At 39.4% G+C, this 116,773-nt stretch overlaps 2 protein-coding genes across 2 annotated transcripts in view; both read right to left on the minus strand.

Annotated features, from left to right (window-relative positions):
• Window positions 1–283, minus strand: part of LOC120855607 (olfactory receptor 10J1-like) — a 957-nt gene extending 674 nt beyond the window's left edge. The window contains exon 1 of the mRNA XM_040230150.1: window positions 1–283. This exon is cut by the window's left edge and continues 674 nt beyond it. Coding sequence (XP_040086084.1) covers window positions 1–256 — 256 coding nt within the window. The 5' untranslated portion in view covers window positions 257–283.
• Window positions 284–10,853: 10,570 nt separating this feature from the next.
• On the minus strand, window positions 10,854–86,120 carry LOC120855604 (olfactory receptor 10J4-like). The gene is made up of 2 exons (XM_040230147.1): window positions 85,627–86,120; window positions 10,854–11,796 (listed from the first exon to the last, which is right to left on the minus strand). Exons 1-2 carry the CDS (start codon window positions 86,118–86,120, stop codon window positions 10,854–10,856), a joined length of 1,437 nt encoding a protein of 478 aa, XP_040086081.1.
• Between the last annotated feature and the right edge of the window lie 30,653 nt (window positions 86,121–116,773).

The following is a 116,773-nucleotide window of genomic DNA, read 5'->3' on the forward strand; positions in this document are numbered from 1 at the left end:
CAAGGCTGGACAGCATTCTTGGAAGAATAACTAGTGTATATATAGTCTCTGAAGTGGACAGCATGCTGAGGAAGAAGTACATGGGGGTGTGGAGATGATGATCGATTCGGATAATGATCACAATAATTATATTACCTGCTAGGGTTAAGATGTATGGTGCGAGAAACATCACAAAAAGAGTGAGCTGGTGCTCGTGGCAGCTGGAGAAACCTTGTAAAACAAACTCAGGGGTGAGAGTGTGGTTCTCGCTCTTCATTGAGTGGCCACTAGATTGGAAGTGTAGAAGAATAAAAGTTACATAATCTCAGAAAAGCAGTTTAATCCATTTCTGAAACTGATTGAACTTTGTTCTCCTTTATAAACCTAGGGATACATTTTTCAGTGGCAGTGGAATAGTTAATCTTTAGGTTTACTGATCTTCATTTAAAATATTTTTGTTCTGTGCCCATCTATTATAATACAATTTCCTATGCATGCTGCTGCTGCTGCTGCTGCTGCTGCTTCTAAGTCGCTTCAGTCGTGTCTGACTCTGTGCAACCCCATAGATGGCAGCCCACTAGGCTCCCTGGTCCCTGGGATTCTCCAGGCAAGAACACTGGAGTGGGTTGCCATTTCCTTCTCCAATGCATGAAAGTGAAAAGTGAAAGTGAAATCACTCAGTCATGCCCGACTCTTAGTGACCCCAGGGACTGCAGCCGACCAGGCTCCTCGGTCCCTGGAATTCTCCAGGCAAGAGTACTGGAGCGGGGTGCCATTGCCTTCTCCGATGCATGCTAGAATCATCTAAGGTTTTTCCCTGCGCTTTATAACCATGTCCATTCCCACTTCACTGTACTCTTCATCCCTGTCATCTGGAAGGCTCTTCCTATCTTCCTCCTCTTAAATAAATTGTTCTCAAAACTAATGCATGTCTTCTCTTCCATTAATGCATATTGTCCTCTGAAATTTTCATGTCTGCATTATTGTCATCCCTCCTCTGTGCACTCTGTGGCTTTATACCTTTTACATCTGCATATCTCACTGACTCAGGATTATGCATGAATTTGATGCTTGAAAACAACTTGTTTAGGGATTGACTGGAAAGTTCTTTTATTTCAAGGCTTTGAATCATCCCCTTGCACATCCTTTAGGAAATAAAAGCAAAGCAGATTCAGAAATGTTCATCTTGTTTTCAAGAAGTAAAAGGTGAATTTTAACCAGCCACCATCCACACTGCTGTCTGAATGATGGAAGTTGGCTGACACTTCACAGCACTGACTCACGTATATTGTAAACCATGCTACATCTTCATTTTCCCTAAACTAGAAGGCAAATTTACAGCTAATACAACTTTGTGAGTAGGAATACACCTACTCTGCAGAGGTGAACAGTCGTACTAGGGAAGATGCAGCAAATTCAGGTGTCCTTCATCTAAAGTAAAAGTAGGCTCTGAATATAAAGAACAGAGTTACGCTAAACATACATCATTTTGTTGAAAGATGAGGCTCAGTCCAATTCATGTAATATTTCACACTTAGGTCCCTTTAGACAGTAAGCTCCTGTAGGTTATTTAAATTATATTCTGATTTCCTTATGCATATTCAGAAAAAGACTTTTTGCATAAAGTAAATCATATCAGTGAGGAAACTTAGTAGACATAGAGACCTCCTTCTAGTTCATAAAAAATTATTTAAGAGAAATTGAAGACCAGCTGTTAATCACTTACATTAAGAATGCTAAAAGAGAGTAACATTGCAAGAGGAAATATTTCCCAATAGGAAAATTCATTTGACTCTAAAATACATGGCTAAAGACATTTATCTTCTGAGAGGCCTCCAGGCATCAACTAGGCAGTGGTCCAGTTACGCGGTGGTATGGCACCTCTACTATGAAATAAAAAATGTGTGTTAGAGCTTTCGATTGTTCTAATGATGGTCATGGATGCTGCTAGCAATTAGTGGTGCTAACTGTCCTGCAGTACATGTGATGACCCCACCCAAGGAAGAACTGTCCTATTCCAAATACCAATAGGGCTTCTCCTGAGAAACCCAGGGCTAAAGTGTCATCTGATTCTGGCTGAAGTCTAACTATCTTGAGGTAGATGAATGGCTGCTATAATCTGGTGAGTATCCACCACCCTATGGAGCCTATAAGTCTTCCAAGAAAATCAAGGGCAAGAAGAGCAAAAATAACCTAATGAGGACCTACCCCAGCTATGACAAGAACTATTATGTGCCATAAATTAAAGTCCGTCCATGAGCAAGAACACCCAAGTCAGTTCTTTTTCTAAAGAACACTTGCCTGTAACTGCCTAGAGCTGAGGCACAACAAGAGAGCTCAGCTCAAGGAGGCTGAGGAGTGAAGATGTAAGTGTCTGACCCCCTTGGCCCCAGTGTGCAGGTCAGGGAAGGGCAAGGTGACCAAAAAGAACTGTGACAGGTTGAGCAGGTAGCAGGTAAATACAAACTGGCAGGAACGTGGTCGGGCTTGAGAGCTGCAGGCATCCTTGACAACCCCTGTGTGGAGAAGTCTTCAAAGCCAAAGAAGGAGTTCCCCCAGGAACAGCCAGTGGGGCTCCTGGAGGTGACTCCCTGTAGACATCCTCAGAGCCACACTGGGGCTGGGAGGATATAGACAGTAGGTTCCTGAGGGGCTCATTATGTGTAGGGCTCATTTACCCAGTACTAGGGCTGGCATTTGGGGAGTCTGGGGAGAGTTTTTGCTTCAAGGAGCAACAGAATTAGAGGAATCTGGTTTATTTAGTTCACTGCAACTTGTTCATATAAGCACATTATTACTGGCCAGTTAGCTCACTTGGTTAGTGTGGTGTTAATAAAATAATGAATAAGTACATTGTGCTTTTTTACATATGTTAGCCTTGGAAATCCATAGTTTACAAATCTAGGCAGCTCAAGCTTGGAGCCATATTACTTTGGATCTCATAAATCTTAACTCCCCCCCCCCCCGCCTTTTTTTATAGGCAGGATTTCTACCCAGGGTTCTCTCTTTGAAATGAAAGTAGTCAAATGTGGCCATGGTTCTGCAGAGAACAGTTCACACTGCCTGTCTTTCTGCCCCTGTGACATTCAGAATTGGAAGACATTGTCTTTAGATCCAGGGATCCTCTCTTGGGGGTTAGGAAAACAGAGATGAGCCTCTGAACATTGTTCTCATTACTCAGATTACCTCATCTTCTCCATTTGGCAAACTTCTACTAGATTGTCAAGTCTCAGCCTCAGAATTTACTTTTCACTGAAGACTTTCCATGAGTTAGTTTATTGCTTCTATAACATTTCTTCCTTTAACACGAAGTACTTATCTATGCCCATTCATTCTGGAGCACTAAGCATATGCTAGGCCTTGTGCTCATTGCTGGGCAAACAGCAGTGAATGAGATACTTTATAAAGCTTTGAAGGGCTCACTGTTTAGTTACAGGTAATGGCTGTTGTTCAGTCACCTAAGTCATGGCTGACTCTGCAATCCCATGGACCGCAGCATGCCAGTCTTCCCTGCCCTTCACTATCTCCCAGAGTTTGCTCAAACTCATGTCCATTGAGTTGGTGATGCTGTCCAACCATCTCAACCTCTGTTGCCCATTTTTCCTTCTGCTCTCAATCTTTGCCAACATCAGGGTCTTTTCCAATGAGTCGGCTATTTGCAACAGGTGGCCAGAGGATTGAAGCTTCAGCATCAGTCCTTCCAATGAATATTCAGGGATAATTTCCTTTAGGATTAACTGGTTTGATCTCCTTTCTGTCCAAGGGACTCTCAAGAGTCTTCTCCAGCACCACAGTTCAAAAGCATCAATTCTTCACTACTCAGCCTTCTTTATGGTCCAACTCTCACATCCATACATGACTACTGGAAAAACTGTAGCTTTGACTAGATGAACATTTATTAGCAAATTGATGCCTCTGCTTTTTAATACATTGTCTAGATTTGTCATAGCTTTTCTTCCAAAGAGCAAGTATCTTTTAATTTCATGGCTGCAGTCAGCATTCACAGTGGTTTTGGAGCCCAAGAAGATAAAATCTGCCACTGTTTCCATTGCTTCCCCATCTATTTGCCATGAAGTGATGGGACCAGATGCCATGATCTTTGTGTTTTGAATGTTGAGTTTTAAGCCAGCCTTTTCACTCTTCTCTTTCACCTTCATCGAGAGGCTCTTTAGTTCCTCTTCACTTTCTGCCGTTAGAGTGGTATCATCTGCATATCTGAGACTGTTGATATTTCTCCTGGTATTCCAGCTTGTGCTTCATCCAACCTGGTATTTCCCATGATGTACTCTGCATGTAAGCTAAATAATCAGAGTGACAGTATACAGTGTTGATGTACTCCTTTCAAGAACCGCATGAACAGTATGAAAAAGCAATAAGATATGACACCAGAAGATGCGCCCCCCAGCTTGGTAAAGAGTGGAAAAATAGCTTCAGAAAGAATTAAGAGGCCAGGCCAAAATAGAAATGATGCTCAGTTATGGATATATCTGGTGGTAAAAGTAAAGTTCACTGCAATAAAGAACAATATTGCATAGGAATCTGGAATGTTAGGTCTATGAATCAAGGTAAATTGGATGTGGTCAAGTAGGAGATGGCAAGAGCGAACATCAACAGTTTAGGAATCAGTGAGCTAAAATGGACAGGGAAAGGTGAATTTAATTCAGATGACCATTATATCTACCACTGTGGTCAAGAATCCCTTAAAAGAAATGGAGTAGTCCTCATAGTCAACAAAAAGAGTCCAAAATACAGTACTTGGGTACAGTCTCAAAAATGACAGAATAATCTTGGTTGGTTAACAAGGCAAACCATTCAACATCACAGTAATCTATGTCCCAATCACTAACGCCAAAGAAGCTGAAGCTGAGAAGTTCTACAGACCTGCAAAACCTTCTAGAACTAACACCAAGAAAAGATGTCCTTTACATTTTAGGGGAATGGAATGCAAAACTAGGAAGTCAAGAGATGCCTGGAGCAGCAGGCTAGTTTGGCCTTAGAGTACAAAATGAAGCAGGGTAAAGGCTAACTGAGTTTTTCCAAGACAGCACACTGGCTATAGCAAACACCCTTTTCCAACAACACAAGAGATGACTCTACACATGGACATGATCAGATGGTCAATATCAAATTCAGATTGCTTATATTCTTTGAAACCAGTGATGGAGAAGCTCTATATAGTCAACAAAAACCAGACCTGGAGCTGACTATGGCTCAGATCATGAACTCCTTATTGCAAAATTCAGGCTTAAATTGAAGAAAGTAGGGAAAACCACTAGGCTATTCAGGTACGACCTAAATCAAATCCCTCATGATTGTACAGTTACAGGTGATAGACAAATAGACTGTAATAATGCCACAAGTAAGTGGGACAAGAAGAAGATGGTTCTTGATTAGACTCAGGCTGATTACAAAAAAATATGTTGTAGGTAAAGTAAGACCAGTTTACAAAAGATTTTAGAATGGCTTCCCAGGTGGTGCAGTGGTAAAGAGCCACCTGCCAAGCAGGAGACACAGGAGCTGTGCGTTCAATCCCTGTGTTGGAAAAATCCCCCAGAGTAGGAGATGGCAACCCACTTCAGTATTCTTGCCTGGAAAATGCCATGGACAGAGGAGCCCGGTGGACTATAGTCCATGGAGTCGCAAAGAGTAGGTACAGCTGAACAAACACACACAGAAACTTCATCACTTTTAAGGGCCTTTCAAATTGCTTCACGTATCCCTCCTGATCATGGGCTTCACTGTCCTTAGCAACTTGCCTCTAAAGGACCACCAGCCCTCATCAGCTACCCTGCATCCTCTTCTAGTTGCTCTGGTGGTTTTGCTTCCATGCTGGTAAAAAAAAAGATACTCAGCACTGGAATCTGATAGATTGATCTGGCAGCAGTACAAAGATGGATCTGAGGTTGGTGAAAAGAAGCAGCATGGTTGCTGACACAATAGGTCAGGTCAGAGATAATTGGGATTGATCTATATGGGTTGACAACGGCCCATATGAGAGGGAGAGGTAGGACAGACATACGAGGTAAACCAAGAGGGCTTATAACTGAATCAATGTGTGGATCAAGGGAGAAGAAAGAACAAATCATTATATAAACGACTCCCATCAGGTTCATTCACATCAGTTCCCTGATTATTCATAATATGCATAGCTTTTTGTAATAACCGATAAATCAAATAAATGATCTTTATATTAATGTTCTATCATTAGGTATGATTGGTGACTATAGGATCTAAGCAGCAAGAGTAGAACTGGGCAAAATAGCTCAATGCTTTATGATGCCATTGCTTTGGGACAAATCAGGAAGATTTGGGAAATGGGGCACTGGGTAGATGGTATAAAAATGTGGTGCCAGGGAAAAAGAGGTTTTCAGCTTCTGAGTCAACTAATATTTATTGAATACTTTCACACTTTTTTGTCTCACTTAATCCCCCAAACGACCCTATAAAGTCATCGGTACTATTTCATTTTACAGAGGAGAAATTATGAGGAATCTATTACTCCATCAACAGTAAGTCTATTGGTTCAGTTTAGTTCAGTTCAGTCACTCAGTGTGTCTGATTCTTTGTGACCCCATGGACTGCGGCACGCCAGGCTTCCCTATTTGGTGCTAAATGGAAATGAGTGCATGGTGACTATAGAAACAAAACTGGGGAAACAGCCAAGAAGATCTGCTATAAACTGCTTTATTTGGGAACCATATTCAAGTAGTTCTAGTTTATTCATGCCATTCACAGTAGTTTAGGATCCCAGGTCTAGGCCCTCCTAATGATGTTTTAGGATTGTCAATGGGAGTCTTTCAGAGACGTGAATAGAACCCACAACAAGGATAACTGAGGTCAGCATTGTGCCTGACTGTCTTAGCTTGGGCTGCTATGACAGATATCACAGACCGTGTGGCTTAAATGACAGGCATTTACTTCTCATTTCTGGAGGCTGGGAATCCAAGATCAAAGTGCTAGAAGATTTGATTCCTTGGTAAGACTTTTCTCTCTGGATTGCAGATGGCTGCCTTTTCTCTGTGTCCTCACATGGTGGAGAAAGAGTGGTAGAGAGAGCCCTTTATCTCTTCTTAAAGGACCCTAATCTTAAAGGACAAGTAGATGGGGAAACAATGGAAACAGTGACAGACTTTATTTTCTTGTGCTCCAAAATCACTGCAGATGGTGACTGCAGCGATGAAATTAAAAGACACTTGCTCCTTGGAAACAAAACTATGACAAACCTAGACAGCATATTAAAAAGCAGAGACATTAAGACAAAGGTCTGTATAGTGAAAACTATGGTTTTTCCAATAGTCATGTATGGATGTGAGAAAGCTGAGCACCGAAGAATTGATGGTTTTGAACTATGGTGCTGGAGAAGACTCTTGAGAGTCTCTTGGACAGAAAGGAGATCAAACCAGTTAATCCTAAGGGAAAAATCAGTCCTGAATATTCAATGGAAGGACTGATGCTTAAGCTCCAATACTTTGACCACTTGATGCGAAGAACTGACTCATTGGAAAAGACCCGGATGCTGGGAAAGATTGAAGGCAGGAGGAGAAGGGGACAACAGAGAATGAGATGGTTGGATGGCATCACCTATTCAATGGACATGAGTTTGATAAAGCTCTGGGAGTTGGTGATGGACAAGGAAGCCTGGCATGTTGCAGCCCATGGGGTTACAAAGAGTCAGACAAGACTAAGTTACTGAACTGAGCTGAACCCATCAGGAGGACCCCACCCACCTTCTGACCTCATCTAAACCTACTTCTGGCAGGCTCTGTCTCCAAATCCCATCACATAAGAGCTTAATCTCTACAATATAGGATTGGTGATAGGGGGACACAGTTCAATCCATGGCACTGAACTTATATCTACTTTCAGACTATCCCTGTCTCCATTTTTTTTTTTTTTTTGAATGTGAAAGCTCCAACAGTTCGTATCTCCAGCTTGATGATGGTTGGATAATAATAGTTGTACTACTTATAACAATTGATAGAAAAAAGTTTCTGAAGAGAACTACAAATTTAGTAATATGTGCTTTCAAATGATTTATGGTACATTTAAAAATAGTCACACATGTCTATGTAAGTATTTATACATCCTGCCTATGAAGGTTGATTGCATACATGAAATCTCAGACTCCTTGCAATGTCTCTGAGGCACCAAGGAGAGAAGTGAGAATGGCTGATACTCTGAGTATTTGGTTAGACCAGTCAGCGGGTTGGGCACAGGTCAAGGAAATCTGGGTAGGGATACAAAAAGGCAGTTGAGTTGTTTATTAATATATGGCAGGTGTATCCAGGAAGTAACTCTTGGAAGACCCTGGAGGATAGTTAGTGCCTTTTACTGTAACATGGGATCAAAGACTATAGGGGAAGCCTCTTTACAAACTCAGGACCTCCTGGGAAGAGGGAACTCACTCTATGAATGAGAACTCTGTAAAACTGCTGCTAAAACTGTCCCTTCAGAGTGAGATAAAAAACAGTGGGGTGCGGGGTTGTAGAGCTAACAGCCGTCCTGCTTCCTGCTACCTGGAGACATTATGTGTCTGTAACCGTCTTGACTCCTGACAATAACCTTGGGTGGTTGATATTGTCAGTCCCACTGTGTAGATAGGACACAAAAGCCAGGGAGGTTAAGTGACTATCCCTAGGACACATGCTTATAATATTGGACCCAAGATTGGGATGCATGCTGCTCTGGCCCCAAAGGCTGTACTCCATCTACAATCTCGCACTTTCTTAGCATCTTCTACTTCAGGCCGTCAGCATTTTGAAAGGGGGGAACAGGAACAAGAATAAATGTGGGTATGATGATGGGTACAGAGGTTCATGATCTCTTGGTCCAGATACCTGTTTTTCTCCAGTGGACTTTGACCCACCTGAGATTTCCTTTTGTCCTTTCGTCTTTGGAGCTGTGCTAAGTGGAGAAAGGAAAACCAAGATATCTGAGGAGAACGTATGCTATAATACATGATCTCTGAACTTCCAGACTGATTTTTCAAGATCCAAGGACATTCAAATAAGATTTGAGATGTGTATAAATCCACAATGTATGGAGCTCCTTCTTCTGCTAGTCTTTAACAACTAGTAGGGAGAAGCCAGTTCAAATATCATGAAATCACAATGCAGCTATAAACTCTGGGGTGAATTGCTTGTTTTTAAATCTTGATTCTGCCACTTACTAGCAGTATGAGCTTAAGGAATTTACTTAATCTTTTCAGGTCTCAGTTTTCTTGTCTGTAAAATAAGTTTAATAAAACACCTTATAAATTTACAGCGAGTATTAAATGAGTCAAGTGAGTAAACTTATGTCTGCTCTTTAGGAGATATTCAATACATGCACCAAAAGGGGATATCACCAAGGTGTATGTGATTGGGGAGTGCGGGGGTGGAAGAACCTGGGAGTAATGAAATAAAAAAAGAAAAGAGGAAGAAGGACTGTCTGCTGATGCTAATTGTATTTTAGCTGTCCACAGATGTCTTCCTTCCTTCCTTCCTTCTTTCTTGTTCTTTTTTTTTTTTGGCCGTGCTGTGTGGCATGTGGGATCTTAGTTCCCCAACCAGGGATTGAACTTGTGCTCTTGCCTTGGAAGGACAGAGTCTCAATCACTGGACCACTAGGGAAGTCCCCCTTTCTTCATTCTTTTAATAGTTATTGAGTAGTTACTGGGTGCTGTTTTAGTTGCAACAGATGCGGAAAAGACACTCAAAAAGTGACACCCGAGTGTTGGATATAGGTGTCACCTGGTTCGGGTCGGGGTTCTTTGAAGCAGAGGCTGAAACAAGGGCCCAGGTGCAGGGAATCGGTTACGGAGTAGTCTCCGAGGAAAGGGGGTGAGGGCCGCAGGGTGGAATGAGGGGAGAGCTGAGCAAGGCTTCGGGCTCACTTGAGTCTAACTTCAGCCTGATTCAGTGGAGGGCTCTACAATTACGCTCTAAAGTTGGTCCCATCTTGAGACTGTGTGAGTGGCCTTTGCACCTTCTGTTTTAGCTAGGCCTTGGCTGTAGACCATCCCTTGTAAAGGGTGGGGTGGGGTATATGTCACATCTAAGAAAATTCCCTTTCAGCCGATGGCAAATCTTCAGAGAGGAGGGCAGCTGTGAGGTGTCAGCACTGCAGCATTCACAAGGCTGGATATGGGTGGGCCAGCCCAGGAGAGGAGACCTGGGCAGAGCATTGATTAGGTTTGTTATAGGACCCAGGCTCTTTGGAGACAGGGGAATGGATATGAAGATGAGGGCCCTTCTTTTGCAATTTTCAGATATACGGGAAGCCATTTTTATGGTTGTTGCTTCGGCTGCTCAAAATTTACACTTCTCAACCAGTTTGTAATTTTGCAGTCAGAGCCTGTGTCTGACATAGATTTCTAGGGTTTATATATGAAGTAACAGGCACAGGGTAGATCATTAATGGAGTAATTTTGTAAGAAATTATAGTGTAAAATATAGCATAGGAAGTGTTACATGTAAATAATGGAGAACTTGTTATTTCATGTCCCTGATTTTCATGCTGAGGCCAGGTTTAGATTATATAGATTCCTCTGTTATGATACTGTATTTTCTTCCCACTCACACTGCTGGTTTACAATCCTTATGCCAAGGGTAACAAAAGCAATGTCTAACATTATAGTACAGCACCTGAATATGCTTTATCTTATCTAATTTCTATCAAGTATGGTACACTCATCTATCAGTCTTGGAAAATCCATCCATCACTTCCTTCATTTTAATCTTTGCCTTCTTGTTTCACTCTATTCCTCTGATTTCCCAGATGCTTCCCAGATTAGGTACCTGGAGCCCTCATATTCTCTCTTATTTGATTAGCTCCCTCACTGCTACACCTCATCAAACATTTAAAATTTTGATGTTATTGAGAATGACTAGCACCTAAGAGACGGACTTTCTGCCCAAAGCTCTGAGCAAGGCATCCTTGACATCTTTGTTCCTAAGGCTGTATACAACGGGGTTTAGGAGCGGGGTAATGACAGTGTAGGTTACAGAGATCAGTCTGTCCTGCAGGGAGTTTTGTGATTTGGGTTTTAGGTAGATGAAGGAGGTACAGCCATAGTGGACAATGACTACTGTGAGGTGTGAGGCACATGTGGCAAAAGCCTTTTTCCGACCCTCAGCAGATGCCATCTTGAGGATGGTGCAGACAATCAGGACATAGGAGATAAAGATCAAGACCATGGGCAGAACAAGGACGCACAGACTGATGAGCAAAGTCATCAGTTCTTTGATGGTGATGTCAGCACAGGCAAGCTTCATTAGGGGCCGGATGTCACAAAAGAAGTGGGAGATGATACTGGCATCACAGAAAGGCAAGCTGAACACAGAGGATACTTGAATGGTGGCTGTGCTCAAGCCAATGCTCCAGGATCCCCCTGCCAGTTGTATACAAGTCTTCTTGCCCATGATGACTGAATATCGTAGGGGGTTGCAGATGGCCACATAGCGGTCATACCCCATGGCCGTGAGCAGGAAGCAGTTGTTGACACCAAAAGTGAGATAGAAGAAGAGCTGAGTGGCACAGTCTGGAATAGAGATAGCATGTTGGGGGCTGAGGAGACTGGACAGCATTTGGGGGATGATGGCCAGTGTGTAACAGGTCTCAGAAATGGACAGCACACTCAGGAAGAAGTACATTGGTGTGTGAAGCTGATGGTTGTGGCAGATGACTGTCAAGATGATAGCATTGCCGGTGAGGGTCAACAGGTACAAGACCAAAAAGACCACAAAGAGGATGAGTCTGGGCTGCCACCCAAAAATGGAAAAGCCTTCAAAGGTAAACTCTGCCACAGCTGTGAAATTAGGTCTTGGCATTGAGAATCTGGGTCTGAAAGAGATGAAGTGAGATGGTTGAACATCCAGGCTGGAAACAGTATACTGGTCCAGGGCCATCATCAGCCATGAGCAGGGATTCACAGTGGGGGTAGCTCTGGGTTACAGAAGCTCTCAGCATTCAGACACTGGCCAAGTGTGGGAAGACCTCTTAGGATACTTGGGGGCCTGGCACTGGAGACAGATATCGTAGGGATGGGAAGAGAGTAGATATGTAAATGGAGTAGTGAAAACACCTAAGAAGCTTGGCTAGAAGTTGAAAGGTGGACCAGAAAAATAGATTGAATGATAGACCAGAGCAGACCCAGCCCTGGAACTCCATCCAGAGTCATCTGTTTAGACCAGCAATGGCCCAGCACATGTTAGAGACACAGTGTAAAGGGATATGCATAAAGAGAGAATCCAAGCCAGGGACAGAAATCTACTTAAGTCACACTTCGGACAGGTAAGAGGCCAGCTCCAACTCTGGTCAGAAGGGCTTGGCAAATAAAGATACATAACACTACTTGCTTTCGTGGTTCAAATTAAATTCAAAATAGCTAATGTCTATAAGACTTCCCTTGTAGCTAAGCCAGTAAAGAATATTCCTGCAATGCAGGAGACCCAGGTTCAGTCCTTGGGTGGGGAAGATCCTCTGGAGAAGGAAATAGCAACCCATTCCAGTATTTTTGCCTGGAGAATCCCATGGACAGAGGAGCCTGGCAGGCTATAGTTCATACGGTCGCAAGAATCAGACATGACTTAGCATCAAAACCACCATAGCTAATGTCTGGAATAAGGCCATGAGAAGAGAGACTACTTTTTCTTTTTCAAATTAATTATTACTTTTTCTATTTGAGATTCTAGTGTGTGGACCCAGGATATTCTGTGATCCAGCACTAACTCTTTTCTTTTCAGCCCTGCTTTCTTTTTATGTTCTCCAAATACCATTTGCTCTAATACCCAAGTCTCCTTTCTTCTCTGTGGAATGTATCTGTAGTTTTTGCTTCCATTGTCTAGTCTGTAAACACAATAAAGAGACTGAAACTTATTAAGAGTTTGAAGTACCAGTAACTGTAAACAGATGAAAACAACAAAATATTAAACTTTATAGAAATCTCCAGCTTTAACCCCAGTGTAAGTCAAGGGATACTTAATTTTTTGTGTGCTCATTTCATTTGTCTCTCTTGGCTCATCTATAAAATTGAGAGGATAATATCTACTCATAGTGTTACTATGGAGATTACATGAATTACTGTATGTAAATAGCCAAGCGCAGTTCTTGATATGTAACAGGCAAACAATACATTACATTTCTGTTTCCCTCTCTTCATCTGTTCTCCCCAACCCCACTCTGACTGATTCTGGGTTCTACTTGCGTGTGAGACCCACCTAAACACACATATTTATTCTCCCTTTCTTCCTCCCTCCCCCATTTCCCTCTCTCTCACTCTCTCTCACTCTCTTTCTCTTGTGTTTGGGGATGATTTTTGTCATGAATTTTTTCAAGCTCTATTAATTGAAAAGTCCAATCCTCACTCTCCCTTCCTCTCCAACTCTAGATTCGCAAATGGGGTTGGGCATAGGGCTGGTCTATTTTCAGAAGTAAGGCCAGCTCCTCTTACTTCACATGTGACTTTACAAACATTTCCTCATCTCTTTAGGCTTCAGTTTATTCACCTGTAAGATGAACACAGTACTAATAACTATCTCAGAGGACTGATAGAGGATTACATGGGAAGATGCCCATAAGGCATTTAGCAGAGGCCCCGATGTAGATCATGCCATCAATAAATGGCAACTGTTGGAAAAGGTGAGCACAGATTTCAAGATATGAATCATGCAGGTAATTTTGTTGTCTTCCTTTCTCCTCTCCCAAGCCTGACTTCAAGAAGGTGGTTGGTCTCCATCTAGCTAATACTTGTGGTGCAGCTTGCAGATTAGAGGATGTTTTTCTGTCTTTTGGAGATGTGAGGATAAGGAGGTAGTTGGGGGAGGAAACACAGTATTCAAGGAAGGGAGATAATCCCAAGGATCAGAGGAGGATCTGCACTGAGTGGGAATGGAAAAGCCACTCCCAATGCAGCAATACTACAGGCGTGCCTGTGTCCAGGACCTCTGCTTTGAACTCCTACACTCATGAACCCAATATTTCAGCCAGCCAGCCAGCCATTCACTGACTCTCCCTTCCTGGCCTCTGTATATCTGGGGCAGGACTAGGTGGGGACTTCTGTGTTCAGGGAATACATGTTTTACTAGAATAGAGGGGGAAAATCAGGTTTGCTCAACCAGAATCAGATGTTCCATTTTTCTTCTTCAGTCCCTACAGGCCAGGAATGTGATAGAGGGTTGAGGGGAGAAGATAGGACTGGATGCCCCCAATTACCATGCTTCATTCATATATGTTGAGCTTCAGCTAAGTTCTTTGAAACTTCTGAGATTTTTATACAACTAATGCCCAAATAATACTTCCTGCATGACTTTTTAGTATTTATAATGGTCTTTATTTCCCAAGTTTTGTGACACAGCTGTACATTCATTTTTCCACTTGACAATATTCCTAGGAAAGAAAATAAGAAGGTGATAGTTCATGAGGCAAGGGTCATAGAGCTACATCTAGCCAGACAAGAACCATGCTTCACTGAGTCATGGAATGTAACTTACATCTCGCAGGGAGGGCTGAAGCAGTCTTCTAGGAGGGCAAGACTTGTGAGTATAGAACAAAGAATGCCAGGACTCCTGCTGTGTGTGGTAGACAGGGCTCCCAGAGAATCTTCTGAAAGGGAGGGCTAAAAGAAAAATACGGAGTCCACCAGGGTCCGTTTGTTCATTCCTTTCTCTGATTGGTCAGATCTGGGAGTAACAAATGGAAAGTGATATCAGCTCTCCTGTGCCTCCTTACAGCCCTGTTCCTTTCATCTAGATTGCAGTCTGTCAGAGAGGACAATTCTCCTGTGCCCCAGGACTCCGGGGTCCTTCTCCCCAAAGTCACAGTGACTGTCCCCAAGGTAACATTCACAAGATCCAAACACTGTGATGTCTGGGGATTTCATTAACAATGGGGCTCATCAACCTGCTCATGTAGATAGTATGTAGGTGTCAGGGAGGAAGAAAGTTTCCTCTGTCCTTTCAGGTTCTTCTAGTGGTCTAAGAATTAAAGTGATGAGAGACAGATTAACATGAGAAAATCAAACAAGTTTTAATGACGTGTATATAAAAGAAGTGGGTTCCCCAGTGGCTCAGTGGTAAAGAATCTGCCTGTAGTGCAGGAGAGATGGGTTTCATCCCTGGGTGGGGAAAATTCCCTGAAGAAGGGAATGGCAACCCATTCCAGTATTCTTGCCTGGGAATCCCATAGACAGAGGAGCCTATTGGCTACAGTCCATGGGGTTGCCACAGAGTAGGACATGACTGAGCAGCTAAACAACAACAATGTATGAGGAGAAACCCAGGAAAACTGAGTAACTTGCCAAAATGTCCAAAAACCTCACCTTAGATGCCGACTTCAACCAAAGACAAAAAAGAATGTTGCAGGTAGTGATTTGGGACTTCAAAGAGCAGAAAGGCAATCCACATAGATAGAAAAGCTAAAGTTTAGTAAATCAATATGTGCTGGGCCTTGCAAAGACAGTGGAATGCAGAAAGAAATTTTAATAAACAGACATCCCTAGGTTCCCCCCTGTCTACCGCCTGATTCATACTACAGTTATCTATGGTGACAGCTCCTTTCCTGGAACATGTCCTCCATCTACATTCTTTAAAGCAGCTGGGGGAAGGTCAGATGTTCTTCCTGAGTCTTTTGAGACTTAATTGTTTTCAGCTCAAAATAATCTGCATGCCAGAGAGACACTTTGGGGTGGCATGTTTTGTTCCCCTACATAGATGATCTAGGGTTTCCATAGGAACAAATTGTCTCATTAGACCATGGTCTTGCTCTGCTCAGTGGATGGAGGATGAAGAGGAGCTCTTGACTCCATGAACATCATTGTAGAAAGGGTCTATAACATTGTGGAGCCCAACCATGTTTAAGAGTGCAGCTTTATTAGATAGGCCACTCAGGCTAAGGTCTCTGTACCCTCAGGGTCAAAGGATCTGACTCTGATGTCTCTTCCAGTTTGAAAGTTCTGGAAACTGTGAATCATTCATTCAGTGATTCCTTCAACAAATACTCATTATGTGATTCTCACATCAAGGTACATGGAACATAGCAGAACAAAGACATGACATCTGTCCTTCATGCTAGTCCTGCTGGTTTTGCCTGTCAGACTGCAAGGCATTGAGAGAGTTAAGTCTTAGGTAGGTTGATAAGAAGTCAGGAGTCCTGGGGGAAGGAGAAGGGGAGGAGGAGGAGAAGGGGGTCAGGAGGAGGATGAGGAGGACCAGGAAGGAGTTCTCTAGGAGGAGAAAAGGACAAATGTTTTTTATACATTCCTTTGTCTTAAGCACATAAAACATTTGTTTTTTTAAAGCCCAAAGCTAATGATTACACAACAAAACAACTCATCTTGCTCAAGGATATGTTTTCCCTTAAACTCTGTACCAATGATTATGTAAACACAATGTATTGTGCTCACGGACATGTTTCTGCTTGTTAAGAACCTTCTGACTAATCCTGTCATCTTAAAATGTATATTGTGGGACTGAGTCTGGTTCAGTTCAGTTCAATGCAGTCAGTCAGTCATGTCCAACTCTTTGTGACCCCATGGACTGCAGCATGCCAAGCCTCCCTGTCCATCACCAACTCCCGGAGTTTAATCAAACTCATGTCCATTGAGTCAGTGATGCCATCCAAGCATCTCATCTTCTGTTGTCCCCTTCTCCTCCCACCTTCAATCTTTCCTAGCATCAGGGTCTTTTCCAGGGAGGCAGTTCTTCACATCAGGTGGCCAAAGCATTGGAGTTTCAGCTTCAGTACCAGTCCTTCCAATGAATATTCAGGACTGATTTCCTTTAAGATGTACTGGTTGGATCTCCTTGCAGTCCAAGGGACTCTCAAGAGTCTTCTCCAGCACCATAGTTCAAAAGCATCAATTCTTTGGCCCTCAGCTTTCTTTAGAGTCCAACTCTCACATCCATAGATGACTACTAGAAAAACCATAGCCTTGACTAGATGGACCTTTGTTGGCAAAGTAACATCTCTGCCCTTTAATATGCTGTCTAGGTTGGTGATAACTTTTCTCCCAAGGAGTAAGAGTCTTTTAATTTCGTGGCTGCAGTCACCATCTGCAGTGATTTTGGAGCACATAAAAATAAAGTCAGCCATTCTTTCCACTGTTTCTCCATCTATTTGCCAAGAAGTGATGAGACAAGATGGCATGATCTTTGTTTTCTGAATGTTGAGCTTTAAGCCAACTTTTTCACTCTCCTCTTTCACTCTTTCAATTTCATCAAGAGGCTCTTTAGTTCCTGTTCACTTTCTGCCATAAGGGTGGTGTCATCTGCATATCTGAGGTTATTGATATTTCTCCTGGCAATCTTGATTCCAGCTTGTGCTTCTTCCAGCCCAGCATTTCTCATGATGACTCTGCATGTAAGTTAAACAAGCAGGGTGACAATATATAGCCCTGACATACTCCTTTTCCTATTTGGAACCAGTCTGTTGTTCCATGTCCAGTTCTAACTGTTATTTCCTGACGTGCATATAGGTTTCTCAAGAGGCAGGTCAGGTGGTCTGGTATTCCCATCTCTTGCAGAATTTTCCACAGTTTATTGTCTCCACACAGTCAAAGGCTTTGGCATAGTCAATAAAGCAGAAATAGATGTTTTTCCGGAACTCTCTTGCTTTTTCCATGATCCAGAGGATGGTGGCAATTTGATCTCTGGTTCCTCTGCCTTTTCTAGAACCAGCTTGAACATCTGAAAGTTTACGGTTCATGTATTGTTGAAACCTGGCTTGGAGAATTTTGAGCATTACTTTATCAGTGTGTGAGATAAGGGCAATTGTGCAGTAGTTTGAGCATTCTTTGGAATTTCCTTTCTTAGGGATTGGAATGAAAACTGACCTTTTCCAGTCCTGTGGCCACGGCTGCACTTTCCAAATTTGCTGTCACATTGAGTACAGCACTTTCACAGCATCATCTTTTAGGATTTGAAATAGCTCAACTGGAATTCCATCACCTCCACTAGTTTTGTTCATAGTGATGCTTCCTAAGGCCCACTTGACTTCACATTCCAGGATGTCTGGCTCTAGGGGAATGATCACACTACTGTGATATCTGCATCATGAATATCTTTTTTGTACAGTTCTTCTGTGTATTCTTGCCACCTCTTCTTAATATCTTCTTCTTCTGTTAGGTCCATACCATTTCTGTTCTTTATTGAGCCCATCTTTGCATGGAATGTTCCCTTGGTATCTCTAATTTTCTTGAAAAGATCTCTAGTCTTTCCCATTCTATTGTTTTCCTCTCTTTTTTTGCACTGATCATTGAAGAAAGCTTTCTTACCTTTCCTTGCTATTCTTTAGAACTCTACATTCAAATGGGTATATCTTTCCTTTTCTCCTTTGCTTTTTACTTCCCTTCTTTTCACAGATATTTGTAAGGCCTCCTCAGACAGCCATTTTTCTGTTCTGCATATCTTTTTCTTGGAGGTAGTCTTGATCCCTGTCTCCTGTACAATGTCACAAACTCCATCCATAGTTCATCAAGCACTCTATCTATCAGATCTAGTCCCTTAAATTTATTTCTGACTTCCACTGTATAATCATTAAGGATTTGATTTTGGTCATACTTGAATGGCCTAAAGGAGATCAGGCCTGGGTGTTCTCTGGAAGGAATGATGCTAAAGCTGAAACTCCAATACTTTGGCCACCTCATGCTAAGAGTTGACTTATTGGAAAAGACTCTGATGCTGGGAGGGATTGGAGGCAGGAGGAAAAAGGGATGACAGAGAATGAGATGGCTGGATGGCATCATTGACTCGATGGACATGAGTTTGAGTAAACTCTGGTAGTTGGTGATGGACAGGGAGGCCTGGCGTGCTGCATTCATGGGGTCACAAAGAGTCAGACACGACTGAGTGAATGAACTGAATGGTCTATTAGTTTTCCCTACTTTCTTCAATTTAAGTCTGAATTTGACAATAAGGAGTTCATGATCTGAGCCACAGTCAGGTCCCAGTCTTTCTTTTTCTTTTTTTTTTTTTAACTGACTGTATAGAGCTTCTCCATCTTTGACTGCAAAGAATATAATCAATCTGATTTTGGTGTTGACCATCTGTTGGTGTCCATGTGTAGAGTCTTCTCTTGTGTTGATGTAAGAGGGTGTTTGCTATGACCTGTGCATTCTCTTGGCAAAACTCTATTAACCTTTCCCCTGCTTCATTCTGTATTCCAAGGCCAAATTTGCCTGTTACTTCTGTTTCTTGACCTCCTACTTTTGCATTCCAGTCCCCTATAATGAAAAGGACATCTTTTGGGGGTGTTAATTCTAGAAGGTCTTATAGGTCTTCATAGAACCATTCAACTTCAGCTTCTTCAGCATTAATGGTCGAGGCATAGACTTGGATTACTGTAATACTGAATGGTAAGTGGGTCTGGTAAGATCTTTCTATTGTTAGTGCTAATCCTCTTATTTTAAAATGTAAATTATGGTAGTGGGCCTAGTAAGACCTTTGCAACATTGAGACATTCTTTTGATTTAGAAGAGGTGGCAAGAATACACGGAAGAACTGTATCAAAAAGATTTTCACAACCCGGATAATCACAATGGTGTGATCACTCATCTAGAGCCAGACATCTTGGAATGTGAAGTCAAGTGGGCCTTAGAAAGCATCACTATGAACAAAGCTAGTGGAGGTGATGGAATTCCAGTTGAGCTGTTTCAAATTCTGAAAGATGATGCTGTCAAAGTGCTGCACTCAATATGCCAGCAAATCTGGAAAACTCAGCAGTGGCCACAGGACTGGAAAAGGTCAGTTTTCATTCCAATCCCTAAGAAAGGCAATGCCAAAGAATGCTCAAACTACCACACAGTTGCACTCATCTCACATGCTAGTAAAGTAATGTTCAAAATTCTCCAAGCCAGGCTTCAGAGATACATGAACTGTGAACTTCCTGATGTTCAAGCTGATTTTAGATAAGGCAGAGGAGCCAGAGATTAAATTGCCACCATCTGCTGGATCATGGAAAAAGCAAGAGAGTTCCAGAAAAACATCTATTTCTGCTTTATTGACTATGCCAAAGCCTTTGACTGTGGAGCACAATAAACTGTGGAAAATTCTGAAAGAGATGGGAATACCAGACCACCTAACCTGCCATTTGAGAAGTCTGTATGCAGGTCAGGAAGCAACATTTAGAACTGGGCATGGAACAACAGACTGGTTGCAAATAGGAAAAGGAGTATGTCTGGGCTGTATATTGTCACCTTGATTATTTAACTTCTATGCAGAGTACATCATGAGAAACGCTGGACTGGAAGAAACACAAGCTGGAATCAAGATTGCCAGGAGAAATATCAATAACCCCAGAAATGCAGCTGACACCACCCTTATGGCAGAAAGTGAAGAGGAACTAAACAGCCTCTTGATGAAAGTGAAAGAGGAGAGCGAGAACGTTGGCTTAAAGCTCAACATTCAGAAAACGAAGATCATGGCATCTGGTCCCATCACTTCATGTGAAGTTGATGGGGAAACAGTGGAAACAGTGTCAGACTTTATTTTTTGGGCTCCAAAATCACTGTAGATGGTGACTGCAGCCATGAAATTAAAAGACACTTACTCTTTGGAAGGCAAGTTATGACCAACCTAGATAGCATATTCAAAACCAGAGACGTTATTTTTCTGACTAAGGTCCGTCTAGTCAAGGCTATGGTTTTTCCAGTAGTCATGTATGGATGTGAAAGTTAGACTGTGAAGAAGACTGAGCGCCGAAGAATTGATGCTTTTGAACTGTGGTGTTGGAGAAGACTCTTGAGAGTCCCTTGGATTGCAAGGAGATCCAACCAGTCCATTCTCAAGGAGATCAGCCCTGGGATTTCTTTGGAAGGAATGATGCTAAAGCTGAAACTCCAGTACTCTGGCCACCTCATGCGAAGTGTTGACTCATTGGAAAAGATTCTGATGCTGGGAGGGATTGGGGGCAGGAGGAGAAGGGAACGACAGAGAATGGGATGGCTGGATGGCATCACTGACTCGATGGACGTGAGTCTGAGTGAACTCCGGGAGTTGGTGATGGACAGGGAGGCCTGGCGTGCTGCGATTCATGCGGTTGCAAAGAGTCGGACACAACTGAGTACTGAACTGAACTGAATAACCAACTGAAAAAGTTGATAGCTTCCTTGCTAAAACTAGCAGGGGGAGGGGCACTTTCCGTCCCCCTCCTGATGTCTATGTCAGATGCGTTCTCTGTTCCTTTTTCACTTTAATAAAACTGCTACACAAAAGCTCTTGAGTGATTAACCCTGGTCCCTGGTCCTGAAGCTAAATCTTCTTCTTTGGAGATCACAAATCTGACGTCGTTCACCTTAAGCTATCAGCATCTCTGTGCATTACACAGGAAAAGCTGAGCGCTTTCTCCTTGAGTGAGATGACAAGGAAGGTCCCCATTGGAGTTCTTCCTGCATTTGCCCTCTTTCTCTTTCCCAGCATTTAAGCATTTGCTTGGCTTCCCTCATGGCTCAGTCGGTGAAGAATCTGCCTGCAATGCAGGAGACCTGGGTTTGATCCCTGGGTTGGGAAGATCCCCTGGAGAAGGAAATGGCAACCCACTCTGGTATTCTTGCCTGGAGAATCCTATGGACAGAGGATTCTGGAAGGCTACAGTCCATGGGTTTGCAAGAGTTGGACATGACTGAGCAACGGTAGGCCCACCCTTGTCTGCCTTTTATAATGTGAGCCTAAGATGGGTCTTTCCAGAGGTTGAAGGAAAATCAGATATCAATTCTACCAGGTTCTATTGGAACTTGGATTCTTCTAATCCTTAGTTCTGGTACCCTGCTTATGCCTTTCTCTTAGAGACACCAAAAGTATGAAAGGTTCCTTTCCTACACCAGTGGACTGAGAAACGAATACCTGAAAGCAAGGCAGTTCACTGTGGTGTCTTTGATAAGCCAAGTAAACTGAGAGAGGCTGACAGCATGGGATAGTTGTTAGGCATTTGGTTCATTTCCACAAAATCTCTTTCAAGGCCCTCAAACATTTATCCTAGAGAAACTGCAAATACTCAGGCTCATAAGCCATTAAGGTCCAGAGACCTAGAGCTAAGAAATAGATACATAGCATATTTATTACAACTTGGGAATGACCAGTGCATAGCCTCATTAGAACGGTTTGAAATCCTTTAGGGAGCAGCTAAAGGAAGGCTTAATGCTTGGCAGCAGATCTTAGCAAGACTTTAAAATAATCATTAAATCTTGGACCTTATTAATCAATGTCCATTCTTCACAGTTTTTTTCTGGTAGTTCTGTTTAAATATGTATCTCTGAAATTAGAAATATAAATGGAGTCGAAACCCATGAGAAAGGAAAAGAAACCCTGATATTGAAATTATGAACTGAGAAATGACTTTTAAAAAATATATGATTCTTATTGTACATATCTGAAAAAGACTTAAAAATCTGGAGTGGATGGAAGTTTGGTGGGTTTTTTTGTCTGTTTGTTGTTTTTCTGAAAAAGGAATGAATACATCATTGGTATGTTTGGGAAGTTTTGTGTTTTCCATTCTGAATTTTTTATATCTCTTACTCTTTTGATTTATTGCATTAATTATGAACTATAATACAGGATTGAATAAAGGCAGTTATAGAGGCCTTTTTGTCTTTTTACAAATTTAATTTAAATGCTTCTCATGTTTCAGCCACCACTAAATGTGATGCTTGTTGTAAATCTCAGACAGATAAACTTTATCACATTAAGGAAGTTCCCTTCTATTCCTGTTTTGTTTGCAAGTTCATCACTAACAGTTTGTTCAATGGCCTCATTCCTTTTCTGTATCCACTGATATAATTTTTACGCTTTTTATTCTTTAATGTGCTTTCTTTCTTTAATTGTTTAGTATACTTTCTTTCTTTTTATTCTTTAATATGCTTTCTTTCTACATTAATAGACTGTTCTGATGTTGATTTATTCATTTTAAAAGAAAACCCTGCTTGTGCTTTCTATACACTGTTGAATTCAGGTTGCTATTTTTTTATTCATTCCTTATTGGTCGATAATTATCATTTCCTACTTTAACTTTGGTACCAAAAGTTTTCAATCAGCAACCTGTTTAAATGCTGGGGAGATTTTACTTCTTTTCTGTGCCCTGAGCCTGGTGTCTTTTTTGTTGTTGCTTGCTTGTTTTGTGAGAGAATAGATTTTCCTTTATTTCCATTTTTAAGAATTATTATTCAAGTAAATTTTCCATTGCTTCATGGTATAGTTATGGTAATTTATATCTTCTTCTGAATTTTCCCATTTTGCATTCTTTTTCAAACAGATTAATAAAAAGTTGTTCATGGTATGCTTTTATAATTATTTTACTTATCTGTATCTGCCCTCTTATCTTTTTTACTATTTGATTTTTTAATTATATCTCTCCAATTTATCATAGTTGTTAGAGACTATATTTTTCAGTTAATCTTTCCAAAGATCAATTTTTTGTTTCTATTTTATATTTCCTTTAGTATTTTAATTGTTTATTTCATTATTATTTGTTTCAGATGGCCAATGTATTGGAGCTTCAGCTTCAGCATCAGTCCTTCCAATGAATATTCAGGGTTGATTTCCTTTAGGATTAACTGGTTTGACCTCCTTGCAGTCCAAGGGATTCTCAAGAGTCCTCTCCAGCATTACAATTAAATGAACAAGGTAAATCTGAAGAAGTTCTCAGAAAGAAATTTATAGCCTTATAATATTTACTATAATGCAGTTCATGGGGATCACATTTACTATTACTGCAGTCCATGGGGATTACAAAGAATCAGACATGACTCAGCGACTGAATAACAACAATTATTTCATACTTGCTTTAGTAATTTAACTTTATTTCATTATTATTTGTTTCAACTTTCTTTGAGTTTATTTTTCTTTTTTAAGCTTCTTGAATTAAAATATTTTTTTTCCTCTTGCTTTACAGTAAATATTATATGGTTATAAATTTCTTTCTGAGAACTGCTTCAAATTTACCTTATTCATTTTGATGTACAGTGCTGTTGTTGAGTTGTACTATATAATTTTAAATTTCTGTTTTTATTTTTTCTTTAATTAGCAGTTTATTTATATGTTTATGTTAGGATAATACACTTAATACCAAAGAGCTCAGATCCTGGAGTCAGGGTGCCTGGGTTTGTGATCCATCTGCCATTGCTATAGGTGACCTTGAGCATGTGGCCCTTCCCTCTGTGCCTCAATTTCCTTATTTGTAAAATGTGAAGAACAATAGTATTGACCTCAAACAATTGTTGTGCGGATTGAATGAGTAAATATTTGAAAGTTCTTAGAATAATGGCTGGCATATAGTAAGTGCTTTGCAAGTGTTTATAAAATAAATCTTCAATACTACAAGGAGGGGTAATGGAAAGTTTGGATACTTTCTTTTATTGATTTCTTATTTTATAGCATTGTTTCCATGAAAACTATTTGTATAATACCCTTGTCTCAGAATTTGTTGAGGCATCCTTAGGGTCAAAATATCAGCCTTCCCTGATGGCTCAGTTGGTAAAGAATCTGCCTGCAATGTAGGAGACCCTAGTTCAATTCCTGGGTTGGGAAGATCCCCTGGAGAAGGGACAGGCTACCCATTCCAGTATTCTGGCCTGGAGAATTCCGTGGAATGTATATCACATGGGGTGGCAAATAGTGGGACACGACTAACCAACTTTCACTTCACTAGGGTCAAAAGACTTAAGAGTCTCTGCATAAATGTTAGAGTATTAAGTTAAGCTTGTTACTTGTCATAATTGTTGTAATCCTATTAACTCATTGATTATTTTATTAGTCCAAAAGAAATGTGTAGTAGTATCATCTACTATGGGTGTTTGTCAGTTTATCCCTGTACTTTTATTGTCTTTTGCATATACATTTTGAAGCTATGTTGCTGCTGCTGCTGCTGCTGCTAAGTGGCTTCAATCGTATCCAACTCTGTGAGACCCCATAGACGGCAGCCCGCCAGGCTCCCCGTCCCTGGGATTCTCCAGGCAAGAACACTGGAGTGGGTTGCCATTTCCTTCTCCAATGCATGAAAGTGAAAAGTGAAAGTGAAGTCGCTCAGTCGTGTTCAACTGTTAGAGACCCCATGGACTCTGGCCCACCAGGCTCCTCCGTCCATGGGATTTTCCAGGCAAGAGTACTGGAGTGGGGTGCCATTGCCTTCTCCTAGGATCTTATAAATTCATGAATGGAATACCTTCCTGGTGAATTGTTATATTTATCAATAATGTAAGTCCCTTAGTGATTTTCATCTTGTCATTTTCAGTCGCTGGGTCATGTCTGACTATTTGTGATCCCATGAACTGTAGCATGCCAAGCTGCCCTGTCCTTTACTATCTCACTGAGCTTGCCCAAACTCATGTCCATTGTCAGTGATGCCATCCAACCATCTCATCCTCTGTCTCCCCCTTTTCCCCTTTACCTCAATCTTTCCCAGCATCAGCGTCTTTTCCAATGAGTCAGCTCTTTGCAACAGGTGGCCAAAGGATTGGAGCTTCAGCTTCAGCATCAACCCTTCCAATAAATATCCAGGGTTGATTTCCTTTAGGATTGACTGGTTTGATCTCCTTGCAGTCCAAGGGACTCTCAAGAGTCTTCTCCAGCACCACAGTTCAAAACCATTAATTCCTCCACACTCAGCCTTCTTTATGGTCCAACTCTCACATCCATCCACGACTACTGGAAAAACCATAGCTTTGACTAGACAGACCTTTGTTGGCAAAGTGATGTCTCTGCTTTTTAATACACAGTCTAGGTTTGTCATAGTTTTCCTTTCTAGGAGCAAGCATCTTTAAATTTTATGGCTGCAGTCACCCTCTGCATTGATTTTGGAGCCTAAGAAAATGAAATCTGACACTGTTTCCACATTTCCCCATCTATTTGCATGAAGTGATGGGACCAGATGCCATGATCTTCATTTTTTGAAATGTTGAGTTTTAACCCAGCTTTTTCACTCTCCTCTTTCACCTTCATCAAGAGGCTCTTTAATTCTTCCACACTTTCTGCCATAAAGATGGTGTCATCTGCATAGCTGAGGTTATTTATATTTCTCCCCACAATCTTGATTCCAGCTTGTGCTTCATCCAGCCTGGCATTTCACATGATGTATTCTGCATATAAGTTAAATAAGCAGAGTGACAATATACAGTCTTGACATATTCCTTTCTTTCCCAATTTTGAACCAGTCTGTTGTTCCATGTCTGGTTCTAACTGTTGCTTCTTGTGCTGTATACAAATTTCTCAGGAGTCTCGTAATGTGGTCTGGTATTCCCATCTCTTTAAAAATATTCTGCATTTTGTTGTGATCCACAGAGTCAAAGGCTTTAGCATAGTCAATGAAGAAGAAATAGATGTTTTTTCTTGGAATTTTGTTGCTTTTTCTATGGTCTAGTGAAGCAGAAGTAGATGTTTTTGGTTGGAATTCCCTTGCTTTTTCTATGATCTAGGGTATGTTGGCAATTTGATCTCTGGATCCTTTACCTTTTCTAAATCCAGCTTGTAAATCTGGAATTTCTCAGTTCACATACTGCTGAAGCATAGCTTGAAGGACTTGGAGCACAGTCTTGCTAGCATGTGAAAAGAGTGCAATTATAAGGTAATTTGAATATTTTTTGGCTGTGCCATTCTTTGAGATTGGAATGAAAATTGACCTTTTCCAGTCCTGTAACCACTGCTGAGTTTTCCAAATTTGCTGTCAAAATGAATACAAATTTGCTGTCAAAATGAGTACAACACTTTAACAGTATCATCTTTTAGGATTTGAAATGCCTCAGTTGGAATTCCATCACCTTCAGTAACTTTGTTCATAGTGATGCTTTCTGATGCCCACTTGACCTCACACTCCAAGATGTCTGGCTCTGTCTAGCTGAGTGACCACACCATTGTGGTTATCTGGGTCATTAAGAACTTTTTTGTACAGTTCTTCTGTTTGCTCTTGCCATATTTTCTTAATCCTTTCTGGTTCTGTTCTTGCTGCCTTTGTCCTTTATTATGCCTATCTTTGCATGTAACATTCCCTTGGTATATCCAATTTTCTTAAAGAGATCTCTAGTCTTTTCCATTCTACTGTTTTCCTCTGTTTATTTGTGTTGTTCACTTAAGAAGGCTTTCTTATCTCTCCTTCCTATTCTCTGGAACTCTGCATTCAGATGGGTATATCTTTTCCTTCTCCTGTGCCTTTCACTTCTTTTCTTTTCTCAGGTATTTGTAAGGCCTCCTCAGACAACCACTTTGCTTTCTTGCATTTCTTTTTCTTGGGAATGGTTTTGGTCACTACCTGCCGTACAGTGTTACAAACCTCTGCCCATAGTTCTTCAGGCACTCTGTCTACCAGATCTAGTCCCTTGAAGCTATTCATCATCTCTACTATACAATCATAAGAGATTTGATTTAGGTCATACCTGAATGGCCTAGTAGTTTTCCCTACTTTCTTCATTTTGAGCTTGAATTCTGCAATAAGAAGCTGTTGATCTGAGCCACAGCCTGGTCCAGGTCTTTTTTTTTTTTTTTTTTTTGCTGACTGTATAAAGCTTCTCCATTTTCGGCTGCAAAAAATATAATTAATCTGATTTTGGTGCTGACCATTTGGTGATGTCCATGTGTAGATTTGTCTCTTGTGTTGTTGGAAGAGAGCATTTGCTATGACCAATGTGTTCTCTTGGCAAAACTCTTAGCCTTTGCCCTGCTTCATTTTGTACTCCAAGGCCATACTTTCCTGTTATTCCAGATATCTCTTGACTTCCTAATTTTGCATTCCAGTCCCCTGTGATGAAAAGGACATCCTTTTTTATCGTTAGTTCTAGGAGGTCTTGTCAGTCTTCATAGAATTGTTGAACTTCAGCTTCTTTGGCATCAGTGCTGAAGTTTTCACTTAGAAAGATATTTCATCTGATACTCGTAACGTTATATCAATCTTCTTTTGGTCAGTATTTTCCTGGATAACACTTCAACTTCTTCATTTTCAACCTGTGACATATTATTTTAATAGTGTAGTGTAGATTATTAAAACCCAATCTGAGAGCCTCTGTATTAACAATTGATTAGCTTAATTCAGTCACATTTATTATAATTAGAGAAGTTATTAAACATTACTGCCATCTTATTTTGTATTTTCCATGCACTAAGATTTCTTAATCTCTGTTTCTCAATAAATCTTTTTGTTTGACTGATAAGTTTGTTCTATTTTCTGGTTAGAAAGTATATATATATATATATATATATATATCTCCTTTCTATTTATCTAATAGTTAATCTTAATTTTTACAATTTAATTTTATTTTTGGTAAATAATTCAAGTGTAGAATTAAAAGCACAAAATAGTACATTATTAAAATACTTTGTGCATCCACCCATAACTCTTTCTTCATAGAAGCACTATTTTCAACTCTTCCCTGTTTCTATGTTATTAACCTCCATATTTCTGTTCAGTTCAGTTCAGTTCAGTCACTCAGTCATGTCCGACTCTTTGTGACCCCATGAATCGCAGCACGCCAGGCCTCCCTGTCCATCACCAGCTCCCGGAGTTCACTCAGACTCACGTCCATCGAGTCAGTGATGCCATCCACCCATCTCATCCTCTGTCGTCCCCTTCTCCTCCTGCCCCCAATCCCTCCCAGCATCCGAATCTTTTCCAATGAATCAACTCTTCGCATGAGGTGGCCAAAGTACTGGAGTTTCAGCTTTAGCATCATTCCTTCCAAAGAAATCCTAGGGCCGATCTCCTTCAGAATGGACTGGTTGGATCTCCTTGCAATCCAAAGGACTCTCAAGAGTCTTCTCCAACACCACAGTTTAAAAGCATCAATTCTTTGGTTATAATATATATAAAATGCATGTAATAGTATTTCTTAATTCCTAAATTTTAGACATTATCTATTCCTAGCTCATTTACAACACCAGCATTTTTATACATGAAGACAAACATGTGCAAATACTTCTCCTCTTGACATACTCCCAGCGAAAATTAATCTATTTTCAGAGTGTACATTATTATAATATGCAAATATTACAACTGAGCCATGCAGCAAGTCATAAGTGTACATCTCTTCCAGTGCAATTATTATTTTCTTGCTAAATTTTAGTAATTGAGTCTGTGAAGGAAAAATAATGCTTGCCATATCAGTGAACAAAGGATGTTGCTGCCATCAAGCCACCACATTATAGCCACCCCCAGGGATGAGCCCTGAGGGAACTTGGGATGTAAATAGAACGCCTCCTGCCAAGTCTCAGCCACCACAGCCACCCCCATCCCGACCATGCTCTCTGAAGGGACTGGTAACAGGGAAAAAATGAATACTGGCCATGGATGGGGTTCCCCAGGTGTCGCTAGTGGTCAAGAACCTGCCTGCCAATCCAGGAGACCCTTGATCCCTGAGTCAGGAAGATCCCCTGGAGGAGGGCACAGCAACCCACTCTAGTTTTCTTGCCTAGAGAATCCCATGGACAGAGGAGCCTGGCAGACTACAGTCCATGGGGTTGCAAAGAGTTGGATATGACTGAAGCAACTTAGTGTGTGTGTGCGCACACACACACACACACACACACGCATGACTCTGGATGATAAGGTGTATATCAAAAGGATGATTTAAGTGAGTCCAGACCCTTCCATGGGGCCATACATAGAAAAGCACTAAATTCCTTAACTTGAAATACTCGGTTTTCTTTAATTAACAATAATGTTTCAAAGCTCCTACCACCTGATCTTTGTTGCAAAAATTCTTACATATCCTGGCTCCTCTCTTACCTCTTTGGAGTAGTCTCTCAGAGATATCTGAGAGGCTGAGTCCTGGGTTTAAGTCTTCGGTTTTGTCCACCAAATATAATGTAATTCTCAACTTTTAGGCTGTGTAACTTTTTCAGTTGACAAGTTCATTTGTGTAGTCTTCAAGTAGCTATAATTAATCCAGCAGCCTCTGATCTTCCACCAGAACAACAAAACCTTCTTCCATAGTTAGATATGAATATGCATATACAGTTCATGAATATGAATGTGCAATTCATGGGGTTTCAAAGAGTCAGCCATGACTTAGCTACTGAACAACAACATAGTTAGATATAGTCAAACATATCAGATAATATTCCCAAGTCACATTAATCTGTCTATCTGTCTGTCTTGTTAGTTGGACTTCTAGTTTCTTTTAATCTTATTTTTGGCCACACTGCATGGCTTGCAGGATCTTACTTCCCTGACCATGGATTGAACCAGGGGGCTGGAAGTGAGAGAATCTAGTCCTAACCACTGGACTGCTAGGAAATTCTCAGTTTCTTTTCATATTAAGGTCATCTCTTCCCACATTTGCCAGTCCAACTCTTGGTTGCTCAGTAGGCCTGCTGCTGTAATCCTGGAGCTTTCCCTCACCAGAAGTCCTCCCATCCCCCACACTTACTAAATTATAATAGACAGAAATGGTATATATTTAGAATGTTACAATGTGATGATTTGATACATATTTACATTGTGAACGATTACCACAGTCAAGATTATTCACACATCCATTGCCTCATACAATTACCTTTTTTTTTGTTCTTATGTACTAAGAACACTTAAGATTGATTTTCTTGGCAAATTTCAAGTATTCAATAAAGCATCATTAACTATAGTCACCAAACTATACAACTGACTTATAATGAAAACTTGTACCCTTTGACCAACATGTTCCCCTTTCTCCCTGCCCCTGGCAACCACCATTCTACTCTCTGCTTTAGTGAGTTCAACATTTTTTGGATACTGCATAAAAGTGAGATCATATTGTATTTATACTTCTGTATTAAGTTTATTTCACTTAGGCTTAGCATAATATCCTCCAGGTTTATCCATCCTGTTGTAAATACCATAATTTCCTCCTTTTGCATGGCTTAATAATATTCCACTGTGTATGTATGCATGAATGTGCGTATACAGATGTGTTTAAATTCTCCCACGTTTTCTTTATTCATTCACCTGTTGATGTATGCTTAGAATGTTTCCACATCTTGGCTATTGTGAATAATGCTGGCGTGCTGGCTTTTTCTCTAGCTGCAGCATGATGGGGCATCTCCAGTTCTGGGGCACATTCTATAAAGTGCATAGCTTCAATAGTTGTGATGCACAGGCTCTCTAGTTGCAGCACGTGGACTTAGTTACTCCACAGAATGTGGGATCTCAGTTCCTCCACCAAGGATAAAATCTGTATCCCCTGCATTGGAAGGCAGTTTCTTAACCACTGGACTACCAGAAAGTGAAAGTAGCTCAGTCGTGTCTGACTCTTTGTGATCCCATGGACTATACAGTCCATAGAATTCTCCAGGCCAGAATACTGGAGTGGGTAGCTGTTTACTTCTCCAGGGGATCTTCCCAACCAAGGGATCGAACCCAGGTCTTCCACACTGCAGGTGAATTCTTTACCAGCTGAGCCACCAGGGAAGAACCTGGACCACCAGGGAAGTCCCTATTTTCAATTTTTTGAGGAACTTCCATGCTGTTTTCCACAGTGGCTGTAAATAGTTTATGTTCCCACCAGTAGTGTACAAAGGTTCCCTTTTCATCCTTGCCAGCTTTAGTTATTTCTTGTCTTTTTGATAATGGCTACTCCAACACATGTGAAGTGATATCTCATTGTTTTAAATTACATTTCCTTGGTGGTTGGGTATTGAGCACCTTTTCATATACCTGGCCACCAGCATCCTGAGATTTCCTGAACTCTTGCCAATGTTTGTTAATTTCCCTATTTCCTGAATCCCTCATTTTGAGGGTATACCTTTTCAATAATATACTGAAAACAAAATATGGGGTATATATTCCTTGAAATATTACTTTTGTGAAAATATCTTTATTATATTCACATATGTTGTGAATAGTTTGCCAAGTATATTAATTTAGCTTAGAAGTAATTGCCCTTTATAATATTGAAGACATTGCTCCATTGCTCTCTAATTTCTAGTGTGATTATTAAAAAATCTAATTTCATTTGAATTATCAATCTTTATAATGTGATATTTTCCCCTCCCTTTCTCTTTTTGTAAACTTTTAGCATTTTTTTTTAACCTCTAGAATTTCGGTATTATAAGATGATACTTTCCAATATATATTCTGTTATTTTTTCCCACTATGCTATCACTCAGTCCTGATGATCTTTAATATTATGAAATATTCTTTTCACTGATGTTGTTTCTTTTATTGCTCTGAAACTGGTATTGGACATTTAAACCTCTTCTATTGATCCTCACACTTTGTATTCTTTCTTTCATTATCTAACTTTCCCCCTTCTTTCTGATACAATTTCTTGAAGACTTTTTTCAACATTCTCTTCCAATTTTTGAATTTATTAATGGAATAAATTATCTTTTATAACAATTTTTGTTATATAAGCCTTTTTAAATTTTGTGAATACACTCGGTTCTCTCATCTTTTTGGGCTTCCCTGTAGCTCAGTTGGTAAAGAATCCACTTGCAATGCAAGAGACCCCAGTTTGACTCCCGGGTTGGAAAGATCTGCTAGAGAAGGGATAGGCTACCCACTCTAGTATTTTTGGACTTCCCTTGTGGCTCAGCTGGTAAAGAGTCTGCCCACAATATGGGAGACCTGGGTTCTATCCCTGGGTTGGGGAAATCCCCTGAAGATGGGAAAAGCTACCCACTCCAGTATTCTGGCCTGGAGAATTCCATGAACTGTATAGTCCATGGGGTCACAAAGAGTTGGACACAACTGAGTGATCTTCACTTCTACTTCTCATCTTTTTAAGAATATTCAGTTCAGTTCAGTTCAGTCGCTCAATCGTGTCTGACTCTTTGCGACCCCATGAATAGCAGCATGCCAGACCTCCCTGTCCATCACCAACTCCCGGAGTTCACTCAAACTCACGTCCATAGAGTCAGTGATGCCATCCAGCCATCTCATCTTCTGTTGTCCCCTTCTCCTCCTGCCCCCAATCCCTCCCAGCATCAGAGTCTTTTCCAATGAGTTCATGAGTCAACTCTTCACATGAGGTGGCCAAAGTATTGGAGTTTCAGCCTCAGCATCAGTCCTTCCAACGAACACCCAGGACTGATCTCCTTTAGGATGGACTGGTTGGATCTCCTTGCAGTCCAAGGGACTCTCAAGAGTCTTCTCCAGCACCACAGTTCAAAAGCATCAATTCTTCAGTGCTCAGCTTTCTTCACAGTCCAACTCTCACATCCATACATGACCACTGGAAAAACCGTAGCCTTGACTAGATGGACCTTTGTTGGCAAAGTAATATCTCTGCTTTTGAATAGGCTATCTAGGTTGGTCATAACTTTCCTTCCAAGGAGTAGGCATCTTTTAATTTCATGGCTGCAATCATCATCTTCAGTGATTTTGGAGCCCCAAAAATAAAGTCTGACACTGTTTCCACTGTTTCCTCATCTATTTCCCATGAAGTGATGGGACCAGATGCCATGATCTTCATTTTCTGAATGTTGAGCTTTAAGGCAACTTTTTCATTCTCCACTTTCACTTTCATCAAGAGGCTGTTTAGTTCCTCTTCACTTTTTGCCTTAAGGGTGGTGTCATCTGCATATCTGGGGTTATTGATATTTCTCCCGGCAATCTTGATTCCAGCTTGTGCTTCTTTCAGCCCAGTGTTTCTCATGATATACTCTGCATATAAGTTAAATAAGCAGGGTGACAAAATACAGCCTTGATGCATTCCTTTTCCTATTTAGAACCAGTCATTGTTCCATGCCCAGTTCTAACTGTTGCTTCCTGACCTGTGTATAGGTTTCTCAAGAGGCAGGTCAGGTGGTCTGATGTTCTCATCTCTTTCAGAATTCTCCACAGTTTATTGTGATCCACACAGTCAAAGGCTTTGGCATAGTCAATAAAGCAGAAATAGATGTTTTTCTGTAACTCTCTTGCTTTTTCAATGATCTAGCGGATGTTGGCAATTACCCATGGGTCTATATTTAAATATTTTCTCTTTATACATTGTCTCTCCTTTCTCCAACGTTCATATATTTTTCTGTTTGTTCCATCTTGTTCTTTCATGTTAGAAACCACCTTGATTTTTCATTTATATCTAAAAGAGGAGCTCTAATGAGCCAATAGAAAATTCTAGATGTGTGTCTATGTATACAAGGCAATAAAGCGACAAATCATTTTTCACTGAGAAGTACCCATGTAAATATCTATAGATGTATTCTCTGGGCATTTCTCATTTCCCCATGGAGGATTCCTCTAATATTCTTTCTGACGACTTTATATCTTGTTGCCAGAAACGTGGGAGGCCATGACAGAGAGGAGAAGGCAATGGCACCCCACTCCAGTACTCTTGCCTGGAAAACCCCATGGACGGAGGAGCCTGGTAGGCTGCAGTCCATGGGGTCGCAAGGAGTCGGACACGACTGAGCGACTTCACTTTCACTTTTCACTTTCATGCATTGGAGGAGGAAATGGCAACCCACTCCAGTGTTCTGGCCTGGAGAATCCCAGGGACGGGGCAGCCTGATGGGCTGCCATCTATGGGGTCACACAGAGTCGGACACAACTGAAGCAACTTAGCAGCAGCAGCATGAGAGAGAGGAAGGAGATTGAGGAGAAATCTCTCTTCTTGATATGTGGGCTTTCTCTTCCTCCCCTATTTTCTACACCACGTTTTCCTTTAGTTCTGCAAATATCTCTGGAAAATGTAAATCTCCAGTATTTTACCTGAATGTGGGAGAGACACTGACCTTGCTATGCAGAATGGAGAAGGAACCGCCACTCTGCATGTTTGAGAAGAGCCACATTTAAAGAGTTAAGAAAGTTGGAATGAAGTCTTTGTTGAGAATTCTGAAGGATGTGAGATTTACCTTCCTTCCATGCTTACCAGTGAGCCTGCTGTAGTCCCATGAAAGCAGGCAAAAGCCACGAGATACCTTGGAATGAGACAAAAGATGATTTTACTCACAGCAATAATAACATTTGCGCCACCTCTCTGAGCCCCAATTCTTACAATACAGAGAGAGCCAGGACTACCTGAACACTTAGTAAGTTACATTAGAAAAACAGAACCCTGACCATTAAGGAAGCTGAATCTGAGATACTGTTCATTAAACCTGCCCTATGCTCTATCTTTCAAGGCTGTTCACTATAAAAAAAAAAAAAATCCTTGAAATAATAATCTGGAACAAAGGCAGTCAGTGTGTCTGCTCATAAGACATACCCAAGAAGAAGTGTCAGAGTTCAAATACATACAGCAAAATCTAAAAGGGAAGGACAATGTGTTGTGTGTGGCAGTGGGTGGGGGTTAATGTTGGCCTCTATAACGTAGTGTAGAACATTGAGGATCACCTATGCAGGCAAAGCAGTGTGGCTTTTATAAGGTTAATAAGTTGTTTAAGAGCCTAGATGAAACATCTGCTGTGTAAATAAGAGAAATCATACACTTTTAGTTCAAAATTTGGAAGGATTCTGTAACATTTGAGCCATTAAAATGAAGAAGCTTTATCTATTATGAGTATAATACATGTAAGTAATAAAGGTCAAGATAAATGGTTATTTATCTTCATAGAAATGTATATACTCCTCAAAGGTGTGAAAATATGAAGTCAAATGAAAATAAATGGCAGGAATTTCTTTGCAGCTGTCAAGAAGAGGCAGGTAAGTTTCAGTGAGAAAATGAAAAATAATGCATTAGAAAAAGAGAGCATAGAGTATGATTAAACCACAAAGTTCTCAGAGTTGTTGATTAAAAAGAAAGTATAATTTGAAGTTACTATGAGTTATTCCTAAGTTTTTAAAATGGATTTAATTAGGGAGCAGTACAAAAAAAAGCAAGAACCCTCACACAAATCCTTGGTTCCCCTTCATGCAGCGCAGGTGACTCTTCATCCATGCTACTTGAGAAGGTTCAGAGAAGAGCTGGGAAATGCCCTCGAGAGAGTGGCAAGGGCTCCCATGTGCAAGTAGCCTGATAAGACAGAGACCCTGAAGTCTGCAGTGGCAGAAGCAGAGAGGGGATGTAATTTACATCAATACATTATGAATGGTGTGAACAGAGTTAATACAGGCTCATTCAGCTCACACAATACTAGGAAGAACATGATGACATATTTAGTTCAATCAAATTCAACCTTTGTATTTTGGAAAATCCCACACACCAAGGCATTCTTCGACTTCAGGGTCATTCTCAGCTGGGTTCTCCTTCCTTACAGGAGGCCCCAAGGACTCAGCCTTTTTAAAGCTGCTCTGAACCACAGAGCCCTACACTCCTCAGAAGGACACTTTTGTCCCTAAAAGTGACATGATTTTCTTTAATAATGATAATAATCATGGCCAACATTTTTAGAGATCTTACTTTGCGTCTGTCATTTTGCTTAATGTTTTATGCATTAACCTGTTTGAGCCTCACACATTCTTCTGAATTAAGGACTAGTATTAATGTGGAAAGTGTGTTGCAGAAGGGATCACACCTTGCCCAAGGTGAAATAAGATTCAGTTGTAGGAAGCTATGATGTCAGAGCCTCTGTCCTTAACTATTGAACTGCAGTGATTCTCTTGCTGCTTCATCTGTATCTTTATAAGTGTTGGTCCCTCTAAATGCCCCCCATGACACATGCATCATTCACCTTTCCCTCACTGTCTTGGATAATACCTCTTTGTTAGTACATTCTGACCTCAAGGCTGAGTTAGATGCCCCTCCTTTATGCGTCTATGCTGTCCTGTACTAATCTCCATCACAGCTCTCATTACTCTGTACTCTCATTCCCACTTATCTTTCTTCTCTAATGATGTTCTGAGTTTTTAACAACAGGGATTCTTTCCAATTCATTATTCATTCAATAAATAGTTACCGAGAAACAAGTATGCAGTAGCCATTGAATCCATAGATCGTAGCACATAGTAGGGGAATCAGAAATATTTGATGGACAAATAAATCAGTACTCTTTTTTAGGGTTCTTTTCCCCTCAAGATCAATTTTGAATTTTTTAAGCTAATCTCACAGAAAAATATAGCAGTTAATTGCATAACCACATTGAATAAAACTAATTGCATTCATGCAAGCTTTCTATAAGTATTGCCTTTTAGCTTTAGCTTCTAATATCTACTCTAAACTGATCATTGAAAGTCTTCCTGGTTAAGTGTGTGTATGTGTTAGTCACATAGTTGTGTCCAACTCTTTGTGACCCCTTGGACTGGGGCCTACCAGGCTTCTCTGTCCATGGAATTCTCCAGGCAAGAATACTGGAGTTGGCTGCCATTTCCTTCTCCAGGGGATTTTCCTGTCCCAGGGAGCAAACCTGGGTCTCCTGCATTGCAGGCAGATTCTTTACTGTTTGAACCACCAGGAAAGCCCTGGTTAACTACTTCATGTTTAACGATCTCTGCTAATGAGAAGCCTCAAACATTATATATACTTAGAGTTTACTTATATATCTTTTAATAGGTGCCAGACACTTTCCTGATCACTTTGCATAAATCAACAAGTTAGTCCTTACAAATCTGTGAAGAAGATGCTATCATTAGCCCATTTTAAAGATAAGGAAACAGACACAGAGAAGTTAAGTAACCTGCTTGTGGTTACCTAGGAATTGGAGGAAACAGAATTCAGTCCTGGGCAGTGTGAATCTAGAGTCTGTGCTTTTAATCACCAGGCCCTGCTGTCTCTCATTACTGTCTATTTTCTCTATAGAAATAATGATCACAAACTGCATTTTGATACATTGGTTGTGAGAGACCATTTGATACAAATTTTGTAGAGAACAATAGTCTATTAAATACTCTATTAAGGTTTAGGATGCACATAGTTTTTAACTTTGCATTTTCACTTGCTGGTGTTCATTTATGTGTGAAATGGCATGTTTACAGAGTTTTCTATTCCAGAATTGTTTGCAATGACAACAGCTGGGGGAAAAAAAGGACCAAAACATCCATCAGCAATAAACTTAGTTAACAAAAAAGACATATCTATAAGGTCAAAAGTTATCCTATCATTGAAAAAATTCAGATAATTCTTTAAGTACTCTATGGAGCTCATTGCAGATATTGTTAAATATAGTGGGGAAAGTATTTATGTGTATGTGAACACATTTTTTTTTTATTAGCTTATATATGTGTGTTTAGTTGCTCAGTCGTGTCTGACTCTTTGCTAAGTGTCCATGGACTGTAGCCCACCAGGCTACTTTGTCCATGTGGATTCTCCAGGCAAGAATACTGGAGCAGGTTGCCATGCCCTCCTCCAGGGGATCTTCCCCACCCAGGAGTTGAACCCAGGTTACCCACATTGAAAGCAGATTCTGAGTCACCAGGGAAGCCCAACTAGTATATATATGGCATCTCTATTTATATACTACCTATTTCCTGGAAAGAATATAGGGTGGAACGGTGCAGGGAAAAAGGGTAACTACTTAACATGGCTTTGCTATTTAGTTGTTTTCAGTAATAGAACTCTACTATTGCATTATCTTCTTCGATGTGGCCTTATTATTTCAAAAAATTCTTTCCCAGGAAGACAGAAGTTTATTAGGAACCTCCACCAAAAACTTATGTCAATGACCACTGAACTATTCAGCTCTTCCCCCCACAATATTCTGATTTTTTAAATTTGTTTTTTAATTGGAGGAAAATTGCTTTACAATGTTGTCTTGGTTTCTGCTGCACAACAACACAAATGAGTCATAATAATACATATACGTCTTGAGCCTCCCTCCTACTCCCCATCCCACCCCTCTAGGTCATCACAGAGCACCAGGCTGGGCTCCCGTGTTATATAGCAACTTCTCAACAGCTATCTACTTGACACATGGTAGTGTATATATGTTGCCCCGTTCCTCCCACTCTTTTCTTCCACCGCTGTGTCCACAAGTCTGTTCTCTATAGCTGCATCTCCATTTCTTCCCTGCAAATAGATTTATCTATATCACTTTTCTTTTTTTGAAAAATTTTCTACTTTTTTTTGAAAAAATTTTTAAATTTATTTTTTAATTGGAGAAAAATTGTTTGGCAATGTTGTGTTGGTTTCTGCCATACAGAAATGCAAATCAATCATAATTCTATATGTATCCTTTCCCTCTTGAGCCTCTCTTGCTTTCCCCCATCCCACCCCTTTAGGTTGTCACAGAGCGCCAGGCTGGGCTCCCTACGTTATATAGCAGCTTCTCACCAATTATTTATTTTACATATGGTAGTATATATATGTCGGAGAAGGCAATGGCAACCGACTCCAGTACTCTTGCCTGGAAAATCCCATGGACAGAGGAGCCTGGTAGGCTGCAGTCCATGGGGTCGCAAAGAGTCGGACACGACTGAATGCTCTGGCTTTCACTTTTGACTTTCATGCATTGGAGAAGGAAATGGCAACCCACTCCAGTGTTCTTGCCTGGAGGATCCCAGGGACGGGGGAGCCTGGTGGGCTGCCGTCTATGGGATCGCACAGAGTCGGACACGACTGAAGCAACTTGGCAGCAGCAGCAGCATATATATGTCGATGCTGCTTCCTCCATTTGTCCCATTCTCCTTCCCTTACCATGTCCACGAGTCTGTTCTCTGTATCTGCATATCCATTCCTTCCCTGCAAATAGGTTCATTAATACCATTTGTCTAGGTTCCATATATATGCATTAATATACTATATTTGTTTTTCTCTTTCTGATTTAATTCACTCTGTATAAAAGTCTCATTAGAACTGACTCAAATTCATTCTTTTTATAAATGAGTAATACTTCATTGTATATTTGTACCACATCTGAATTGTTCAACTTTTTAATAAATAACATCAAATGACTGTTAACTCTCTAAGGCAATTGAAACTTCAGTCTCAAAAGTGTTACTGTTTTGAGTTTACCAGTCCAAAACTATTATATCATGTTCTTCAGTTCAGTTCAGTCACTCAGTTGTGTCCAACTCTTTGCGACCCCATGAATCGCAGCACGCCAGGCCTCCCTGTCCATCACCAACTCCCGGAGTTCACTCAGACTCACGTCCATTGAGTCGCTGATGCCATCCAGCCATCTCATCCTCTGTCGTCCCCTTCTCCTCCTGCCCCCAATCCCTCCCAGCATCAGAGTCTTTTCCAGTGAGTCAACACTTCGCATGAGGTGGCCAAAGTACTGGAATTTCAGCTTTAGCATCATTCCTTCCAAAGAAATCCCAGGGCTGATCTCCTTCAGAATGGACTGGTTGGATCTCCTTGCAGTCCAAGGGACCCTCAAAAGTCGTCTCCAGCATCACAGTTCAAAAAGCATCAATTCTTCGGCGCTCAGCCTTCTTCACAGTCCAACTCTCACATCCATACATGACCACAGGAAAAACCATAGCCTTGACTAGACGGACCTTAGTCAGCAAAGTAATTCTCTGCTTTTGAATATGCTATCTAGGTTGGTCATAACTTTTCTTCCAAGGAGTAAGTGTCTTTTAATTTCATGGCTGCAGTCACCATCTGCAGTGATTTTGGAGCCCCCAAACTAAAGTCTGACACTGTTTCCACTGTTTCCCCATCTATTTCCCATGAACTGATGGGACCAGATGCCATGATCTTCATTTTCTGAATGTTGAGCTTTAAGCCAACTTTTTCACTCTCCTCTTTCACTTTCATCAAGAGGCTTTTTAGTTCCTTTTCACTTTCTGCCATAAGGGTGGTGTCATCTGCATATCTGAGATTATTGATATTTCTTTCGACAATCTTGATTCCAGCTTGTGTTTCTTCCAGTCCAGTGTTTCTCATGATGTACTCTGCATAGAAGTTAAATAAGCAGGGTGACAATATACAGCCTTGATGTACATCTTTTCCTATTTGGAACCAGTCTGTTGTTCCATGTCCAGTTCTAACTGCTGCTTCCTGACCTGCATACAGATTTCTAAAGAGGCAGGTTAGGTGGTCTGGGATTCCCATCTCTTTCAGAATTTTCCACAGTTTATTGTGATCCACACAGTCAAAGGCTTTGGCATAGTCAATAAAGCAGAAATAGACATTTTTCTGGAACTCTCTTGCTTTTTTGATGATCCAGCGGATGTTGGCAATTTGATCTCTGGTTCCTCTGCCTTTTCTAAAATCAGCTTGAACGTCAGGGAGTTCACGGTTCATGTATTGCTGAGGCCTGGCTTGGAGAATTTGGAGCGTTACTTTACTAGCATGTGTGATCGGTGCAATTGTACGGTAGTTTGAGCATTCTTTGGCATTGGAATGAAAACTGACCTTTTCCAGTCCTGTGGCCACTGCTGAGTTTTCCAGATTTGCTGGCATATTGAGTGCAGCACTTTCACAACATCATCTTTCAGAATTTGAAACAGCTCAACTGGAATTCCATCACCTCCACTAGCTTTGTTCGTAGTGATGCTTTCTAAGGCCCACTTGACTTCACATTCCAAGATGTCTGGCTCTAGATTAGTGATCACACCATCATGATTATCTTGGTCATGAAGATCTTTTTTGTACAGTTCTTCTGTGTATTCTTGCCACCTCTTCTAAATATCTTCTGCTTTTGTTAGGTCCATAAAATTTCTGTCCTTTATTGAGCCCATCTTTTCATGAAATGTTCCCTTGGTATCTCTAATTTTCTTGAAGAGATCTCTAGTCTTTCCCATTCTGTTCTTTTCCTCTATTTCTTTGCATTGATCACTGAAGAAGGCTTTCTTATCTCTTCTTGCTATTCTCTGGAAGTCTGCATTCAGATACTTATATCTTTCCTTTTCTCCTTTGCTTTCCGCCTCTCTTCTTTTCACAGCTATTTGTAAGCTATTTGTATCATGTTCCTTACCCAATCCTAATTAAGTCCATGAATTGAAAGGCTGAGATAAAACATACTCCAAAATTTTATAAATGGCCTTACTTTTCACTTCCGTCTAACTTGCACTAATACTTTGTCAGGGTGGTATTCTCCTTTATCAAAGTAAGAATAAACTCAACCTTGTTTATCAGTAGATTATTTGGGTAGTATTTTCAAGAAATCAGTATTCTAAAGGCAACAGGAAGGAAACTGAAAGAAGACTAATATTTAAATACAAACGTATTTTACTTTGGGATTGTTGTACAATGTCTCTGTATTACTTGTTCAACAAAAGAATTGGAAGAAAGAATGAAAGAAAGAAACTAAATCATTAGATTCAAGCACTTCAGAGAGAATATAAATGAAAAATCCCAGATCTAGGTCCTATGTCCTTTCAATATATAGGGGCAAAGTAGAAGCAACCAACAGAGAAAGAGCATCTGTGATATGACTGAGTTAAAAAAAAAAAAAGTTCAGAATGCTTTAAATTTCTTAGATGGAAGCAGGGCCATTTGTAGAAGAAAGGGAGAGGAGAAATGCAATTTATGTTTGTGGTTGTGATTAAATTCCATGAATTGTGATTAAATTCCATGAATTCTAGAACAGCTTAGAAGCAAGAGGCAAGTAAACTTTAATGCCCCTCTATTCATTGTTTCTTAAGTAACTGAGTCATTCTTTGGAGAGGAAGAAAGATTCCAGCTGCACCAATTCAGGTAAGCAAGACAAAGAGTAAACTTGCCACACTGGCGTGCCGTTTCTTCCTCAACAAATCCAGTGGTCTGGATCTTGTCTGGAAAGAAAGTACTGTGCAGAAAGAGAAAACAGCTGGAGCTGAAGTTGGAGATCCAGCACCAACTGCTTTCTCCAAAGAAAAGACGTTTTCTTGTGTCTTCCTTCCTCAGTTTCCACTGTGGGTTTCAGTGGCCAATCTTCCTTCTAAATTTGTTGAGAGACATTAATCTATTCATCCAAGAAAGATAAGACACATGGACCCAAAATGCAATGAACAGCTGACTTCTCTTTGGACAGTAGAGCCCAGAGTCAATGGGACACATCTAAATTGTTAGGGGAAAATCCTGTTCATCAGTAATTTTATTTTTTCCTCCAAGTTTTCTTTTAAAGGAGATTTTTTTTTTTTAATTTTTTATGGTCACTTTTTTTTTTTTGCACTGTTTTGTTTTTGTTTTTATTTTTTAATTGGAGGCTAATTACTTTACAATACTGTGGTGGTTTTTGCCATACATTGACATGACTTTGGTTTTGAGTGTGCATGTTCGGTGGCTCAGTCATGTCTAACTCTCTCCGACTCCATGCATTACAGCCCGCCAGGCTCCTCTGTCCCTGGAATTTTCCAGGCAGGCATACTGGAGTGGGTTGCCATAAAGTTATGCTAGTTTACCTACCTTATAGGAGTGTGTGAGTGTCTGTCTCATTTAATTTTGTCATCAGTGAATACAATCATTTTATTTATTTTTTGAAATTCGTTTTTTTCATTTCTTATATAATATTAGACATGTTTCAATGCCATTCTCCCAAATCATCCCACCCTCTCCATCTCCCACAGAGTCCAAAAGACTGTTCTATACATCTGTGTCTCTTTTGCTGTCTCACATACAGGGTTATCATTACCATCTTTCTAAATCCCATATATATGCATTAGTATACTGTATTGGTGTTTTTCTTTCTGGCTTACTTCACACTGTATAATCAGCTCCAGTTTCATCCACCTCATTAGAACTGATTTAAATGTATTCTTTTTAATGGCTGAGTAATACTCCATTGTGTATATGTACCACAGCTGTAAGGGAACTTTCTTACACTGTTGGTGGGAATGCAAACTAGTATAGCCACTATGGAGAACAGTGTGGAGATTCCTTAAAAAACTGTAAATAGAACTGCTTTATGACCTAGCAATCCTACTGCTGGGCATACACACCGAGGAAACCAGAATTGAAAGAGACATGTGTACCCCAATATTCATTGTTTATAAAGGAGATGTTTAAAGTGAAGTGAAGTGAAGTCACTCAGTCATGTCTGACTCTTTGCGACCCCATGGACTGTAGCCTGCCAGGCTCCTCTGTCCATGGGATTTTCCAGGCAAGAATATTGGAGTGGGTTGCCATTTCTTTCTCCAGTGGATCTTCCCAACCCAGGGATTGAACCTGTGTCTCCCGCATTATAGGCAGATGCTTTTACCGTCTGAGCCACTAGGGAAGTCTGTTGTTTAAAGTATCCAAACGTAAAAAATGACTTCAGGAAAAGAAATGCAAGTGACTGTGGGTCTCAAGGATGTCTGTAAGGAATGATCTATAGCCTTCTCTTAAACACAATCTGAAACTTTCAAAGAATAATGCCTAAGGTCTTAAGATCGAGAATTCCATATTTAGCAAAACTATCATTCAAAAATGAAGGTGAAATAAAGATACCCTCAGGTTTTCAAAGACTTGAGAGTATTTGTTGCTAGCAGATCTGCCTTATAAGAGTAAAAAAGGAAGTTCTTCAAGCTGAAAGGAGGTGACACTACAATAATTGGAATTCATACAAAAAATTAAAAGTACCAATGGTAATAAATTATATAAAATTAAGCATAAATGTATGTTTTTATTTAAATTAATATCAAAAGTGATCATTTACCTTTCCTTTCCTACTCCAACTCTGGCTCCTATAGTGGTTTCATGCATGCGTCTCTCTTCCCATGAACTTTGACTCCTTATATTTTCCTGTCTCTTCAGTCTTAAGGGTAGTAGATTTTTCTGTGTCTTCACCTTTCTTATGGATTCAAGAACTGTTGATTGTTCAGCCTGTTCAGCCTTTCATTGGTTGTTAAGATAAAATGGTGTCTGTTCCCTGCTCCTTATGTGTGGAACCAAAAATTCCCAATCAGATTTTTTTTTTTAACAAAAATCTTTTCGAATAAATTCCCTTTCAAGCATCCAAATTGAATTAATTATAGATTTACTTAGCTATATGTTTTATTGCTTCCCTGGTTGCTCAGATGATAAAGAATATGCCTGTAATGCAGGAGACCTGGGTTTGATCCCTGGATTGGGAAGGTCCCCTGGAGAAGGGAATGGCAACCCACTCCAGTATTCTGTCCTGGGAAATCCCATGGACAGAGAAGCCTGGCAGGCTACAGTCTATGGGGTCACAAAGAGCTGGACATTATATACATATATCATGCATAAACTAATATACATATGTTTTATTATAGTTTCAGACTCGACTGAGCAACTGAACTGAACTGAACTGAATTTTTCAGTGTAGGCTATAAACTCAACTCTTTAAGCTTGAACTTTATGCTATAGACCATATTTTGTCCTTATCGAAATCTCTTGGGACTAGAATAAGTGGGCATCAATTTAGAGGGCTGTGGAGCAATCAATATTCTTTCATTAATGCTAGGCTGAGGTTGTAAGAATTTTTACTTTGAAGTTTGTACTTAACGCTCACTTTTATGCTAGTCCTCATTGTGTCACAACATGTTACCAGTTAACCTGAAACCGACTCCAATGGCTTTATTTACAATATTTCTGTATGAAAAATTTGCAAAAGTATTTGAGAAGATATTTTAATACCTTTTTAAAAAATCCTGGGAAAGAGCTTTATTATCTACAACTTTGTCAAGGCATTCTTGACACCTTTATTTTTAAGTGTTGCAGACTCTGATTAGCGTTGGTCACTGAGACAGACTAATTGTAGATTAGTCTGCAGGTAGGGAAGCAACAGTTAGGCAGGTCAGGTGGTCTGGTATGCCCATCTCTGGAAGAATTTTCCACAGTTTATTGTGATCCACACAACCAAGCAGAAATAGATGTTTTTCTGTAACTCTTTTGCTTTTTCCATGATCCAGGGCATGTTGGCAATTTGATCTCTGGTTCCTCTGCCTTTTCTAAAACCAGCTTGAACATCAGGAAGTTCATGGTTCACATATTGCTGAAGCCTGGCTTGCAGAATTTTGAGCATTACTTTACCAGCATGTGAGATGAGTGCAATTGTACGGTAGTTTGAGCATTCTTTGGCATTTCCTTTCTTTGGGATTGGAATGAAAACTGACCTTTTCCAGTCCTGCGGCCACTCCTGAGTTTTCCAAATTTGCTGGCATATTGAGTGCAACACTTTCACAGCATCATCTTTCAGGATTTGAAAGAGCTCAACTGGAATTCCATCACCTCCACTAGCTTTGTTCGTAGTGATGTTTTCTAAGGCCGACTTGACTTCACATTCCAGGATGTCTGGCTCTAGGTGAGTGATCATACCATTGTGATTATCTTGGTCGTGAAGATCTTTTTTGTACAGTTCTTCTGTGTATTCTTGCCACCTCTTCTTAATATCTTCTTGCCGGAAGAAATATCAATAAACTCAGATATGCAGATGACACCACGCTTATGGCAGAAAGTGCTGCTGCTGCTGCTAAGTCGCTTCTGTCTTGTCCGACTCTGTGAGACCCCATAGATGGTAGCCCCACCAGGCTCCCCCATCCCTGGGATTCTCCAGGCAAGAACACTGGAGTGGGTTACCATTTTCTTCTCCAATGCATGAAAGTAAAAAGTGAATGAAGTCTCTCAGTCATGTCTGACTCTTCGTGATCCCACGGACTGCAGCCTTCCAGGCTCCTCCATCCATGGGATTTTCCAGGCAAGAGTACTGGAGTGGGGTGCCATTGCCTTCTCTGATGGCAGAAAGTGAAGAGGAACTAAAAAGCCTCTTGATGAAAGGGAAAGTAGAGAGTAAAAAAAGTTGGCTTAAAGCTCAACATTCAAAAAATGAAGATCATAGCATCTGGTCCCATCACTTCATGGGAAATAGATGGGAAACAGAGGAAACAGTGTCAGACTTTATCTTTTTGGGCTCCCAAATCACTGCAGATGGTGACTGCAGCCATGAAATTAAAAGACACTTACTCTTTGGAAGGAAAGTTATGACCAACCTAGATAACATACTCAAAAGCAGAGACATTACTTTGCCGACTAAGGTCCGTCTAGTCAAGGCTATGGTTTTTCCAGTGGTCATGTATGGATGTGAGAGTTGGACTGTGAAGAAAGCTGAGCACTGAAGAATTGGTGCTTTTGAACTGTGGTGTTGGAGAAGACTCTTGAGAGTCCCTTGGACTGCAAGGAGATCCAACCAGTCCATTCTGAAGGAGATCAGTCCTGGGATTTCTTTGGAAGGAATGATGCTAAAGCTGAAACTCCAGTACTATGGCCACCTCATGCGAAGAGTTGACTCATTGGAAAAGACTCTGATGCTGGAAGGGATTGGGGGCAGGAGAAGGGGACGACAGAGGATGAGATGGCTGGATGGCATTACCAACTCGATGGACTGAGTGAACTGAGTGAACTCCGGGAGTTGGTGATGGACAGGGAGGCCTGGCATGCTGCGATTCATGGGGTCACAAAGAGTCAGACACGACTGAGTGACTGAACTGAACTGAATTTTACCCTTTGCTTATCTCACTACCATGTTTGAATTAAGCTCTAAAGGTACAGTTTTACCAGATGCTCATCATGGTGAGATGGGAAACACAGAGGCAATGTCTTCTTTAGGCCCTTGGCTAATGCTATTCTGAAAATGGTAGAGACAATGAAGGCATAAGAGTCAAAAGAGAATGGCCAAAGTAGTAGTCAGAAGACTGTCAGTAACAAGATCAGTGATTGGACTAGCGGAAATAAGTCCAACATGACTTGCACATAATAGAGAAAATGATCAGTGAGTGGATCACAATAGGTTAATTAGAGAAGGGCCACAGTCTGAACCAGCGATAGAAGCAATCCTGTTGTACACAGCGAGGATGCCAGCAGAACACAGGTCCTCCGGTTCTTGAATTGAGTCAGAGTGGGTTGCAGACGCCCATGATATGGGACTACCCCATTACTGTTGGTGATAAGAAAGCAAAGATAATGCTCAGTGTCTCAGAGTTCCCCAAGGGAATGGGGATTCTCATCTACAAGACTTGAAAACAAAATGAGATAATGTTCATGCTGAAGATCTTTGAAGGAAACAGGACACTAAAAGAAACACAGGGGGAGTGTGAAAGTGAAAGCCACTGAGGATTAGAGTCCCAGGGGTGACATTATCAGCCATTGTGATGAAGTATAGGCTTAGGGGCAGAAAAAAAAATCCTTGAAAAATAACTCACTCACCTCTATGTACACTTTTCATGGAAATTTTCACATTAGGAAGATATTTAAAGAAGTAAACATTATTTTCTTTTAACACCAGGTACTGTTCTTTTTCTCTAGGGAGTATGCTGTACAGATCAAGAAAGAGCCATGTCAAAATTTACCTTAAAAGAACATTGACCTCTGTGTCTTGATACATGGCTAGTATGGTAGCCTGAATGGCCCTCCCAAAACCTGGCTGTGTACTAGTCTCATTCTCTACACAAAGTAGCAGGGCTGAGAAAAGGAGAGCCCAGGGCTCAAGATACTGTTCTGACATACTCCCGGGGCTCATACTTTGTGTTGGCAGACACTTGTGTTGGCAGACATTTTGACAGACATGAATGGATCAGTCACAGATATTCATCATTCTTCATTGTGTTGCTGCTTCCTCATTTTTTCATCAAAGGCCCAGATCAAAGCTGAATACAGGAGGAGCTGAAGTGTGAATTTCACTCAACATCTTCATCTTCTTTGATCTGAACCTGTCTCTGTAATGATCAAGTAGGGTAGTTGTTTTCATAATTCTGCTGTTCATTTTATGTTGAAAAATTTCCTTCTTCCAACCTCTGTCCTAAATTCAGTGAATCATTAGAAATTTCTTAATTTATTCCAAAGGATGCTGGAGCTTTTGGCCAGTAGAAGAGCACTGATGTTCCCCTGCTCCTGGAACATTATTCAAGAGTGCTTCTCAGAGTACTGTGTAATCCATTGTGTGGTTAGAGCCTCACCCCTCCCTTTCCTTTGTCCAGCTCATTCAGATCCAGATATTTCTTAGAGTTTGTGCCAAACTACTGCTTTTGAGGCTTCCCTGGTGGCTCAGTTGGTAAAGAATCCACATGCCAATGCAGGAGACCTGGGTTTGATCACTGGATTGGGAAGATCCCCTGGAGAAGGAAATGTCAACCCACTCCAGTATTCTTGCCTGGGAAATCCCATGGAAAAAGGAGCCTGGCAGGCTATAGTACATAGGGTTGCAAGAGTTTGACATAACTTGGCAACTGAACCACTGCCACCACTAATTGTTATTACTGAGATTTTCTTTAGAGATTTCTCCAACTTTAGGTGGTAGCATGGGCTTGTTCTGTTTTTTGACCTTTTGCCTTTGTACCTGCTGACTCTTTCTGGCAATGTTATCCTCATGACTATTGGCTTGAGCCATCACAGCCACACTCTGTTGTACTTTTTTCATGCTGTCCATCTCCGAGACCTGCTATATTCTGGTCTTTATTCCCTACATTGACCATCATCCTGAGCTCTAAAGCCCATTGCCAAAACTATGCTATCCAGCTCTTCTATTTCATCTGTTCAACCAACAACTGTTTTCTGCTCACAGCTATGCAGTCTGAACACTATGTGGCTATCTTCAATGCCCCTCCATGGGATTCACTCATTGTATTAGAGTTCTCCAGAGAAACAATCAGTCCATTCCCTGGTGGACCTTGTCATGTTCAACCTAAGGAACAAGGAGGTCAAAGATGCGCTTCACACAGCCATGCTGAAGATACCACTCAACCATCAGTGCATCCAGACTGTGAGAGCTTCTCTTCATATACTCACCCCACCAAATTGTTTACAATCAGGAACATTCTCCACAACACCAGGAGTCTCCTGTGAGATTTGTTCTTGCAATGTTGTCTCAGGAGATGTCTCCCCTCAGACTGCCAGTCATATTACCATGACACCAGCTAAAAGGTACTAAGTGTCAGTTCTTACTTCTGTCAAATAATACAAAACAGGCAAGAATCATGTTAAAGACACCTTGGAAAAAGCTCTAGAAATTTTACTCTGCTTTGAGGTTGGAGAACCTTCAGAAAGGAAGTGGAGACTTGTCAATTTAGTTGTTGCTTATACTATTTCCCATCATGTTATTGCTTACGAACTTTGGTACAAGTACCCTTCTCTCTCACCCCCACCCTGCAGAAGCTGTGGTGACCCATGCCTGCATACTGTTTCTCCTCCCTACCACCACCTTATGCTCTCCACCACCATTAACATGGGGCATAAAGACTGGAACTTAATATTCACATTGATGATAAAATTTTTTATATTTGCACATACGTTATACTTCATAAGGTGCTTGTGCATACAGGATTTTACTTGATCTTCAGTGAAACCTATAAGGTAGGCAAGATGACAGTTATCATCCCTATTTTGTAAATGAAGAAATTAAGACACATAAAGATGGGATTAATTTGCCCAGGCATGTAAAAATAGAAAGCTGCAGAGTCAGAATTTGGGTCTAGTTCTTCTACCATTGTTTCTTTATTAAAAAATTAATTAGTTTATTTTAATTGGAGAATAATTGCTTTACAATATTGTGATGGGTTTTGCCATACATTGACATCTACCTTTCTTTCTCTTTCTAATGAATCAGCTTAGAAGAAGAAAAACTTCTTGAGCAAAGTTAGGACATTCAGTGAAGAATATACAGAGATGGCCATTAGTCTATAGGGAGCTTTTGTGTATTGAGAAAAAAAGCATACCCTTCCCTAGACACTGCTGTCAGGAATTGCCACAGATATTTTACTGTCTCTCTTGGGAAATAATCATAAACCTATGATGCCTAAGATGTGAATGGCACTTCCTTAGATGTGGCACTGTTATGTACCGTTCAACTTATAGAATTCTACACTATGATTCTGATTATACGATGAAAAGGTGTCTAGAAATAAGTAAGTGCCAGTTTCTTTTTCAGGGTCTTTGTTTAGTCCCTGCTGCTGCTATGTCGCTTCAGTCGTGTCCGACTCTGTGCGATCCCATAGACGACAGCCCACCAGGCTCCCCCGTCCCTGGGATTCTCCAGGCAAGAACACTGGAGTGGGTTGCCATTTCCTTCTCCAATGCAAGAAAGTAAAAAGTGAAAGTGAAGTCGCTCAGTCGTGTCTGACTGTTCACGATCCCATGGGCTACAGCATACCAGGCTTCTCCATCCGTGGGATTTTCCAGGCAAGAGTACTGGAGTGGGGTGCCATTTAGTTGTCTGAAATACTGAAGTCACTCACTGTTACTCTTTACCAGAATACCTCCAATTTCTCTAACTCAAGTCTGGTCAAGAGAGTGTTTTGAATGTATAAGTTCTGAAGTTATTTCAAAGGTGGGACCTAACACAGAGATCCTATACAGAACTGGCCTATGTGGCTCTTGTGAATCAGAACTATTCCAAATTCTGTCAAAAGCTAGAGGTACGATTTACATGCATTGAGTTGAGGGTCACTGTTACACTGCCAACATTCTAGCATGTCTTCCTAATCAGAATTCACACATACACATACAAGGGCTATGATGTTAGATTCCCTCTTAGCCTGGTGGGTCTTGCTCTGATATCAAGGAAGAAAACATGTATGCTTTAAGTGTTTACTGTATAACAGGCTTGTGTTAGAAATTATGTACTAGTTATATAATTTTTTTGCCTGGTACAAAGGCCATTTTATTATTTTTTTCTTTTCCATCTTTCTCAATCTAGTTAAAATTCTTTTTTTCCCCATTTTTAAAAATTTTAATTGGAGGTTTTACAATATTGTGGTGGTTTATGCCATACATTCACATGAATCAGCCATGGGTGTACATGTGTTCCCAATCCTGACCCTCCCTACCACCTCTCTCCCCATCCCATCCCTCAGGGTCATCCCAGGGCACCATCCCTGAGCACCCTGTCTCATGTATTGAACCTGGACTGATGATCTAATTCACATATGTTAACATACATGTTTCAATGCTATTCTCTCAAATCATTCTCCCCTCACCTTCTCCCACAGAGTCCAAAAGTCTGTTCTTTACATCTGTGTCTCTTTTGCTGTCTTGCATATAGGGTCATCATTACCATCTTTCTAAATTCCATATATATATGCATTAATATACTGTATTGGTGTTTTTCTTTCTGGCTTACTTCACTCTGTATAATCGGCTCCAGTTTCATCCACCTCATTAGAATTGATTCAAATGCATTCTTTTTAATAGCTGAGTAATATTCCATTGTGTATATGTACCACAGCTTTCTTATCCATTCGTCTGCCAATGGACAGACGATGGACTGTTGCTTCCATGTTCTGGCTATTGTAAACAGTGCTGTGATGAACACTGGCGTACACGTGTCTCTTTCTTTTTATTTATTTATTTATTTATTTTAAAATTTATTTATTTTTTATAATGCTGTGATGAACACTGGGGTACACGTGTCTCTTTCAATTCTGGTTTCCTTGGTGTCTATGCCCAACAGTGGGATCACTGGGTCATATGGCAGTTCTATTTCCAGTTTTTTAAGGAATCTCCACACTGTTCTCCATAGTGGCTAAACTAGTTTGCATTCCCACCAACAGTGTAAGAGGGTTCCTTTTTCTCCACACCCTCCAGCATTTATTGTTTATAGACTAGACTTTTTGATAGCAGCCATTCTGACCGGTGTGAGATGGTACCTCATTGTGGTTTTGATTTGCATTTCTCTGATAATAAGTGATGTTGAACATCATTTCATGTGTTTGATAGCCATCTGTTTGTCTTCTTTGGAGAAATGTCTGTTTAGTTCTTTGGCCCACTTTTTCATTGGGTTGTTTATTTTTCTGAAAATGAGCTGCAGGAGTTGCTTGTCTATTTTTGAGATTAATTCTTTGTCAGTTGCTTCATTTGCTATTATTTTCTCTCATTCTGAAGGCTGTCTTTTCATTTGCTTATAGTTTCCTTCGTTGTGCAAAAGATTTCAGTTTAATTAGGTCCCACCTGTTTATTTTTGCTTTTATTTCCATTACTCTGTGAGGTGGTCATAGAGGATCCTGTTATGATGTATGTTGGAGAGTGTTTTGTCTATGTTTCCTCTAGGAGTTTTATAGTTTCTGGTCTTACATTTAGATCTTCAATCCATTTTGAGTTTATTTTGTGAATGGTGTTAGAAAGTGTTCTAGTTTCATTCTTTTATAAGCGGTTGACCAGTTTTCCCAGCACCACTTGTTAGAGAGATTGTCTTTTCTCCATTGTATATTCTTGCCTCCTTTGTCAAAGATGAGGTGTTCACAGGTGTGTGGATTTATCTCTGGGCTTTCTATTTTGTTCCATTGATCTCTGTTTCTGTCTTTGTGTCAGTACTATGCTGTCTTGATGACTGTTGCTTTGTAGTATAGGCTGAAGTCAGGCAGATGGATTCCTTCAGTTCCATTCTTCTTTCTCAAGATTGCTTTAGCTATTCAAGGTTTTTTTGTATTTCCATACAAACTATGAAATTATTCGTTCTAATTCTCTGAAAAATACCGTTGGTAGCTTGATAGGGAGTGCATTGAATCTATAGATGGCTTTGGGTAGTATACTCATTTTCACTATATTGATTCTTCCAATCCATGAACATGGTATATTTCTCCACTAATTTGTGTCATCTTTGATTTATTTCATCAGTGTTTTATAGTTTTCTATATATAGGTCTTTTGTTTCTTTAGGTAGATTTATTCCTAAGTATTGTATTCTTTTCATTGCAATGGTGAATGGAATTGTTTCCTTAATTTCTCTTTCTATTTTCTCATTGTTAGTGTATAGAAATATAAGGGATTTCTGTGTGCTAATTTTATATTCTGCAATTTTACTATATTTTTTAATTAGCTCTAGTAATTTTCTAGTGGAGTCTTTAGGGTTTTCTATGTAGAGGATCATGTCATCTGCAAACAGTGAGAGTTTTGCTTCTTCTTTTACAATCTGGATTCCTTTTATTTCTTTTTCTGCTCTGATTGCTGTGGCTAAAACTTCCAAAACTAAGTAGTGGTTAAGGTGGATATCCTTGTTTTGTTTCTGACTTTAGGAGAAATGCTTTCAATTTTTAACCATTGAGGATAAAGTTTGCTGTGGGTTTATCATATATGGCTTTATTATGTTGAAGTATGTTCCTTCCATACCTGTTTTCTGGAGAGTTTTTATCATAAATGGATGTTGAATTTTGTCAAAGGCTTTCTCTGCATCTATTGAGATAATCATATGGTTTTATCTTTCAATTTGTTAATGTGGTATATCACATCGATTGATTTGCGAATATTGAAGAATCCTTGCATCCCTGGGATAAAGCCCACTTGGTCATGATATATGATCTTTTTGATGTGTTGTTGGATACTGTTTGCTAGAATTTTGTTAAGGATTTTTGTGTCTATGTTCATCAGTGATATTGGCCTGTAGTTTTCTTTTTTTGTGACATCTTTTGTCTGGTTTTGGTATTAGGGTGATGGTGGCCTCATAGAATGAGTTTGGAAGTTTTCCTTCTTCTGCAATTTTCTGGAAGAGTTTGAGTAGGATAGGTGTTAGCTCTTCTCTAAATTTTTGGTAGAATTCAGCTATGAAGCCATCTGGTCCTGGGCCTGGGCCTTTGTTTGTTGGAAGATTTCTGATTACAGTTTCGAGTTCTGTGCTTGTGATGGATCTGTTAAGATTTTCCATTTCTTCCTGGTTCAGTTTTGGAAAGTTATACTTCTCTAAGCATTTTTTCATTTCTTCCAAGTTGTCCATTTTATTGGCATATAGTTGCTGACAGTAGTCTCTTATGATCCTTTGTATTTCTGTGTTGTCTGTTGTGATTTCTCTATTTTCATTTCTAATTTTGTTGATTTGATTCTTCTCCCTTTTTTTCTTGCTGAGTCTGGCTAATGGTTTGTCTATTTTATTTATTTTCTCAAAGAACCAGCTTTTAGCTTTGTTGATTTTGGCTATGGTCTTCTTTGTTTCTTTTGCCTTTATTTCTGTCCTAATTTTTATGATTTCTTTCCTTCTACTAACCCTGGGGCACTTCATTTCTTCTTTTTCTAGTTGCTTTAGGTGAGTTAGGTTATTTATTTGGAACCTTCCCCTTAGCACTGCTTTTACTGAATCCCATAGGTTTTGGGTTGTTGTGTTTTCATTTTCATTCATTTCTATGCATATTTTGATTTCTTTTTTGATTTCTTCTGTGATTTGTTGGTTATTCAGAAGTGTGTTGTTTAGCCACCATATGTTTGTATTTTTAATAGTTTTTTTTTTTCCTGTAGTTGACATCTAATCTAACTGCATTGTGATCAGAAAAGATGCTTGAGATGATTTCATTTTTTTTTTTTTATTTACCAAGGCTAGATTTATGGCCCAGGACGTGATCTATCCTGGAGAAGTTTCCATGTGCACTTGAGAAAAAGGTGAAATTCATTGTTTTAGAGTGAAATGTCCTATAGACATTAATTAGGTCTAACTGGTCCATTGTAAAAAGTTTGTGTTTCCTTGCTAATTTTCTGTTTAGTTGATCTATCCATAGGTGTGAGTAGGGTATTTAAGTCTCTCACTATTATTGTGTTACTGTTAATTCCCCTTTCATATTTGTTAGCATTTGTCTTACATATTCTGGTGCTTCTATGTTGGGTGCATATATATTTATAATTGTTATATCTTCTTCTTGGATTGATCCTTTGATCATTATGTAGTGTCCTTTGTCTCTTTTCATGGCCTTTATTTCAAAGTCTATTTTATCTGATATGAGTATTGCTACTCCTGCTTTCTTTTGGTCTCCATTTGCATGAAATGTCTTTTTCCAGCCTTCACTTTCAGTCTGTATGAGTCCCTAGGTTTGAGGTGGGTCTCTTGTAGACAGCATATATAGGGGTCTTGTTTTTGTATCCATTCAGCCAATCTTTGTCTTTTGGTTGGGGCATTCAGCCCATTTACATTTAAGGTAATTATTGTTAAGTATGATCCCATTGCCATTTACTTTGTTGTTTTGAGTTTGAGTTTATAAACCTTTTCTGTGTTTCCTGTCTAGAGAAGATCCTTTAGCATTTGTTGAAGAGCTGGTTTGGTGGTGCTGAATTCTCTGAGCTTTGGCTTGTTTGGCTTTTGATTTCTCCTTCATATTTCAATGAGATTCTTGCTGGGTACAGTGATCTGGGTTGTAGGTTTTTCTCTTTCATCACTTTAACTATGTCCTGCCATTTCTTTCTGGCTTGAAGAGTTTCTTTTGAAAGATCAGCTGTTATCCTAATGGGGATCCCCTTGTGGATTATTTGTTGTTTTTCCTTTGCTGCTTTTAATATTTGTTCTTTGTGTTTGATCTTCGTTAATTTGATTAATATGTGTCTTGGGGTGTTTCACCTTGGGATAATCCTGTTTGGGACTCTCTGGGATTCTTGAACTTGGGTAGCTATTTCCTTCTTCATTTTAGGGAGGTTTTCAATTATTATCTCCTCAAGTATCTTCTCATGGTTTTTCTTTTTGTCTTCTACTTCTGGGACTCCTATGATTTGAATGTTGGGGCATTTAACATTGTCCCAGAGATCTCTGAGGTTGTCCTCATTTCTTTTAATTCTTTTTTCCTCTCTGCTTCATTTACCTCCAACATTCTATCTTCCACCTCACTTATCCTATCTTCTGCCTCAGTTATTCTACTGTTGGTTCGCTCCAGAGTGCTTTCGATCTCTGTTATCACATTATTCATTATTGATTGGCTCTTTTTTATTTCTTCTAGGTCCTTGTTAAAATTTTCTTGCATCTTCTCAATCCTTGTCTCCAGACTATTTATATGTAACTCCATTTTCTTTTCAAAATTTTGGATCATTTTTACTATCATTATTCTGAATTCTTTGTCAGATAGACTCCCTATCTGCTCCTCTTTTGTTTGGTTTGGTGGGCACTTACCATGTTCCTTTACCTGCCTTTTCATCTTATTTAGGTTGCTGTGTTTGGGGTGGCCTTTCTGTATGCTGAAAGTCTGTGGTTCCTCTTTATTGAGGAGGTTCCTCCCTGTGGGTGGGGTTGGATGAGTGGCTTGTCAAGGTTTCCTGGTTAGGGAAGCTTGCATCAGTGTTCTGGTGGGTGGAGCTGGATCTCTTCTCTATGGTGTGCAATGAAGTGTCCAGTAGTGTGTTTTGAGGTGTCTGTGGGTTTGGTGTGACTTTTGGCTGCCTGTATTATTGTGCTCAGGTTTATGTTTCTGCATTGATGGAGAATTAGCTTGGTATGTCTTGTTCTGAAACTTGTTGGCTCTTGGGTGAAGCTTGGTTTCAGTGTAGATATGGAGACTTTTGGATGACCTCTTATCAATTAATGTTCCCTGGAGTCAGGAGTTTTCTGGTGTTCTCAAGTTTTGGATTTAAGCTTCCTGCCTCTGCCTTTCAGTATTATTCTTACAGTAGCTTCAAGACTTCTCTATCCATACAGCACCAATGATAAAACATCTAGGTTAATGGTGAAAAGATTCTCCACAATGAGGGACACCCAGAGAGGTTCACAGAGTTACATGAAGAAGAGAAGAGGGAGGAAGGTGATAGAGGTGACCAGGAGGAGAGGAGGGGGACTCAAAAGGAGAGAGACCAGTCTAGCCAGTGATCAATTCCTTAAGTGTTCTCCACAGCCCAGAACACCCAAAAAGATTCACAGAGTTAAGTAGAGAAGAGAATGGGGAGGGAGGAGATACAGGTGACCTGGGGAAGAAAAAGGAGAGTCAAAAAGGGAGAGCGCAATCAAGCTAGTAATCACATTCTTAAGTAAAAATGGGTATTGAAGATTGGATTCTTAAAGGTACAGAATTGATAACAAACACCAAAAAGCATAGATTAAAAATCTAGAGTAGAGGTTAGACTCTCAAAAATACAATATTAAAAAGAAACAAAACAAAATCACGAAACTTTTTTTAAAAAATATGAAATTTGCTTTAAAACTAGGGTCTTTTTTCCCCAAGGTAATAGGTTTTAAAAACGAAAATTAAAGGAGTAATAAAGAACTTAAAAATAAAAAAACTAAAAAATGATAATAGTAAAATATATCTAGGAATTTCTCTGGAGCTGTTGAGGGCAGTGTGGGGTCAGTTCAGTTACAGATAGTTCCTTGTTCCAGCTTGTACTTCTCAAAGTCTATAGGTCCCTTTCAATGTAACTAGAGCTAACTACAGAGTTTTAATCTGTTGCATCTGTCACTTCCAAAGCCATTTCCTCTTTTTCTTTATTTTGGTTTCCTCTGTTTGCAAGTCTCTTTGGTATCTAACTTCCACCCTGACACAAGGGGGCAAAGGTGGTCATTAATTTAGGCTCACTTGTTCAGTTGTGCTGCAGGGAGGGAGGGACACTGCAAACAAATATCACTGGCATGTGTGGGGAGTGCTCACAGTGTCTGGGCCACACTGGGTTTGCCCCCCATCATGGCGTGTGTGCTTTCCTGGTCTACACTGTTCAGGCTCCAGGTTGCTCTGCCGGGGAGCTGTCTAAGGCGGGCCCTGAGTTGCATGTACGTCCCAGGTCTAAGCCATTCAGGTTCAGGTTCTTGGGTACTCCAAAAAGACACAGACTCAGTTGGGCCTGCGTTTTGTGTTCTTCCCAGGCCCAAGCAGTTCAGGCCACCAGGTGCTTGGCAAGTGCACTCTCCCCAGATGGGGTGGTGCGTCTTATCACCTCCCAGTCCCAGCTGCACAGTTTCCTGTGTGCACAGCAGGAGTGCTATCTCAGGTGTGCCATGTGTCTCCTCTGGGGACCTGATCTTTGGCCACAGCCCTCCTGGTGGATGCCAACCGTCCAGGATCACAGGAAGACTTGATTAGCAACTGGGAACCTGCTCGCAGTTTGGTAGGGGATGACATCTCTGGGGCCGAGTTTGCCCCTTGCCTTCCGGCTCTGGCTGTCACGTGCCTGCCTCCCTGGCTCTGGCAGGGGATGGGCCGGTCCGCAGCCGGCTAGCTCTCCTCTGGTATTTGCTCAGTCCTTTGTTCTGTGAGTACTGCATTTCGGACTCTTCTGTTGACCATGATGGCTACTCCATTTCTTCTGAGGGATTCCTGCCCACAGTAGTAGATATAATGGTCATCTGAGTTAAATTCAGCCATTCCAGTCCATTTTAGTTAGCTTATTCCTAGAATGTCAAAGTTCACTCTTGCCATCTCTTGTTTGATCACTTCCAATTTGCCTTGACTCATGGACCTGACATTCCAGGTTCCTATGCAATGTTGCTCTTTACAGCATCGGACCTTGCTTCTATCACCTGTCACATCCACAGCTGGGTATTGTTTTTGCGCTGGCTCCATCTCTTCATTCTTTCTGGAGTTATTTCTCCACTGATCTCCAGTAGCGTGTTGGGTACCTACTGACCTGGGGAGTTCCTCTTTCAGTATCCTATCATTTTGCCTTTTCATACTGTTCATGGGGTTCTCAAGGCAAGAATACTGAAGTGGTTTGCCATTCCCTTCTCCAGTGGACCACATTCTGTCAGACCTCTCCACCATGACCCGCACATCTTGGGTTGCCCTGTGGGCATGGCTTAGTTTCATTGAGTTGGACAAGGCTGTGGTCCCAGTGTGATTAGATTGACTAGTTTTCTGTGAGTATGGTTTCAGTGTGTCTGCCCTCTGATGCTCTCTTGCAACACCTACCATCTTACTTGGGTTTCTCTTACCTTGGGCGTGGGGTATCTCTTCATGGCTGCTCCAGCAAAGTGCAGCCACTGCTCCTTACCTTGGACGAAGGGTATCTACTCACCACCTCCCTTCCTGATCTTCAACGTGATAGCTCCTCTAGGCCCTCCTGCACCCATGTAGCCACCGCTCCTTGGATGTGGGGTTGCTCCTCCCAGCCACGGCCCCTGACCTCGGACGTGGGGTAGCTCCTCTCGGCCATGCTTAGTGCATCGGTCGCAGCCGCCCACACTTAGTGTGCCAGCCATCATGGTCAACAGAAGATTCCGAAATGCAGTACTTGGATGCAATCTCAAAAATGACAGAATGATCTCTGTTCGTTTCCAAGGCAAACCATTCAATGTCACAGTAATCCAAGTCTATGCCCCAACCAGAACGCTGAAGTTGAATGGTTCTCTGAGGACCTATAAGGCCTTTTAGAACTAACACCCAAAAAAGATGTCCTTTTCATTATAGGGGACTGGAATGCAAAAGTAGGAAGTCAAGAAACACCTGGAGTAACAGGCAAATTTGGCGTTGGAGTACAGAATGAAGCAGGGCAAAGGCTCATAGAGTTCTATCAAGAGAATGCACTGGTCATAGCAAACACCCTCTTCCAATAACACAAGAGAAGACTACACGTGGACATCACCAGATGGTCAACACCGAAATCAGATTGATTATATTCTTTGCAGCCAAAGATGGAGAAGCTCTATACAGTCAACAAAAACAAGACCAGGAGCTGACTGTGGCTCAGATCATGAGCTCCTTATTACCAAATTCAGACTTAAATTGAAGAAAGTAGGGAAAACCACTACATCATTCAGGTATGACCTAAATTGAATCCCTTATGATTATACAGTGGAAGTGAGAAATAGATTTAAGGGCCTAGATCTGATAGACAGAGTGCCTGATGAACTATGGAATGACGTTTGTGACATTGTACAGGAGACAGGGATCAAGACCACCCCCATGGAAAAGAAATGCAAAAAAGCAAAATGGCTGTCTGGGGAGGCCTTACAAATAGCTGTGAAAAGAAGAGAGGCAAAAAGCAAAGGAGAAAAGGAAAGATATAAGCATCTGAATGCAGAGTTCCAAAGAAGAGCAAGAAGAGATAAGAAAGCCTTCTTCAGCGATCAATGCAAAGAAATAGAGGAAGAGAACAGAATGGGAAAGACTAGAGATCTCTTCAAGAAAATTAGAGATACCAAGGGAACATTTCATGCAAAGATGGGCTCGATAAAGGGCAGAAATGGTATGGACCTAACAGAAGCAGAAGATATTAAGAAGAGGTGGCAAGAATACACAGAAGAACTGTACAAAAAAGATCTTCACAACCCGGATAATCATGATGGTGTGATCACTCATCTAGAGCCAGACATCCTGGAATGTGAGTTCAAGTGGGCCTTAGAAAGCATCATTAAGAACAAAGTTAGTGGAGGTGATGGAATTCCAGTTGAGCTATTTCAAATCCTGAAAGAGGATGCTGTGAAAGTGCTGCACTCAATATGCCAGCAAATTTGGAAAACTCAGCAGTGGCCACAGGACTGGAAAAGGGCAGTTTTCATTCCATCGCAAAGAAAGGCAATGCCAAAGAATGCTCAAACTACCGCACAGTTGCACTCATCTCACGTGCTAGTAAAGTAATGCTCCAAATTCTGCAAGCTAGGCTTCAGCAATATGGGAACTATGAACTTCCTGATGTTCAAGCTGGTTTTCGAAAAGGCAGGGGAACCAGAGATCTAATTGCTAACCTGAGCTGGATCATGGAAAAAGCAAAAGAGTTCCAGAAAAACATCTATTTCTGCTTTATTGACTATGCCAAAGTCTTTGACTGTGTGGATCACAATCAACTGTGGAAAATTCTGAAAGAGATGGGAATCCCAGACCACCTGACCTGCCTCTTGAGAAATATGTATGCAGGTCAGGAAGCAACAGTTAGAACTGGACATGGAACAACAGACTGGTTCCCAATAGGAAAAGGAGTACATCAAGGCTGTATATTGTCACCCTGCTTATTTAACTTCTATGCAGAGTACATCATGAGAAACGCTGGACTGGAAGAAACACAAGCTGGAATCAAGATTGCTGGAAGAAATATAAATCACCTCAGATATGCAGATGACACCACCCTTAAGGCAGAAAGTGAAGAGGAACTAAAAAGCCTCTTGATGAAAGTGAAAGTGGAGAGTGAAAAAGTTGGCTTAAAGCTCAACATTCAAAAAACGAAGATAATGGCATCCGGTCCCATCACTTCATGGGAAATAGATGGAGAAACAGTGGAAACTGTGTCAGAATTTATTTTTGGGGGCTCCAAAATCACTGCAGATGGTGATTGCAGCCATGAAATTAAAAGACGCTTACTCCTTGGAAGAAAAGTTATGACCAAACTAGATATCATATTCAAAAGCAGAGACATTACTTTGCTGACTAAGGTCCGTCTAGTCAAGGCTATGGTTTTTCCAGTGGTCATGTATGGGTGTGAGAGTTGGACTGTGAAGAAGGCTGAGTGCCGAAGAATTGATGCTTTTGAACTGTGGTGTTGGAGAAGACTCTTGAGTGTCTCTTGGTCTGCAAGGAGATCCAACCAGTCCATTCTGAAGGAGATCAGTCCTGGGATTTCTTTGGAAGGAATGATGCTAAAGCTGAAGCTCCAGTACCATGGCCACCTCATTCAAAGTGTTGCCAAATTGGAAAAGACTCTGATGCTGGGAGAAATTGGGGGCAGGAGGAGAAAGGGATGACAGAGAATGAGATGGCTAAATGACATCACTGACTCAATGGACGTGAGTCTGAGTGAACTCTGGGAGTTGGTGATGGACAGGGAGGCCTGGCGTGCTGCGATTCATGGGGTTGCAAAGAGTTGGACACGACTGAGTGACTGAACTGCACTGAACTTGTTCTGTGAGTGGCCCTGGCAGTGCCTTAGTTTAGAGCTTTTTGCAGCAAAGCTCTCTCTCTCTCTCTTTCCTCTTTTTTTCCCCCCCTCTCTCTGGCTATCCCAGGTTTAGGTTGCTATCTGACATTAGCTCCCTCAGATTGCCCTCAGGGCATTCAGGCCCTGTCCTTACCCTAAGCAATGCAGCCCGTGCCTGCCTGTTCAGACCCCACTTGCTGGGGGCGGATGCAAGTGTCTGGGCTACTTCTCCGTTGGGAGTTGCAGTTAGGCGTGTAATCTGTGGGTTTCATTTATTCTTTTCCTCCTGGTTCTGTTGCCCTCTGAGATTCCAAAACTCCCCACAGACCCACCGGTGAGAGGGTTTCCTGGTGTTTGGAAACTTCTCCTCTTTTAAGACTCCCTCCTGGGGACAGGTCTCCCCCACTAACTCTTTTGTCTCTCTTTTTATCTTTTATATTTTGTCCTACCTCCTTTCAAAGACAATGGGCTGCCTGTCTGGGTGCCTGGTGTCCTCCACCAGTGTTCAGAAATTGTTTTGTGGTATTTGCTCAACGTTCAAATGATCTTTTGATGAATTTGTGGGGGAGAAAGTGGTCTCCCTGTCTTATTCCTCTGCCATCTTAGGACCGCCCCTAGTTATATAATTTAAACTGTATTTGTATCCTTCAAAACCTAGAATATCTATCCTTTAATTCACCCATTTATTCAAGTGGTGTTTATTGAGGGCTTCATTAGCTGTTTATATTGATGTGATGAAATTAGGTCTTAGAAGCCTGGAGCCATCTCAAAATTTTTGATCAAGGAACCCTTTAAAGTCTTTAAAAATTATTGAAGAGCCTGAGAGATTTTGTTTATATTATTTTACTTTAGCAGAAATTAAAACTGAAAAAATTGAAAATATTTTTAATTAATTTATTTAAAAATAGCATTAAGCCTATTAGATACTAACATAAATGACATGTTATGAAAAAAAAGTAGAATCAAAAAATATTTAGAAGAGTGGTACTGACTTAGATTTTTGCAAATCTTTTTAAGATCTGGTTTTATCAGAAGATATTTGGATTCTCATGTATGTTTCTGTATATTAACTAATGCCATTTCACATATTATGTAGCCTCTGGAAAACTCCTGTCACAAAAGAGAATGAGTGAAAAAGATAATTAATGTCAGTATTCTCATGAAAATGGTTTTGACCTGACAGGCCCCTTGAAAGGAATCCCCTGACCACTCTGAGCATGTCTGAGCTAGTGTGTAAGATGTTGTCTACCTGTTGTGAACTGTGTTTGCTGAGGTTTCCTCTCCTTGCCCTGACCACGCTGACTTTAGAATTTCAAAAGGAGCTGGATGTAGGAGTGCGGAAGCATCCTCCTCATTGAGGAGGTCACGGGCCTCTTTCATCTTCGGGCATTTCTGTGGTCTGTTGGAAGGGGCATTAAAAAATGCCTGAACTGGGGAGAGGAGGAGATGAGATGTAGAGCTGGGGTCGGAGGTTCTAAGGGGTGCTCATCACTCATTATTTTTTGGTATAGGTGTGAGAGATGGACTTTATAAAACTTGTTTTCTTGTTGATTTTCTCTTATTTCTAAATTCCAGCCAGCAAATTAGAGCGTACACTGTGCTTAATAGCATCAGTTGCTGAGAATCAAAGGAGACCCTTTTTTCCCCCTCTCTCCCTTCCTTCCTTTCTAAAGTTATTAGCTCTGAGGGCACTGCAGTTCAGAGCCAAGAAGTACAGTTTAAAAAGTCTAAAGACACAGAGCTTCACTATTGCATATATCTAAGCCATGTCTATTTGGCCATACTCCTTTCTTCTTTACCATATGTCAAATTAGTATATGTGTATACATCTACACACATTTTTAAAATTCTATTTGTTTGTATAGATCAATTTCAGCTATTTTTGTACCAATTTTATGCTGTTTTAATTAATATAGATTTATGATATATCTTGATATTTGCTAGATGAAGAAACCCATTGTAATTTGTTCTTAAATAGTTTTGTCTATTTTAGCACATTACTAAATATAAGCCCCATGAAAGCAATGATACTGTTTATCAGTTTGATTGCTGCACCCCTAGAAGCTTTAATAAAAGTGACACAGTGTAAGCACTCAATAAATATTTGTTAAATAAAGGAATGAACTAATTTTAGAATTAGTTTTTCAGTGTGTGTGCAGCATCTTACTGGGCTTGTTAATAGGACTGCACTGAATTTGTGGATTGACTTTGCATCTTTAAATCTTCCCATCAATGGATATGGCTCCATTTATGCAGTTCTTTCTTTGTGTCCTTCAGTAAACTGACATAATATTCTACAGAAGGATCTTGTCTATTTTTTGCTGTATTTTTGTAAGGTGCTCAGGTGTTTTTGTTATTGCTGTAAATGGATATTTTTATATAACAGCTCTATTGAGCTATAATTCACAGAACATAAAGTTCAGGCTTTCAAAGTTTGCAATTTAGTGGTTTTTAGTAAATTCACAGAGTTGTGCAACTACCACCACTGTCTAATTTCAGAAGGTTTTTATCACCCCTAAAGATACCCTGCATTAGCCATCAGCAGCTGCTCTATTTCTCCCCATTCTCAGCTGCTCACAAATACTAATCTATTTTCTATCTCTATGGATTTGCCTGTTTTGAACACTTTATATAAATGGAATCATACAATATGTTGTTTTTTGTGATTAGCTTATTTTGCTTAGTGTAATGTTTTCAAGGTTCAACCACATTGTAACATGTATCAATATTTCACTCATTTTTATGACTAAATAATATTCTAATATGTTGACAAACTCTATTTGTTTATCCATTCACCAGTTGATTGAAATTTGGACTGATACCACTTTTTAGGTGTTATGAATGTAACATGTGTTCATTTCTTTTGGATATATGCCTAGAAATGAATTGTGCTGGATTCTATTTTGGTGAGGATTTTTGCATCTATATTCATAAGAAATATTGGTCTATAATATTTTTTTCTTTTGATATCACTGTCTGGTTTTTATATTAAGATAATACTAGTCTCAAAAAAAAATACAATACTAGTCTCATAGAATGCGTTGAAAAATATTTCCTTCTCTTGTTTTTTGGATGAGTTTGTAAACAATTGGGATAAATTCTTAATGTTTCATTGACTTCACCAGGGAAATTTTCTGGTCCTGGGCTATTCTTTATGGGAAGTTTGTTCTTTTTATAGGTCTATTCAGATATTCTATTTCTTCCTAAGTGGGTTTTGATAGCTTATGAATTTCTGGGAATTTGTCCATTTTATCTAGGCTGTCTTATTTGTTGGCATACAGTTGTTCTTATAATTCTATTAAGATCTTTTAAAATTTCTGTAAGGTCGCTGGTAATATCTTCTCTTTAATTCCTGATTGTGGCAGTTTGTGTCCTCTCTCCTTTTCTCTGGGCTTCCCTGGTGGCTCAGATGGTAAAAAATTTGCCTGCAGTGCAAGAGACCTGGGTTCAGTCCCTGGGACAGGAAGATCCCCTGGAGAAGGGAATGGCAACCCACTCCAGTATTCTCACCTGGAAAATTCTGTGGACAGAGGAGCCTGGCAAGCTATGGTCTAAGGGATTGCAAAGAGTTGGACACGACTGAGTGACTTTCACATCCTTTGGCAGTTTGTGTCCTCTCTTTTTCCCTTGGTCAGTCTAGCATTAAGTTTTATTAACTGTGTTGATTGTTTTAAATAATCAACTTTAGGTTTTGTTAATTTTTCTATTGTTTTTCATTATCTATATCATTTACTTCTCCTTTTTTTTTCTTTCATTTTGTTTATTTAGATTTAGCTTGTTCTTCTTTTTCTGTTTTTTAAGGTGGAATCTTAGGTTACCAACTTGAGGACTTTCTTTTTTTTTTAATATACCCATTTACATATTTCTCTCTAAGTACTGATTTTTCTGTATTCCTTAAGTTTGGGCATGTGTTTTCATTTATTTTAAAGTAGTTTCTAATTTTCATTATGATTTTTTCTGTGATACATTGGTTATTATCTAGGAGTGTGTTAATAGCCACATATTTGTGAATTTTCCAAATTTCCTTTTGTAAGTGATTCCTAATTAATTTCTTTACATGGAAATATACATTGCTTGATCAATCCTTTTAAATTTCCTGAGGTTTGCTTAATAGTCTAATATATCGACTGTCCTAAAGAATGTCCTTGTTGAGAAGAATGTGTATTTTGATAGAATGGAATGTTCCTTGGGTGGCTATTCTATTTGGTTTGTAGTATTGTTCAAGTCTTCTTTTTCCATGCAGATCTTATTCCTAGTTGTTTTAGCTATTGTTGAAGTTCTAAGTTTCCAACTATTATATATATTTCTCCATTCAAATCTGCCAGTTTTTGCTCCATGTATTTTGGGGATTTGTTATCCAGAATGTGTACAATTTATAATTATTATGTCCTCCTGACGGATTGACCTTTTATCACTATAACATATACATCTTTTCTCTTGTAACAATTTTGGTCTTAAAGTCAATATTAGTGTACCCATGTTATATTTTGGTTAACTGTTGGCATGGAATAGCTTATTCCATCTTTTTACCTGTAACAACTATCTGTGTCTTTGAATCTATAGTCTGTATCTTGTGAACACTGGATAGTCAGATCCTATATTCTTAATTCACTCTGCCAGTCTCTACTTCTTTATTGGATTATCAAGCTTCCTTCTATTTGATGTAGTTACTGGCCAGGAAGGATATAATCTCCCATTATGCTATTTATTTCCTATATGTCATTCTTTTTTCCTTTTGTCATCCCTTACTGCCTTCTATTTGTTAAGTAGATATTTTCTAGTGTAACATTGTTATTCCCTTGTTTTTCCTTCTCTAGATTTTTTAAAATTATTTTTTAGTGGCTGCCCTGAGAAAGGTTGCACATAATTTTTTACTCTAAAAGTTCTAGTTCTTATTCAGTTCAGTTCAGTCACACAGTTGTGTCTGACTCTTTGTGACCCCATGAATTGCAGCACTCCAAGCCTCCCTGTCCATTACCAACTCTCAGAGTTCACTCAAACTCATGTCCATCTAGTCGGTGATGCCATCCAACCATCTCATTCTCTGTCATCCCCTTCTCCTCCTGCTCCCAATCCCTCCCAGCATTAGAGTCTTTTCCAATGAGTCAACTCTTCACATGAGGTGGCCAAAGTATTGGAGTTTCAGCTTTAGCATCAGTCCTTCTAAAGAAATCCCAGGACTGATCTCCTTTAGAATGGACTGGTTGGATCTCCTTGCAGTCCAAGGGACTCTCAAGAGTCTTCTCCAGCACCACAGTTCAAAAGCATCAATTCTTTGGAGCTCAGCTTTCTTCACAGTCCAACGCTCACATCCATACATGACCACTGGAAAAACCATAGCCTTGACTAGGCGGACCTTTGTTGGCAAAGTAATGTCTCTGCTTTTGAATATACTATCTAGGTTGGTCATAATTTTCCTTCTAAGGAGTAAGTGTCTTTTAATTTCATGGCTGCAATCACCATCTGCAGTGATTTTGGAGTCCAAACAATAAAGTCTGACACTGTTTCCACTGTTTCTCCATCTATTTGCCATGAAGTGATGGGACCAGATGCCATGATCTTCGTTTTCTGAATGTTGAGCTTTAAGCCAACTTTTTCACTCTCCTCTTTCACTTTCATCAAGAGGCTTTTTAGTTCCTCTTCACTTTCTGCCATAAGGGTGGTGTCATTTGCAAATCTGAGGTTAATGATATTTCTCCTGGCAATCTTGATTCCAGCTTGTGCTTCTTCCAGCCCAGTGTTTCTCATGATGTACTCTGCATAGAAGTTAAATAAGCAGGGTGACAATACACAGCCTTGACATACTCCTTTTCCTATTTGGAACCAGTCTGTTGTTCCATGTTCACTTAATTTGCAAAGTATGCAAAGCCCTTGTTCTAATATAGCTTAATTACCTCACCTCTCCTTAGGCTATTGTTGAGATATATGCTAAGTTGCTTCAGTCGTGTCTGACTCTTTGCGACCATATAGACTGTAGCCCACCAAGCTCCTCTGTCTATGGAATTCTCCAGGCAAAAATAGTGGAGTGGGTTGCCATGCCCTCCTCCAGGGGATCTACCCAATCCAGGGATTGAACCCAAGTCTTTTACGTCTCCTGCATTGCCAGGTGGGTTCTTTACCACTAGCACCAGTGTTGACATATATATATATACACCCACACATATACACACATATACATGTGTGCTCAGTCACCCAGTCATGTCCGACTCTGCAATCCCATGGACTGTAGCCCACCAGGCTCCTCTGTTCATGGGATTTTTCAGGTAAAGCTACTTGAGTGTGTTGCCATTTCCTACTTCAGTGTATATGTATTATATCTTATACAACTTTATACAAGTCCATCAATACAATTTTTGATTCTGTCATGTGGTTGTATTTTAAGTCAAATTGTTGCTGTTCAGTCATTCAGTATGTCTGACTTTTTGCAACCGCATGGAATGCAGCATGCCAGGCTGCCCTATCCTCCATCATCTCCCAGAGTTTGCTCATGTCCATTGAGTCAGTGATACCATCCATCCTCTGTCATCCCCTCTTCCTCCTGCCTTCAATTTTTCCCAACAACAGGATCTTTTCCAATGAATCAGCTCTTTGCATCACGTGGACAATGTATTGGAGCTTCAGCATCAGTCCTTCCAATGAATATTCAGCATTGATTTCCTTTAGGATTGACTGGTTTGACCTCCTTGCTATCCAAGGGACTTTCAAGAGTCTTCTCCAGCACCACAGTTCAATTGCACCAATTCTTTGGTCCTCAGCCTTTTTTATTGTCCAGTTCTCACATCTGTATATGACCACTGGAAAAACCATCGCTTTGACTATATGAACCATTGCAGGCAAAGTAATGTCCCTGCTTTTTAATATGCTGTCCAGGTGTCTCATTGCTTTTCTTCCAAGGAGCAAGTGTCTTAATTTCATGGCTGCAGTCATCATCCACAGTGATTTTGGAGCCCAAGAAAATAAAATTTGGCACTGTTTCCCCATCTATCTGCCATGAAGTGACGGGACCAGATGCCATGATCTTTGTTTTTTGAATGTTGCGTTTTAACCCAGCTTTTTCACTCTCCTCTTTCACCTTCATCAAGAGGCTCTTCAATCCCTTCTCACTTTCTGCTGTAAAGATGGTGTCATCGGCATATCTGAGGTTATTTATATTTCTCCCACAATCTTGATTCCAGCTTGTGCTTCATCCAGCCCAGCATTTCACGTGATGTACTCTGTATATAAGTTAAATAAGCAGGGTGACAATATACAGCCTTGACATATTCCTTTCTTTCCCAGTTTTGAACCAGTCCATTTTTCCACGTCTGGTTCTAACTGTTGCTTCTCATCCTGCATACAGGTTTCACAGGAGGCAGGTAAGGTGGTCTAGTATTCCCACCTCTTTGAGAATATTCCACAGTTTGCTGTGATCTATACAGACAAAGGCTTCTGTATAGTCAATGAAGCAGAAGTAGATGTTTGTTTGGAATTCTCTTGCTTTATCAATGATCCAATGGCTGTTGGCAGTTTGATCTCTGGTTCTTCTGCCTTTTCTAAATCCAACTTGTACATCTGGAAGTTCTTAGTTCATGTATGGTTGAAGCCTAGCTTCAAGGACTTTGAGCATTACTTTACTAGCATGTGAGATGAGTGCAATTGTGTGGTAGCTTGAGCATTCGTTGGCATTGCCCTCCTTTGTGATTGGAATGAATACTGACCTATTCCAGGCCCGTGGCCACTGCTGAGTTTTCCAAAGTTGCTGTCATATTGAGACTGGCACTTTAACAACATCATCTTTTAGTATTTGAAATAACTCAGCTGGCATTCCATCATCTCCACTAGTTTTGTTCATAGTTATGCTTCTTAAGGCCCACTTGACTTCACACTCCAGAATGTCTGGCTCTAGGTGACTGATCACACCATCATGGTTATCCAGGTCATTAAGATCTTTTTTGTATAGTTCTTTTGTATATTCTTGCCACCTCTTCTTAGTATTTTCTTCTTCTGTCAGATCCATACTATTTCTGTCCTTTTTGTGCCTATGCTTGCATGAAACGTTCCCTTGAAAATGAAGTTGCTCAGTTGTGTCTGACTCTTTGCAACCCCCTGGACTGTAACCTACCAGGCTCCTCTGTCCATGGAATTTTCCAGGCGAGAGTACTGGAGTGGGTTGCCATTTCCTTCTCCTGGGGATCTTCCCAACCCAGGGATTGAACCTGGGTCTCCTGCATTTCAGGCAGACACTTTACCATCCGAGTCACCAGAGAAGCCTGGGTATCTCTAATTTTCTTGAGGGGATCTCTAGTCTTTCCTGCTCTATTGTTTTCCTCTATTTCTTTGCATCATTAACTTAAAAAGGCTTTATATTTCCTTTTCTCCTTTGCCTTTCATTTCTCTTATTTTTTCAGCTATTTGCAAGGCCTCTTTATACAACCAGTTTGCCTTTTGCATTTCTTTTTCTTGGGCATGATTGTTTTTTTAATTAATTAACTTTTTTTTGGAAGGATAACTGCTTTACAGAATTTTGCTGTTTTCTGTCAAACCTCAACATGAATCAGCCACAGGTATACATATATTCACTCCCTTTTGAACCTCCCTCCCATCTCCCCCATCTCCCTCCCCATTCCACCCATCTAGGTTGATACAGAGCCCTTGTTTCAGTTTCCTGAGCCATACAACAAATTCCTGTTGGCTATCTATTTAATGTAAGTTTCTATGTTACTCTTTCCATACATCTCACCCTCTCCTCCCCTCTCCCCATGTCCATATGTCTATTCTCTGTGTCTTGGGGATGATTTTGATCACCATCTTCTGTACAGTGTTACAAACGTTTGTCCATAGTTCTTCAGACACTCTGTTTTACAGATGTAATCCCTTGAATCTATTTGTCACTTCCAGTGTATAATCATATGGGATTTGATTTAGACCATATCTGTATGGCCTAGTGGTTTTCCCTACTTTCTTCAATTTAAGTCTAAATTTTGCAATAAGGATTTCATTATCTGAGCCACAGTCAGTCCCTGGTCTTGTTTTTACTGACTGTATCTCCATCTAGAGCTTCTCCATCTTTGGTTACAAAGAATATAGTCAGCCTGCTTTTGGTGTTGACCATCTGGTGATGTCCATGTGTAGAGTTGTCTCTTGTGTTGTTGGAAGAGGGTGTTTGCTATGACCAGTGCATTTTCTTGGCAAAACTCTGTTAGCCTTTGCCCTGCTTCATTTTGTATTCCAGGGCCAAACTTGCCTGTTACTTCAGGTATCTCTTAACTTCCTACTTTTGCATTCCAGTCCCCTATAATGAAAGGACATCTTTTTTTTTTTTTTTTTGGTGTTAGTTCTAGAAAGTCTTCTAGGTCTTCAAAGAGCTATTCAACTTCAGCTTCTTTGGCATTAGTGATTGAAGCATAGACTTGGATTACTGTGATATTGTATGGCTTGTCTTGGAAATAAACAGAGATCATTCTGTCATTTTTGAGACTGCACACAAGTTGGACTGTGAAGAAGGCTGAGCACTGAAGAATTGATGCTTTTGAACTGTGGTGTTGGAGAAGACTCTTGAGAGTCCCTTGGACTGCAAGGAGATCCAATCAATCCATCCTGAAGGAGATCAGCCCTGGGAGATCAGCCAGATTTTAGCTGATGCTAAAGCTGAAACTCCAGTACTTTGGCCACCTCATGTGAAAGAGTTGACTCATTGGAAAAGACTCTGATGCTGGAAGGGATTGGGGGCAGGAGGAGAAGGGGATGACAGAGGATGAGATGGCTGGATGGCATCACTGACTCAATGGACCAATGGACGTGAGTCTGAGTGAACTCCGGGAGATGGTGATGGACAGGGAGGCCTGGCATGCTGCGATTCCTGGGGTCGCAGAGTCAGACATGACTGAGCGACTGAACTGAACTGAACTGAACTGAACTGCATTTTAGACTATTTGTTGACTCTGTGGACTGCTCTATTTCTTCTAAGAGATTCTTGCCCACAGTAGTAGATATAATGGTCATCTGAATGAAATTCTCCCATTCCTGTCCATTTTAGTTTACTGATTTCTAAAATGTTGATGCTCACTCTTGCCATCTCCTGTTTGACCACTTCCAATTTATCTTGATTCATGGGCCTAACATTCCAGATTTCTATGCAATATTGTTCTTTAGAGCATCAAATTTTACTTTCACCACCAGACACACCCACAATTTTTTGTTTATTCTGCTTTGACTTAGTCAAATGCATCAAATAGGAGCAGAAAAGAGGTGTGAACAAAATATATCCATCTTGTCTTTTATCCTTACTATGTGTATACATTTTTGTCTTTTTCCTGGATTTAGTTGAAATGCTCAAATGTTTTGTCAATATTTATACTGTTTTGTGCCTACTTCTGATAGGTGTTTAAAGAATTTCTTTTTTAGTCTTAGTTTGGTAAGAGTGTTTCTGATTAATTGGATGTTGGATTTATATTTAATGTTTTGTGTTTTTCATCTTTTGAAGTAATCATATGAATTTAATAATTTAATTTGTTAATATGGTCAATTATTTTGATAGATTATTTAGCATTTAATCATCCTAGCACTCCTGGTCTAAACTCAACTTGGACATGCTGAGTTTTTTCAAACTGTGGATTCCTTTTGTTAAGATTTTATTTAGAATATTTGCTCTTATCTGTGAACAATGTTGGTGTTTAATTTTGTGTTTTTAACTGTCTGTTTCTGGTTTGATACAAAGTTTTTGAAGCTAGTGGTTTCATGATTTGAGTTGGGGAGATTCTCCTCTTTTTTTATTAGACTTGAAAGAATCTGCATATTTTCTCTTAAATGTTTGGTCTCATGTCTTTCTCTTCAACAGGAGTAGAAGGTATATTTTGATTAAATTTTTGTTTTTGACTGTTGGCCTGTTTATTTTTCTGATTATTCTCAGGCCAAGGTTAATTTATATTCTGTTAAAATTACATATTTAATCTATGTTTTAAAAAATTTATTGATCTAAAGTTTTTCCTGCTATTATCTTAGTTTTAAAAATTTTATTTGTATCCCTAGTTATATATATGTCTTTATTTTATTTGTGGTTTTACTTAGGTAGTTCTTTTATCATTTGCTCTTTATTATATATACCAAAACTTTTATTTTCAAGACATAATTTATTTTTATTATTTTTATTAAAGTATAGTTGATTTATAGTATTACATTAGTATCAAGTGTGTACAATGTAGTAATTCAGTATGTGAATCACTGTATTGATTTATCTTCAATATTCATATATTGTCATCTTATTTCACTCCTGTTTGTCTTCTTGTTCTGTTATTCAAGACATTTCATCAACTTTCTCTTGCCACTCTCATATTTAATTTTTTATTTCAGCTAATATATTTTTAATTTGTGAAATCTCTTTTGCTTCTCAGAACATACCTTTTAGCACTGCTTTTGTTTCTCCGATAAAGTATTTTGTTGTGTCCTTCTGAAAATGTTAAATAAGTATCTTTGGAAAGATCTTAATATATTCCCTTCACTGTATCTGATTCTTCTGTATTATTCTGTTATCTGTTTATTGTGTTGAGATGTCTCTTTCCATGTTAGTGGTTTTACTCAAATACTTGGTGATCCTTTCTGTCAATTGTGACCATGATTGAAATTTGTTTTTGTTGTTGTTGTTCAGTCCTTAGTCATGTCTATGTCTGACTCTTTGCAGCCCCATGGATTACAGCATGCCAGGATCCCTGTCCTTCACTGTCTCCTAGAAAGTGAAAGTGAAAGTTGCTCAGTCGTGTCCAACCTTTGCGACCCCATGGACTGTATAGTCCATGGAATTCTCCAGGCCAGAATAATGGAGTGGGTAGTGGTTCCCTTCTCCAGTGGATCTTCCCAACCCAGGGAAGGAACCCGAGTCTCCTGCATTGTAGGTGGATTCTTTACTAGCTGAGCCACAAGGGAAGCCCAAGAATATTTGAGTGGGTAGCCTATCCCACTCTGGCAGAGTTTGCTCAAATTCATGTCCGTTGAGTTGGTGCTGCTCTCTAACCATCTCATCCTCCGCTGCCCCTTTTTCCTTTTGGCTTCAGTTTTTCCCAGCATCAGGGTCTTTCCCAGTGAGTTGGCTCTTCACATCAGGTGGCCATTAATGGACATTGTATGCTTGACATACTAATAAACTGTTTAGAAACCTTGTAGTATGTATGTGTGGTGAGATGAGATAGGTTGGGTGGTGGGCTTTATTTAGTAGGGTGATAAAGCTGGGTAATATGGTAAAGCTGACTTTATTAGGGTAAGCTTATTTTTTTCAACGTAAAACACTGACCTGTCCATATCTAAATCTTTGTTCTTGAAATGCTGAATTCCCCAGGGGAAAATCCTTCAGTTTCGAGGTGGGGTGCTCTAAGACTTATTGTCAATATCCTGTGAGGTGTGCTGATATTCTTTTACCTGTCCCTCACTTAAAAAAAAATTATTATTATAGCACACCCCCAACCCTACTTCATCTCTTTAACTCTTTCTAGGAAGTAATCCTTCAGCCTTCTGCTCAGGTGGAGGAAAGGTTCTAATTGTGTGATGTCTCTTAAAATTTTTCAAGCACCTCTATTTTGTTAGATTAATCATTCACTCTTAGGTTCACGAGTACTTACTACCCACTTTGCTGAATACGTCTGGCATTCTGATTGATAAACTGACATTTAGGTTGTTCCCTCTGCCTCAGGCATCTCCTGTGCATTCAATAATACATCAGCATTCTCCTATGTGCTAAGTCACATAGAAATCAATAACAACTTACTAAACTGCTTTCCAGATTTCAAAATTTTGTCACAGACATTCTTTTGCGCTTGTCTCCTATTTCCTTTTGCTATGGAAGTGAGGCTATTCTTAAATGTAGTAGAGTTTTAGGAAAAAGTCAGAAATAATGCAATGTAAAATCTGTGTTTTGTCAGAATTCTCTCTACTCTGAACTTACATTTAACAGAATTTCTATACCTTTTATTTATTTGTTTTAAATTGTGGTTAGGATTAGCTGGCATGTTTAGCTTCACACTGAGCAGAAGAAGTGAGTTTCATTTTCTTAATTTATTTTATAAAAATATTACTGCTTTTTTTTGCTCAACACTTCTAATATCTAGTTGCTTCTGCCTGTATTTATGTTTTATTTTATTTCCCTAGTATTTGTTATTGCTAGACTCTGTGTCATTAGCCATGCCTCTAAGTATTGCTCTTGTCTGGAAATCACCTACGCTGTTCTCCTATTGCCTACCTGGGAGCAGGAACTGTTGGGGAGGGCTCTTTCTCCTGGGCTAATAAACCCTGTTACTTTGTCCTGGCATTTATCATTATCTTATTTTCCTCCATCTCTGAGTATGAAGCAACTTTTGTGCTACTCCCAAGTTTCAAGCCTAGACTTTCCTTTTGATTCCTACATACTTCTAAGATACCTTATCAATCCAATTGCATTTGTTGGAAGTCTCTTTTCATGCCTCACAGTTGCTCAACATGGCTCATAGTCTCTAGTGGACTAGATAAAAATATTCCATTTTTAAAAGCACTGGCTATATAATCCTAATTTTAAACTCTTTTCTTTCACTTCTCGTATTTGGTACAGGGGTAGGGTTGGCAAGTGTGGAGAAGAAAAATGTTGTAGGTACTCATTTTATTATTGTTGCTGTTCAGTTGGTAAGTTGTGCCTGACTGTGACCCCATGGACTGCAGCCTTCCAGGCTTCCCTGTCCTTCACTGTCTCCTGGCATTTGCACTGGGCTATAGTGAACATGAAAAAGACAAAGTTTCTTCTGTATAATTTTCTGAAATGTTTTTCAAAGAATCAGTATTACTTAAAAAAAAATAAATTTATTTATTTTAATTGGAGGTTAATTACTTTACAATGTTGTATTGGTTTTGCCTTCATCAACATGTGTCTGCCACAGGTGTACACGTGTTCCCCATCCTGAACACTCTTCCCTCCTCCCTCCCCATACCATCCCTCTGGGTCGTCCCAGTGCACCAGCCCCAAGCATCCAGTATCATGCATTGAATCTGGGCTGGTGATTTATTTCATATATGATATTATACATATTTCAATGCCATTCTCCCAAATCATCCCACCCTCTCCCTCTCCCACAGAGTCCAAAAGACTGTTCTATATATCTGTGTCTCTTTTGCTGTCTTGCATACAGGGTTATTGTTACCATCTTTCTAAATTCCATATATATGCGTTAGTATACTGTATTGGTGTTTTGCTTTCTGATTTACTTCACTCTGTACAATCGGCTCCAGTTTCATCCACCTCATTAGAACTGATCCAAATATATTCTTTTTAATGGCTGAGTAATACTCCATTGTGTATATGTACCACAGCTTTCTTATCCATTCATCTGCTGATGGCATCTAGGTTGCTTCCATGTCCTGGCTATTATAAACAGTGCTGCGATGAACATTGGGGTACACGTGTCTCTTTCAATTCTGGTTTCCTCCATGTGTATGCCCAGCAGTGGGAATGCTGGGTCATAAGGCAGTTCTATTTCCAGTTTTTTAAGGAATTTCCACACTGTTCTCCATAGTGGTTGTACTAGTTTGCATTCCCACCAACAGTGTAGGAGGGTTCCCTTTTCTCCACACCCTCTCCAGCATTTATTGCTTGTAGACTTTTGGATAGCAGCCATTCTGACTGGCGTGAAATGGTACCTCATTGTGGTTTTGATTTGCATTTCTCTGATGAGTGATGTTGAGCATCTTTTCATGTGTTTGATAGCCATCTGTTAGTCTTCTTTGGAGAAACGTCTTTTTAGTTCTTTGGCCCATTTTTTGATTGGGTCGTTTATTTTTCTGGAATTGAGCTGCAGGAGTTGCTTGTATATTTTTGAGATTAGTTGTTTGTCAGTTGCTTCATTTGCTATTATTTTCTCCCATTCTGAAGGCTGTCTTTTCATCTTGCTTATAGTTTCCTTTGTTGTGCAGAAGGTTTTAAGTTTAATTAGGTCCCATTTGTTTATTTTTGCTTTTATTTCCAATATTCTGGGAGGTGGGTCATAGAGGATCTTGCTGTGATGTATGTCGGAGAGTGTTTTGCCTATGTTCTCTTCTAGGAGTTTTATAGTTTCTGGTCTTACATTTAGATCTTTAATCCGTTTGAGTTTATTTCTGTGTATGGTGTTGAAAGTGTTCTAGTTTCATTCTTTTACAAGTGGTTGACCAATTTTCCCAAGATCAAACACAAAGAAAAAATATTAAAAGAACGCATGTACACCTGTGGTGGATTCATGTCAATCTATGCCAAAACCAATACAGAATTGTAAAGTAAAAATTAAAAATAAATAAATAAATAAATAAAAAGAAAAAAAAAAACTTCAAAAAAAAAAATAAATAAAAGCAGCAAAGGAAAAACAACAAATAACACACAAGGGAATTCCCATAAGGATAACAGCTGGTCTTTCAATAGAAACTCTTCAAGCCAGGAGGGAATGGCAAAACATACTTAAAGTGATGAAAGAAAATAACCTACAGCCCAGATTACTGTACCCAGCAAGGATCTCATTCAAATACGAAGGAGAAATCAAAAGCTTTACAGACAAGCAAAAGCTGAGAGAATTCAGCACCACCAAACCAGCTCTCCAACAAATGCTAAAGGATATTCTCTAGACAGGAAACACAAAAAGGGTGTATAAACTCGAACCCAAAACAATAAAGTAAATGGCAACAGGATCATACTTATCAATAATTACCTTAAACATAAATAGGTTGAATGCCCCAACCAAAAGGCAAAGACTGGCTGAATGGATACAAAAACAAGACCCCTATATATGTTGTCTACAAGAGACTCACCTCAAAACAGGGGACACATACAGACTGAAAGTGAAGGGCTGAAGAAGATATTCCACACAAACAGAAACCAAAAGAAAGCAGGAGTAGTAATACTCATATCAGATAAAATAGACTTTAAAACAAAGGCTGTGAAAAGAGACAAAGAAGGACACTACATAATGATCAAAGGATCAATCCAAGAAGAAGATATAACAATTATAAATATATACGCACCCAACATAGGAGCACCGCAATATGTAAGGCAAATGCTAACAAGTATGAAAGGGGAAATTAACAACAACACAATAATAGTGGGAGACTTTAATACCCCACTCACAGCTATGGACAGATCAACTAAACAGAAAATTACAAGGTAACACAAACTTTAAATGATACAATAGACCAGTTAGACCTAATTGGTATCTATAGGACATTTCACCCCAAAACAATGAATTTCACCTTTTTCTCAAGTGCACGATATTACTTTTATAACCAGAAAAATGCCAGTTCACATACTACTATTTTAGAATAAAAGAATAAAAGGAGAAATAAGGGACTTTCTTCTCAGATACTTTGCCATTTCAGCCAGTTTGGAGCATCACTCACTCACGCATGCAGCATTCCTTATGGCATCCACATCGCCCATATTTTTCCTAAGTTTAGTGGGTCACACCAGGAATAACTCAGAGCTCTACTTTGCTTTTGATATTTAGTCAAAACCTGCTGCGGAATTGCTACTTTGGTTTTCAGTCTCTACAAAGTTGATGGCTCAAATTCTTGTATGCTATATTTTGGCATCTCTGAATTTGTAGGTTAACAATGATCATGTAACAGCATAGGTTATTATCTCTAGTCAGTCTAACATCAGTACTCTGAATAAAGCAAGAGTACTGTTTGTATATTTATGTGTTCAATATACATATGTTTGAATTACATTTATGTTTTCAAATGCAGTCAATCGTTCTGTCTGTGAATTACACTGAAATAGCTTTATACGCTTTAGATTCTATAAATTCTATTAAGAATATAAATTCTATTACATTCTATTCATAAAATTCTATTAAGTGAAGAATATATTTTATTATTATAAAAGTAAAATACAAGAATAAATAATGATAATTGTGAGAGTTGTTCATTTTCTGGACAAATTTAAGAGTTTTAAATAGTTAAATAGGAAAATAATGCTTCATATAAATATTGAAATTTGTTGGTTATTAGATAGTTTTAGGAAGAACATTGTAGACTTATAAAGCCAAAGTTTAAATGTATAAAAAAGAATAGTGGAAATTAACTATTAGAATTCTAACATTTGTAAAATTATGTGGTGTTCTTTATTTATAATACTAAATATAAACAACTTTTAAGCATGGTATTTTTAGCTTCTTAATTCCGCTTAATCCATGAATCTCATCAAATTTTACACACAAGTTACAGCATGATTTCAAATTGTGTAGGAAAATATACAGTATACATTATTTTAATATGTACCTAATAAAGAATATAAAGAAAAGAAAGTGTTAGAGAAAAATGAGATGTTACTCTCAAGATATTTTGCTCCTCTACAAATCAGTTTATCAGTTGAAAAGTGAGTATCTACTGAGTACCCCAAGTGTGTGTTTTAGTGACTGCTAGAGTAATGTAGCAGCCACGATGAAGACTAAATGTCCTTTCTCTGAAGTGTCAAGTGTTTAAATATGATTACCAAATGTTTAATAATAAAATTCCAATGTTATTAAGTTTTCAAATAGCATTTTAATTTTATTTCACTATCCCAGATACACAATCTAATGATGTTAAGCTGAGGCATTGGGCTTCAGTTAAATATTTTAATTTTCAGTTATTGAGTATTTGGTCAAAATACATTGTAGATGCTCCTCTCTCCACTAATATTACTTCAATAAAATGAAATAGGGCAGATCAAGCTAGAATGAAAACATCAGAATGCACTGCCTGTAGTAAGGGTAAGTATTATTTGTCAATGTTTCATTTGTATGTGAATACACACAGACACAGAGAAGATGTATACGTGCATACTGGCTTATGTTACAATATGCATTTCCTATTGAGGTTCATCATGGATCATGGTAAAGAGTTTGAATTTCACTGAATGAAGAGGGAAAGTTTTTGATGTAGAGCAAGATAGGCATTAAATTGCTAATGAAAGATAGTAATACAGAGTTTAGAAGGGTTTTTTGTTTTTTTAATGAGACTTGCACATTTAAGGAAGAATACAGCAGTAATTAGAACTTAAAAAGAAGTGGGAGGAAGGTAGAAGTCAAAAATTAATTAGTGAAATAATATAAAATGGCCTGGAAAAATTGGAAAGGTAAGAAATAGGGATAATGTTAGCCAATAATAATAGGGATAATGATGTATTATATTAACTTCCTATGGTTGCCACAACAATTCCACTCTGTTAATTCTACTCTAGTTGATTTTTTCAATAGCCTAATGGGAAAGATGGTTGACATTGATAGCCTCCTATCATAGATAAGGAAAGATTTCCTTACTATCTTAGGAACACATAGTTGGGAAAGTTATACATAGTTGGGAAAATTAAGGTGTGTCTTAAATTCAAATCTCAAGATTTTGCATTCTTCCCAACAAAGGAGACGAGTTGGGAAATGAAGGGTGGAGCCCATATGTCTGGGGAAACTAAGTACAACAATCACTTTCTGTACTCATGAGCTGTTTGAAGCACTGTGAAGTGAAGTGAAGTTGTTCAGTCGTGTCTGACTCTTTGCGGCCCCATAGACTGGGGCCTACCAGGCTCCTTGGGATTAAAGTGATAGCATGCAGACAGAAAGGCAGAATCATAAATATCTGTGGTTTGCACACAGTACTATATTTAAAATGGAAAAACCTACTGTATAGCACATGGAACTCTGCTCAATGTTATGTGGCAGCCTGGATGGGAGGGGAGTTTGGAGGAGAATGGATACATGTATATTTATGGCTGAGTCCCTTCACTGTTCACCTGAAACTATTACAACATTGTTAATCGACTATACTCCAGTACAAAATAAAAAGTTAAAGAAAAAAAAAATCTCCGTGGCAGTATCCTCCTCAGATGGATGACACTGAATTCTCTGATATAATTAGAAGTTTACAGAGATTATATTGCTTTTCTTACTCCAATAAAAATAAAGAATATTTGTCCCTGATTTGTCATTTACAAAGGATTTTCACACTTACTGTCTCATATGTTTGTCAGGAGAAACTGACATATTTTGTAGATGAAACATCTACAAAATGTCATTTGTTTTATCTACATGTTTTGCAGAGAAAACTTAGGCTTAGAGAAGCTAAATAAACATTTAAATATATGAGGTGAATAAAAAGTAAAGCCAGGACTCAGAATGCAGTCTTTTTTTTACAGTGCTTATGTTAAAGTGAATACACTTTGCCTTGCTGGCCTCCAAACACTACTTGCTACTATTTTCAGTAACTAACTTTGCAGATACAGATTATTATTAGTAAACTTGAATAGACAGAGCAACATTTTTGAAGCTATAGTCTAAAATTGAAAAGTACTGAGTAAGAGAGGCCATTAACAAACAGTGGGTACCTTTATTTTTGGGTTCTCTTGGATTCCACCATGCTGCTGCTGCTAAGTCACTTCAGTCGTGTCCAACTCTGTGCGACCCCATAGACGGCAGCCCACCAGGCTCTCCCGTCCCTGGGATTCTCCAGGCAAGAACACTGGAGTAGGTTGTCATTTCCTTCTCCAGTGCATGAAAGTGAAAAGTGAAAGTGGAGTTGCTCAGTCGTGTCTGACTCTTTGCGACCCCATGCACTGCAGCCTACCAAGCTCTTCTGTCCATGGGATTTTCCAGGCAAGAGTACTGGAGTGGGGTGTCATTGCCTTCTCCAGGATTCCACCATAAATTTTGAAAAATACTCAGATGTGGGTAAGATTGAACCACAATGGGCTATTTATGAAATTACAATATTTGAACATAGTCCTAATTTTTGAGATTATTAATAACATGAATGAGAACACAGCCTCTGAAAATGCCACCACTTGGTACAACTGAAACATTAATGAAGACTAATGAAGTCCACCTAATGAAGACTTCATCTGGTTATGACATCACTCTTTCATTTCAAGCTTTCATTTTTAAAGACATCATAGGAAATGCTTGGTCTATAATAATGTATGTGCGAGTTTGGAGGTAGGAGAGTGAGGGGTGACTTCTTCATTAGAAAGTTCATAAAAGGGAGATGCTTTTAGTTTGGTGTTTTAAAAGGAATACACTTTGGTTGAATAGGCAGTGAGGGTGGCAGTAAACGATTTCCATGAAGTGACAGTAAGCTGTAGAAACACACGAGAATATGAAATAGAAAGCAAGAAGTCACAAGCCACTACGTGTTCTGTGTGGAACTGATTGACAGGCTCGTGGAAGGCACTGGAAGTAGAGATGACTAGTGAAAGATGGCATATTAATTCAGATCCTGGAGGTCTGAAATGATAGGGTTGACGGTTTAAATCTTTTTCTTTTTTTGAGTCACTGAGTTACCATACAATACTTTCCTTACCCATCCACTTCTTTCCAGTCCTCTCACCTGACTAATCCTTTCTGTAGATTCTCTCTTGTCCTCCCATTCACTATCTATTTTTATCCATTCTGCAAGCATCTCCAAAGGCAATACTATTTTTTTTAACTGAGTGAACTATTTACATATATTATCACTAACAATCTTTGTACATTCTTGAAATATAAATGCCAATATGATTACTTGGTGCTACCTCTTTAATTAAATTATCAAGGAATTTTAATCATTTTCCAAAAATGTTTTTCTTACATATTCCTGAAAACTTAAATTCCAGGTTGGCCATATACATGAAAAAGATCTAGATTTCAGGAGTTGATAAATTATATAAATGCTTATTATCATTGACAGCTATTTATTTATGGTGCTTAAGATGCAAAGAACTTGAATTGTCCACAAAATAATGACTTCAATTGGATGTCAAGCTTTTATAACTCTAAATGGATAAAAGGGAGCTTCATGTTGAAAAAGAGTGTTCTAGAATGTATTTAAAGTTTAATGCTATTAGAGCTAATCAGTGAATATAGTAAAGTTGTGGGATATAAAATCAACACACAGAAATCTCTTGCATTCCTATACACTAATAATGAGAATGTAGAAAAAGAAATTAAGGAAACAATTCCATTCACCATTGCAACGAAAAGAATAAAATACTTGGGAATATATCTACCTAAAGAAACTAAAGGCCTGTATATAGAAAACTATAAAAACTGATGAAAGAAATCAAAGAGGACACTAATAGATGGTGAAATACACATGTTCATGGATCGGAAGAATCAATATAGTGAAAATGAGTATACTACACCACACAACCTACAGATTCAATGCAATCCCTATCAAGCTACCAGCGGTATTTTTCACAGAGCTAGAACAACTAATTTCACAATTTGTATGGAAATACAAAAAACCTCGAATAGCCAAAGCAATCTTGAGAAAGAAGAATGGAACTGGAGGAATCAACCTGCATGACTTCAGGCTCTACTACAAAGCCACAGTCATTAAGACAGTATGGTACTGGCACAAAGACAGAAATATAGATCAATGGATCTAAATAGAAAGCCCAGAGATAAATCCACACACATATGGACACCTTATCTTCGACAAAGGAGGCAAGAATATACAATGGATTAAAGACAATCTCTTTAACAAGTGGTGCTGGGAAAACTGGTCAACCACTTGTGAAAGAATGAAACTAGAACACTTTCTAACACCATTCACAAAAATAAACTCAAAATGGATTAAAGATTTAAATGTAAGACCAGAAACTACAAAACTCCTAGAGGAGAACATAGGCAAAACACTCTCCGACATAAATCACAGCAGGATCCTCTATGATCCACCTCCCAGAATACTGGAAATAAAAGCAAAAATAAACAAATGAGATCTAATAAAAATTAAAAGCTTCTGCACAACAAAGGAAACTATGAGCAAGATGAAAAGACAGCCTTCAGAAAGGGAGAAAATAATAGCAAATGAAGCAACTGACAAACAATTAATCTCAAAAATATATAAGCAACGTATGCAGCTCAATTCCAGAAAAATAAATGACCCAATCAAAAAATGGGCCAAAGAACTAAAAAGACATTTCTCCAAAGAAGACATACAGATGGCTAACAAACACATGAAAAGATGCTCAACATCACTCATTATTAGAGAAAGGCAAATCAAAACCACAATGAGGTACCATTTCACACCAGTCAGAATGGCTACGATCCAAAAGTCTACAAGCAATAAATGCTGGAGAGATTGTGGAGAAAAGGGAACCCTCTAACCCTGTTGGTGGGAATGCAAACTAGTACAACCACTATGGAGAACAGTGCAGAGATTCCTTAAAAAACTGGAAATAGAACTGCCTTATGACCCAGCATTCCCACTGCTGGGCATACACACAGAGGAAACCAGAATTGAAACCTAGTGTTCATCGCAGCACTGTTTATAATAGCCAGGACATGGAAGAAACCTAAATGTCCATCAGCAAATGAATGGATAAGAAAGCTGTGGTACATATACACAATGGAATATTACTCAGCCATTAAAAAGAATACATTTGAATCAGTTCTAATGAGGTGGATGAAACTGGAGCCTATTATACAGAGTGCAGTAAGCCAGAAAGAAAAACACCAATACAGTATACTAACACATATATATGGAATTTAGAAAGATGGTAATGATAACCCTGTATGCGAGACAGCAAAAGAGACACAGATGTAAAGAACAGACTTTTTGATTCAGTGGGAGAGGGAGAAGGTGGGATGATTTGGGAGAATGGCATTGAAACATGTGTGCTATCATGTAAGAAATGAATCGCTAGTCTAGGTTTGATACAGGATACAGGATGCTTGGGGCTGGTGCACTGGGATGATCCAGAGAGATGATATGGGGAGGGTGATGGGAGGGGGTTCAGGGATGGGAACTCATATACACCTGTGGTGGATTCATGTCAATGTATGGCAAAACCAATACAGTATTGTAAAGTAAAAAAATAAAATAAATAAATAAAAATAAAGTAAAATAAATAAATAAAATAAAGTTTAGTACAGCCTTGAAGCAGCCTCCCCTCATTAATCCTTTCTACTATCTTGATCTCATTCTGTCCTAGGCTATGCATACAATCCATGTACTTCCTCAAATCAAGTTCTTTCTCTTATATTGATGCTCCATACCATCTATGCTGTCTTGTCAGAGGCAGGCTTGCTTGTACTTTGGAGCCCCTTTCTCCAGGGTCTGGATTTATAATCCTTTTATCTCCTCTACCCAACTACTGCATGGTAGGCTCCAGAATTTTAACTCTAGGTGCTGTTGGCACTGCTTTACTTTCTCTTCCCTATAGAATCTTCCAAGACCCTCTTTGTAACAGGCCCATCTTATCAGGAAAGCTTCCTGCCAATGGCCCGGAGCAGAGCATCCTTGGCCTCTTTGTTCCTCAGGGTGTACACCACAGGGTTCAGTAGTGGGGTGATGACAGTGTAGGTCACTGAGATCAGCTGATCCTCATCCTTGCTGTTCTCTGACTTGGGCTTGAGGTAGGCAATGGAGGCACAGCCATAGTGGACAATGACCACAGTGAGGTGGGAGGCGCAGGTGGCAAAGGCCTTCTTCCGGCCCTCGGCTGAAGCAATCTTGAGGATGGTGGAGATGATGAGGATGTAGGAAATGAAAACCAATCCCATGGGAACCAGGATCACCAGGACACTGATGATCAAAGTCAGGATCTCGTTGACAGTCGTGTCAATGCAGGAGAGCTTCATCACAGGCCGGATGTCACAGAAGAAGTGGGCCACCTTTGTGGCACAGAAAGGTAACCTGAATACAGACGTCACTTGTGTCATGGCCACAATCAGCCCGATGCTGCAGGCCCCCCACACCAGCTGGAGGCACACCCTCCTGTTCATGATGACTGTGTACCTCAAGGGATGGCAAATGGCCACATAGCGGTCGTAGCCCATCGCTGTGAGCAGGAAGCAGTTGTTGATGGCCAAAGTGATGAAGAAGAACATCTGTGTGGCACAACCTGCCAAAGAAATGGACTGACTCTGGCCTATGAGGTTGCAGAGCATCTTGGGTATAATGATGACTGTGTACACAGTCTCTGAAGCTGACAGCACGCTGAGGAAGAAATACATGGGGGTGTGGAGGTGATGGTCAAGGCTAATGATGGCCACAGTGATGATATTGCCTGCCAGGGTTAACATGTACAGTGCAGAAAACATGATAAAGAGGGTGAACTGATGCTCACAGAAGCTGGAGAAACCCTGGAAAGTAAACTCACTCACCAGAGTGTGATTCTCTTTCTTCATTAAGTCATAAATGGTATCTAAGAAAGCAAAAAAAAAAAAAATTCTATAAGGAATCTAGTTGGTTGATTTCTGTTATTAATAGACTGGGCAGATTCTTTTGGTTAATCTACTTCAGGGTTCTGCTGATTTATAGCCACACTCATGCTCATTTCTTTTGGGAATAGACAGAGGAGAAATGTTCTTTTCTCACTAAAGTGTGTGGTTTTTAGAGTCAAATGGTATAGACTCATATCCTACTTCTATCATACACTAACTTATCTTGGGCAAAGAATTACCATATCTAAGACCAATTTCCTTACATTTGTATTAATACAGTGGTGATAACAATATCACAGAATTGTTGATAGAAACATTTTAAATTAAGTATCATACTTAGAATTTGAACAATTATTGAATCCATTCAAGTTCAGTGGTGTCAGGCAGAGCTCTAGGCTCCATGTATACTCCATGTCCGACTCTTTGTGACCCCATGGACTATAGCCCAACAGGCTCCTCTGTGCATGGAATTTCCCAAGCAAGAATACCAGAGAAGGTTGCCACTTCCTCCTCTAGGGGATCTTCCTGACCCAGGGGTCAAATCCACAACTCCTGCACTGGCAGTAGGATTCTTTGGGTCTTCCCTACTGACTCAGATGGTAAAGAATCTGCCTGTAATGCAGGAGACCCAGGTTCTATCCTTGGAAATACCCTGGAGAAAGGAATGGCAACCCACTCCAGTATTCTTGCCTGGAGAATCTCATGGACCAAGGATCCTGGAAGGCTATAGTCCATGGGGGTCACAAAGTTGGACACAACTGAGTGATTAACACTGGGAACATTGGTGCCACCTGGGAAGCCCCTCTAGGCTCTGTAGATACCTCCTAATTCCTAAGTGTCTAGGGTTTAAGGTAGAGGTCTTGTCACTATGGTTTACACACTGCCTTTTCATTTCAGTCTTTCAACTCCAAGGTACTATTCCTCTCAGCTTTGGTCCTACACTACTTTTCCCTAGACACTGCTCAGTTTTCAAAGCTACACAAAGCTCATGAGCTGTGTAAAATCCTCTCTCTTCCTTCCCTCTCTCCCTCTCCCCAAATCCATGTCCTTGTACATGTAGGACATGTGTATACTGGTTCTTCTGTGTTGAAAGAACTAATAGTGCCTATGTGATTACAAAACATGTTCACAAGCATTATTTAATTTCATCACCATCCAGTGGAGCAGGGAGGGCAAGAATTATTGTTTCTCTTCAGAAGGAGAGACTGAAGATTAGCTCTACTCAGGAAATTGTCTGTAGACATACAAATGTCAAAGGATGAAAATCAACATTTGAATACACGTCTTGTGATCCTATGTCCACTGTTCCTTTTACTACAAAATTATATCACGGAACTTGCCCCCATCATGGCTACATTATACAGTCTTTGAGAGTAGGGACCATATATTCCAACTCTGTGTTGCTAGTGTGACCACTGCAATGTAGGGCACAAGTGTTTGCTAGTGGAATCATTACAGGTCACTGGTCCAGCAAACAAATTGCCTCTTAGGAGACAGAGTGTTAGGCTAACATAGTGAGGTCTTCTTCAAAGAAGAGGAACATTCAGTGTTTATAACCTCTGTCTCCTTGTTCTTCTGTCTACACCTGTGAGAGCAACAAACAACTAATGAACTAGGCTAAATTTTGACACTGGAATTATAACTAGAAGAAAGCATGACTCTGTGAACATCTAATTGGAAAATAGACTAGTAGTTAAACCTTTCTAGTAGCCTTTATGCTATTACTAAACTACATGTAATTATGTAACAGGTTAGCTATAAAAGCAAATTTAATAATAGAAAGCATAAAGTTGCTGAAAAAGTGCATTTTGCTGGAAGTAAAGCAAATTAGCAACACAAACATGACTTACTATTGGGTAAATTTAAACAGCAAGCTTCTTTAATGTTTTTAAGATTAATCTATTCCTCAGAAATATACCATTTTAAATAAAGGAAATCTACAAAATGGTATTTTTAAGGGGTTGGTGCACAGTTACGCTTCAGGTCTTCAGAGCGTTATATGAAAGGACCACAGTAAGAAGTTGAAAAAAGAACAATTTTTTTGTTAGATGTCAGGGACCATTTCATAACATAGAAAGTTGTTTGGCCTTGATGTGTATATTGTGGTTCAGTTCAGTTCAGCCGCTCAGTCGTGTCCGACTCTTTGCGACCCCATGAATCGCAGCATGCCAGGCCTCTCTGTCTATCACCAACTCCCGGAGTTCACTCAAACTCACGTCCATCTAGTCAGTGATGCCATCCAGCCATCTCATCCTCTGTCGTCCCCTTCTCCTCCTGCCCCCAATCACTCCCAGCACCAGAGTCTTTTCCAATGAGTCGCCTCTTCGCAGGAGGTGGCCAAAGTACTGGAGTTTCAGCTTTAGCATCATTCCTTCTAAAGAAATCCCAGGGCTGATCTCCTTCAGAATGGACTGGTTGGATCTCCTTGCAGTCCAAGGGACTCTCAAGAGTCTTCTCCAACACCACGGTTCAAAAGCATCAATTCTTCAGCGCTCAGCTTTCTTCACAGTCCAACTCTAACATCCATACATGACCACAGGAAAAACCATAGCCTTGACTAGGTGGACCTTAGTCGGCAAAGTAATGTCTCTGCTTTTGAATAAACTATCTAGGTTGGTCATAACTTTTCTTCCAAGGAGTAAGCGTCTTTTAATTTCATGGCTGCAATCACCATCTGCAGTGATTTTGGAGCCTCAAAAAATAAAGTCTGACACTGTTTCCACTCTTTCCCTATCTATTTCCCATGAAGTGATGGTACCGGATGCCATGATCTTCGTTTTCTGAATGTTGAGCTTTAGGCCAACTTTTTCACTCTCCACTTTCACTTTCATCAAGAGGCTTTTTAGTTCCTCTTCACTTTCTGCCATAAGGGTGGTATCATCTGTAAATCTACTCTATAAGGCTTTATAAAAAGTGTCTATGTGGATTACAATTTGTCTGAAGACAAGATATAGACAAGGAAACATGGCTGCTAAGTGGCAGAGTCACACATTACCATATTAGTCAAGATACTCTTTAATCCTGGAAATTATGATTCCTTAGGATTAGCAGATGATCTTTCAAAGTGGTAAATTAAGGGTAAAGAAAAAGAAAAATTCATACACACCTGGACCCTTTCCAGCTTAATATAATTTCCTCCTTTAACATCAATAAAACCCTTGGTTGTTGAGTTGCTAAGTCATGTCTGACTCTTGCAACCCCATGGACTGTGGCATGCCAGGCTCCTCTGTTCATGGGATTCTCCAGGCAAGAATACTGGAGTGGGTTGCCATTTCCTTCCTGAGGGGATCTTCCCAACCCAGAAATCAAACACAGGTCTCCTACACTGCAGGCAGATTCTTTACCAACTAAGCTTTAAGGGAAGCCCCTCAATAAAACTTTTACATCTATTTTATTCCTCAGTGGCTCCCTCTGTAAATCCCTGATGTCTTTTCCAAAATCTAACTTACTTTTCTTCCTGAAAATTTGTGGCTGACCAGAAAAATGGAGGGGGAAATAAGAAATGTGGCCCATTGGTCAGAAGTATTCACATATCAAGGTTGTGAGGAAAAGGTACCTAAATGCAGTCCTTCCACTTGCTTTAGAGCTCTTCCAGGGATGGTGGTAAAAGGAAATTTACTGGGATACTAGATATTTTCTCCAGCTGAAGGAGGAGCTTTTGACACCCAAGAAAGGCTCTTTGGGGCTCATCTCTCAAGGTTTCTGGGTACAAGTCCCTGGGCACTCTCGAGAGTCAAATTGGGGCTAGAAGGAAGCAGACAATGGGTGCCCAGGGGCCTTGTTAGGTAGAGGGCTCATTTACCAGATTTTATGTGCTTGTGCTTTGGGAGTCTCATGGCATTTTGCACTGCAAGTAGAAACAGCAGTGGCTTATCTGTCAGGTTTTATTTTTTAAATATTCTATTTTTATATAGTTGGGCCTTGGAAAACCATGGTTACAAAGCCCAAGTGAGCTCTAGCAAAAAGCGAAGAGCCTCTGTCTTAGATTCCAGGAAACTATACAGCTGTCCCTGTAGTCTCAGTTATCAGAAGCTGGGTTGTTGTTGTTGTTGTTGTTGTTTTCCCTTCCTCTTCTTTTCTGGAACTGAAGCCATCAATCTTACTATTATTTTTGTCCTATTGTGGGGCTTTAGAAATGGGAGACCAAAACTCAATAGACAGTAGAGACTTCTCTGAAGGCCAGGAGACCACTGTGCATGTCTAAAGAAATATGAGCCAAGATTTCATCCCATGGGGTGGTCCAAGAAAATGGTTAAATACGCAGGACATCACAAGCTGAGCCTGGAGTAACCTCCACACTAGTTTCCACACCCAATCCCAGGCATTTTTCTCCCTCTTTGCTTTGTTTGTTTAGTGGCTAAGTCATGTCTGACACTTGTGATCTTCAAGTCACAAGTCTAGTCTGTAACCCACCAGCCTCGTCTGTTCATGGGATTTCCCAGGGAAGAATACTGGAGTAGGTTGGCATTTCCTTCTCCAGAGGATCTTCCCAACCCAGGGATTAAAACTGCATCTCCTGCATTGGCAGGCAGATTCTTCACCCTCAAGCCATCATGGAAACTTTTCCCTCCCTAAGAGCATATTATTCTCACCATTTTCATCTTTTCTGTTGGTAAAAGACAAACTGATGCATATTAAAAATTTTAAGTGTTTACTTGAGCAAAGCTCTATCCAAATTAGATAGTGCCAAACCAAAAGTACTTAGGGGTACTCCATTGCCAGGAACTTGGGGAGAAACTTCTATAAAGAAAAGACAGATTCATCCACCTCATTAGAACTGACTCAAATGTGTTCCTTTTCATGGCTGAGTAATATTCCATTGGGTATACATACCACAACTTCCTTATCCGTTCATCTGCCAATGGACATCTTGGTTGCTTCCATGTCCTAGCTATTGTAAAGAGTGCTGTAATGAACACTGAGGTACATGTGTCTTTTTCAGTTTTGATTTCCTCAGGATATATGCCCAGTAGTGGGATTTCTGGGTTGTATGGTAGTTCTATTTCTAGTTTTTAAAGGAATCACCATACTGGTTGTATCAGTTTCCATTCCCACCAACAGTGTGAAAGGGTTCCCTTTTCTCCTCACTTTCCCCAGCATATTGTTTGTAGAATTTTTGATGATGGCCATTCTGACCAGTGTGAGATACCTCATTGTGGTTTTGATTTGCATTTCTCTAATAATGAGTGATATTGAGTATCTTTTCATGTGTCCATTAGCCAACTGTATGTCTTCTTTGGAGAAATGTCTGCTTAGGTCTTCTCCCCACTTTTTGATTGGGTTATTCATTTTTCTGGTATTAATCTACAAGAGCTGCTTGTATATTTTGGAAATTAACTCTGTCAGTTGTTTCATTTGCTATTGGATGAAACTTGAGCCTATTATACAGAGTGTAGTCAGAAAGGGAAAGAGAAATAGTGTCTATTAATGCATATATGGATACACCCATTTGAATGCAGAGTTCCAAAGAATAGCAAGGAGAGATAAGAAAGCCTTCCTCAATGATCAGTGCAAAGAAATAGAGGAAAACAACAGAATAGGAAAGACTAGAGATCTCTTCAAGAAAATTAGAGATAACAAGGGAAAATTTCATGCAAAGATGGGCTCAATAAAGGACAGAAATTGCATGGACCTAATAGTTAGTTAAGTTAGGTCTCTTGGTCAGTCGTGTCCGACTCTTTAGGACCCCGTGGACTGTAGCCCACCAGGCTTCTCCATCCATGGGATTCTCCAGGCAAGAATACTGGAGTAGGTTGCCATTTCCTTCTCCAGGGACCTAATAGAAGCAGAAGATATTAAGAAGAGGCAGCAAGAATACACAGAAGAACTGTACAAAAAAGATCTTCATGACCCAGATAATGACGATGGTGTGATCACTCACCTAGAGACAGACATCCTGGAATGTGAAGTCAAGTGGGCCTTAGAAAGCATCACTACGAACAAAGCTAGTGGAGGTGATAGAATTCCAGTTGAGCTATTTCAAGTCCTGAAAGAGGATGTTGTCAAAGTGCTGCACTCAATATGCCACCAAATTTGGAAAACTCAGCAGTGGCCACAGGACTGGAAAATGTCAGTTTTCATTCCAGTCCCTAAGAAAGGCAATGCCAAAGATTGCTCAAACTACCACACAATTGCACTCATCTCACACACTAGAAAAGTAGTGCTCAAAATTTTCCAAGCCAGGCTTCAGCAATACATGAACCGTGAACTTCCTGATGTTCAAGCTGGTTTTAGATAAGGCAGAGGAACCAGAGATCAAATTGCCAACATCTGCTGGATCATCAAAAAAGCAAGAGAGTTCCAGAAAAACATCTATTTCTGCTTTATTGACTATGCCAAAGCCTTTGACTGTGTGGATCACAAGAAACTGTGGAAAATTCTGAAAGAGATGGGAATCCCAGACCACCTGACCTGCCTCTTGAGAAACCTGTATGCAGGTCAGGAAGCAACAGTTAGAACTGGACATGGAACAACAGACTGGTTTCAAATAGGAAAAGGAGTACATCAAGGCTGTATATTGTCACCCTGCTTATTTAACTTATATGCAGAGTACATCATGAGAAACACTGGGCGGGTGGAAGCACAAATTAGAATCAAGATTGCCAGGAAAAAGATCAATAACCTCAGATATGCAGATGACACCACCCTTATGGCAGAAAGTGAAGAAGAACTAAAGAGCCTCTTGATGAAAGTGAAAGAGGAGAGTGAAAAAGTTGGCTTAAAGCTCAACATTCAGAAAACTAAGATCATGGCAGCTGGTCCCATCACTTCATGACAAATAAATGGGGAAACAGTGGCTGACTGTATTTTTTTGGACTCCAAGATCACTGCAAATCATGATTGCAGCCATGAAATTAAAAGACGCTTACTCCTTGGAAGGAAAGTTATAACCAACTTAGAGAGCATATTAAAAAGCAGAGACATTACTTTGTCCACAAAGGTCCATCTAGTCAAGGCTATAGTTTTTCCAGTAGTCATGTATGGATGTGAGAGTTGGACTATAAGGAAAGCTGAGCGCCAAAGAATTGATGCTTTTGAATTGTGGTATTGGAGAAGACTCTTGAGAGTCCTTGGACTGCAAGGAGATCCAACAAGTCCATTCTAATGGAAATCAGTCCTGAATATTTACTGGAAAGACTGATGTTGAAGCTGAAACTCCAATACTTTGGCCACCTCATGTGGAGAGCTGACTGATTTGAAAAGACCCTGATGTTGGGAAAGATTGAAGGCAGGAGGAGAAGGGGACAACAGAGGATAAGGTGGCTAGATGGCATCACCAAGTGAATGGACATGAGTTTGGGTAAACTCTGGCAGTTGGTGATGGACAGGGAGGCCTGGTGTGCTGCGGTTCATGGGGTCGCAAAGAGTTGGACACGACTGAGCAACTGAACTGAACTGAACTGAATCCATATATATGGAATCTAGAAATATGGTACTGACAGTCCTATATGTAGGGCAGCAAAGTAGACGCAGACATAAAGAACAAACTTTTGGACTCAGTGGCAGAAGGAGAGGAGAGGATCATTTGAGAGAATAGCATTGAAATATGTACATTGCTATATGTAAAACAGATAACCAGTGGGCATTTGATGTAGATGCAGGCCACCCAAAGCTGATGCTCTGTAACAACCTGGAGGGGTTGGGGCCGGGCCCCCCCCCCGCCAAATGGGAGGGGCGTGCAGGATGCAGGTGACACATATGCCTGTTCTGATTCATATGCCTATGCTGATTCATATTGATGTATGGCAAAAGCCACCACAATACTGTGAAATAATTATCCTCCAATTAAAATAAATATATATATATATATATATATATATAAAACTTCTTGGAAAAAAAAAGGCACAGAAGCAAAGTAAAAGTATTGACTGTCTGTAGCTTAAAACTTTGTTGGCTGTGATCAGTTGTCCTAAGGCTTTGACTTCATAACTTGGAGGCATTTATTTCCAGGGTACGTTTGTTTACATTAAATTGCCCCCTCAGTCTAATGACCTCCTTGTTTTGTTAATTTAATAAAATGTACCCTTATCTATCTCATGGCCAGATCCTGACAACTCTACACTAAGTTAATTTTTACACACATAGCAGAAAATGAAGTGCCTGCCTTCATATCTGATAAACTTAAAAAATATCCCTTGTACTTGGTTTTGGTTTGTTTTTTGATTTTGGAGATTATTTTATATTCCTTCTTCTTCTCTACTGAATTTGTGGTAGCTTTTATGTTTAGAAAACCATAAACAGAAAAATATATACAAAACATGAAGATACTTATAAAATTTGCTTTTATCCTTATCTGTTTCAGAGACATAAGAGGAAATTCTAGCCAAGTTAGGATTTCTTAAAAAAAAAAAACTCAAAAGATTTTCATTAAATTATCATTAAAGAAGTTAACATCTCAACTTCTTTTTCTGGCTGTTTGCTGCTGAGTGGTATCTTCATATCCATTATAGCCTTTAATGTTTTGAAGTTAAACTATGATTGGCTAGTCTTCCATTTTGGGGCCACTCCTCTGATTAAACTGGTGGTTTTTTTTTTCTCTGTTCTACTGAGAGAAGAGCCAATTTGTCACTCCAGATATCACCAGAAACACAAGCCAGCACGGATGCATAAAGAGCCTCCCTGCTTCAAGTGGGAAGCAGGTCACTTCAGTCGTGTCCAACTCTGTGCGACCCCATAGACGGCAGCCCACCAGGCTCCGCAGTCCCTGAGATTCTCCAGGCAAGAACACTGGAATGGGTTGCCATTGCCTTCTCCAATGCATGAAAGTGAAAAGTGAAAGTGAAGTCGCTCAGTCGTGTCTGACTCTTCGCGATCCCATGGACTGCAGCCCACCAGGCTCCTCCGTCCATGGGATGTTCCAGGCAAGAGTACTGGAGTGGGGGAAGCAGGTAGAAAACCTCTTTCACAGGAGACAATGAAAACAGCTCTAGTAACACCAACGGGCTTCCCAGACGGCACAGTGGTGTTCGCCTTCCAGCGCTGGAGCTGCAGGAGTCCCGGGTTTGATCTCTCAGTTAAGAAGATCCCCTGGAGGAGAGAATGGCAGCCCGCAACAGTGCTCTTGCCTGGAAAATCCCATGGACAGAAGAGCCTAGTGGCTACAGTCCGTGGGATCGCAAAGAGTCAGACACGACCCAAGCCACTGAACATGCATGCACAATACACAATCAGGCTGGGGAGAACTTTGTCCTGTTACAGTGTTGGCTCTCTATGAAAAATTAGGAGACTATTGTTGGAGGATGCACTAGCGACCTTTTCCAGAGGAGGTGCCTTTTTTAAGACACCAACTTGTTTTAAGAGTTGAAAAAGAGATCTAGCAAGCTTACAAATAGCCAGGAGAGGAAAGAGGACAGTGGTTAGTAGTCTGTTAGGATGTTGATGGCCAAGAACCTCTGACTCCTGGTCAACCGGTCTCTCCAGGGATGGCTGTGTGAACAGTTGAAGGGCTGAGAAGGAAGAGCTATGTCCCTGGATGCCTTAATCTCAGCCTAGAGTTGAACGGTTAGGTTTATCCACATGTGTGGCTGTAGTTGTCCACATCTTTGGTTGCTTGTACTGAAGCTTTGATGTTCCAGTTAGCAGCATAACAAATTACATGAACTTAGTGTCATAAAGCAACAACGATCCGCCCTCACCATCTCTGGGAGACAGATCTCAATCAGGTCATCCTCACCCTGGGTTTCCTGTGTAGCTGTGGTCAGGAGGTGGCAGGGGTTTGCTTTCTCACATGTCAATCAGTCGATACTGGCTGTTGAGCCTGGACTTCCTCACAGCTTGTGCTCTGGATTTCAAGAGCAAGCACCCCAAGATGAATAACCCAGCAGAAGCTGTATGATCATTTATGCCCTGGTCTCAGAGGTCAGGATGTCACAGCATGACTTTCTTGCCAGCACATTGGTCCAGATAATCACAGAGACCCATCTAGTCCTAAGGGAAGGGGTAGAGACTTTGCTTTTTAATGGGGGTGCAGCATATTAACAGAAGAACATATGGAGTGGGAGATAGTATGTCCAGTTTTTGAAAATACAGTCTGCTAGATGACCAGGATCTTCTCTCAAACAGATTAGACTCATTGTCCTCAAAGGGAAATAGGAGACAAAATAAAAATTAGACTAACCAAACTCCAGGATCTCCCTTCTTAGGTATTTCTGTAAACCTGATCTCTCTTTTTGAAATGCTTAAGTTCCAGGGATTTTTGGAAAAATTAAGGGAAAATGTGACACCCTCCCCTCTAAAAAAGTGAAATCCTAGACCTCCTGCTAATCTAATATTAGAAACTTAACAGGATATTAATGTAAGTTAGAAAATAAAAGAGATATTTAGTGAATTAGATGATAGCTAGAAAGCTGAAAAATTGTTCCAAACAACAGCAAAATGAACAAAGCTCTGGTTAGGCTGACAAGAAGACTTTGAAGCTACTGCTTGCAATTTGCCTATAGCTCTTTTTGTGACCACATGTAGCCTTTGTGTATGTTATGATATTTCTTTATCCAAAAAATTTATTTCTCTATCATTTTACTAGAATGCTTTATACTTACAAAACACTATGTTTAAAATGTGTAAGTTGAGATGCATAACAATAAAACAAACATTTGAAAACATACTACTCAAGAACTCCACTCAGATATTTCTCATTTTTCCTTCCTTATCTCTTTTTACTTCATCCTCCATCCCTACTCTCACTCCCAACAATTACTACTATTCTGGTTTTTATGGTTATTTTTGTCTCATTTATTTTATACCTTTATTCTGTATCTATATGTGTTTAAACAATACATTTTTTAGTTCTCTGTTTTTGAGCTTTATAAAAATGATAAACTGTGTATAGTTTTCTGAGACTTGCTTTTTAAAAATTTCACTGTCCTTTTTCTAAGATCCAGAATAGAGCTGCAGTTTATTAATTTAAGCACTTTATGCTATTCCATCATGTGAATATACCACAATGTTTTTTATCCATCCTACTAGTGAAGGGATAATGGAGTTGTTTCCAGATTTTTGTTTTTATAAATTATAATGCTTCAAATACTTTAATACACACTATATTGAACAAGTGTGCAAAAGTTCCTCTAAGGTTTATATCTTTTAGATGAATTACTAGCTCATGGAATATAAAATGTTTCTACTTTACAAAATAATGCTAAATGGAATGGAATTTTGTAATGATTGTACACTATGGCAAGCAAAGAATAAGAAAGTTCCAGTTGATCTACCTCCTTCTAAGCACTTGTTATTAGACTTGCTAATTTCTGTCAAACTAGTGGGTGTGACATAGTTTTGGTTTTAATTTTCATTTTCCTGAACAACAAGAGATTGAAGAGCTTACAACATTTGTTGGTTATGTCTGTTTTGTCTTCTGCAAAATACTTGTTCATGCCTTTGACCACTTTTCGACTGGCTTGTGTGTATTTTTCTTATTCAACTGGTAGCAGCTTTATACATACTCTGGACACCAAACTCTTGTCCTTAATGTGTTATGCAAATATTTACTACCATTTGCTACCATTGCAGTTTGTCTTTTCATTTTTATGGTGCCTTTTATTGAACAAAAATTATTTTAATGGAGTCAAATTATAATTCCTGTCTCTCTTTGTTAGCACTTCTACATTTCCCTGGAAAAAAGAAATTTCTACCTCAGTGTCAGAATAATCTTTGTTTTTTTTTTCATCTAAGCCTGTTAATATCATATTCAAATCCATCTGGAATTGATTTTTATATATGAGGTAAGATAGATGTCCAAACTCATTTTTTTAAAACTGGATAACTAATTGTTCTATCAACTTTGTTTGAAGAGTCCTTCCTTTTCCCTCTGGTCTACAGTTTTATCTCTTTTATATATCATAATTCTTTACAAGCATTGATCAGTTTAGCCACTTTATTATGCTCCATTGGTCAGTTAAATTCTCTGTTCCCAAATTATACTATCTTAACAACTATGAAGTTATAATAAAGTTATAATAATATCAGGCAGATCAACCCCTCGTATTTTTATGTAGCTGTAGGTTTTCTTTTTCATAAAAATTTTAGGTCATGTTTTTGGAATTGCATTAAATTTAAAAATCATTAGGGATGTACTGGTATAGGCTCTTTTTCCATTTATTTAAGTGTCTTTAATTTTTGTTGGGGTTCTTCAAGATCACCATTGAGCTAGATGATTCTCTTAGAATTATTCACAGGGTACAGAAAAACTGTTACAGTCATGTTTCTAATTTATTATAGCAAAAGGGTTCAGATTAAAATTAACAAAGGGGCAAAATCCAGGAGAAACCTAGCATAAACTTCCAACTGTCCGCCCCTAGGAGAAGCATGTAGGTATGAGGAATTTTCCCGGCAACAGTGCAGAGTGACCACATAGGTGCAGAGTGTTGCAGCAGGGAAACTCACCTGAGCCTTGCTGTCAGGTTTTTTATTAGGAGTCAGTCACGTTAGGCATGTAATAACTGCTCTATGAACCTCAGGTACTGATGCTAGCCCTTCAGGGCAAAAGCAGGTGTTCACCATAAAACACATGTTAGCATAAATGATCTGATCAAACAGATATCATTTGGTTTAAGGCTTTTGACATACTAAAATATTTATCAAGCAGAATAATTCAAGAGATAAGAGCTCATCTCCCATGAGCTGGCCAAGGGCCAGTCCTAAAGACGAGCCTTTCTTGGGAATATGCAGGGTTTGAGCAACCCTGGCCTGCTGACTTGGCTTTTTCCTGCACAAATATCTTTAAAGGTATTTTAATAACTTTTTCATGTGTTTTTTTAAAGCTTTTTAAAAACTTTTTAAAAATAAAATTTCAAACTTACAGAAAAGTTGTAGTACTGCCAGAACTCCTAAATGTTTTTTTGTCCAGATATCCCAACTTTTCACATTTTGTCCCATTCACTATATTACTCTCTCTCTCTTTCACATATCTATCTATATAATTTTTTTCCAAATTGCTTGAGAGTAAGTTGAAGCCACTTTAACCCTAAATATTTTAGTGTGCAGTCCCCAAGAAGAAGCACATTCTTCTATGTAATCATTATAATTATTAAAAATCAGTGTAATTGTATATATACAGAGACTCATACACATATATTAATATCAAATGCAATGCTATTATCTAATTTGCAAATCACATTTCAGTTACCTTATTATCTCACAATGTCCTTTATAGTTAAATTGTTTTGCAGTTTAAGATCCATTCCAAGATTATCCTTTGCATCTGTTTCTCTAGTGCCTTTTGATCTGAAACAGTACTTTACTTTTCTTTGTCTTCCTAGACCTTAGTACTTTTGAAAACTACAGGTCAGACATTTTATAGAATGTCTCTCAGTTTTCAGTGTTTATCTAAAGAGTGAATCATTTTTTCCTACACTCATATTCAATTCTATTTCACTTCTTCCCCTTCTTTGTACTTACTTTTATTTAATTTCCTTCATATCTAGATTTAAATTTTGAATTTTTAACAAGAATATTGCAACAGTGATGTATCATTCTTAATACACCATACCAGGAACCATGTGACATCAATTTATCCTAATATTAGTGAAGCTAATTTAAGATAGTGTCCACCAGGTTTCTCCATTGTAAAGTTATTATTTTCCCTTTTTATATTTATAATTTATAGAGTGATATATTGAAATCAATATCCTATTCCTCATCAAACTTTTACCCTCTAGTTTTAGAGTCCATTGATGATTTCCTAGCTCCATCATTCCTTCTCTAGACTGATATTCTGTAAGAAAGGGATACTATTTAGATAATATAGATAGTATGAGACAATGTAATATACTACTGACATTATTTATGTTGATGTTCAAATCATCATAGAACTGGCAAACAGGAACTGCATTTGCCTGCCTCCTTTGTTCTTTTGACATGTCTCCATTATTATTTGAGCAGTTTTAGTTTTAGTGGTGCTGTTGTTCAGTTACTAAGTCATGCCCAACTCTTTGCAACCCCATTGGCTACAGCACACCATGCTTCCCTGTTCTTCATTAACTCCTGGAGTTTGCTCAAACTCATGTCCATTGAGTTGGCAATGCCACCCAACCATCTTATCCTCTGTCACCCTCTTATCCTCCTACCCTCAATCTTTCCAGGCATCAGGGTCTTTTCCAATGAGCTGACTCTTCACATCAGACGGCTGAAGTATTGGAGCTTCAGCTTTTACATCAGTCCTTCCAGTGAATATTCAGGGTTGATTTCCTTTAGGATTGACTGGTTTGATCTCCTTGCTGTCCAAGGGACTCTTAAGGGTCTTCTGCAGTGCCACAATTCCAAAGTATCAATTCTTCAGTGCCCAGCCTTTTTTATGATCCAACTCTCACATCCATACATGACTACTGAAAAAAAATATAGATTTGACTATATGAAACTTTGTCAGCAAAGTGATGTCTTTGCTTTTTAATATGCTGTCTAGGTTTGTCATAACTTTTCTTCCAAGGAGCGTCTCTTAAGTTAATGGCTCCAGTCACCATCCACAGTGATTTTGGAGCCCAAGAAAATAAAATCTGTCACTATTTCCACTGTTTCCTCATCTATTTGCCAGGAAGAAATGGGACTGGGACTGGGTCCCATGATCTTAGTTTTCTTTTTAATTGAGATATAATCAATATATAACATTATACTTGTTTCAGGTGTACAATTTGTCAATTTGGTATTTGTATATATTATGAAATTGAGAGAGTAACAGGCAGGAAGGCCAGGGGTCTCCAAATGGAGGAACTAAGCTGCAAGTTTCTCTTAAAATTCTGTGTTGCCATGACGACCAACACCTGGTTCCACCTGAACTTAACTTTTCTCAAACTTTGAGCTAACCAATGGGCTTTTCTTATAGAATTTTTTTTTTAAGCTGTGTTAATGAAACTATGTATTTGTTTTGGATTTTGCCTTTCTTCAAAATGGTTCCACCTAAGACTAATGTTCTTTCTTTTCTCAAACCTTGGGCTGATAATAGCTCAACAAACCAGTATTCATATCAATTGCTTTATGGCTGTGGGATGACACACCTAGTGCCATCCTATCTCAAAACTGCATATTGTGGGAGAGGGGCCTGGTGAAACTCCGTCAGCCTTGAGGCGTCTCTCTTATCTGATTAATAGCTTTCTAACAGACATAAAACAGCTTGCTGAAACTAGCAAGAGGTGGCACTCTCCGTCCCCCTCCTGATGTCTGTGTCAGAAGCATTCTCTGTTCCTTTTTCACTTTAATAAAACTCTGCTACACAAAAGCTCTTGAGTGATCAAGACTGGTCTCTGGTCCCGAAGCTAAATCTTCTTCTTTGGAGATCATGAATCCAACACGTTCACCATAAGCTATCAAAATGACCACAATGAATCTAGTTAAAATCCATCAGCATCACCATAAGCACAGACCAATTTTTTCAACTTTCGCAAGCTGATAGGTAAATTTTTCTTTGAAATTTTACTTCTACAATTATGAGTGATGCTAAGTATCTTTTCATATACTTAGTAATCATTTGCACTTCACTTGCTGTGAATGTCCATTTACATGGTCTTGTTTTTCAGTCGCCCAGTTGTGTCTGTTTGTGACCCCATGGACTGCAGCACTCCAGGCCTCCCTGTCCCTCACCATCTCCAGAATTTGCCCAAGTTCATGTCGACTGCATCAGTAATGCCATCCAGCCATCTCATCCTCTGACACCCTCATTTCCTTGACTCTGGGAGAGACTGAGGGCAGAAGGAGACCAAGGGCGTCCGTTTACATATCTTGCTCATTTTTCCTGTATCATTGTTTCCTTACAAGAGTTCTATTATAAGTAACTATGCCTTTTATTATACATGTTGCAAAATTTTTCTTCTGTTTATCATTATTACTGAGTTTGTGAGTTTGAAATTTTATTAGTGTTTTATTTACATGTCTATCAAGGCCTTTTTAACTCCAAGATTATTTTTTTTAAGTACCCATGTTTTCTTCTGTACTTCTTGTATTTCAGTATTTGATACATCTGGAATCTAATTGGTTGTAATGAACAAAGTAAAATGTACTTCTTAAAATCAAATTGGATATACCTTTTATTATTATGTGTAACTAGGCCATTGTCTCAACACCATATATTGACTAATAATCTCATATCATTACTACATTATATTATTACTGTATGCTAAATCTACCCCCCACCCCCTGATTATTCTTTAGATTCTCCCTTTATTCTCACATTTAACAATTAATGGTATTTTTTATTGATTTCTCATTGAATTCATAGAAATTTAAGAACAAACATCTTTAGTCTTTACAACACTAAAACCAAAGTCTTAATGTTGGAATACTGAGGAAAGTGTTACTCATTTTAAAAAGAACACTTTTAAAAGGAAAAGGAAATGTTTATTTTCTTTTATATGTTTCAGTAGGGTTTTAGAGGCTTCCAAGGTGGCCCTTGTGGTTAAAAAAAAAAAAAAAAGCTGTCTGCCAATGCAGGAAATGTAAGAGATGCAGGTTCAGTTCCTGGGTTGGGAAGATCCCCTGGAGGAGGGTGCAACAACCCTCTCCAGTTTTTTTTTTTTGCCTGGAGAATCCCATGGACAGAGGAGACCAACAGGCAATACTCCATAGGGCTGCATAGAGTCAGAGACTGAAGCAACTTAGCACACAGCACTGGGTTTTAGAATATTCTTCATATAGGAAATGAGCATTTTCTATTTCCATGTATTTGATCTGTTTTGTTTCATTTAGGAATGGAATATCTTATTCCATTATATTTTCTTTTTTTTTAAAATTGGTTTTGCTATACATCAACATGAATCCACCAGGGGTGTACATGTGTTCCCCATCCTGAACCCCCCTCCCACCTCCCTCCCCATACCATCCCTCTGGGTCATCCCAGTGCACCAGTCCCTAGCATCCTGTATCCTGCATTGAACCTGGACTGGTGATTCATTTCTTATATGATATTATACATGTTTCAATGCCATTCTCCCAAATCATCCCACCCTCTCCGTCTCCCACAGAGTCCAAAAGACTGTACTATGCATCTGTGTCTCTTTTGCTTAAAGAGCTATTATTTTTATTGCTTATCTTTTCAGTTCATTCTCACTTGTATTTTAAAGAAATTCCTCAATTTATAAAGTCTTACATTTTATATCTATGTTTATTTCTATCATTTTCAGGGTTCCATGCTACTACACCCTTCTGTCCTCCATACCCTGTTAAAATCCACAGATTATCATTTAGTTGCATTCGCCTTTAATTCACATGCCCCAATCTTATCTGGCATGATACCAACCTTGGTTAAGTCAAATTTTCCTCTTATGCAGAGTATTCTTGCAGTTGAACTCCACTGGTGAAAAATACATTCCTATGATAGCTGCTGCTGCTGCTAAGTCACTTCAGTCATGTCCGACTCTGTGTGACCCCATAGCCGGCAGTCCACCAGGCTCCCCCGTCCCTGGGATTCTCCAGGCAAGAACATCGGAGTGGGTTGCCATTTCCTTCTTCAATGAAAGTGAAAAGTGAAAGTGGAAAGTGAAAGTGAAGTCACTCAGTTGTGTCCGACCCTCAGCGACCCCATGGACTGCAGCCTTCCAGGCTCCTCCATCCATGGGATTTTCCAGGCAAGAGTACTGGAGTGGGGTGCCATTGCCTTCTCTTATGATAGCTAGTTTTACTTAAAAGTCATGACATTTAACATTAAGTGGGGTATTGACATTTTGGCGAAAGCACTGTATTTCTGTCTACCATTTTCTCCTGCCATTTTTCACACATTCTTTTTTATTCTCTAACTTCCAAAGACTCTTGCTTATCCTTTGTAAAGCACGTGACTTTATTTTTTACTTCTTTTAAGAACAACTAAAGCAGTTAAGAAGATTTGACTCATTGGAAAAGACTTTGATGCTGGGAGGGATTGGGGGCAGGAGAAGAAGGGGACAACAGAGGATGAGATGGCTGGATGGCATCACTGACTCAATGGAGGCGAGTCTGAGTGAACTCGGGGAGTTGGTGATGGACAGGGAGGCCTGGCGTGCTGCGATTCATTGGGTCGCAAAGAGTCGAACACGACTGAGAGACTGAACTGAACTGAACTGAAAGCAGTCAAGATAGATCTTTCATATATTCCCACCAACACCTCGGCCCAACTATGTGCATCTGTGCTCAGTACCACGCCTGTGTACTCTCACTGTGGGGTGTGCTCCATGCACTCTAACAAGCCCATCCGTACACTTATGCACTGCACTCCAATCCCCTTTCTTACTTAGAACTTTGCTTTAGCAGTTCTCCCTTATGTCTTTTGAATCCTCAAATTTGCATTAGATCACCTTCATTTACAAACTTGTTTGTAATTTTCCTCATCCCCCAAAAACAAGCATAAAATCAAATAAAAACAACCTTCTTGTGATCCCACATCCTTCCTTAGCTAGAGGGTCATTTATTTGCTCCCTTTTACATCAAAACTCTTTGAAGGAATTACATTGTCTTAAATTTCTCTCCTTTTTTCTCTTGAATTCACATTAAACAATCTTTTATCACTATCCCTCTACTCATACAGAATTTTTTCATTGAGACGGAACACCTGATATTGTCATGTCTAATAGTCCATTCTAACACACTGTACATGGCTTACTGGCAGCATTTGACCCAATTGACTAATTTATCTTACTTGCAAACTGTTTTTCATGTGGTTTCCAGGACATAACCTCTTTTAATTTTCATATCCCTCCTTTTTTTTTTTTTTTTACTTCCAGTGTCGTTTCTCTTTTCTCCTCAATCTCACAGTGTTAAATTACCTCCTTTCAGCCACAAACCACTTCACTGTTCAGTTACACCCTAGTGATCACTTCCTCTTCTGGCTTTAAACAATTTCCAAATTTAACTCTCCAGTCCATACTTCTTTCCAAAACTCCAAATTTATATCCCATTTTCTTTTCTTGAATATTTTCTTAGCATCCCTAACAGACCATATCCCAAAATGAACCAATAAACTCTTCCCTCAAAGTACACTTTGTTCCAAGCTGTTATCACTCCTAAATTGGATCACAGCAAGCAAGGTCCTGACTGCTCTCTCCCTGCCTCTTCTTTGGTTCTGGATGTTAATCACAGTAACACTCAGAGTACAGATTTTAATGTCTAAATCAAATCAGGTAGTCCCTTTGCTCAGATGTCTCTACAATGATTAGTCATCCCTCTTAGAATAAAATTCAAAGTCCTTACCATAGCTTATAAAACCAGTTTCAATACTCCCCTTAATTGCCTTGGTCATTCCTCTCAACCACACTGGCCTGTTTTTTGTTCCTCACACATGCCAAGTTTAACCCCTTTTCAGGACCTTTCCCTACACCTTACCTTAGCCTGAAGCACTCTTCTCTCAGATTCTGTAAGGCTGACTCACATCTTCATTCATTCTTCTGCTTACACATCACCTTTCCTGACCACCCGACCTAAAGAAACTACTGTTTCCTGCTGCCAGGAATGACTGTCTTGCTGTCCTCTTTCCTTTTGTTTTTTCTTCAAACATTACACTCTCCAAAATAACATTATATATTACTTATAAATTTTTTATAAGTATAAAAGAGAAGTGAATGATTACCCACTCCAGTATTCTGGCCAGGACAATTCCAAGGACTGTATACTCAAAGGGATTGCAAAGAGTTGGACACAACTGAGCGACTTTCACTTTCACTTTTGTATATTTTTTAAAATCATCTATGTTCCTTTTTGAAAATAAGTTCTATGACAGCAGGAACTTTGTTTCATTCACTGTTTGTTTTTATTAGTGTTTTTTGTTCTCTTCTATTAAGTCTTTTGCCTGGCTTACAGTTTTCCGTCCCCTATTTTCAATCTTATTATTTTGTTTCAGCTACTGGTAAGTGCTATAAAAATCATAAAACACCTAATGGAGAATGACAATGGGGAGCATTTCTATAGATGAAGTGGTCAGGGAAGAAATCCTTAAGGATTACTTCTCATTTCAGTTAAGGCTTGAATAATAGAGAATGAACAAGCATAAATGAATGAATGGGAATCTGGAGAAAGAGAGTACTCTGGACTGAAGGAATAGCAAGTATAAATTTCCCAAGTGGGAGTAAATCTATGTTAATAGTTACTGGACTAGTAGGTAAGAGGTTAGACATAAGAGTCACTCTTAATGGCATGGAGTGATAAGGATAGGTAAGGCCTGTAGGTTATCATGAGGAGAGTAAATTTTATTCCAAGTACACTGGGAATCCACTGGGTGTTCTTAATTAAGAAAAAAGCATGATCTGATTTTCATCTTTAAAAGACAACTTGGGCTGTTATGTAGAGAATACCTGGAAAATAGTAAGGATAAACAAGGAGAGTAGATAGTGAGAGAAGACTGTTTCTGGATAAGAGCAGTTTCAGTGGAGATTGAAGGAAATGGATAAATTTGCCTTGTAAGTAGAACTGACAAAACTTGTCAGGAAATGCTAGCTGACATGACCCCAAAGGCTAATTTCCTTTCCCCTTTCAGTAATTTGGCAAAGAACTGACAATGGAAGAATAGGTTGATGGTAGCTGCTGAGTTCTTGATGCTCTCTTTGCTAACAAAGATCTTTCAACTAAGAAGCTCCTGTTGTTATATGATCACTTAGATGACTTCCCTGTTCCTCTTTTTAAAATAAATATGCCAATCCTATGAAAAATTATATAATTATATCAACTTGACACAGAGAAACATTTGACAAAATCCAGCACTCATTCATAATGAAAATTCTTAGCAAGTTAAGAATTAAAGGGAATTATCTCAATTTGATAAAGACTGTATAAAAAAACATCAATAACAGTATACTTAGTGGTAAAAGACTGAATACTTCCTCCATAAAATCAGGGACAAGGCAAGGATGTCTGCTCTCACTACTCTTATTCAACATTGTAATGGAAGTTCTCGTCACTGCAATAAGACACAAAGAGGAAATAAAAGGCATATAGATCAGAAAGGAAGAAATAAAACTGTCCCTATTTATATGGGTGATATAATTATCTATGTAGAAAGATCCAACATATGGGCAGAAACAAAACAAAATAAAAAATTCTTCAAACTAGTGAGTTAAACAAGGTTACAACATACAATATCAACATATGAAAATCAATCACATTTCCTTATACAACACTAAAAATTAGGGAACCAAGATTAAAAACACAGTATCATTTACAGTTTCTCCAAAGAAAATTAAATACTTAGGTATATGCTTAACAAAGCATATATAAGATTTGTGTACTGAATATCAGTGGTCTCTGACCATTTTGGCACCAAAGACCAGTTTCATGGAAGAGTTTTTCCATGGATCAGGTTGAAGGGGTTGGGGGGGCAATGGTTTTGCTATGATTCAAGCAAATTACATTTATTATACACTTTATTTCTATTATTGTAGCTCAGCTGGTAAAGAATCTGCCTGCAATACAGGACACCTGGGTTCAATCCCTGGGTTGGGAAGATCCCCTGGAGAAGGGAAAGGCTACCCACTTCAGTATTTTGGCCTGGAGAATTCCATGGACTGTATAGACCATGAGGTTGCAAAGAGTCGGATATGACTGAGCGACTTTCACTTTCACTTATTTCTATTATTACTACGTCAGCTCTACCTCACATCATCAAGCACAAGATCCTGTACATTGAGGACCCCTGCTGAAAATTTCTAAATAATGATGAAAGAAATCAAAGAGTACTCAAATGGAGAGACATACTTTGATCATGAACTGGAAGACTCAACATTATAAAGCTGTCAATTTTCCTTAAATTTATGTATAGATTTAATGTAATTAGATATAGACAGCCTTATTCTAAAATTGATATGAAAATATACAAGCTTTAGAATAATTAAAATAATCCTAATAAATAAGAATAAAGTAGAATCACTCTACCCAAAATTATTAATAAAAATTATTATGCTTGCATGCTGAGTTGCTTCAGTCATGTATGACTCTTTGTGATTCTATGAACTGTAGCCTGCCAGGCTCCTCTGTCCACGGGATTCTCCAGGCAAGAATGCTGGAGAGGGTTACCATGCCCTCTTCTAGGGGATGTTCCTGGCCCAGGGATCAAACCTGCATCTCTTACATTTCCTGCATAGTTGGGTGGGTTCTTTACAACTAGTGCTACCTGGGAGGCCCAAGATTTACTGTATAGCTACATTAATCAAAATAGTATGGTATTAGTGGAGCAATAGACACATAGATCACTAGAACAGAATAAAAAACTCATAAATTGATCTACAGAAATATGCTCAACTGACTTTTGACAATGTAAAAATGGAGAATGACAGTCCTTAAAATGGAGAAGGCAATGGCACCCCACTCCAGTACTCTTGCCTGGCAAATCCCATGGATGGAGGAGCCTGGTAACCTGCAGTCCATGGGGTCGCTAAGAGTCAGACACAACTGAGCGACTTCACTTTCACTTTTTGCTTTCATGCATTGGAGAAGGAAATGGCAACCCACTTCAGTGTTTTTGCCTTGAGAATCCCAAGGATGGGTGAGCCTGGTAGGCTGCCGTCTATGGGGTCGCACAGAGTCAGACATTACTGAAATGACTTAGCAGCAGCAACAGCAGTCCTTAAAAAAAGATTGAGTTGAAGCAACTGGATATCTGAAGGTGAAAATTTGACCTTGACCTCAATTTCACAGCTTATTATAGACAAACTAAAAAATGAATCATTGACCAAAGTATAAAAAGTAAAACTGTAAAACTTCTAGAAAAAAAGTTATAGAAAAATGTGTAAAACATGGAAACACAAAAAACCGCAGACAGCCAGCACAGTCTTGAGAATGAAGAGGAAAGCTGAAATATCATACTCCCTGATTTCAAACTATACTACAAAGCTACAGTAATCAAAACAGCATGGCACTGGTACCAAAACAGACACATAGATCAGTGGAACAGAATAGGGAACCCAGAAATGAACACATGTATATATGCACAAGTAATCTACACTAGACAAGGCAACATACAATACACAAAGGGGAAAGGACAACCTCTTCAATAAATAGTTTTGGGAGAACTGGACAGCTACATGCAAATAAATCAAACTGGACTACTCATACGATATATAAAAATAAATTAAAAATGGGTTAAAGACAAATGTAAGACCTGAAACCATAATATTTTTACAAGAAAACATAGGCAGCAAGCTATTTTTGGATATGTTTCTTCAGGGAAGGGCAACAAAAACAAATAATAAATCAGACTGTCACACTAAAAAACTTTTGCAACTTGAAGGAAGCTATCAACGAAATGAAAAAGCCACCTACTGAATGGGAGAAGATACTTAATACATGCAAACGATATATGCAATAAGGGATAAAAAAGAGCACATCTAATTCAACATCAAAAAAACAAATGACCCAATTTAAAAATGGACAGAAGGCCTGAATAGATAGTTTTCCAAAGAAAACATGCAAATAACCAACAGGCACATGAAAATACATCCAACATCACTAACTATCAGGGAAATGGAAATCAAAGCCAGACTCGACATTACCTTACAATTCTCAGAATGGCTGCTATCAAAAAAGAGAACAAAAACCAAGTGGTGGTGAGAATGTGAAGGAAAGGAAGCCCCGATGCCCTGATAGAGGGAAGGTAAATCAATATAGCCACTATGGAAAACTGTATGATGATTCCTCAAAAAAAACTACAAATAGAATTACAATTTGACCCAGAAATCCCACTCCTGTATCAAAAGAAAAGGAAAACAAAAACAATTAGAAAAGTTTCATGCACCCCAGTGTTCATTACAACATTATTTACAATAGCTAAGATAAGAAAGTAAATTAAAGTGAATTGGACATGCTCAAGCAGGAGATGGCAAGAGCGAACATTGATATTTTAGGAATCAGTGAACTAAAATGGATGGGAATGGGAGAATTTAATTCAGATGACCTTCATATTTATTACTGTGATCAAGAATTCCTTAGAAGAAATGGAGTAGCCCTTATATTCACCATAAGAGTCCAGAATGCAGTACTTGGGTACAATCTCAAAAACAACACAATAATCTCAGTTCATTCCAACTCAAACCATTCAACATTACAGTAATCCAAGTCTATGCTCCAATCATTAATGTCAAAGAAGCTAAAGTTGACAGTTCTATGAAGACTTCCAAGAACTTCTAGAACTAACAGCAAAAAAAAAAAAAAGTCCTTTTCATCATAGAAGATTGGAATGCAAAAGCAGGAAGTCAAGAGATACCTGGAGTAACAGGAAATTTTGGCTTTGGGTACAAACTGAAGTAGGGCAAAGGCTGAGGTTTGCCAAGAGAACGCACTGGTCAAAGCAAACACCCTCTTCCAACAACACAAGAGAAGACTCTACCCATGTACATAACCAGATGGTCAGTACCAAAATTAGATTGATTAGATTCTTTGTAGCCAAAGATGGAGAAGTTCTATACAGTTAGCAAAATCAAGACCAGGAGCTCACTGTGAGTCAGATCATGAACTCACTGTACAGGAGGTGGTGACCAAAATCATCCCAAAGAAAAAGAAATACAAGAAGGCAAAGTGGTTGCCTGAGGAGGTTTTACAAATAGCTGAGAAAAGAAGAGATGTGAAAGAAAAAGGAGAAAGGGAAAGATATACCCAACTGAATGCAGAGTGCCAGAGAATAGCAAGGAGAGGTAAGAAAGCCTTTTTAAATGAATAATGCAAAGAAATAGAGGGAAAAAATAGAATGGGAAAGATCAGGGATCTCTTCTATAATATTGGAGATACCAATAACATTGGAGATGCCAACTTTCATGCAAAGATGGGCACAATAAAGACAGAAATGGTATGGACCTAACAGAAGCAGAAGATATTAAGAAGAGCTGGCAAGAATACAGAGAAGAGATAATATGCAAAAAAGGTCTTAATGACCCAGATAACCATGATAGTGTGGTCAAGCATCTAGAGTCAGGCATCCTGGAATGTAAAGTTAAATGGGCCTTTGGAGGTATTACTATGAACAAAGCTAGTGGAGGTGATGGAATTCCAGCTGAGCTATTTCAAATCCTAAAAGACAATGCCATTAAAGTGTTCCACTCAATATGCCAGCAAATTTGGAAAACTCAGCAGTGGCCACAGGACTGGAAAAGGTCAGTTTTCATTCCAAACACAAATAAGGGCAATGCCAAAAAATTTTCAAGCTACAATACAATTTCACTCATTTCACATGCTAGCAAGGTAATGCTCAAAATCCTTTGAGTTAGGTTTCAACAGTACTTGAACTGAGAACTTCCAGATATATAGGCTGGCTATAGAAAAGGAAGAGGAGCTAGATATCAAATTGCCAACATCTATTGAATCAGATAAAAAGCAAGGGAATTCCAGAAAAAAAAAGCCATCTACTTCTGCTTCATTGACTATGCTAAAGCCTTTGACTGTGGATCCCAGCAAACTGTGGAAAACTCTTAAGGAGGTGGGAGTACCAAATTACCTTATCTGTCTACTGAGAAATCTTATGCAGGTAAAGAAGCAACAGTTAAAACTGGACATGGACCAACTGACTGATTCAGAATTGGGAAAGGAGTATGTCAAGCCTGTATATTGTCACCCTTACTTATGTAACTTCTATGCAGAATGCCAGGCTGAATGACTCACAAGCTAGAATCAAGATAGATGGGAGAAATACCAACAATCTCAGATATGCAGATGTTACCACTCTAATGGCAGAAAATGAAGAGGAACTAAAGAGCCTCTTGATGAGGGTGAAAGAGGAGAGTGAAAAAGTTGGCTTAAAACTCAACATTCAAAAAACTAAGATCATGGCATCCAGTTCCATCATTTCTTGGCAAATAGGTGGGAAAAAAGTGGAAACAGTGACAGATTTTATTTTCGTGGACTCCAAAATCACTGCAGATGGTGACTGCAGCCACAAAATTAAAAGACAATTGCTCCTTGGAAGAAAAGTTATGACAAACCTAGACTGCATATTAAAAACAAAAACATCACTTTGCCAACAAAGGTCCTTATAGTCAAACCTTTGGCTTTTCCAGTAGTCATGTATGGATGTGCAAGTTGGACCATAAAGAAGTCTGAGTGCTGAACAATTGATATTTTGGAATTGTGATGCTGGAGAAGACTTTTGAGAGTCCTTTCGACAGCAAAGAGATCAAACTAGTCAATATTAAATGAAGTTAACCCTGAATATTCTTTGGAAAGACTGATGCTGAAGCTGAAGCTCCAGTACTTTGGCCACCTGATGGGAAGAGCCAACTCACTGGAAAAGACCCTGATGCTTGGAAAGACTGAGGGCAGGAGGAGAAGTGGGCAACAGAGAATGAGATGGTTGGATGGCATCATTTACTCATTGGATATGAGTCTGAGCAAACTCTGGGTAATATTAAAGGACAAGGAAGCCTGGCATGCTGCAGTTCATGGAGTTGCAAAGAGTCGGAAGCGACTTAGTGACTGAACAACAACGCGACAAGACATAGAAGCAATCTAAGTATTCATCAGTAGATGAGTGGGTAAGGAAAATGTGGTAAATATTACCAATGGGATATTAATCAGCCATAAGAAGGAACGAACTCTTTCCATTTGTGACAAATTGGTTGGATTTTGAGTATTACACTAAGTGAAAGAAGCTAAATGTATACTGTATGATTTCACTTATATGTAGAATCTAGAAAGCAAAACAAATGAAGAAACATAAGCAGAAACAGAATCATAAATATAGAGGACAAACAGGTGGTTGCCAAAGGGGAAAGGGATGGAAGGGAAAAGGAAATAGGTGAGGGATATTGAGGTACAGACTTCTGTTTGCAAAATAAACAATTCATGGGTATGAAAATAACTATGTGTATCTTTGAATGGTGACATCATAATTAGCGTTATCCTTGTTGATCACTTTGAAATGTAAAAGGTAAAAACAAAAGAAGAATTAAACCAATGGAAAATAATACTATGTTTTTAATATGGAGACTTAAGATCATTAAAATATTAGTTTTTCATAAATTAACAAATGCACCAGATTTTGACTTGCTTGAATGTAACTGTTTTGAGTATATGTGTGTGTTGGCAAAGGGTGTAATTTAAATAAGCTGCTTCTACATTTTATATGACAATCTTAAGCAAACAAAAACATCTCAAAATATTCTGAGGAAGAATAGTGGCAGGTAAATATCTCTATTAGGTAATAAAACATTTTAAAACAAATATGTAAGTGGAATAGAATTAAAATTCTGCATTATTTCCGTATTTTACATTGTGTCAGAGGACTTTTCATTTGCTCCAGGGAAGAGTAAGCCCAAAAGAATTCAGGAAAAAAAAAAAAAAGTCAATTGAATTTCAAAAAGTTTTTTTAATGCATAATGAAAACATTTGCCTGAAAAGCTGAAATAGTTTTTAACTTTAGCAAACTTTTCTAGAGAGGAAAGCTTATTTGAGTTTACAAAGAATAATTTTGAATATCAAAAGCCTAAGCACTAAAAGTACTTTGTATGTGAAACATATAATGTAAACTACTACAGAGTTAGGAAGGATTTAGGTTTTTCTGCTGAAATAAAATAAAGGTGTCTGGCTTTGTGAAGATGATAGCACCAGAATTAGCTGGTTATTGGGGAAGGCCCACTCTTGCACCTACTGGAGATGCCAGGTTTACCCTATTGTAAAGAAGGAGGGGAGGCATCTGATAAAGCAGAAGTGATATGTCCCTCACTTCCCAGCCTCAGAAAGCATGTGACTGCTGGTGGAGCAGAAATAGGTGAGTGATACATCCAAGAGGATGTCTTGGTGACTCCTCATTGTGTCCTATTTACTCCATTATAGGGTTAAGGGTGCAACTAAATGTCCAAGTGCCCTCAAGTGCTTGGAGAGAGAGGGCCAGTGAGCTGAGAGTAATCACAAGGAAGATGAAGCAGGAACCACATTGTCTGAAGAACATGACAAGACCAGAGTCATCTCAAAAGATACCACCAAGGATGACTACAAGGGTCATGTATCTATACTGAATCCAGCATGGACAGATGGAACTGACCATGGGTAAAGTTCCCCTTCTTCCCTGCTAAGAAAACTAGAAGCCTCTGTTACCAACCCAAGGTTCTTGGACTCCTTAATCAATAGAAATTGATAGGTCAGACAGGAAATTCAGGCAAGGCTTTACTGGGACTTGGGTTGCGGCACAAAGTAGTGAAAGCGAGTTAACAGGTTCCTTTGCTGGCTCCTGAGTGGGAGTGAGGGGGTGAGCTAGTCCTTTAAATAGGATGAGGCTAGGGGCAGACCTCTTGGGTCAGGGCAGAGGAGTGGCTTAAGTGATCTGCTCGCCTCCTTGCTGGTGTATGTGCAGGGATCATGCATAGGACCCTGCTTTTGCTCAACACTTTAGAAGCGGCAGCTGGGTTTTTGATAGTTTTGTACTTTATTGTTCGTAATTGCCTGACTGCTTCCCAGGTGGCATTAGTGGTAAAGAACCTGCCGGCCAGTGTAGGAGACATAAGAGATGTTGGTTCAATCTCTGAGTTGGGAAGATCCCCTGGAAAAGGAGATGGCAACTCACTCCAGTATTCCTGCCTGGAGAATCCCATGGACAGAGAAACCTGGCAGGCTACAGTTCACAGGGTCGTGATGAGTTGGACATGACTGAAGCGACTTAGCACACTCGCAAGCCATGTGTGCAGTTATTTTTAGCTACTTATAGTTTCTTTGTATTTTGTTGTTGGGAGGATAGGTTTGTCCAGGTGCAAGAACTGCAACAGTGACAGACTTTATTTTCTTGGGTTCCAAAATCACTGTAGACGGTGACTTCAGCTGTGATATTAAAAGATGTTTGCTTCTTGGAAGAAAAGCTATGGCAAACTTAGACAGCATATTAAAAAGCAGAGACATTACTTTGCTGACAAAGGTCCATATAGTCAAAGCTATGGTTTTTCCAGTAGTCACGTATGGATGTGAGAGTTGGACCATAAGCAAGGCTGAGCGCCGAAGAATTGATGCTTTTGAAATGTGGTGTTGGAGAATATCATGGTCTTCGTAGACCGAGACCTGGGGACTGGAGTCGGGGTACTTTATTTGCAGAAACACATGCTTATATATCTTCAATAAAATGATTACTCAGCCATTAAAAAAGAATGAAATTCCACCAGTTGCAACAAAATGGATAGTCCTTTAATTAAAAGGTCACTGAAGAGAGTCACTAAAGGGAGTCACTGAAGGGAATCCAAGCAGGTGCTCTTTCCCATGATCTCAATTCTGAGAACTGCGTGCAGCTCTGCTCGTTCCTGTTTCCCAGGAACTGATAAGGAACAGAGAGTCCTTGAGAAATGACACACACAGGAAGAAAACAACATATTGGATCACTTAAAGTTGAACATTCCCTGACAGGAGAACAGTCTTGAGAGTCCCTGGTTTGCAAGGAGATCAAAGCAGTCAATGCTAAAGGATATCAATCTTAAATATTCATTAGAAGGACTGATGCTGAAACCAAAGCTACAATCTTTTGGCCACCTGATGTGAATAGCCAACTTGTTAGAAAAGACCCTGATGCTGGGAAAGATTGAAGGCAGGAGGAGAAGGAGATGATTGACAGAGGACGAGATGGTTGGATGGCATCACGGACTCAGTAGACATGAGTTTGAGCAAGCTCTGGGATATGGTGAAGGACAGGGAATTCTGGCGTGCTACAGTCCATGGGGTCGCAAAGAGCTGGACACAACTGAGCGATTGAACAACAACAACAACAACCAGCACTGCAACAAAGGGTTCCAGGCCCCAGGTCTAGACTGTCTCACCTCCACCAGAACATGATCCACTCAGAGGATAATGAGGAAGAAAGGAGAGGACCAGGACCTTGAGTTTCACTGTTTAGCCACAAAATGACTTAATTACTAAATTGTCTAAGTTTACAGAAAAAGACTAGTTGACTTTTTTTCTGGCAGACTCCTGAGTGAGGGTGAAGGGGTGAGCTAGTCCTTTAAATGGCATGAGGTTAGGGACAGACCTCTTGGGTCAGGGCAGAGGAGTGCCCCAAGTCAGGCCCTTTTCCTACCTGACTTTTTCAGGCAGATTGGCAGCTCAGAATTACAAAGCACACTGAATTGCAGATCGGTTTTAAAGTTAGATTTTTACGTGCTATAGCCTATATAGCTTATAAAATGCATAATCACTTTATAGATTTTATTTGATATTTCTGTATTTTAAAAATATTTTGCAATGAGAATACTGTGTATTCATATATATCTTATGTATCTTTTAATAAACAGATCAGTATAATAATTTTGACTTGCTCAGTAATTATCAATATTAACCATTATAGTTTGATTCAACACCTATTTTTTTAATCACAAATTAAGTCTAAAGTTCACTCTGATTCTTTTTTTAAATTTATTTTTAAGATGAGGAACAGTACATTGTCTTCTATTATTCCATTTCTAACTCAGTAGCTTTAATTTTATGGAGGTTTTCAAGTCAAAAGTCCTTTAGTGTTGACTTTTTTTTTTCAGATTTTTTTTAAAATTTTACTTTATTTTACTTTACAATACTGTATTGGTTTTGCCATACATCAACATGAATTCACCACGGGTGTACAAGTGTTCCCAATCCTGAACGCCCCTCCTGTCTCCCTCCCCATATCATCTCTCTGGGTCATCTCAGTGCAAAAACTACTTAATTTATCAGAAAAGTGCTATGCTGATTCTTTTCCTATCTCCATTTAATTCTGTTTCTTTGCCTTTGTGAATTTACATATAAAAGGC

The sequence above is a fragment of the Oryx dammah genome, unplaced genomic scaffold (genome assembly GCF_014754425.2).
Source record: "Oryx dammah isolate SB20612 unplaced genomic scaffold, SCBI_Odam_1.1 HiC_scaffold_28, whole genome shotgun sequence".
NCBI classification, from domain to species: Eukaryota; Metazoa; Chordata; class Mammalia; order Artiodactyla; family Bovidae; genus Oryx; species Oryx dammah.

Coding starts and splice junctions, on each gene's coding strand:
- LOC120855604 (XM_040230147.1), bottom strand. CDS start 86,120: ATGAAGAAAGAGAATCACACTCTGGTGAGTGAGTTTACTTTCCAGGGT. Junction 11,797..85,626: donor CAAGTGACGTCTGTATTCAG/GTTACCTTTCTG, acceptor TTTCAGACCCAG/ATTCTCAATGCCAAGACCTA.